Here is a 130464-nt window from a genome sequence, read left to right on the forward strand (position 1 = left end):
TGAACGTATCGGCTATGTTGCGTGTTTTCCGACTCGTGTGGGCACTTCACCGGCTCATCCGTGACTCTGTTTCAGAGAAATGTGCGACTCTTGGTGTTTGATCACTAGTTCGTTCATGCTGGCGTCTCTGCTTCGATAGCCGCATTTGTTTTGCTTTTTTCCTCCGCTTTCTCCAGCCTTATGATCCACAAAAACTCTGCTACAAAGTTCCCGTGACACAGACGTGCATTATTGGGACGCACCTCGAGGTCAGATTTTGGATTTGAAGTTGCTTTTTATATAAAAAAGGAAAAACTTGACTTTGGTTTCGGACTTAGCCTGCGCCCTGATTGGTCTCGCGTCCGTATTTTTCCCCAAAGTTTTCCCCCACTTTTCTGGCGACTATTTCACCACGATGCGTGTTTATGAAGAGCTACGGACCTCTCGTAACACGTCGCGGAGATTCACGGCTGTGTGTTTAGGTATACTTGCGTTTTTCTTTGGGAAAACGTGTCTACGTTTTGCAGGCCGCAGCCTATAGTCGCTCCCATAGGGTAACAGGAGACAGACATGGTGAGCTCTGCCAGATTTACCCCATATCATCAACATCACCCTCATGCTCAGCATCGTTGTGGTGAGGTATAGAAAAGCGGGTGAGCAGTGACCTCCGATGAGTAGATTTGTAAGGAAGTAGAAAGAACGAGAGCCAATTCTCAGAGTTCTTATAAATAATTAATTTCTTTTTTTACGGTGCTGCTTAGCCATCTTTAAAAATCCTGCCCCTTCCCTCCCCCTGAAGTTTATGTAGTGCTATCAAAGTTGTTGGATCTTAACATAACAGTTTGGTTACGTTTACGCATTAGACCGCAATCTTCTATTTTTTTCCCACAACCCTCCTCCAAGTGCTCAAAAAAAGCCCCGACCAGATTGTATGTTTCTGCTGTCATCAACAAACCCAAACACTGCTACCTGAGTGGAGTCCCACTCACTCCCTCTCACCCCCAAACCAAAGTCCTGGTGTCAGACTAACCTCATTAAAGCCTCCAGTAAACTGGCACCTCTGTTGGTGAGAAACCCTGCATCCTGCCTCGCTGTCAGGAGAGTCTCCCCTGATGCCATCCCCTCATCCAGGTCTGATTTAATGACCAAATGTTCGTCTTGATCCCCCCACCCGAGTTTTGAGCGCTGGCCAAAGGCTGCATCACCGTGAAGGCTCCCAGGGTGGAGGGAAAGGAGGTAAGGGGTGGAGAGGAGGCGGATGGAGGCCTGCAGAAACAGCCGCAGGGGCTCGAGTTTCCAACCCCAGGTGTCGTTTTGTTATTTGGATTAGTCTACATTTAGCCTCCACTGCCTTGCATGGAGGACGGCTTCGCGATTCAGTGACAGACATGGCATCAGACAAGAGGGCCCGATTGTTCCCGCTGAATCAATGTCACTTGGATTAAAAGTCGAAACGAATGGCCTGGCCTCCTCCAATTAGGCGCACAGCTTCTGGGCGAATTAATTGGTCTCAGTAAAAAAGGAGCCTCTTGTTTGGTAGCAGGGTTTGTTGTTTTTGTTGATCATCTCTGGCAGGCGGGTGGATCAAAGCTGAACTAAATGATTCCTGTCTGATTATCTGCCTGTTTCTCACAGGGCTTTGGCCCCTTTGATTGCTGATGTGGGGAATGGGGGGGGGGACAATTATGGGAGTTGCTAATCAATCTTGTGCAATACTAAGCAAAAATATTGGAGCTGCTGCTACTGTGGGCAGAAACGATCATTTTCAAACAGTTTATTTCCCCATAAAAGTTTAAATACCATCATACCATTATTGACTTGTGAACACGAACCACGTGTTAAAGATGGGAAAACACATTTTTGAGCAAACATTTCAGATATTTCTCACAGAAATACGAAATAAGTTCTTAGAGATAAGTCTTCTGATACCAAACTACATTTTCAAAAGTTTTTGGTTATGTTTCTCAAGGCGGTGCCATTTCTCGTTTGTAGATGGTTCGTAAATGAAGACTAACATGCTTTCATACAGTAAAGCAGACTCAATGTATTATGCTGCACCACAGGCATGTTTCAAGCCTCTATAATATGTGTATTACACTGTAATTAATGTTAAAAAAAAACCATACAATGTTCCTATTAAGTTGCTTTTCTTCTTCTTTTTTTTTTTTTTTTTTCTTTTTCTTTTTTACATTTTTAGGACTGCGAATGAAGACTATATGGACAGGAAGCTTGCTTTATTGTCTTTCGGTTACAGTTTCATGTGGCTGTTACCGGCAGAACCTTCTTTTTCTTCAGTGAAATTAAATTTCATTGATCTTGGTTACCTGCCAGACAGACAGTTTTCCCCTATTTTGCCTGTTGCTGGATAGTTTTCATCCATCCTATAGGAGCTGAGCTTTCGTATGTGTTATAGCCTGTGAGGAAAAGTTACTGTGTGGATTTGGGTCTGCCGCCAACAGAAATAGAGTTTCTCACTCGTATCTTAGCTTTGCTTCCAAATTGACTTTGCCATGTTGAGGTATGATGTAAGATATGAAGGCAAAGAGGACAGGCTTTAACTAACCCCTCATGCAGCCGGGAGTGTTTTCACATCTGGGTTTAAATCAAAGTCTGCAGACGTAAATGGATTTTAAAGATGCATTTCAAGATTGCGAATAGCCAGCAGATCCATAAGGACCGCTGTGCGCTCGGGTTTTGGGAGCCAAAAGTTTCTCACTGTGGTTCTGAAAAGCACCCATTGTTGTAGTGGGTGTAACATCCGTGTTAATTGACAAAGGTGAAGAAGAAAAAGCTCCATCCTGGGGGCACGCTTTCATCTCTGACAGCAGGTATGCTCATGCAGTCATAACAGCCTGCAGAGAGAATCTGTAGGCCTTTGCGTGTGTGTGTGTGTGTGTGTGTGTGTGTGTGTGTGTGTGTGTGTGTGTGTGTGTGTGTGTGTGAGCGAGCGGTAGCTACCCTCCCATCAAGATCATCTCCTTGCACTGGAATGTATTACTTGTCACCTGCGTGGTGGTTTTGAGATTAGTGCATTAGAAAAAGGGTTACTAAAGACTTGAGAGAGAGAGAAGTGTGACTAGTTTACTTGATAATTTCAGCAGAAGTTTTTCTGGGTTAATGTACTTTTCATAAACGAGCGAGGAACACACTCATCGCCAAATAAGGCTGCCTCATTTTCCACTGCCAGACATTATTGGCCTGTTGACATACGGTGCATTAGTCCTCCCGCACTGACAGATTGGAAGCTTGGACATGAGCCTCGTTCCCCCAGGAGGGTTTCTGTGTCCAGTCAGACATCAGATAACCAAAGAGGGACACCTGGACTGGCAGGTGGCCGGGGTCTAGGCACCTCCCCTGGGGCTGCATACCTCTGTTCTCTTGATCCTGTCAGCCAGGACCACAGAGTGAGAGGGAGAGAGGAATGTGAGGAGGGAGGTGGGCGAAAAAAAAAAAGAAAAGGGGGGAACTAGAAAGTTTTGACAGTGTTGGAGATGCTAATTTGGCTGTGATCAAGCAGATTATTGAAGAAGGAATGAAGATAAATTAGATGCAATGAAAGAAAGGGAAAAAGTCTGTTGAACAAGAGATGGTTGTTCAGCTTTTTCCATTACAGAAGCCCGCTTTTAGGCTACGTTTGCAAAACCATATCTGCACGTCTGTGTTCAGTTTATACACATATATGTATATTAAAAACAGCCAGTGTCTTAACAGCTTTATAGAGATTATCCAAAGCCTTTAAACTAGTTGAGTTGATCTGCTTAAAGTAAAAGTTCTTGATTGGATAATGAAGTTACCCAGGGCGTACTCTCATTCTCGCTCTCTTACACAAACACACACACACACACACACACACACAAATGCACATTGAGAGTGCGGTATGAGTGTTGTTAGATCATTGATCAACTCCAGACTCTGGTAAGAAAGCTGTGTGTGTGTGCAGACAAATAGTCCTGTGTGTGCAAAGCAGATATTTGGACAAAGATTAGGGGGGTGTTATTACGAGCCAAGAGCAACCCAGACGCTCTAATAGATCATTCACACACATGCTTAAGATTGCATTCTGACTGGAACCGCTCGGTTTAAGCCTCGCAGTCACGTTCCTGCTCTTTCTGCTCTCTTTCATGCACTCAGTTGGAAAAGTTTCCTCCCTTTCGTTGGTTTCCTTAAGTTTCTCACCTTTTGCGTGCGGGCTCGCTGAGTGTGGCGCGCTGAGCCTGCACGCACGCTGGAATAATAAGTGCGTTGTATTCTTTTCTCCAGCTTGTGTTATAGATCAATAAAAGCGGCAACAACAAAAAAAAAAAGCTGGAATCTGGGTTGTATCCCAGAGCTACAACCAATAATCAGATTTAAAGTGTTGCCCCAGAGAGCAAGAACTCATCATCGAAGAATGTCAGACTGGCAGGAGAAGACATGATTCAACAGAATAAATCACTGGGCACCAGATTAGTGAGGTATTGGGCCCCTGAGGTTATCAGTGCTGGAATTTTCCATCGACAGCGTGGCTCTGTCTGCTGTCCAAATTGTATCTGTATGAGGTTTTTATTTTATGCAGGATAATGCACATCCGTGGCCTTGAGTGACAGGACAAATGGTAGCTCTGCTTTACTGCGTCTCACAAATCCTGCTCCTGAAACTGAGAGCTCTCTTTGAAAAGAGCCTCCTCCAGCTGTTTCCCTTCCCAAGAATGTCTTTGAGATGCAGCAGCTTTCACTCGATAACCATGAGCTAGGCTGTCAGGCGCTATTGCACCATCTCAAACTCAGTTGACGCAGCCGAACCCATCGCCTTCTCTTCACGTTCCTGCCTCTTATCCATTTCCCAATTCATCCTCATGTCTGTTTTTTCCTATAACCTTCTCATTTGGCCTGCTCCTTCTAACTTTACAGTCTTTCTCCATTCCCTCATCTCTCTTTCTGTCACCCCCCCCACCTTATCTCAATTTCCTAATGCCTCCTCGTATCTGTTTTTCATATAATATTTCACCCGCTCTGCTTTTCTCTTCCTTCCTTCATCTCCCACTGAGAGTTGTAGGGCCAGTCCCCCCCCCTCCCGGTTCCTGCTGAATAATGGGGAGAAATTGCTCTTGATTTATAATTGGTTCCATTCACTCTGATGCATGAGCTGCCAAAAGAGTTGGGGGGCCCCCTTTAACCCACCCCGTATCCCTCCTCTCTCCCTCCCCTCTCTCCCAGCGCCGCAGGAACACACAAAGAGCAGGCTGCATATACGTACAGCTATGAAAGTCTATATTGGCATGCGTGAATGCCGTGGCGTGCGTGCGTTTTATTTCTCGGGCTTGGGATAAGTGGTAGCCTGTTTTTTAGCGTGTTGACATTTGGTGTTGGAAAAACTTCCTGAGGTCTGCATATTTATGTGCCTCTGTGAGTATACTTTTACCATGTAATAGGAGTTTGTGTGATTGCTTGCTTATGTGTCACTGAGTGTGTGTGCTTCTTGTGCAAGGAGAGAATGGTTGTGGGTAAATGAAATATGTAACTGCATGCACGCGCGTGTGTGTTTGTGCGATGAGTACTGTGAAATCCTGGGTATTATCCTTTTTTCTATCGGTCCTCCTGTCCTTCTTGGCATCCTTCTATTCTTTTAAAAAAAATTATTTCTATCATCCTTTTTTATATCCATCCTTCTGTCCTTGTATCCTGCCGTCTATCTTTCTAACATTTTTGCTATGCTTCTATTTGCTTTTTTATCCTTAATTCTATCATCTGTTTCTATCCATCTTTCTGTTCTTCTAGCTTTCTATCTTAATCATTCTCCATATCCTTATTCCATAACAATAATGGATACTATTCCTTATTAATATGGAGTAAGAATATGGAATGGTCTCAGTGTCCTTCTTCCTGTTCTTCTGTACATCTTTCTCTATTCTTTTGTCTTCCTAACCCTGGTATTCTATCTTTTCTACTCCTTTCTTCCTCGCTCCCATCCTTCCAGGTCTAACTAACTCCCCAGGAAGCCTCTATGATCCAGCCCTGTTCCCATGGCCTTGGTGGGCACGCTGGCATCCCACACCAGGCAGAAGAATGTGGGTGGATGTGCTCACCATGGCACCATAATTAGCTCTCCGTGGTTAATTCGGCTTCGTTATCTAAATTATGCAAATGCTTCAGTGCCTAATTGATTAGAACGCCCCCTCCTCTACATGGCAGGCCTGTCCAGATCCCTCTCGTTAATCCCCGAGACGCACTGTAGCTCGTTAGTGTCGGTTTGGGGAGGGGGTGAAGGAGGGCTTGGACGGGCGTATAGCTCGTTAATACTTTGTGAAGCGTGCGTGTGTGTTTGAGAGAGCGTATTATGAAGGAGGAGGGGGTAGGTTCTCAACCTCGTTAGGGATGCTTTTGATGTGTAATTTTATGGCATGAGAACGAGTGATGTTTTGAGTGGAGGATTTGAGCTGGCCCCCTCTCCACCTGTTGGGCAGCATTTTTATGCCAAAGGGGACTCCATAATGTCCTCTTGTCTGCGGGGGAGTGGAAAGAGAGGTGGGAATCGATTTTTAGACTTAGTCTCTGCCAAGTTTTGGTGTTGAGTTGGCAGAAGGGAAAACAACGGAGGTTGTCCGCTTCAGTTTTTGCATTATCTGCATTATAGTAGAGATGGGCAACATCCAGAGGTACACGCATTAATACTAAAGTAACTAACACAAAACCGCATGTATTTCTGCCCAGTTCTATTCAGATTATATGTACATATTTGAGTTTTGATGTTTTGGGTGACCGAAAAAAAAATCCATGTGCAGAGGTAGTGCGGAAACAGCTAAGTGAATAATCTGCAAAACTAGCTGGTTTAACGCTGGCATCTCCAGTGTCAGCATGTGCTCCCTCTCTCCCTTTTATTATTGCAGAAAATGAAGTAAAAATATTTTTGTTTTAAAACTGCGAGTTCGACAAAACAAGACTTTTGATTCTGGCTTTTTGGGGGTTTAGGAAACTATAAATGACTTTCTAAAGTTGGTTAATCGGGTTAGTCAATAATCCATGTAGCTTTTGGGTGAAAATCTTTAGGTGTTGGACTCTAGGTTTAACAGAACAAGGAAGTCATTGACCAGCAGCTAACATGTGACGCCTGTCTCAGTGTTTTCTTGAGAATTTGTTGGAATAAAAATCCCCTTCTCATCTTTTATGTAGTTGCCCTGTGTGATGGTCTAATGGTAAACCGGATGTGGTTGTGTTGGACCATGCGCGTCCTCCTCCTTTACTCAGCACCAAAACCCCGGCCAGGCTAAGAGGCCAGCCAACAGATTGACAGAATGAGGAGAAAATATGTTGAGACATTCAGCGACGCTCTCACACACGCTCCCTCGAACACAGCCGCTCATTGATGAGGCTCTGCTCTCTCCTCCTGCTCGCCTGCCAGTTGACATCCTCTCTATTAATTTGAGTCGCTGTTCAGCTTTCTCAGTCAACCTCTCCACCCACCCACCTACCCCTGCATCCATAAAACCCCCTTCACCCAGCTCACATCAGTCTTTAAAGGCACCGAACTCTCTCTCCTCCTCTCTGCCTCCACAAACTCTCCACACACCACTACAGAAACCTCTTGGTCATTGAGCACCCCCCCACCCCACCCTCCCTCTTCTCTTTGGTCATTGAGCAGGGCCCATCAGCTCTTCCCCGGACCCTTCAGAGTAGCGTCTCCCCTTTCTCCAGGGGTCTGCGGGGTCTTTGTCTGTGCACCGGCTCACTGCTTTACAATGACTCTCCACTCTATTAAGGTGCGTTCTGCCTGTTAGCGTCGCCAGGGGCAACCGGCCTCCCGCATGACAGCTATGCGGCGTGGCATTGTGGGCTGCGGGCCCGAGCGGGGCAGTTGAACCCCCGGCACTCCTAACACTTGACACCGCATGTGTTTATCTAAAGGGGGGGCTTTGTGGTGTTTGGAGAACCTTAAGGGAGGATAGGGTGGGGTGGAGGGGAGCGCACGGGTTGTAAAAAGACGTAAAAACTGGGGGAGGAGGAGGGAGCGCAAGAGGGGACTTTGGGGAGGTGATAAATATTCAACAGCTCAGCTCCTCACGAGAAGTTACTACCCTGATACCCCTTCACTGCCTCCTCTCTCTCCTGTTCGTCTTCTCCGTGCTAGAAAGCAGATGGAATGTGAGAGCTCGGGGAGGAGGCTCCAGTCGGGTTTTATCCAATTAGCAGGGTTGTCAAAATGAATTTATCCACAGAGGCAGAGGCACAATGGGACCGGCAGTGGCCCAGGAGAACGGGGGCCCCGGTGTCTTTACTTAGCACGCTCACAATGAACTTCTGTCAAGTGTCTCTGCCCCACAACGGCATATGAGACACCGGCATACCTACAGCTCGTGATGCATGCCTGCACACCACTGCCACAACCTCTCACTGCCTGCTGTTTGCGCTTTCTCCTCGCCCTCTCCAAACAGGTGTTGGAGTAAGAACCCGCACAGAGTAGCTTCTTCTTCTGGTTTCAGAGTATGCAAAATGGAGCAACATCCGTTTTAATTCAAGTGACGCTTATTTAGGTATCCGAGGGCGAACACGTGGCTCTGAGCAGACATCCGTGTGCTTGCCAATTTTTCGTGACCTTGCAGATGCTGCACAACAAGGACACAAAGAATGGATGCCTATTCAAGGCGGACACCATGAGGACACAAAAATGGTATATTGCTAGTTTGGCTGTCCACAGCTATCTGTGTCCAGTAACCAATGGTGTTGGTCCACCGCATGGTAACTCTACTGGAGGGATGGAATGTAATTCTTCCAAAACATATTCCCTCATTTGTGATATGATGAAAGCACTTTGTAAAAGGTTGGCCATCATACAATTAGATTCATAAGTTTTTCATATGTTTCTGCCCCTGAGGACACTCCCACCAGGATAGAAATGTTTAATCGTACTATTAAGGTGATCACTCCTTAGTCCTGAAGGCAAGTTATTAAGTGTTCACAGCAAATTGCAAGTCAAGACACCTTTAAGATCTCCCTGAGATGACCATTAAAATACCACAGCAGTCGAAGATAATCCCTTAAAAACTCCTCCCATGAAAATGAACTTTTTAATCACGATAAACCAAGAGTTTAAAGGGTTTGAACAGAACTGTCTGGAAAGGATTTTTTTGTGCAATACATGGATATGTGCCATTAAAACATTTTCTCTATTGACACCTTTATAGATGTAATAAGCATCAAAGTCTTTTTTTTTTTTTCTCCCTAAATTTCAAAGGGAACATGAAGGCACTGAGGGAGGGTAGGAAAATCTAAACCTGCTGAAACCACAAGAATGGATCTGATAGAAGAAATCCTGCAGAAACTCTGTTTAATATGGATCTGTAGCGGTGTATATGCACAATTATGCTTATAAAAAGTTGATTTTTCACATTTTATTTAATGCATATGTTGCATGGAGGCCCACCTGTTGCAGGGGTAGGTTGAAAATCTTTCAATAATGTCAGCAAGTTTAGACTTTTTTTTATTTCAATACTTAAATGAACAAAATCCTTAATTGAACTAAAAAATAGCTATATTACCCAAAAGATAAATATTAAAACAGCTACCCAAAATCTAAAAATCACAGCGCTGTCATCGTTTGCTGTCTCTTTTACTGGTCTACATCAAAACTGTAGCGAGTCGAGTTTCAGGTCCTTACTGTGACTACAGAAATGGTTCCACTCTAGTCATACTTGTTCAGTGGGACTGGCAGATTTGAACAGTTCACAGAGTTCCCTCTCTTGCACTGTCACTAAAGTATGTCTCATATACCGCAAAGCTGTTCGCACAATGTGTTTGCCATGCGGCGTCGTTCCTCATGGTAGGGCTGTAACAAAACAGTCACAGGCATATGTGCGCACAAACAGACACACACGTGCACACGCACACTGCTTTTAATTTAGGGGAGCTGTCTGTGTGTGTGTGCTCTGTTTTTTATCAGTGTCGCTGATGCGTGGGAGGCTCTTCTTTCCCTCTCTGGCTTCTCTGGGAAGGAGTGATGGAAAAAGTTGGACATGGATGTCAGGGCAACTCTTCATCTTGACGCAGGGTATCCGCTAAGCAAACACAGGACCCAGCTCGCTAATGAATCAGACCAACAGACACACTCAGAGAAGCAGGGCTGTTTTTTAAGGGAGTGATATTGTACGAGGTGCCTTTGCAACAAAGCTCTGTCCTTCGTCTGATTGCTAGTGCTTTTATTTTGAAAAGAATGAGAAATCGGACATGTGGGAGGGCTACGCGCTGAGGTAGCGTGCCCCGCTGTGCGTGTAGTTGGTTTATGGTTAGTGACTCTTACAGTCGGGACAGGTGCTCCACAGAGATGTAGGTGTTTTTTATGGGCAGCTGTACTGGTTTGTGTCCATATAGTGACCAGCCACAGAAGCCACAGGCCTTCAGCTCTGCTCCCTCCTGGTCCCCACAGTAGCGTGCTGTTTGTTTACAGAGTGAGCCCGTTACTGATGAGCCACTTTGTGTGGACGAGTGATTAAATGAAACTGTACATGTATGTAGGGCTGACACTAAGGGTTATCCTCATTCTTGAGGGCTTGTCACAATGAGAGATAAACAGAAGGTCTACACATGTGTGAATATAGAGAAATCAGTGATTGGAGTTTTTGTCTAACAGGGTATTAATACAAATTTTGCATCAGTGCTAATAGCATTATGTAGAGTTACCACTCAAATCCAGTTCCCTTTTGCTTTTGCGGGGGTTGTAGCATCTTAAAATCCAACACCCAGCAGGAAGCATACAAAAACAACTGGAACACTGGAGCGTTTAGCAGCTTAAAAAAGAGAGAAAAAAGTTCTGTTTCTTGGTGTAAATAAACTCGATTCATTACGGGGCTGACTAATCATTACTGCGCCACGCTGTCTTTTCCACGCAGAGCGCTGCTTTGTTGCTGTTGATGGCACGAGAATTAGTCATCTGAAATTGTTTACACATTCATAATGTGCAATTAAAACGGAGCAGAGAGTGATGTGTGGCCTTGTGGAGCTGTTGCAGCTGCTTTTCCATCACCCTACCGCTCTGCTCGTTTTCATGTGCCAGGCAGCCAAACTTATATATATATATATATATATATCTTTTTTTCTTCACTGCTACCATTAGATGATGAAGGTGCACTGTAAAAGTTTCCATTCTCTTACTGTCCTGCCTTGGGACCCTTCTCTGTGTGTGAGCGCGTTGGTGTGCAGGCAGGCTTCATTAATCATCCCCTTTGCCTTATTAAGCTCAGAACAAAAATGCATGTTCAAAGTTGCGTGCCGCTTCCACTTCTGCAGGTTCCTCACGGGACCGTTGTATGTTCGAGGACATGCGTGCATGTGAGGGAGAGAGGGAGTGAGTGGGGAGAAAGGGGAGATTTAGTTTTGCAGGACCACCCTCCTCATCCTGACGGGAAGTTGTTAGTTTAACCTGACAGGAAAGAATTTGGGAAACTTGGCAGCAAGGGGAGAGAGAGAAAAGCTCCTCTCTTTCTATATTAACCGTTAATAGACTAACCATTACCAGCGACTTCTCTATTTGTATTTTAAGTATCCATCTTATCCTCACTCCTTACTGCTAGGATATATATGCATTTCCACCCTGTGCCTCCCTCCCTTCTACTACCTCTCATTAGTTGCTCTTTGTCCAAACTCTTGAAAGCAGCCTGTGTGTTTTAGTCTTCTCCTCTATCTTCTTCCCTCTCTTCATACCGCTCTACCTGTATCGGTTACACCTGAGCAGGAAGGTGGAGGGGTCGGGTTACGGCACGCAGAATGAGGGCGCCCCTTTGATGAGCGTGGGCTGGATGGGTGCGGGCGCAGCGGGAGGGGATGGGGTCAACGGTGAGATGGGGGCTGACAGAAAAGAAAGACTTTATTTGTGTCTGGAGTTTTTCTGCTGAGCGCGCCGCCTCGCCTGGCTTGTGTTTCGTTAGCGGCCGCCTGTTCGTGCACGTGTGTATACAAGTAAAATTCAATCAGAGGGAGCTGCGCGCTGTTTAGATGGAGGATGCGTGTCTCGGTGCAGTTCTGCCTGTTTGCTTCAGTCAGGTTTGACTGAAACAAACTGACTAAAGCCTGTTTTGCTCAGAGTCTGTACGTGACCTTTCTAACCACCTCCTGTTGTTGTGTGTTTCAGGGGGTAGTGTATGGAAGATGTCTGGAAAGCAAGACTGGACTCCGTGGATGAAAAAGAGAAGGGCTCCAGTGTTGTGCGCTCTTGGCGCAGTACTGCTGTGCTGCCTGCAGAGCGGCGCTTCACTCACCGGTGAGTAAACAACATTAGCTTGTGAAGTACTGGACCCCACTCTCACTGTAATCCCAGTGCCTATTTCCTCTCTCTGTGTATTAACAGTAAGCAACGTAATAATGAAAAGGTTTCCTTTTTCCATCCATCTGTCTTCATGCCCTCAGTCACAATTTGCTGTGGCAGTTTTCTACCTCACTCTACCCTCAGTTACTGAGTGCCTTTACACACCTGATGCACAGTAAGTCCTTGCCAGGGACAAAATCTTCTGGCTGAGGCACAGCGAGTGAGATGTTATGTGTCTGGCAGCAGGTACAGCAGTTTATTTGAAAGAAATTGGAAGGCGGGAATAGTGTGCATGAGCTGTTCTTGCCACTAAAAATAATGCAAGTATTGTATGTGGAGCCACGGCGATTAGCTCATTCACTGATTCAAGCAAAATTTGCAACCAAAGAAGCCAAACATTTGTCTGGGAATTTGTTGCTTTTCTTGGTCTGTTGTAGGAAATTTTGTGGTTTAATCACGTCAAACTTTGCTTTGGATTTCCAACTAATCAAGAAAAGAAATGATGGCAAACATACATATCAGTTGCCCGATGTGTAATGAGTCGGAAATATCTTTTATACGCATGCTCACATGAAGAGTTTCTAATTTGCATCTGAATCCTTGTTGTTAATCGTTTCCTCAGACGAGGTGCCGGCTTTCAACGAAGAACCCACATCCGTGGTGCAGAAGCTGGGAGGCAGCGTCACCCTGCATTGCAGTGCCCGTCCCACCTCCGCCAACATCAGCTGGCGCCTCAACGGCCATGAGCTGGTAGACGGAGATTTGGGTGTAGTGCTGAGGCCCAGCAGCCTGTTCATCCCGGTTCTCTCCAATCAGACTCTTGGCAGATACCAGTGTGTGGCCAGCACCAGCGCCGGAGCCCTAGCCAGTGTGCCTGCTGACGTCACTGCTGCCAGTGAGTAGCCACCCACACGAAGCTGTGACAAATAAACACAAACAAAGGGGCCCCTTTTTGGTTTGTCAGAATATCCGAAGAACGCGTTGGACTTTTTTTCTTTCTCTCTCTCTAAGTAGAACAAAAGCAGTGAAGGGGCGGCATTTGTTTGCTTTAAACCTTTACCAGTACATCACTGTAAACCTCGTACTTTTCCACTACTTGTGGTTTTGGGGAGAAAAAAAATATAAACCTACTGCAGTTTTGGTCCTTCCAGTGAGAATCTGTTGCACATCAGTAATAAGTGGATTAACTCTGCACAGTCAGGCAGTTTTTCTTCTGTGTACTCAGACAAAAAACAGCTGCGTCAATTTAATAGTGTTAAAATAAATGATTCCCCATGCTGACGTTTTTAGTGCTTTGCTAGTGTACGGTGTTGTATTTGATATCCATTGTGGGACTGAAAAGGGGGCCTGAAACTGTGAAACCTGAGCTGGAGGAATGAAGGGGACCCAGGGGCCAGTCTGAGCAAGTGGGGGGGAGGAAAGGGGACCAGCAGGACTTAGCTTGGAGGCCCCCCTACCTTCATTGGCCCTTTGCTTTCCCCACAACACCACATTCCTCACCGCAGGGCCCGACAGCAGGACTCGCCAGAAGTTATGGCCCCGTAATTGTGCTGAGGGCTGAGTGGAGATAAGAGTGGACAGAGGATATAGGTATACGCCCCAGCAGAGCACACCATTAGCTAGGGGGGCGGGGAGGGTGCTTTTACCAGTATTGTTTTACGCGTAGGGATGTGATGTATGCGGCTGCAGAAACTGGAAGCTGTTTTTAGGCCAGTCGAGACAAGATCCTGACACGAGACGAGACGTGGTGTCACATTCTCTGCCTCCTCGGATCCCTCCACAATCATCTTCACACGCATTTCCCCTCGCACGTTTTTCACTCTTCACCCTGTCACTTTCTCTCAGCTCGCCTCCTTTCATTATCGCCGTCTCCCTCTCTCTCTTTCTCCCCCTCATCCCTCATCCTCCTCTTTTTGTCATCTTCACCTCTCTCGCTCTTATTTTTCTTTGGGTTTTCTCCAGAGGCTGTAGCTACAAAGGCATTAAAAGTTATTGATTGCTCCAATAGTGGATGAATCACACTGGGACAACCACATGTGGAGCCAGTCTGTTCGCCCCGCCTTCCCAAAAAAGCCTCTTTAATTTAATAACTGCTTCTCCTCGGCCACCCCCAAACCGCCTAAGGAACTGCTCCGTGGGGAGTGTGTACGTGCTTGCCTTTCCTTGTGAGCCCTCTTAGTTGTACGCACATGTTTTTTTGTGATCAGGATACGTTGACTCCAGACCCTCCACACTATCCGACTCCGAAAAATCTGCGTCTTCTTGGCATCACTTAAAAGCTCCCCCGCTTGAATTCTTGTGCAGACAATCACCCTCCTCCTTTTTTTCTTTTTTTTTTTGCCGTAGAAACATGTATCTGCACAACGTGAACGCACAACACGTTGCTATAACGTGTTATAATTCAGAGACGTGCGCGCGGGACTCCTGTTGCTGCTGCACATAAAGATGATGAATGTACTGTCTCTCTCTCGCTCCTTCTCGCCCTGCCAAGCAGCCGTGGTGCGGGAGGTCTGCTTCAGTTTATGAATGCCATCAATCCTCCATCCATGCAGGATGCACTCACAAGAAACATCACATGCGCGCGCTCGCGTGCACACCTGAGAGGCACCCGTGAGGGGATTTTTCTTTTTCCTGTGAAGAATGCGGGGCAGTAGAGTTGTGAGAGGGGGCGTTAAAAGGTGTATATGAAGGAATTTGGGAGAAACAGCCAGGAGAAGGAGGAGGAAGGTGGAGTGGGGAGATATGAGGTGGGGGAAGGGGTGTCTGTAAAAACAGCACCTGATTGATTTTGCAAATGGAGCGCCACACGGCCTATCCTTGAGGTTTTTTCCCCTTCAACACACCCCGCTAAGCTTGACATGTCCTGGCTGGGATTCTCATCTTTCAGAATAAGAGCTGACACAGGCATAGGGTTGTGTTGTGTGTTTGTTGTTAATGTGTGCGTGCGTGTTAGACAATCTCCCCCATTACGCCCATTAAAGCTCCCCCAGGCGCCTGCAGAGGGGGCAGATCCAGCGTGCGTGGTGGATAAATCGGCTGCCCGCAGTGAATGTGTTTGTTCAGTGCTTTTAGTAAATCACTTTAAAACCCCTATCAATAGATACTGTTAACTAAACTTTGCTTATTGAATTAGAGGTGTACAAAGACTCATCAGCTGACTGTGTGTGCATACGGGCAGCTCGGTGTGCCGGGTCCAAGAAAAACACCCCAGTTATAGCAGCTCTGGAAAGAATGGAGAGGCTGTGTTTGTTAAGAATAAATCAACAAAGGCTGGCAGACGTTTAATTACGTTCCTGGAGAAGTTTTATTTATCTTTCATTTCACTGTTGGACGCCTTAATGACAAATTTCTTTGGGTGTTATTTTCCCCTCCTGTGCTGTTCTCTTTGCTCCTGTTTCTTCTCTCTGTCTCATGTTAGGTTCTCTCTGCTTCAAATCTATAAAATGGCAATGAAACCCTATAGGATGGCGCTTTCTCCCCTTTGACCCCCCCCCAATGCCAGGCCTCCAGGCCGCTCAGGCAGGGGCTTAGAAGGTCAGGGGGCCAGATAAGTGTCTATGCTGTGCAGACCGTGTGTCTGTGGGACACAGTCACAGCACATGGCCCCGGTAATCCCCACTCCCACCATTTCCCACAGAATCTGACCCGGCTCCAGTCCCCCGGTATAATGTTTGACAAGATTAATGTGGCCTGCTCAAATGTTACTGACACCAGAAAAATTAGCTTGAAGTGCTTTCCTAAAATTCCTGCGAATTTCAGCGGATCACGTAAAGACGAGCAGTGGGAAAGAAGTGGAGGTAGAAGTTTTTTTTCCAAAAAGAGGGAACATTAGAGAAGCTGTGGGAATGTGGTTACAACACAGCAAAGTCGGACTGACATGAGAGACACCCAACATGGGAACAGCACAGTTATTATTGCTCTGAATATTGCGGTTTTGTACATCTGAAGCCGAGGAATGACTGTATACATGTGCAGTTAGACGTGATTTACACTGCATATTAAGATGATGAAAGAAGGGTGAAATGTGTTGTAGCTATGAGACGGCGCTGACTTTTCTCCTCATGTCTTTGTTGTTTTTTAGAGCTGCGGGACTTTGAGCCCGATGACCAGCAGGAGATCGAAGTGGATGAAGGCAACACGGCTGTTATTGAATGTCACCTCCCCGAAAGCCAGCCCAAGGCTCAGGTTCGCTACAGCGTCAAACAGGAATGGCTGGAAACATCCAAAGGTAACCAGCTGCTTTAATCCCTCAAGATCTTTTATAGCATTCACTCTCTCTCCTTAATTCCCATACTATCTTCGTAATTTACCGAAATGCTATAATCCTGCTATCTGACCCATCGTAAAACCACCGATAAGGGCATTATCTGGAGAATGTTGAAACATGGGAATGCAGTTGTTTATTTTTCAAACTATTTACTTCTAAGTTGCCTGGAAGAGAAGAAAAGCTCCAGTGGTTTGTAGCTGGTATGCTGATGATGCCTGGGAGCTGTAGGTACTGATATCTACCTTATCTGTGAGGAAATGAATACCACGTTGAAGAGCATTCACTTGGGTCAGACTCGACAGTGCCACTCTGTGGCTTCAGCTGGAAGTGCAGCTATGTATTGGAATGGCACACAGGGCTCATATTACCCACGCTGTTTCACAACATGGACTCGGTTTTTCTGTGGTTCCTCTTTGTCTCGGTGGTATTTCTGATTATTTTCTCTGCTTTTCTTCTGCACCCCTCTCACTCAGACTTATGTTTTTGTTTGGTCCTGCAGGGAACTACCTCATCATGCCATCAGGGAACCTGCAGATAGCCAACGCCACACGTGATGATGAGGGACCCTACAAGTGTGCTGCCTACAACCCCGTCACTCAGGAGGTTAAAACGTCCACCTCTGCTGATCGTCTGCGCATACGCCGTGAGTCACTATTGCTCATTCAGCATGGCATTCTGGTCTTGCGGGGACGCATTTTACTCGTAGGTGCTCACATGCACAATGCCTCGATTCTTTCAGGCTCCACATCAGAAGCGGCTCGGATCATTTACCCGCCGGCACCCCGCTCCATCATGGTGACTAAAGGCCAGCGGCTGGTGCTGGAGTGTGTGGCCAGTGGCATCCCAACTCCCCAGGTCACGTGGGCAAAGGACGGGCAGGACCTGCGTCTCCACAACAACACGCGTTTCCTGCTTAGCAACCTGCTTATCGACGCAGTCGGCGAGGGAGACTCGGGCACTTACGCTTGCGGGGCAGACAACGGCATCGGCTCGGCCAGCTCTGCCGTGGTGCTCTATGACGTCCAAGTGTTTGGTGAGTAAAATGAAATGTTTTTTGTTTGACTCTACAAGGTACTTTTGTTTTGTTTTAAGTTTTTTCCGTGTCATGGATTTAATAATTACATCGACTCCTGTTTGGCGGACTGGCAAGACGGGGTCTGTATGTACAGAGTGTGTGAGAGAGGAGCAGTGTGGGCGGTGTTTTGCAACACAGAGTTGGTGAAGACAGAGCTCTCTATTCTGCACCAGGACTTGATTGAGTGTGTCTAGGTTATGGATGACTGTTTTTACAGTGATTTTCTGTGTGTGTGTGTGTGCGTGCATGTTTGTGTATGAATGTGTTGTGGGCTCGTCTCTCTGCAGCTGGCTCTAATTAAAGCCAGAGTGCTGCTGTAGCTGTAATGAGCTCTGTCTTTTCCCCCATTCACAAGCAGCCAACCATCAACTAGCTGGCCCAGCCTGGCTCCACACACCCCCTTACACACACACACACACACACACACACACACACACACACACACACACACACACACACACTACAACTGTGTTTTCAGAATCGATTAAGTCACTTATCAAGCAAGAACACGAACCATGTTGTTTCCAGCTCATAGTATTTCCACTATAGTTAGAACATTTTGGGGTTTGGATGGTTAGCGAGACAAAAATTGTTATATAAAAATGTAAATATTGGAAATTTTTGGCACTTGTAAAGCAATCTTAAGGAATCAGGAGATCAATTAAGTGTTTTGGTGAACGATTGTATTCACCGAAGCACCGAAGTTTACCTCGATTAGTAGTTTGGTCTACAAATACCAGAAAATAGTCAAATGTTTCCTAGATCCACACAGATGCATATGCACAAAGTTTCAGGTCGGCCTCCTCACCTCTCTCCTTTGTGTGTTTCTTTTCCCTGCAGAGCCTCCTCAGGTGATGGTGGAGCTGCAGCAGCGGGAAGTCATGTACGGAGACACGGTGCGCTTCATCTGCCAGGCCCGCGGTAAGCCCGCTCCCTCTGTGATGTGGCTCCACAACGCCCAGCCGCTCGCCCAGTCTTCTCGCCACCGCCTCACCTCCCGGGGGCTGCGCATCTCCAAAGTGGGCCCCCGGGATGACGGGCTGTACCAGTGCATGGCTGAGAACGGGGTGGGCAGCTCACAGGCCTCCGCTCGCCTCATCACCGTATCAACCGGTGAGTGGGTTCAGTTTGGTAATTTGTTGATGATTTTCTTTTATTTCACAGATGTTAGATGTCATCCTTCTTGTTTTGTTACAGGGACTTTATCCCGAGGGAGGCTGCCTTCCATTTACCGCCCGCTCAGCCCAGACAAGGTGCTGAGAGAGCAGCCGCCTGTGAGGCCGGGGGTTGCAGGTGCCATGTTGCCTCTAGACTGCTCAGAATTTCCAGGGTACATGCCTGCAGAAGCCCCCATCATCCTCAGTCAGCCACGCACAGGCAAGGCTGACTATTATGAGCTCACCTGGAAGCCGCGGCACGAGCATGGACCTCCTGTACTGGAGTATATGATAAAATACAGAAAGGTACTGCAAGAAGCTCATCGTCTAAACCTTTTTAGAGTCACACATGTGTTCTTGTGTTAGTAACTGAGCCTGCTCTGCCTCTCAGGTGGGAGAACTTCTTGCAGACTGGACCTCCACCAGTATCCCGGGCTCTCTCCATAAGCTGACTCTATCCAAGCTGCAGCCGGACAGCTTGTATGAGGTCGAGATGACTGCCAAGAACTGTGCAGGGCTGGGACAACCAGCCATGATGACCTTCAGAACCGGCAAAGGTACAACAACAGCTGTTATCCTACTAGATTCCTTCAGTCTTCGCGCCAGGTGCTTTTTTTTTTTCATGCCCGGTACTTGTGGTCAGTTCACATCAGCGTGCTGCTGCATAATCTGCCTGTAAAAAAATAGTCCCCAAGAAATTCCCTTATTTGTTCCGTTTTGAGTCATGTTTGCTAAACACTGAGGCGCTTTAAGGTAATCATTATTTTGACAGCTTTAAACACATCTTAACTTTTGACTTCTCAGACTCAGGGAGTCAGAAAGTGACACCAGTCCTTTCCTTTAAAAATGACTTGGAGTACATTTCTTTAAGATGATGTGGTGCCTTATCTCTTTTGTCCACAGGTCGCAAAAATCTGGGCGTGTCAAATGATCCTCCAAAGACTCCCTCTGTCCCCTCACCAAGCCTCTCTCGTAAGCTCTCAACAGTCCTGTGTATTACTGAGACAAACTCCTCTCTGATTAACAATACTAATAAATCTATTACTTTGATTATGAACAGAGCTAGATACAGTTTCACCTTCTCCTTTCACTAACAAGTCTCACTTTCTCTTGCATTTCTGTTCCCTGAAGGATGAGCTCCCAGTAAGTCCTGAACGTGACCGTTGTTGAACTTTCTCTCACTAGTTTGAGTATATTGTCCCTGTTTGTAGCTTCCATTTGACACTCTTCCCTGCTTTTCTTCAGCTCCCGAAGCCCCCGACAAGCCCACGGTCTCCACAGCGACTGAGACGTCTGCGTACGTGACTTGGATTCCTCGCGGTAACCGCGGCTTCCCCATCCAGTCGTTTCGGGTGGAGTACAAGAAGGTGAAGAAGGCAGGAGAGGACTGGGTGACGGCGGTGGAGAACATCCCCCCGTCGCGACTCTCCGTGGAGATCACGGGCCTGGAGAAAGGTCAGCCATCTTCACACCCTCTTTTCAAAACCGTAGCGTTGTTGCTCAAAGCTGTTTACTCTGGCTCGTTGGGGGTGGGGGGAGCAGTAGGACATGTCGTACCATATCATTACAACAATGATGTCCACATAATTACATTCCCATGGTCTGCAAAATTTATCACCATAATGAGTGTTGTTTCAATCATCTCAGTAATTGTTGCCATCAGTCAAAAGCACAGCACAGCATCGCATTTGCTCAAAGAAAACAGACAGTAAAGTGAAAACAAGCCTCATTAATCAGCACAACAATGGGAAAGCGTCACTGGCTGGTTGTAATCCCAGAGATGAACAATGCCCGTTCCTCTCCCTGTAGGTACGTCCTATAAGTTCCGTGTGGTAGCGGTGAACGTGATTGGTTCCAGTCCTCCCAGCGCCCCTTCCAAGGCATACACGGTGGTTGGCGGGAGAACACACGAACGCCCCGTCGATGGACCCTACATTACCTATAATGAGGCCATCAACGAGACCACCATCATTCTCAAATGGACGGTGAGTGTCCAGAAGGAGACTGAGGATTTCAAAAACAAGCTTGCAGTGATTTATAATGTGATTTATTCTCCCCCTCGACAGTACACTCCAGTAAACAACACGCCCTATCTACGGTTTCTACATCTACTACCGGCCGACAGACAGCGATAATGACAGCGACTATAAGAAGGATGTGGTGGAAGGGGACAGATACTGGCACTCGATTACGGACCTGCAGCCCGAGACCGCCTACGACATCAAGATGCAGAGCTTCAACGAGAAGGGAGAGAGCGAATTTGGCAATGTCGTGATCCTTGAAACAAAAGGTGAGGTGCTTTGTTGGCGAAAGCTTGTCGCAGTCAGTCGGTCTTGTCTTTTACAAAAGAATTTCTTTGCTAATAGTTAAATTTTTTCCTCTTTCTCCTTTTTTCTACAGCTCGTCCTAACTCCCAAAAGCCTCTCCCATCAGAGACTCCCAATGACCCTCTGTATAGACCGCCCGAGGGAGGTGTGCCTCGCCCCGGCGACCTCCCCTACCTCATAGTTGGCGTTGTCCTGGGAGCCTTCGTCTTCATTATTGTCGCCTTCATCCCCTTCTGCCTGTGGCGGGCTTGGGCCAAACAGAGTGAGTGCACTTTGCCGTTCCTCGAGTCTTTACGGGGATTAACGTCTTTCCCGTCCACATCCGTGTAATTCCTGTTTTGTCCTCATTTCAGAGCAAACAACCGACATGTGCTTCCCCGCTGTGGCCGCCCCCGTGTCGTCATGTCAGTACACCATGGTTCCTCTTCAGGGACTTGCATTAGTGGGTCACTGCCCACTGGATACTCACATGACTGCTCCACATGGCGTGTACCCCGCCAACGGAGAATACACACCAAATGGCAAACCTCACCACCCTAAGCACTGCCTGCCAGGCCTCCAGCAGGTAAAAAAACAAAACTAGGTTTTAAACTATCCACGAGTTTTTGTTTTTGTTTGAATATTTAATGTATGCTCGTCTGTCTGTGCAGGATGGTGTGGATTGTGATATGGAGTGTGACACGCTGCTGCAACAGCCCAATGGACACCTGCCTGTTTACCACTATTCTACCAGGTGTGTTTTCATTATAACACTTATTTACTTTTTAATGTACTGGACTAACACCGTAAAATAATTCTACCAATATGAACTGGTGACATTAAAAAAACCTTTTTGTCCTGATTTGATGAGCAAGAAAACTGAATTTTGACCAACAGGCTCAAGAATTTAAACTGAACACCTGGATAAATGTTGAAGAAATTTGTTGGCTGAACATCCCAAACGTCACAACTGGTATGGACAATAAAAAAAAGTCTAATAAATATGTTTTTCTTGTTTTCTTCAGTGGCCCTGATCATCCTGATCACTCCTGCTATTCTCCAGATGACTCCACTCTCCAGCTCCTCAACTCCCCACATCAGCTTTTAAACTCACAGGACGCGGGAGGTGACGGCGGCTTCTGTGGTGGAGACAAAACGGAGGACATCGCTCAAAGTATGTGAGGATGTCTCCATTAATATCTGCTCATAATGTTCTCCTTTTATTATCAACCAAACGAGCATCTTTTAAGGATGCCTTTGTTTTGGTGTTGTTGTTGAATCCTCCTGTCATCTTCTCACCATTCTTCTCTCTTTACCGCAGAGCCGGCATCTTTCCCGCTTCTCTCTCTGGAGGACGAAGGGATTTTCACCACATCCTCTTCAGCAGCCACAACGCCACAATCCCAAGATGCAGCTATACAGGAAGTGAACATCCTCCCAAATGAAGCGTCCCCCGAGGACGAGGGGACGGCCAGCGTGACAGATGCATGAGAGACTGTTAAATAAACCGTAAACAAAAAGAGAGAAAATATTTATTTTTGTATCACAGATATTTATATATTTATGCTTTTGTACATAAGTGTCCGATTATACTGTATATAAGGTTATTTTCATATTGAAAAGAAAGTGACTTTTTATTCATAGATCTCCTCACGCTATGTCACGGACAAAGGGAGTAGTATTTTGTCTTTTTGTCTGTCTGCATTTGAGACCTTTATTCCTTGTGTGAAGAAGAGTCTGGAGTCTCCAGGGACTTCCTCTCAGTTCAGCACTTCACAACTAAACCCTCCCCACCAATCATGTCTTTCCCAGCCTTCCTCCATCCTTAGTCTGGACCTTTTAGGTACTTAGCTTTACGTACAACAGAAACACAATCTGACCCAGTCTGATGCTGTCACGAGGTGCTGTTTAGCTCTGCGATATCACGTTCTCGGTCATTTCTGTATAGCAGTAACACAAATGTATTATGCATTGTTCGTCATTAACAAACTATTAACAAGTGTATGCAACATAAATCATTGTTTCAGTAGTGTACAAGAGATTATATATTGTATAGTTTATTTATTTTGTTTTGGTATATTTTTTTTAAATCACTGAATGGGAGAGATTCTGGAAAATGTCTTTAACTCAGTCATTGATAAGCTGAACTTTATACTGCAACCATTTCTGTGTTTACTTGTTTGCTGGTTACCAAAAGACTGCCAGGTGAGGCTGCTGCGACAGGTGTGTCAGTATTATTCCTCCCTCACTGGTCGGTACATAAGTGTTAGTCTTTGACAGAGACATCTGCAATCAAAATGAAGGAGATCCTGAATCTACACTCCCTTTTTTTTTCTTTTTAAAGTGTAGCTGTTCTGTGGTTGCACATGCTGGAGCACTATTGCATGTAAATAAATGCTTATGAAATTGAGTCGAGTCGTTTGTGAATCTTGAGCATTAGTTCTTTAAGCTTTTTAAAAGTCTTTCAGAAAATTTCTTTGGAAATTGGCTGCTTTTTTACTCATTTTCAGAGAAATGTTTTTGTTTTGTTTTTTGCTTGTCAAGCCACTTAACACTCATAATGAATCATCCAAACATACAAATGGGTGAACCAGGATTGTCTACACACTTCTAATTTTAGCAAAAACTCAATTTGTTCACATTTCTTTAGTTGAATCCGCAACAAACTTCACCGATAACAGTTGACGGGTATAAAAGAGTTTTTTTTTTTTTCCATTAACAAAATGATTCCCAAAAAGCTGTTGACTGTAAACTGCATTTGCAAGACTCAGCAAGGTGTGCAGTGTTCTTCAAAAAAAGTGAGGAAATTAGACAAGTGGAAAACAAGAAGTAACAGACCTAAAAACCTCACAGCAGATAAATATTTGGAAGTCATATCCTGAAGAAAGAGGAAGAAATGCACAAAGACCTGATAGATACGTCTAGGCCTTCTTTCATCCACGGAGTGTTTGCTGAAGCCTCATCGTATTGTGAAGGTGGAAGGGTTCCTGTCATGAAACCATTCTTAAGGAAGGGAAACAGAAAAGGCTGCAGTTTGCCACATTATAGGACTGAAAATTAGTGTCAACAGGTCTGATGAAATGATGAATCCAAATCTAAAACTTTTGGTTTAATTGATCATCACTATGTATAGATCAGAAGAGAGAGTCAGGAGTGAGCGGCGGCAGGCTGTCGTTTGATCTAGAAAAATGTTTCAGATGCTGTCATGGACAAGAGAATAAAAAAAAAAAAGCACACACAGTTTTCCAGTTGGCAGCAAATACAAATGTCTCCTTATAAACTTTATTAATCAATCTTGTATTTACAAATACATACATAATCTAATAATTCTGATATTAAACATTGGTATTTACAAAATAGCTCTTGGAAAAACAATTCTGTACAGCACAACCTGATAAGTTAGTAAATTACATTAGTAGGTAACTGTGCAGAAGGTTTCTCAATGACCCAGGATACACTGAACTCAAGTTCTAAACCTAAAACTGATTTTGTTTTACTACCAGTCGGTTTAACCAACATTTTTACAACAAACTTTAAAGTGCCCCTGTTATGCTTTTAACTTTTTTCTTCATCATTCAATCCGTTTCATAATTTGACATGTTTGAAAAATCCACACCAAAGAGAATTAGAAAGGTTTTATGCAAAGGTTTGCTTGCGATGCCTATTAACGTCTCACTGCAGAACAGGAAGAAGTATGATAAGGACAACGCAACCGTGATGTCCACAGCTGTCCATTCTCTCCCACAGAACACATGACTGTATTATTATTCCACTTAACACTTGACACCCATGTAACAAACTGGAATAATTTTGCCCATCCTTGAGGAAGGACAGAACGAGCAGTGACCTCAACTCAAAGATGGACGATAACTCTAAAATGTCTCTTATCGGCAAAATACTCCAAATGCTTTACTGTAAGTCTCCAAGAAGTGCAAAATCACCATTTCAACAAGTGCTTCATCACCACTTTCTGAACTCATTGAACATTAAAAGCTGCTCTGCACTAACAGCAAACGCGCGTGAAAAAACTCTCCAAGTTAAAAAAAACAAAAGAGGCTTTGCCGTGATTTCGATCAAATTCAAACGTAGGATGATGTTAAAGTTAGAAGCGATGGCATGTTTTTATAATGTGGCTACGGCTTTCTGTTTGCAGATGTCAGCTTTTGAAGGGCTACGTCAGTTACATGTGAATTTGGTGGAGCTAACCATCCAGACCAGAATGGGCTCGTGGGAGTGTAGCCTCAAAAAGACAGCAGTGCACAAAGAGGCACACCTTTGCTTGTAGACCTACAAAATAAAATTAGGAGCCTATAAGCATAAGAGGGACACTTTAAAGACACACATTTCCATGTTCCTGTAAAATTATAAGATTGCCAATGTTATCATTTGTAATATCTGAACAAACGCCAAAGGGAACATATCTGAGACCAAAACTGTTTTGAACATGTAAACAACAAAAATCACCATTTCAACAAGTGCTTCATCACCACTTTCTGAACTCGTTGAACAATAAAAGCAACAACATTTAAAATTTTTGCTCTAAAGCTCCAGTTCACCATCACATTCACGCTGCAGCAGGAGGTCTCCTCACACGGCCGAGCTGCCGTCGTGGCCCAGAATGTGGCTGATGTTGTGAGCAGGACGATTCGGCTGCTTGCCCGAGTCGGCAGATGCGGTGTTAGAGAGAGACAGCAAGGGAGACATTGGCATCGCTGAGCCATCAGTGGGCATGCCGGTAGCGATTTCGGGAAACAGAGAGGTCAAGTTGAAGTTAGAGATGTGAGGGGTGATTCCAGACGAGTTGGCGATGGGCATCGGGGGCATTTCTGGAAGCAGCGGGAAGCTGGCCTGACCAAAACCCACAGGGCGTGGCGGGGACAGGATTGAGCCAAAGCGGTTGTTGAGTGGAGGAGCGCTCCCTTTGTCGGCACTCGGGCTCGTAAACATTTGGTTGGGAAAGTATTGGAGGGTGACATCACTGGAAAGGCTGGGGTGAGCAGCTGGAGAATAGGAAGGGTAGAAGGAGGTTAAAGTGTTCTGAGGCTCAACAGGGAGGAGGGACGGCGTACGGGAGGCGTTCGGCTGGCTCACTGGCGGGATGAACGTAGAGTTTGCATTGATGGGAGGTGGAGGATTCATCCCTCCCTCAGGAATAAAAGGGAAACCAAAGTTTTGTGTTAGGTGCTGATCAGGAACCAGGTTGTTGTCGCTAGGAACCTGAGCACTGTCTGACATGAAGCGCACAATGGCGCTACGCCGTGCCTCTCCTCCAGACTGCGGTCGGCTCAGCAGCACCCCACCTCCAGGGGGCAGAGGCAGATGGCCCTCAGGCTCAAACGGGTTGCTCGGTCTGAGCGTACCGGATCGAGGCCGGTCGCCAGGTCTCAGTTTGGTGGGCTGAGGATCTCTGGCAATGTGGCGAGAGTGTTGGCTAACAGCAGTGGGTGGACGGGAGGGGGCAGAGGAGCGGCCTGGCTCAGAGCTGCTGTGTGGGGGTGGAGGGTGAGGGAGTCCTGATCGCACACCTGGGCCTGGGTGCATGTTACTGCTGACCTGAGAAATGTGGCCCTTGTTTCCCTCTGTAAGTCGCATAGGCGGAGCCTTCTGGGTTTGGGGAACACTGGGACTGGAGGTCTTGGCCTGTATGTCTCCTGACGAGTTTCCAGGCACACAGCTGTACTCCATGCTGACCGGGGGACAGCACTGCACTGCTCGTTGGTGGTTGCTCTGCTCAGGAAGGTGGGGGGACAGGAGGCTTTGCATGAAACTCTGATGACATCCATCCTGTTCTCGAGGCAGTGCTGGTCCAACCTGGACCCCTTGTGATCCAGGATGAGCTCCACTGTAGCCCCCACGATTTCGGCCATCTGTTGCAGGGCCCATCCTGAAACCTGGCTGTTGCTGCCCCTGAGGCCCCCTCTGGGAGGGAGGCACTGGTTTAGATGTCATGTCACTCCCACGAGATACCTGAGCCTCAAAACCACTGAGCTGATGTGCTCCTCCTGCACCCCCCATTGCCTTAAAGGGCGGACACTCTGAAACCCGCTGAACATCAGCGGACCCCGGATGGTCAGATGGCAGACGGCTCTGTGGGTTATGTGCAATGTTGGCCTTCCCTCTTGACGTGTCCAGATAACCACGGAGGTCTGGCTGCTCCTGAGCGCCACTGTGACCAGGCTGAAGGTGGAGACCGATGCGCTGCTGCTCGCCACTAGTGGAGCTTTTACCGATGAGCGCCTCAGCAGAGTAGCTGGACACACGGTGACGTTCCTGCCGAGATGGAGTGCAGGCCAAGTCAGACGACCGTGACACAGGATTGGCGGGAGGAGAAATGAGCTGCTGCTCCAGACTCCTAGAGCTCATCATCCTCTGCATAGCATTATGGTCTTGACCAGACTGAGGGAGAAAAAGTGGAAATATTATCAGTAACACCCTCAAAATGAATCTTAACTATCATAAATCAATAAGAGCAATAAAAACAGATCAGAGTGGAGTCCAGTGGTGCCCCTTAGTAATATTTTATGCAGCTTGTGAGGGCAACAAACATAAAATGCACTACTGAACATTTTCAACACCCACAACTCATGTCATGCTACAATATATCAGCCCAGAAAATGAACAAGGGAGATATTTATTCACTTTCAACATCTGTTCTTCCCATCATAGCAGACCAAACCTTTCTAACATTAACAAATAAGGCTGCTGTCCAGAAATGCAGAAAACTCAATCAACTTAAAGAAATCTATCAAGAAATGAATTAATCACATAAAAGACTATCCTCTGAACTGACGCAAGTTGTGACTTTGTAATGTGATGTAATGTAGTGTGCCTTTTTCTTGCATGGCCCTCAATCATATGTTAAGTCCCAAAAGTGGCACTCTGTCATCAAAACTTTGAGAACCCCTGGTGTACAGTGTCATCCAACCACAAAGCATGTGTTAACATTTTTATCCTGACAGCTCTCAGATGTTCATGAATAGATGGTAGAAATTAAAACAAAACAAAACACAATGATTGAACTACATTTCAATTACAAACAATCTTAAATTTACACTCCTCTGTCTACACTGTGGCTGTAAGGGCAGAGCTGCTATTTCACTGCAAAGTCCCCCACACACTATAAAGTGTCAGTACTGTGATTGTTTTGTTTTCATGATTTTTTTTCTTTCTGTAAATGAGTTTCTCTGTGGTAGACTGTTGCAGCAGCCAGGTGTTTGTATAAAGGACACTTAGGTAGTTAGACAAAGTTACACTGACTTAAACTGTTTCAGATCTCTTGCACAGGAAAAAAAAAAAGTCTCATGGGGTAATACTTAGTAAATGGTACATGGAGAACAAAAGAAATTCCAGTGGACTGGTTTTCAAATATGCTTTATGCTAAAAATGCAACTGTCACTTTTTATATCACATGACACCAACCTTGAGGTGGTCCTGCTGGGCCAGGTGATTACTGTGATGGCCCCTGGAACTGGCTGCCTGTGCTTCACAACTCTTTTCCTGGTGCCTAAAGTGCTGCTGCTGGATCTGCTGCTGCAGATGCTGCTGGTGTCTGGAGTGAGAGCTCTGCTGTTGCTGCTGCAACTGCTGCTGCTGTTGGTGTTGTTGATGCTGTCCCTGTGGAGGCTGTTGGTGTGTCTGTTGTTGGTGCTGCTGGGGATGAGACTGGTGCTGTGTTGGCTGTTGATGCTGCTGTGATTGTTGGTGTGACTGCTGTGGATGTTGCTGGGTCTGCTGCTGCGTGTGCTGTTGATGCTGTGCCTGTTGTTGTTGATGTGAAGGATGCTGCTGCTGCTGAACTCCAGACTTTTCCAGGTGATGCTGCTTCTGCTGCAGGCCAGCAGGTGAGCCTGTTTGACTGCCTCTGACGAGTGCCCGCTTCTTCTGGACATGCTGCTCTTGTTGCTGCAGCGCCCTCTGGTGTATTGAGTGGCGCTGTGCTGGGTCTGACTGTGTCAAGTGGTGCTGCAGATGATACAGATGGTGCCTCTGCTGCTCCTGCTGTTGCTGTTTCATGTAAAGGTTCCCTCCCAGATGTTGACCAGGCTGTGTTACAGCATGCTGCTGATGCCCCTGGGGCAGATGAAGTACCCCTGGCTGGTTCTGCTCAGGAGGTCCTTGTGGAGGGCAGTGCCCATCTGCAGGCCTAACTACCGGGCTCATAAAAGAGTTTGCAGAGAAGAGAGGGCCTCCACCTTCTGAATTAATCCTTGTCATGACGGTTGAGGAAGACGACGGTAGCTGACCTACCATCATCTGGTTGTGGTCAGCGGCTTTCACATCCATGTGGTTGACAGGGTTACCAGATGGAGGGCAGGGCTTAGGTCGTTTACCAGTGTTTAACATCACCTCATCCTGAGCCTGCCGCTTGGAAATTATCTTTACTTGTCGCTCGCCAATACCAACTCCTCCCTGAGCCCTCATTAGTGTAGTCTTTAAGGGGATGTACTCATTTGGCTGTGTAGCACCTGAACAGGGTGAGTGAGCATTATTTGAGGCTTGGGATATAAGAGATGAGGTCCCCGCAGGAGAGGGAGTTGAGGCCTGTTGGCCAGGCAGATTTGGGGAGCCAGGGTAGGGCTGGTGACTAGAGCTGGGCCTAATCAGGTTGTTGACACTGAGGCTTGCCACTGTCCCACTCTGGGATGAGTTCTGAGACTGGACCTGGGGAAGAGGCTGAGACTGGGAGTAAGAGATGTTTTGTGGATGTCTGCTTCCACCGGCTGCACTCACAGGCCCTTCCCCAACCTGTCCTCTGACAGACACCTCAACAGCAGGTTTAACTGTTCCTGGGTCAATAGATTTATTCACTTTAGCCTGCTGCCCAGCTGAGCCTCGTTCTTTACTGGCTGACACTGGTGTGGTTTTGGTGGGCTCCCACGTGGCTGTGGTGGGGTTAGTAGATGCAGTGTTTTCCCCAGAGCACCCTCCACTCCTCCTTCCAGGGCTGTCCTGCTCCAGCATGGCTAACGCCAGCATCTCTGCCTGCTCATTTGTGAATGTAAATGTTCCAAAGGACCCAGATGATGCACCGATAGTGTGGCCTTGGGGAAGCATGGACGCCACAGAAAACCCTCTACCACCCCCAGCTCCAGAAGACATGGGAGAATCAGTCTGCCTGCTAGAGGTCAAAGAGTGCTCCAGAGTTTGATCATCTAAGTTAGTGTACACCTGTTGAGACAACGAAAAGTCCTTTCTAGTAGGAATGTCAGGAGCCACTACTAAGCTCTCTTTGGCTGCTGGTGTGGACTGCATCTCCTCCTGAGCCTCACTGTTTGGCCTAGGGGCCTGAGGCGGTTTGCCCTCTGTAGGATGGCAGGAGGACAGATTGGGTGTGCTCACATCAGTCTGCTGTGTTGTAACTCTGGGAGCAGTGTTCCTTTTACTAATATCTGAACTTGTTGTAGGGGTTGTTGCAGAGCTGTGCATAGCAGAAAATGCAGGTGCAGATGATGACAGAGTTGTGGACACAGAAGATGAAGGAGTGACTTGAGACTCCTGTTTATTACAAGGCAGAGAATCTTGTGAAGCAGATCCCTGGGAACCACAAGGTGATGTTTGTTGGGTAGTCTTATTAAAAGGTAACGGTGCAGTTGCTGTGGTACTGCTGGTGCAGACTGGAGTCAAACATACAGTAGAAACAGAGGAAGAAGTGTACAGAGTTTCAGAGGCAGCTGCTGAGGTCACCACAGGTCGGTTTTGTCCAGAAGCAGCAGTGCTGGCAGTGCACTTAGTTTGTGTTATGCTAGTTTCTGTACTGGTGATAGGATGTTTAGCCTCAGCAGTTGAGAGCTTGGTTACAGCTGAGTCGCTGCCAGAAAGTGGAGATACTTTACTCTTGTCAACCAAGTCTGAACTAACCGATGGCTCGATCGATGTGGCAGTGACTGTTGTAACTGCAGTTGTGATGCTGCTAGTGTTAGAATGACTGAATGTCGAATCACTCTGAGACGCACTGACAGAGGTTTTATCCCGTGGATGGGATTGACTAAACACAGCTGGCCCGCTGGATGAACTGCTTACAATCATTTTCTGTGTGTTCTGTTGTGTAGTGACACTACCTATAGCTTTATCTATAGCTGTGACAGCTGTGGTACATGTGGAGTTAATGTCTGTGACTTTAACAGATGCAGACTGTAAAATTTGAGATCCTGTAACCTGAACTGTCTGGCTCTCTCCTGTAGCAGCTATTGGCTTGGCACAAAGAGCTACAGCAGGTTGTGGGGGACTGGTTTCCTTTTTCTTTGCAGCTTTAGTCCTTTTTGCTGCTGCTCTCTTCATATTCAAGGCTGTGCGAAGCCTCTTTGCTGAAGGCTTAGAGGTACTAACCACCAGCCCTGATGTGACTGGGACCTGTAGCTGTCGGGCAGGTAGTGCAAGTGTGGCTCCAGAGATGGATGCTTGAGCAGGAGGCTGCTGCTGCAACACTGATAATGGAGCAGGTGGAGGCTGACCATTGTTCTGACTAGAAATGTTAAGAGGAAGACCCTGAGAGATGCTCTGATTGAGACTGCTGAGGGCCCCTAAGCTGTTGAGAGCCACATTAGTAGTCGGTTCCTCACTGGTAGTGGGCTGGACTAGCTGCAATGTACTCTGGCCACCCTGGGAACTGGCCTTATCAGAAGTCTTCACAGGCTGCAAGGCAAACACCTGTCCATTCACAGTGATAGTCTGCGGGGTTGTAGGAACTGGTGGAGAAGATGATGTCTGGGTGGCCTGCGGAGGATGGCTCGCTTGAGGCTGAACAGGGCGAGGAAGAATGTGCACCAGCTGCTTTCCCCCTACACTTTGCAAGGATGGTGCAGACACCGAGGTGCTGGTCATGGGTATCTGAGTGGAAACAGTAGGGATAGCAGCAGGCACCATGCCAACTTGGGGATTCTGAGCAGAAGTTGCAGCCTGATTGGGTGCCTGGATGATTACAAAATGCTGACATGGTGTTTGACTTGTTATTTCCTCCCTCACAACTGGCTGGGTAGGGCAAGCACTGGCCTGCTGCAGGATTACAACACTTGGATTGTTTGTGTTCTGTGGTACTGTAACACCTGAAGCTGTTGCTCCACCTGGGTTGACTTGCAACACCTGCATGGTCTGAAGGAGAGGAAGCACGGTGGCCTGTGGCTGGGGTACCAGGGCTGGCTGAGGGAGGGGTTGAGGTTGTGGGATTATGGCTGGTTGAAGAAGAGTAGGCTGGGGCTGAGACACGACTGCAGGGTGGGCCACCACAGGTGGCTGCTGCACTATGGCTGATTGAGGAAGAACAGCACACTGAGGTTGGCATGCTAGGATAGGCTGAGGCTGTGTCTGGTTTAGGACTGCTGGCCGTATCTGGGGTGCTCTTTGAAACGGCTGCGCTTGAATGTGACCTGTAAGAGGTGCCTGCTGTACAGGCACCTGTGGTTGCATCTGTATTTGAATTGGGTGAACAGATGGTTTGCTGCCCATTGGACATACAGTCACCTGCTGGATAGGCTGGGTGGTGTTGCTGACTTCTGGAGTGGAAAGACTTTGGCAGACTGGCTGCACTGTGTTCCCTGCCATCTGCAGTGTTGTCCAGGTAGTCTGTGTGCTGCCTGCTGCCCCAGCCCTGAGAAGGGCTTGGCTGGTTGGGATAGCAGTGTAACTTGCAGTCCTTATGGTAGCGTCCTGCGTTACCCATGAGCAACCCTCTGAAGCTTTTGTAGGATGGGTGGATGCAGGCAGAGCAGAGCCTTCAGTGGGGAGCTGTGAGGCTGAAGTAGCTGCTAAGGTGAGGGGCTGAGCTTGCTGAGGCATTGACGTGGATGCTGCAGGAATCTGGAGGGTGATGTAAGACACAGAAGGTGGCAGAGTGGGTGCCACAGTTGGTGCTTCAACCACACACTGCTCTATCATTCTCAGGCTGGGTGTAGACTGAGTGGGTGCCGCTGCTGACCCAGGGAGAAGTGCAGGGGTAGAAGAAGAGTTGTTAACATGCAGCAGGGCTCCATTAACCCTTAATCTGGCACTGGCCTCAGATGATGGCTGAATAATTAATGTTTCAGATGACTGTTTTCCTGGGCTAGTCTCCTTTCCTGCAGGGAATTTCCCATTGCCATTAGAACAAACAATTATCCCCTTTGGGAGCTGGTGAGTAGGGGGAACTTTTGCCACTTTAGCACAGCGTTGTTTGCCCTTCCAGTGGATAGTGGGATCTTCCAGAGGGTTAATGTCATTGGCTTTGAGGAGCTCAATATAGTGAGCACTCTCTCGCCTCAATTCCTCCAGCTGACGCCGCAGCCGACGGATTTCCTCTGCTGCAATGAGGTGTAGAGTTCATGACTTTAACCACACATAATCCATATTCACACTTAACTTGTAGGATACTCCAACTAAATTAGGAAGCTGGTGTGTACAATATTAAAATTTACCTTGGACTTTATCGCCTCCTTCCAGAAGCATTGTATCATTTTGTTTCTTCAGTTCAGTGATGTAACGAAAGGCCTGGTCCAGTATCATGTTCTTACTCTAAAAATAAAATCACATTTTTTTCTATTAAAATATTTTGCTCTAATTTCACTATATTTAGGCAAACAGAAACACCAGATTGTCTCTTACCTGTTTAAGTGCTTGGGAACATGGCAAAAGATTACCAATGCGGTTAATCCCGGCATTAATCTTTTCTTTTCTGTGTCTTTCAACTAAAACAACAAAAAGACACAAAGTCATCAGAATTCATGTACATTTAAAGTAAACCCTACACAATAAATCTATGGTCATCTATGGTTTTTTACCTGCATTGTGAGATTCTTTGTTTTTCTTCTTTCTGCAAACAATAAAATAACGTTAAAAAAAATTGAACAGTTCACATTTTAAACGACCACTTACGGAAATTATTTGACTGAACCGGAACAAACAGACTATATCTCAAAGATGTTTACTTGGGTTTACGGCCAGGTGTCTGAGTTTCAGTCATCTCTGGCATCCTGTCCTCACAGTTGCCTGTATGATAAGGTACCAGTCAACACATCAACAGCTGGACCTAAAATCCATTCCGTGCTCGTCCTGCTGCAAGCAAAACATAAAGCATCCGAACAGAGTATTGATTATAAATAAGAGCACTGTCAACACACCGCTGTGTATCAGCTGAGAAAAATAGTACAGATACACTAGTGATGAGCTCATACTGTTTCATACAATAGCAGATATAAAAGTATTAAATCTGTCAAGCTACACTCAGCCTCTACTACTACCAGATGCTAACAAGCTAGTGTAATTACCCTATCTTTACTCATTTAGATAAAAACACTTACCGACACGTTACAAAATAATTAGAGTGTTACACGAAGTGATTAAACAGATCTTTCTCCTGGGCTTGTGTAACAATATCGGCAGCGAGCGATATTCATATATTTAAACCTGCAAAGAAACCTAAGCAATTACCTGTTCAGCTAGCTTTCTGATAGCTAGCAGGCTAACAGCTATCTTGGCTTATCGACACCGACATGATTATTAAGCAGAACAACGCCAGTCGCTTCTCGGCCGTGCTCACACAAATGCTGCTTACAGAGAGTAGTTTTCACGAACCTTTAGCCTCGACATTTTGGAGACCGCTGTTCCTGTAAGAACTTTAAAAATTGGAGGCTAACTATTAGCTAGCAAAGCTTTCAACTCATCTCCCAAAACAATCTGAATAACCTAACATAGTGCTGAAAGGGGCGGGCCGTACGCAGTCCTGAAAGCCAATAGCATTCCAGAGGTAGGAGGTTATATCCAATCACAACACCTATAAGCATCCAAGGAAGAGTTTAAGGCAGAGGGAGACATAAATCATACACACACACACACACACACAAAACCCAATTTCTATACTAAATATTCATGATGTCAAAACATAACACAACTTTTACTGCAAATAGTAATTTATTCATTTAGACGTTAAAAAGTCTTACAATATAGAGCTCCAGAAAAGATAAAATTCTCCAAAGAAATGAAAACATGCGTATACTACAGTGGAGAGGACACAACTCTCCTTGCATGCAGAGGTGTCAGAGCTTCCTCTGGGTAATACACTGTTAAGAGATCATAGCAAAACTCCAAAACTTTCAGCTGAAAGTGTGTGTAATCACTGAAGCTCACTGTGGCAGGAAGTTTGAGAAGACCAATGTCATAAGATGGCTACATAAGGTGCCAAAGGTGTTTAAGGTATGTCTCAAAACACTTGTATATATTTAGAAACAAGCATCCACAAACACCTCCACCATACTACTGAAAATAATGCCCAAATCCAAATCGATCTGATGTTATTCATAACACATTCAATACATTTGTTTGGTTCTCTCGTTCCTTTATATTTTCACTCTTTGTGATAAACCCAGGAGAACCTCTGAACCATTTGCCATCTCAGTGTGGAAAATAAAAATAACAGACTAGTTGAAGGGGGATTTAAATAACAGCCTGGAAATATTTAAAAATTAAAAGTACTGAACGCATTTTCCCACTGCCACAAAACCGTCAAGCTTTTCCCCTTTCTCCTATACTGAGGGGACGCATTTCTGCCCCCCCGGACACAACAAACCGGTCAGACTCATTTCTCATGAGTCCAAAGATTCAGGTGGTGCAGGAATAGAGCTTTGTCTGTTCCACATAACTCAAGTATCACTCCAAGCTGACCACCTGGGACTGCATTTGTGTCGGGGGATGGTCTTTCAAGCACTTTTTCCCTTTACTTTTCCAAACCAACTGATTTCCTTTGATCAACAGCATAGATATGTCCCCTCCAGCTTTAATAACCGCATTTAAAAAAACAAAACATAAAAAACAAACAAAAAAACAACAATGTGATTTGAAAACGCCAAATCTTTCCCCCTCCACCATGTCAACTGTCAGAAGTTGGTAACTTTGTCAACAGGAGCACTATAGGATGCTTAGCTTTTTGTCATTGTCAATTAACAGTATGAAGAAAATTTGAAAAAAAAAAGAAAGAAAGAAAAAAAAAAACAACAACAGGGGACCCCCTTGTGAAATAAATGCAGCAACTTTTATGCTTGAAATTTGTTTTCTCTTTTTAGCGTCCTTTGAAGAAAGTGTTGAATCCTGGGGCATTTGTCACAGTTCTGTTTCTGTGGAGGTGGCCACATTAGTGCCTTTTCCGAACGCTGTGCCCCTACTCTGACTTCTGAAGCTCTCCACTGGGCAGTGCACAAGGACTGCGCAGGCTCTTTTGCAACACATGGGCATCTGCAGGCTCTATCCTCTTGTAGTAATTCTTCTTTGTCTCAATAATCTCAAAGCCAAACTTCTGGTAAAAGTCAATGGCCGACTCATTGCTGATCTGCACATGACTGTAGGGTGGGAAAATACAAATGCATTAACAGGCAGCTCATCTGGAAAATCAGTCAAAAATAATTATTGTATGCAGATAAGTTTTCATGCAAATTCTGCAAACACTCACAGGTAAATATTATCAAAAGTTCCATCCTTCTCGCAGATGTTTAGCACATGATTAAGCATCTTTGTACCTGGTGTAAAAGTAAAAACAAAATCACCAATTGCACAACAGCCTCTTCTTGAGGTCCTCATAACTTTTAAGAAACAGTATCAAACAGTCTAGTCTATCATACATCTCATAGAGGATGACTATTGCTCCTTTTATTAATTTTGTTCTTTTGTAAGGTGACCTTGGCTTTTTGAAAGGTGCCCTCAAATAAAATGTATTATTATTATTATTGTAACTTCCGTTATCAAACTAATGACAGTAGAGCTTCTATTCACCTGAATCACACATAAGGATCATTAATGATAGTGGGGAAGAAAAAAAAAAGTTTCTTCTTCAGGAATCAATAACAGAAACAATCTATTACTACTTACCAATTCCAAGTCTACGGTAGGGTGCTAGACAGCCAAGTGTCATGATGTACAGTCTCTTCTGGTTCTGAGAGTGGTCCACTCTGCAGCACACAGCACCCACTGCAATGTCATTGAAGTACGCTGCAAAAAACCAAAACAAAACATGATGCTGAAAGATCAAATACCTCTAAAAGCCACATTTCTACATTTCATTTCCCATGACTGAAAATCAAGCTGTTAAAGTGCATGCAAACTGAATTCCACCAGTCGCTTTCCTCTTTAACGCATCAATGTCATCACATACAGTCATAATCAGGTGTCACCCTAACTGAAGTTGTCTAGGTGTAAGTATTGTGATGTCTTACCTAGCTTTGCAAGCTCTCCAACTTCCAGCACATCTTTGTAAAACTTGTCGTTATAGCTGACGGGGAAGATGACCTGGTTGAGGCGTTTCAGCTGCTTAATGTTGTGGGGCGTAACGTCCCCCAGCTCGATCCGGCTACTGGAACAAGAGCAAAACGGTCAAATGGCTGACAACAGGTAAACCATTTCATTTAACATTATATGAACCAAAATACAATAAAGACTAATAAACTGACATCTTACAAGCCTTCTATCCTTTATATTTGTTTATAAGCACAGTTCTTTCAGTCTATACACTCAATAGTTGAGTAAACACTTTTACTATCAAAGCTCAAAGATGAATTACGCAGATAGTTGTCTACTTTGAGTACTGATTAAATCATCTCTCATGAACTGCGTGATTTCGTCCCAAAAGCTATAACACTGCTGAACTGAACCAGTTATCAAATCTTGTATAGCTTAAATCAACATGTCCCCTCATAATCACACACATACATTTACATAATCTACTACTAACAGTAATTCTTTGGACGAATGTCGCTTAGAAATAAATTTAAACAACACCTGCAGCTTGTGCTTTTTATAACTCTTTACTTAAAAATGAAACTTTTCTACCATCAAAATTGATTAATATTCTCCTTTAAATATCTATAGGATGACCAGGGGACATGGCTGGATTTATGTAATTAGTAAATGACCCACACATAGCAGTCCACTCGCCTCAGTGAGAGGTTCACTGTGGTATTTATAGGACGACTACACATCCAAGAACTGGTGGAGGTCACGTGTGTTGTCCCTAAGCATGTACAATGAGATCGGTGAAACCCTAAGTATACAATTAATACACTTCAGCATTTATTGCCCTCGTGGAATAAGAGAATTTATTCAGAAATGTCCAGAAGCATCATTGCTAGTGTGTTACTTTGGCAGATCAAGTTACACTGAGTCAGCTGGCACAAACGCTAAAGTTGCTGTCATGTGTGACATTAAAATGGTAACTTTTTTGCCCAACGTGAGATAGCTGCGTCTAAGACTTTCGACAAAACTGGTATGACTCTGTGCAGGTAGCTGAGGTTCGCGGCAAATACCAAAAATAATCAGAGCTATGATTAGCTTAGCTAAACTGGCTTTACTGACTCAGCTCTCCACTAGCAGCGAGCTAGTTAGCTTAGCTTGTTCGCGACCTACACAAACCGACAAGCGGCTAAAGTTAACGACAACAACTAAGACAGCACCACTTCAGTGACGGTGCTGTCCTTTATATAGTGGCCATGAACCTAAATAAAAGTCGTTTCGCAAGCTAGCTAGCCTCGCCGTCACCTCCCCGCCTCCTCCTGTAGGAAAAAAACAGACATGAAAAACTTTACTTGTGCTAAGCTACGTATTCGTGACCCAAAAGTTCACACTCACCCTTTCATTTTAAAGAGATGATATCCCTTATTTTCGAAGAGTCTGAACTCTGAAGTTGTTTCGGGTAAAATGTGAGAAACTGGAAAGAGTTGGGGTCGGGGATGCCTCCCGTTTTACCCTCCACATGTAGCTAGTTACGATGGTTGCAGTTAGCTTAGCCGCCACACTCCTTCCACGACTGTGTGGAGACGGACTGTCAACCCTGACCTCCGCATGCGCACACGCGCCTCTAATGTTAGATATGAGACTTTTTGACCTGGATTTGGACTCTCAGGCTCTTTTCCAGCCAAATTAAGACATTTAAATAACGGTTTATGTGTTGAAAACATCCTGGTTCTCAGTCCTAATTATATAGGGCTCGTATTCGTCTCGCATTATTTAAGGGGACCTTACTTCTGGTGTGACATTGAGGCGTGTGAAATGCATTTGTCTGACCTCCGAAAGCAAGCATGATATTTTTGGGGGGAAAAGCGCCTACGTCTTCGCCCCAGAATTATTTGTTGTAGAACAACTGGATTACTACTAGTCAATGAAATCTAGCGTTTTAGTTTTCTAAATATATTACTGAAATTATTTTTATATTTATCTACTCATAAAAAAGGAAATCCGAAATTAGTTTATATATGTAATACAGTGTTGGTCATATGGATGCTGAGATTTTCTGTTACACAACGAAAGCGAAAGAAAAACCCATGAGCCCTGTAGTTCTGTAAATTTGTAGTTTGGAGAAACGTATACACCCCCCAATAAATAAATAAAACAATAAAAAAAACAAAAAACCAAAACAAACTGGGGGTATGTATACGTATTTAAATAAATGTATTTTAGCAAAATTACATTTTCATCGTTTACTCCTAAACCACCTGAAAGATAAACCGGGAGTTGTGAAAGCACCTCCATTTTGGCTCAACCGTTGCTGAAAAGATATCAAACAACATGAGAGATAAGCTGCCGTGGCTCATTATGATCCTTGTAATGTAGATAGGTTGTTTATCGTTGCATACCAACAGAACTTACATCACTGTGGGTTTACGCTCGCTCACATAAGGTGTACTTAAAAGTTTACGTAGTCTCCCATAAAACCAATTTACCACAAAGGTGAAAACATAATTTAACACAAGGGTTTACAACAACAATATGAGAAGCTATGAGCTCGGAGTCGTGCTTTATGCAAAGTGAGGTTAAATGACCACAAATATCCACCAGTTAGAGATCTTTCCGGTAGTCCAGGGGAGGATCCAAAATGGCGCCAGTTGCCGCTAGCCCGCAGTAAAAGCAAGCGGTGAGTGAATGAAGTCAGCTGATCTCGCTGTCACGCTCCGCAGCAGCCAGCGTTCCTCTCTCGAACCAAGACAGTAAACGGACACTTCACAGCCACACGGTAAATATCCCGTTTTTCATTTTAACGTCGTTTTAATATTACGAAGTATATTTGGATGCGTGTGTATAGTGAAACCGTTTAGCAATCCCTATGCACCAGAATAGTAGAGACAGCATTTTTTTTCCACCCAGGCCGACAAACCAGTCTTGCTATCGTTTTCACAACACCTAATCACACACACAGCTAGCTAACCTTGTTGTTAACGTAAGGACAAAATATGGCCGAGTGGAAATTACAAACATTATTTTTTCCGGCTTTATTATTCGGATTTCAGACTCTTCCTGTTGTGGCTAAACAACTGGCTAGTTTATAGTTTCGAATATTGTGCACTCGATCAGCAGCGTTACCTGCGTCCATGGGACTTTCATTTAACATCTGCATGTCAGGATGCTTTGCAGAATCACCTCACTTACATGTAACATTACTGAGCCTGTTTTTACCCAGACAACATCTCATACAGGTTACCCTTTTAGTCAGAAGGGACACTCGGGTTAAGCTCACTACAGACTCCTCAATTGCTGTCTGATAAGCTGTTTTATCGGTGTAACATTTGGTCCCAACAGGAGGCTTGCCGTCAATTGTTGCCCACATTAGTATATTAATGCTGTGGTAAATTGTCTTTAACCTCCTAGGACCTGGCGTCCACATATGTGGACATCACATTTTGGGCTATTTAGACCAAAATACGAAATTTTGCTCTACGAGGGCCTGATATCCACTTACAAGGACATTATACAGCTACTGTTCTATCAAAATTTTAAACGAATATCCTCATATGTGGCTCTTATTTTTCTTAAAAACAAAAATAAGGTTAAAAAAAAATCTGGTAATTCTTTGTTTTTACATTCATCGCGCCCCAATATGCCCAAATATCAAAGAGAAATTAAATATGCATGCCGTGTAAGAGTTCGGGTCTTAGGAGGTTAATATGTGAAGTACTGCAGTCAGGTGGGAGAAAATCTCCAGAGTTTCCACATAGACAGTTATGATTTTGACTTCCCAGTTTTTCACCATGCTGGTGTTCCACTTCCTTAAAGAGACTCATCGTCTGAGGGCAGCCAGTCATGTGCCAGGATCATATGACTTAGTGTCATGTAGAATACTTTTTCCATAGCTGTTGTATCTGGAAGTTATGAAAAAGTGCTACTCTGTGGGTTTATTACATACAGAAGTTAATTATTCCAATAAATATTATTGTGCTGCTTTAAAAGAAGACATATTTGATGTTTTATGTGTAATTCTTTTGTTATTTATTGTGATGTTATTAATCAAATGGGCAGAGGCTTGCCTCTGGTACACTAACAGGTTTTCCAGGTGAGCTCCCTGGATAATACCAGTATTATCCAGTTAAAACCAGTAAATTTAGTCTGGTGTTTTTGAGCAGTGAAGCCTTCCTATGTATATCTCTCTTGCAGTTCTTGCTTTAATCAATAGGTGGAGCTGCTTTATTCCAGCACAGATGGCCAAGCAGCCTAGCGTGAGCAGGAAGATCCGTGCATCAGTAGGAAGGGCAATAAAGGACATAGATGTAGAAAGATGGAAAGAAAGGGGGGGCAGAAAAAAAATCCACAATATAGGCATATTTTCTTGATGTAACTGCAAGTATTGAATATATTATCTAGCAGATAAAGCTGATCTTGAATGTGTGCAGAGCATCTGCAGGCAGCGCTTTGTGAGGATGGGTCTGTGTCACGACTCATGGCAGCTTGTGCTTGTGTTACAGCTGCATGTGGCTGAGTTGTGAGGTATAAATATAGCAGAAAAAGGAACAGCCTGATGTGGGAAAGATGCACCCTATTCTATTATGAAGAAAAAAAAAAAAAAAAAAAAAAAAAAGAGGATGCAGTGGGATCCCCCACTAATGTTAGCCGGATGTGCCACACTGACTGACTGTAGTAGGCCAGTGGACTGGCTGGTGAGGTGGCCTACTTCTGCCTCTGATGCTGAGACTGCAGCAACACAAGGAGCCCTGAGCAGTGATGCTGTGCATTCTTCAAGGTTTCCATGGTTATTACAGGGGGAGACAATATAGAGTAGTCAGCATAATGCCAGGAAAACATTTAAATGAACTCATAATGAGAATATAAATTTGTCCAATTCTGGTCAAAAGTCCACATTCATATATCCATTTGCTTACCCACTCAGCCTGTACAAGTTGCCAGTTCATCACAGAGGTATTCAAATTCATTTGAATACACAGAATGTCTATGTGTTATAAGAAAAACAAAACATTTTTTTGAGAGCTGCTGTGAGTTTTTGAATCAGCACATTAAAGGTGGCTTTTGTAATTACCGCCTTTGAACTTTCACCACCGGTGGTCACCGTTTCACTAGTAATTACGTTGAAATGTTTTCAGATGTGTGCTGGTGTTCTTTTAACTTTCAGTATTTCTTTTTACCTCTCCTATTTCCTCATAAGGTTTTGGTTTTACCCATCCAGCCACTCTAAACATGAACGTTTCTTTTTACGTGGTTAAATAAGAGTTCGACTGGCCTGCAAAAATACTTCCCAGCTGAATTCCCATTTACTTGCTGCTGGGCGGGCACCATGGGCACCTAAGTTTGTGAATGCAATAACTTGAAAATGAGAAGTTTCAAATTGATACTTCTAAAAATAATCAAACGCGGATTATCTTTGTCCTCAGATGGTAACCGGGGTGCTCTCCCTGAGGCTGGTTCTGCTGGAGGTTTCTTCCTGTTAAAAGGGAGTTTTTCCTTCCCGCTGTTGCCAAAGTGCTTGCTCATAGGGGGTCATAGGATTGTTGGGGGTTTCTCTTTATTATTGCAGAGTCTTTAGGTTACAGTATAAATTGCCTTGAGGCAACTGTTGTTGTGATTTGGTGCTATATAAGTAAAATTGAATTGAACTCTCGTAGGGGCTTTATGCTGAAAATGAACTAATTTGTCATTTTAAATTTGTCACAAAAAGGGAAGTTGTTGTCAGTAACAGCTGCTTATGTTTCTTTTCTTCCAGTCTGACTAATAAACGTGAAGATGGACATGTCCAAGCTGCCCAAGATCAGGGATGAGGAGAGGGAGAGCCAGTTTGGATACGTTCATGGAGTCTCTGGACCAGGTCGGTCACCTTATGAAACTCCTCCTTCATATTTAACACATTATTACCACTTTCCAGAAAAACCTGAGGAGGTGTAATGACACAAACGCATTTAACCACATCTGTATTTCTCAGTCTTGGTCACAACAATAAGGTTTTGTGAGCACTATTTTATCCTACAAAGGCACAACAACTTTGCTTTTACAACAAACAGTGAAATTCATTTCAGTCAAACAAAAAGCAACCACTCTTATGATTACATCTCATCTGTGCTTCTAGTGGTGACAGCGACGGCCATGGCAGGAGCAGCCATGTATGAGCTGGTCCGTGTCGGCCACAGTGAGCTGGTGGGAGAGATTATCAGGCTGGAGGGAGACATGGCCACCATCCAGGTCTATGAAGAGACATGTATCCTTATTTTATTAAGCTGCTGTTATGGGATATTATAAAAGTTGATCCTGAAACAAGAAGATGATGTCCATATAAACAGTCAGATAGGGTTTGGTTGCAGGATTTCTCCATTTCATGCTACTCAGTCTCTTTCTTCCACCCTGGATTTGTGGTACATTCACTAAAGTGGGTGCATCATTTGTTATGCTTCTTGCACCAAGTTTGATAGAGCTGCAGGTGACATTGTTTAGGACAGTATTAATAACATCAGTGTAACTAAGCTACTGCTGTATTTACTATCTAATTGTCAGTATACTTCCATCCCTAACTGGTGGTAAGGATAATGATGCTCAAGCGTTTCAAAGGCATCCTGTGTCTTTTACCCAGATTGTTTTGGGGTCATCACTGACCGTCATCACTGACCGTATTTAAGGACGTAGTCAATTAATTTGGAAAAAGCTACTGTACCCTTTACTATAAAAAATAATCTTTTATGTAACTGGATGGATTAAGTCACAGCCGTAAATTCCTAATGAGAGCGTGTGAATCTGGATATAACAGACATTCCATTTCTGTGTAGAAACCAAAACGATTTTGTATTTTTTTTTTAAAGCAGTCTTGAGCAAGCCTTGAGTTCTCCGTGTTTTCCGAAGGTCTTTCAAAGGACTCTTCAATCTAGTCCTTGTAACTGACTATTTTCAAAGGAATGTATTTTTGTTTGTTGACTCATTCAAGTTTAAAAAAAGGCACGTAACTGGAGGGACAAACCAGGTTTTTTTTTGTTTATACATGACAGACAGCTTAGAAACGTTGTTGCTAGAAGCCTGTCACAAAAACACAAAAAAACCACGGCATGGCATGCAGTGTGTCCTTAAGAAATTGGAGGAAACTGGACAAATGGAGGACAAAAACACCTAAAATCTGTTTACAGCAGATGAACAGTATCTTAAAGTCGTGTCTGTAGCTAAAACAGATTTTTGGCTAAGAGTTCAGGCTGTGTTGAAGAAGAAAGGTGGTCATGCCAAATATTGACTTTCGAGGTTGTAGTTTTGCCAAAGACTGTTTTCCCTGCATGTTTGAAAATGTTTCAAATCTCTGCGTCCATTTCCCACTTACCAGCTAAAATATAAAGAAATGAGGGGGGGAGTTCAAGACTATTGAACACCTTGCTGCTTATAAAATAATCAAACTGGGGTTATCTTAGTCCTCAGGTGGTAACTAATTCACCCAAACCCTGATGATTTTTCTGAGCTTGAATTCAGCTGGTGTGTCTGTGGGCGATCCTGTGCTCCGCACGGGGAAACCTCTTTCAGTCGAGCTGGGTCCAGGAATCATGGGCTCAATCTTTGATGGTATCCAACGACCTCTGAAGGACATTAATGACCTCACACAAAGCATCTACATTCCCAGAGGTGTAAATATTGGAGCCCTCAACCGAGACCTCAAGTGGGATTTTTCTCCCAGCAAGAGTCTGCGGGTAGGAGTTTGTAGAGACTTCTTCTTGAAAAGTCTGAGATGTCGGGTGAATTAGATTTACTGTACATCTCTTTTCACTCTATTAGGTTGGCAGTCACATCACAGGCGGCGACATCTACGGTATGGTGTACGAGAACTCCCTCATTAAGCACAAGATCATGTTGCCTCCTAAAAACAGAGGCACCGTGACCTACGTGGCTCCGCCTGGAAGCTATGATATCACTGTGAGTCTGACATGCCTACAGCTGCGGTTGTAATTTACGAGCAGCTTGTGAGGCGTTGATTTGTGCTGATGTTGCGTGTGTTTCTGTGTCAGGATGTGGTGATGGAGCTGGAGTTTGAAGGCGTGAAGGAGAAGTTCACCATGGTGCAGGTGTGGCCTGTCAGACAAGTGCGGCCCGTCACAGAGAAGCTGCCCGCCAATCACCCGCTGCTGACTGGACAGAGAGTGCTGGACGCCCTTTTCCCGTGAGTCTCAAATTCTCCCTCAGACCTTTTACCCTTGATGATTTTTTTGTTTCAGAAAGGTTTTCCTAATATCTTCTCTTCATGGTTTGAAGATGTGTGCAAGGAGGAACCACAGCTATCCCAGGAGCCTTTGGCTGTGGAAAGACTGTCATCTCCCAGTCCCTGTCCAAATACTCCAACAGTGATGTCATCATCTACGTAGGCTGTGGGGAGCGTGGAAATGAGATGTCAGAAGTATTGAGAGACTTCCCTGAAGTAAGTGGCAGTGTACTGGCACCCCTTTCTAAGGAAACTATTGTTCAGAGGTAACTGACAGTGTTGTTTGGGCGACAGCTGACGATGGAGGTGGATGGAAAGACGGAGAGCATCATGAAGAGAACAGCGCTGGTAGCCAACACCTCCAACATGCCCGTAGCTGCCAGAGAAGCCTCCATCTACACAGGTGACTGTTAACAGTACCCTAAAGTACTTTTTATCTCTCACCCTAACTGTGCGATCCTCTTATAATGAAGAACACTCACTCTTAAGGGATTGCTCACTCACTGTCCTCGTGTGATTCTTTTTAATTGGCTCACATGTGCTGTGCCTTCTAACTCAGTTTATTTTGGCAGGAATCACTCTGTCTGAGTACTTCAGAGACATGGGGTACAACGTGAGCATGATGGCCGACTCCACCTCCCGTTGGGCTGAGGCTCTCAGGGAGATTTCTGGACGTCTAGCTGAGATGCCTGCTGGTAAGTTTGAAGTCTCATGTGAGCAGAGCTTTTTAAAATTTTAGGGCGCAATGTTAGGGTCTAATATGGGGAAGAAAATATTCAAGGATCTCCTAATTATTGTAACACAGATTTAGCTGGTTACAGTCAGAGTCTTTTGAGGGTGGATTTAGTCCAATTTTCACCTAAGCTACGCAACAGCAGGAGGGGCTTGTGAGAAATGTTCAAAAGATTCATCACAATCTTATCAGGTTTTCTAAAGATATACATGGGAGTAACAGGAACAGTACGCTTGCTTTATTTTCGTACACACAGCCATTTAAATAAAAACAACAGAGCAACTGAAACAAGCTGCCCGTTGAACAAAAGGCCTTCTCAAGCTTCTGCAGTGTATTTCTGGTTGATAGAAAAACAGCAACAATTAAAAATGGAAGTTTACTTTTGCAGCACGGTGGTGCAGTGGTTAGCACTGTTGCTTCACAACAAGAAGATTCTGGTTTGAGTCTGGCTAGGGCCCTACTGTATAGAGTTAACATGTTCTCCCATTACCTACATGGGTTCTCTCTGCGTCCTCCAGGAGTATAAAGACATGCATGCTAAATTAATTAGTAGTTATAAATTGGCTGTCGATGTGAGGTAGATAGAATACTTAACGTTTATAGAATAAAGTACCTCATGAATGTATGTATGAGTGCACTATATAAATGGCACTCCATATAGCATATATGCCATTCTTTTATCTTCATTTGACTTTATATAGATAGAACAAATATTGACCCATAAGTATGAATTAAACCATTTTGTGTTGTTTGAGGTAAAACTGCAAAAGCGACTGTATGAAAACAGCTGACAGCTTCGAATTTCATTAGAGTGGAGCTGGTGTGCTTTGGTGCTTCGGTCTTTGGTAAAATAAAAGCAGAGTGGTACTTGGCACAGCATAAAAAGCTATTTCCTGCATCTGCCCACAGACAGTGGTTATCCTGCGTATCTGGGTGCCCGACTCGCCTCCTTTTATGAGCGTGCCGGAAGAGTGAAGTGCCTGGGCAACCCAGAGAGGGAAGGCAGCGTCAGTATTGTAGGCGCGTGAGTACAGCTTTGCATCACTAGAGGGAGACATTACTCTGCACATCTTTTTTTTTTTGAGAGGCAACAAAAAGTTGAATACAGCAATTTAATGAAAATGTTTGTGCTTTTTTCCAGTGTATCGCCCCCTGGTGGTGACTTCTCTGATCCTGTTACCTCAGCCACACTTGGTATTGTTCAGGTAAAGGATCACCTTCTGATCCCACGCTGACTGGATCAGCTTTATAAAATCAGATGTGCTTTATTATTTCCCCCATTTCTTCCCCTCTTAGGTGTTCTGGGGTTTGGATAAGAAGCTGGCTCAGAGGAAGCACTTCCCATCCGTCAACTGGCTCATCAGCTACAGCAAATACACCCGCGCCCTGGATGAATATTACGACAAGCACTTCCCTGAATTTGTACCTTTGCGTACCAAGGCGAAGGAGATTCTGCAGGAGGAAGAGGACCTGGCAGAGATTGTGCAGCTTGTCGGAAAGGTAATTTACCACAGAGACAAAGCCAGAAACAGATCCTAAAAAATATTTGTTCACTGGTTCCATTTTGGCGTGTTTCAGAAATTCATTGAAGTCTTTTCACATGAATAAATAAAAGTGTCATTATCTCTGACAGGCTTCACTGGCAGAAACAGATAAAATCACACTGGAAGTGGCCAAACTGATCAAAGATGACTTCCTGCAGCAGAACGGTTACACTCCTTATGACAGGTAACATTTATAGCCTACGTGACTTGAACCTTAACTGATGTTACTGGCTCAGATTTTGAAAAAAAATGATGATTCACTGCTGGGTAATTTCTGTGTGGAGATCGTTAGATTAATAGCAGCATATTTACTAAACGGGGCCAAAATAGTGTCCAGGTCCAAAAAATACGATGCTTTTTTTTTTCTGCGTTAAATATCATTGCAATCGCGGTATCACAGTGTTAGCTGTAAATTGCATGTCATAAACATTAGTAAATCAGTTTGCACACTTGATTTAAATATTCTTGTCCCTAAATACCAACAAACGGCAAAACCCAGGTTGTGCTGCTGCAAAGCAGTAAGTCTGGCCCTAGATCTACTCTTTATAAATCATAAGTACCCCGTTTCTTGACCTAATCTACAGTTAGCTCCTTTTTTTCCTGACTCTTTGCTGTCAATCTCCTCAGGTTCTGTCCTTTCTACAAAACAGTGGGCATTCTCTCCAACATGATAGCTTTCTATGACATGGCACGGCACGCGGTGGAAACCACAGCTCAGAGCGACAACAAAATCACCTGGGCCATAATCAGGGAGCACATGGGAGAAATCCTCTACAGGATCAGCTCGATGAAATTCAAGGTGTGTTCAGGTGTACATGCAAAAGCCACCGTGTGTTTCTTCTGTTCTTCCTTCATCTGTTTTTTTTTTTTTTTTGGTTTAGAATTTTTTTTTCTTCTGTGTTAGTTTTTAAGCAGCAAGATTTCAAGAAGTCAAAAGCTAACTTAGAACCTGTTTCTACCTGTCGGATTAAATAAGCCAACACAGATCGTTTTCTTTTCGAGCTTTGACACTTTATTCCTGTTTATTTCCGTGTAGGACCCGGTTAAGGATGGTGAAGCCAAGATCAAGGCCGAGTATGCACAGCTGGTGGAGGACATGCAGAACGCCTTCCGTACCTTGGAGGAATAGGCGCCCACCAGTCACAATCTTTCGAGTTTTCATCTCAGACCCCTCCACTGCAGAATCACATTCCACCTCCATGTATCCCCCAAACTATCTGTACTCAATTGTGCTCCTCTGTGAGTCACCGTGTGAGAGTGTGTGCATGTGAAATTTCATGTGGAGGGAAAAGAGAAAGATGTACTGTATTCATTATTACTCGTTGCCTCGTATCGGCACACTCTGGATCCTCTGCATGGTCATCGATCATGTGTGCGTGTATGTGAATTAGATGTGTGTATGAAACAGGGATCCCTTCACCTTGGTAATTCCTTTCTCTGTTTACATGAATCCTATGTGTTGTGTTGCTCTTCCTGAAGAGGATTGTTCAGTTGATGTATTGTAATTCACAGACCATCTGTACAGAAGAGTATTGAATATAAATTTAATGAGATCAGTCTATTTATTGCCAGCATTTTGACGTAAAGGCTTTGTTTCTTTTTGTTTTTATGGTTGTGTTTCACGCTGTGCAGTGCTGTGTACTTTGCTGTGTGAATGTGTAAGAGTCCAACGCTCTGCTGTCCAGTGCTTTCATCATGTTACTCCCAAAGAATTAAAACATGAGAAAAAAAACCCAGTCATTGTGGTGTCGTCGCCTGTTTGACTTCATTGTTTCTGATGATACTGCTGGAGCTGTTAAACTGGTTTCCCCACATATCACACATACTGTGTAGTCTCCTGACCTCAGGATCGATTTGCGTAACATTTTAACTACCTTAATTACTACTGGTTAAAAGCAACAGCTGAATCTTAGTGCTTGTAATCTAATATAAAATAGTCTTAATCTCATGTGAATTTAGCAGTTAAATATCAAGTTAAACACAACATAAAAATAGTTTAAATAAGTAGCATAATTTGTACCTCAAAGTCAAAAAAGTATAAAGCGTAAAAGTGAGTTCATTGTCAAGTTCAAGGTAGCAGTTTGTAATGATTTCAGCTTTGAGACATGGTGTGTTATCCTGCTGGAAGCAGCAGTAAGAAGATGGGTACACTGGTTATAATGGGATGGACACGGTCAGCAATGATACTCAGGTAGGCTGTTGTCTTAAATCATGCTCAATTGATACTAAGGGGTCAAAAGTGTGCCAAGAAAATAGCCCCCACACTATTACACCAGCAGCAGCACCCTGAATGATTGAGCCAAGGCATGATGGGATAAATCCTTTCATGCTGTTTATGCTCAAGTCTGATCTTACCATCCAAATGTCGCAGCGCAAATCAAGACTCATCAGACAAGGAAACATTTTTTTTCACTCTTCTATCATCCAATTTTGGTGAAAATGTAAATTGTAGCTTCAGTTTCCTGCTCTCAGCTGACAAGACCTGCACCATGTGTGGTCTCCTGCTGCTGTAACCCATCTGCTTCAAGGTTTCACACGTGTGTGCTTAGAGATGTTCTTTTGCAAACCTTGAGTAGTAACAGTGGTTTTGTAAAGTTACGGTCACCTGTCTGTCACCTCAAAGCAGTCTGTCCATTTTCTTCTTGCCTTTGGCATTAACAAAACATTTTTACTTGGATATTTTCTCTTTTTAGAATATTTTCTGTAAACTAGAGAGAGTTGGGCTGGAAAATCAGCAGTTTCTGAAATAGTCAGACCAAAAGGACTGCCACGTTTACAGTCACGTAAATAACCTTGCTTCTCTATTCTGATACTCAGATCATCCTGGGCATGTCTACATGTGTAAATATATTACGCTGCTGCCTTGTGATTGGCTGAGGAACAGTAAACAGGTATACCTAATGAAATACTTAAAAAAAAAATCACAATGCGCTACTCAGTCAAATGGCTATAATTGAAATCAACCTTTCATCTGGAGGATTACTAAAATAAAAGGGTTTTTTTTTTGAAGATTTAAGTAATTGAGTGAAGCCCAATGAGCGTCACCACCAATGAGATGACAACTCCCTTAAGGAATGCTCCCTGGGCCGGATAAGATGCACCTGCAGGAAGGCGTGCCAAGAGCACTTTAAACTCGGGAGAGCCTCGGAGTTGTGTGGGACAAACGGCTGCGTTTTTATTTATTTATTTATTTTAACCTCGGTCACGCATAGCAGAAATCCTGGGTCCACTACTTGACAGGTAAGTGCGCTCATTAGAGAGCACGTGGAGATGTAAACATAAGCTTGATAACAGAGTATCTGATCTTTGATAGTCTTTTATCAACTTGAGCTGTTTGACTTGGCTGCACATCAGCTGATAGCTCCCATCTCTCATCTCTATCTCGGCGAACGGGAAAAGGGGGAGGCTGCTTTAAAGTCCTGACTTTTTCCCCCTCCTGTCAACTTTTAACTTGTGGCCACAAAACCTGCACTTTTACCGAAGGTAAGCTCGTGGTAAGCTTTCCAGTTTACCACGAAATCGTGCAGGTTTCTGTTCAGTGGCATACCTGCACATCCTCACTAAGCTCTCTAGTCAAACCAGTTCCGTTGAAGCGATAATGACCTCCCCAGCGGACCTGATGTTTGTTGACATTTTGCAGGTTATTAAAGTTCAACCCTCCAAAAAGAGCTTTCCGCCTCGTCCTGACACCCGCTAATCAAAGTTTAAAGCGATAACGCTAAAGCACGAATGGTTTAAACATAGCATATTACAGCATAGCCAAATGTATAAACCCACATATATCAATGCACTTTTGCTTCTAAGCAGCGCAGCAGAGCAGATGGACCAGGTATCCAACCGGTCAGGAGTGGGCAGTGATGACATCACAGATGATACCTCACTGCCGGACCTGAGGTCGAGCTCAGATGAAGATGTAAGGAAAAAATACAACTAACATAAAGCTGCTGCTGCTCTCATCAGTGCCATAAACTGTGAAATGGAAAATCTTTCACTGCCCCCTTGTGGGAGGCCATGTTTCCTCCCAGCACAAAGGTGTGATTGCTGTTTCCTCTCTGAGGCTCATAAATCTGCTCATCATCTGGAGATGTTCTTTATTTTATCATGCCTGTCTACACATGTTAATCTCGGTTTTACAGATCTCATCGTTTTGTTGTTTCTTTCACAAATTCTTGCTCTGCATTAAAGTCCTCGTGTCATTAATGTGAACTGTTCCTCTGTCAGAGCTCTGACGTTCAGACACAGTGCCTCGCGGCACCTCAGCCTCCTGTGCCAACCTACAAACAGAGGCTCGAGGAGTTTAAGAAGCTGTTCAAAGAGCTGCCTGAAACAGAGAGACTCCTAGTGGGTGAGTTGAAAAGGCTACCATTGTTGGGTCTTTCATTGTGTACATCAGTTCCATTCTTTATATCCAAATGCATCATAATATTTATTTTATTTGTGTCATGACATTCAATTCTCTATGGGCGTCTTTGCATCATTTAATTTCTGTAAACAGTGCACATCATTTATTATGTTAGAGCTGCTCAGGAACCTCCAGTCACATAAACAATGATCATTTCTCGAGCTTTTAGCAACAGCCAGAAACCCACAGTTGTAACAATTTAATGAGCACTGCATTTCAGCACCAGTTTTTTTTGTTTGGTTAAGTTCAATATTTTAAATGATAAAAAGGATCTGCTCACAAAAAGGTTTCTCTGTGAAAATGCTCATCTTTATTCCAAATGCAGTTGAAACCTAAAAACGGCAAACACAGGTCAGAGACATTTATTTATATGCATGGCGTGTCTGCTTCAGCGCTCTTCTGTGTTTTTCCTCAGATTATCCGTGTGCCCTCCAGCGGGATATACTTCTACAGGGACGCATTTACCTCTCAGTGAACTGGGTCTGTTTCTACAGCAATGTGTTTCGTGGAACAAAGGTAATAACACTGAAGAGAAGGATGGAGAGCAGCAGGACGAGGGTGTAAACTATTTGCTGGCGTTTTCTTAAGTTGCAGTGTGTTTGACCTCTCAGTATCACTGTACCCAAGAGGTTAAACTCACTGATGATAGATATGTGGAGAAAATCCCAGCAGATAAGCAGTTTCTGACACTGTGACCAGTCCATCTGGAATAAACAACCAAAGTCATTTGTATCACCTTTCTCCCCCACTCACCTGACTGGAATTTCAGTAGATATGCTTAAATCTACTGTTGCTGCTATGTGATTTGCTGATTAGATATTTGCATTGGTGAACAGATGACACTGATATTTGTTCTTCAAGCATTCACATTAACCTTTCACTATTATTATTATTATTATTATTATTTTCAAATAGATCACTCTGACACTTAAAAACATCACAAATATGACGAGAGAGAAAACTGCTCGATTCATTCCCAACGCCATCCAGATCTGCACGAGTACAGACAAGGTACCAAACGGCAATCATTCAGAGCTGGTTTAACATATGAAAAACACACATTTGCTTATATTCGGTTTCTCTCTTTGTATTTTCGCTTGCAGTTCTTCTTCACTTCCTTCTCAGCAAGAGAGAAAAGCTACCGAGAATTTTCTCGCATGTGGGAAAACACGCTGCTGGGTAAGGTAAGGCCCTGCTTCACCCACCTGTTGTTACCTGCAACAGCGCATTGTCCCAATCGGTACAGTACTCATGTCTATGTCCAACACTAGTTCATGATTTATAGTCATTTCCAAAAGCACCAGTGGTCCTGTGACTTTATGGAGCATTTATCTAATCAGTTCAGAGTACATATCATGCTCCACTACCCCAGCCACACACGGTCTTCCTTTGAGGTAATCAGTCTTGTTTAGTTATTGCGTGTAGGGTTAACCATCTGCACACAGCACCGGTGTTTGTTCACGAGTCTAGCAGACACAAGGGTTTTATTTTATTTACATGTGTTAACCTGCATGTAAATGAGGGATGTACTTTTAAAATAAACCCACTGGAAGTCAGCTTTCACCTTTTACCCACTTCCTGTGTTCCTGTGTAGTAAAGGTAAACAAATAAGAATAAACAAGAACAGTTTTATTTGTATTGTCCGGATTTTTTTTTCTTTTCTCAATAGTAAAATTAACGATATCTCACTTGTGTTAAACCTGGACATGCAAAGTCATAACGTTTTTTTGTTTGTTTGTTTTAATTGAAACTATTGTCGTCATATCTACTTTTTTTTTTTTTTTTTTTTTTCCCTTTTCCTGAAAGTGATCAAATTAATTCAAATGTGAGATGAATGCGGAAAATTCCACTCAGGTTAAGGCAGTAGCTTTGTTTTGGGTATTCAGACTAAAATAACCAGCATGGTTATCATAGGGTTTAAGATGAGAACCATTCAAGGCGCTTTGGTATCGGCACTGATTAATTTGTTAATCGCTGAACTTTGGACTATCCCGTCATCGGTCTTTAGCCTCTGCCTTGGCACTATGGCAGCCTCTTCTCGTGGGTGTGGGTCCCCTGGGATCTGCAGCGCAAACACCTGAATATAAAAGTTCATTGACCTCTGCAGGTGTGGCCAGGACGGCTGATTTGCATTGACGACTGGCCTCCAGTCGCACTTGACGCTTCGCTGGTGTTGAAGTTGAAACTGTCAGAGGGTTTACTCTAACAAAAATAAAGAAGCTTCCTGTGGCTGTTTCACGAATAAGAGAACGGGAGGTACAAAAACCTTTCTATTTACCTTTTTTCACTGGAGCAAATCTGGGCGGCGCGTCTTGGACTCGCTTGAGTTGTCTACTTCCTGAATGTGGGTGCGCTGTGCGTCCAGGTCACTGATCACTGCCTGGGAGCCAGTAAACGCTCGCAGCTGTGGGATTGTTGTCCTTTAACGCGTAAGTAAAACCTGCGTGTACGGATCTCAAACGTTTTTGTGGGTTTCACGTGAAACAATAATTCGTTCTCATTCGACAAAAACGCGTAAATTTCCAGTGGAATAAACGGGTCTACAATAATCTCGTTCATCTATTTTGAAGTGAAGATCTTGTTTGTGTAACACTGTTTTGTGTCTAAAAACTGAAGGTCCCGCTTAGTAACACTGTATGGAAGCTTGTTAACGTAGTCTGCTTTTGAACCTTTGTCTGCCAAGGGTTAATGCCAAAGTGTAAGATGAGTATCTATGCAGGTCAGAGAGATAAGGTCAGCCAGTTTGTCGCCCATGGTGACAATACAGCAGGTTTGCTTGATCAGTTTGGGAGTTTTTTTCTTCCTTTGTGTGTCTGTGTGCTTATCTCCTAGGTAAAGACCTCACGTGTCATTCATTTCAAGCAAAACGTCATGGTTGACTTGCCTTTTCCCATCTCTTTCAGTCTCTGACCAGCCACGAGTTATGGCAGACGGTTAGACAGCATTATGGTTTTGATCTTGGCTTAAGCTATGAAGAGATGGATAGCTCACCGATAATAGCAGAATCAAACATGCAGACCAGGTAAACGCACCTACACCATCTCCAGCCACATGCACCGCATGACATGTTTAGAATCTGATGTTGCCCATTTGTTTGCTTGCAGCCTGACAGCCAGGCCTGGCGGAGATGACGGTCCAGGGAGACTAGAGCGGCCCCCTTTCCTCCGCATCCCTGAAGTGGAAAATGGACCCTTGGACACCTCCACACCTCAAGGGGAAGAAACGCCTTCCCCTATTGGCTCACAGAACTCTCCCAACTTGGTATTTAAGCAATCGTGTTTTTAATACTGCAACTGTATATCCATCTTATTTTTGCAAGAATTATGACAAAACTAGCCATAATTGCACCTCAGATCCAATTATTATAACAGACCTCAAAGGAAAACAAAAACACGAAAAACTTGTCTTCTTGCAGGAGGACTTTCGTAACACCCCATCCCAAAGGCGCAGTCCGGCTCCCCAACTGGACCGCCTCGTCCCGGAGCGCGTCTCCAAGCGCTCCTCCCTTTCTCTTGACCTTAACGCCAACGAGAACGGCGTGTCTGAGGAAAGCGGCTCGGAAAGCGAAGAAGAAGGTGACAAGATGCCGCTCAGGGCCTGGTGCGTGCTTAAAACGTGTGGTTTTGTTTTTTGTGGTTTAATATCTTTCTTCCTCTTTTCTCTCCTCAGTGGAGGACCGCGTTGGTCTGTCTCAGGTGTCTGGTCGACAGTATTTGAACCGGGTTTTCCACATCGGTGCAAAACATATGTTTGGAATTCTCTTCACCGACTCCACCTTCATGCGCAGGTTTATGGATGCCCGGAAGATAACCAGTAAGGTTTTTTTATTTAAAAAAAAAAAAAAAAAAAGTTTTCATTCAGATCTAGCAAATAAAAGCTCTTGTGTGCACAGTATTCAAGGTTGCCTTTTGTGTTCTCAGATATCACCTCTACTGCCTGGCAAAAAGACTCTTCTGGTAACATGAAGCGGAGTCTGAACTACACAATAACCATCAACAACCCTCTGATTGGGAAGTTCTCCACTGCTACAGAGTACCAGGTGTGTTTACATCAGCATGAATGACGCTTTCAAGCTCAAATTGATTAATTTATATGTTAATGTTGTTTGAACTACGCCTGGCTGCTTATTTGTACTTTATTATCTGTCAGACGCTGTACAAAGAATCCAGGGATGGTCAATATTACCTGATAAACTCGGAGGTGTACACACATGACGTTCCCTATCATGACTACTTCTACACTCAAACCCGCTACTACATCATGAGTAACTCTAAAAGGAAATGTCGACTAAGGTAAAGTGTCAACTTTTTTTCTGGGTCTGGTTTATTTGGCACTACACTTAAACAAAGCTAGGTGTACTTCATATTAAACTGTACAAAACTAGCAATTTTAACATTTATTAAGTGGTGAACGCACAGTTATATCCTAATTAGATACTGCGCCATGTAAAAACCTTCATCCACCTTTCATGTCTTTATATTATGAGTCAGTATCTCTACAGACTTTATACTCTACCTGATTGCATTTTTTTAGTCACTTAACAAAGACCTATAATTTCTTCAAGCTTGGGGGGGCTGGGCTACCTCGGTGGATGAACCAGTGTTGTCTGCACATAACCATTTTACATTTAGGCACGGAGTAGTGCGGTGGTTAGGATGGTCACCTCACAGGGTTCTGGATTCTCCAGTTTCGTCCCAGAACATTAATGGTGTTAACTGGTGGTTAACTGTGGATGTGAGCATTAAAGGTCGTCCCTCTCTGTGTTAGTCCTGCATTACATTAGCAACTTGCTAAGATGTGATTTTGTGACTCCTTGGCAGGTGCTCAAATGTGATTGTTTTTTTTTTTTTTAATTTATTTTTTTGGCCCATTCTTCTACAGTCTTTAAATCCTGGGGGTTGTGTTGGCCTCATCTATGAACTCTGACCTCCTAGTCCTTTCCGTAGATCTTTCAATTGAATTCAGGTCAGGTGATTGGCCGGGCCATTCTAGCAGCTGTATTTTCTTTCTCTGAAACCAACCTAGTTTCCCTGGCAGTGTGTTTGGATCTGTCTCATTTCATCGTCTTCATCCTGCTAGATGGCGGCAGATTTTACTCAAGAATGTCTCTGCACATTTTTCCGTTCATCCTTCCTTTTTAATTATATGAAGCGTGCCATATGCTGAAAAACAGCCCCACACCATGATGTTCCCACTTCCAAACTTCACTGCTAGTTTTGGGGTGATATGGAGTGCCTTTTGAACTCCAAACATGGCGTGTATTGTGCCATCCAAAGAGTTCAGATTTGGTCTCTTCTGAACACGCCATTATCTCCCAGTATTTCACGGGTTTGTCTAAATACTGGTTCCTGATTTGAGCACCGGGTCGAGCAAGCAAGGCTAATGCAGAGGCTTTGTTTAATTTGATGCAAAGTCTATCTTCATCACACATTATTTGTGTAGTTAACCATGTTATCAATGAGTCTGACTTTTACTTTTATTCTCCTTAACTGGATTTTACTCTGTCACGTTATCAGGGTGTATACCGATGTAAAGTACAAGAAGCAGCCATGGGGCCCCGTGAAGTCCTTTATTACCAAAAACTCCTGGAGCGGCATAGAAGAGAATTTCCGGCATCTGGGTGAGTAGACGGCCTCATCTCCACGCTGTGGAGGGAGAAGAGGGCACTTGCCTGTCTCCTTTCTTCAGCCTGTGATTTTCTTTTCCCTGATCTCATATGAACGAAGGCTCCAACACGCACCATCTAAAGAAACGGATGAGAAACAAAGTCGCAGACATCTATCAGTCTGGAAACTATTATAAAGGCCTTTCTAAGGCCTTGGGACTCCAGTGGACCACCCTTACCCACTAATAGAGAAAACTTTGACCAGTGGTGAACCTTCCAAGGTGGGGCTGGCCTACCAAAGTTAATTAGATGACTTAAATCAGAGGCCTTTTTTGCACCACGGACCGGTTTATGTCCGACAATATTTTCGCAGACCGGCTTTTAAGGTGTCATGGATAAATACAACAAAATAAGACCAGTACTGGTTCCAAAAAAAGACTTATTTATAACACACGGGGGAAAAAAAGACCCAGGGAAACAGAGTTAATGATAAAAACTATTTTAAAAAAAAGACAATTTAAAAACTGCTAAAATCCTGAAACCCATAAATTTCGCACCCAAGCCTAATCTCTCGTGGCCCAGTATCAAGCGACTCACAGCCCAGTACTGGCCCGGGGATTGGGGACCGCTGACTTAAATCGACAACTCATCCAGGTCACAAAAGAACCTGTAACATCATGTAAAAGAACAGCAGGCCTCACTCGTTTCAGTTAAGGTTAAGAGTTTATGATTTAACAATAAGGAGACTGGGGGAAAATGGCATACATGAACGGCGTTCCAAGAAGAAAACCACTGCTGACCACAAATAACACATACGCACATCTCATATCTGCCAAAAAACATTTGGGAAAATACAGTGTTGAGATGTTTTGGCATGACCATGAACGGGCCAGGCCGTTCATGCTGATTACTTTTGCTTTTGCTAAGTTAACCCACCTGTTTCCTTTTATTTATATTTTTTTGGTTTTGCCCTGTGATTACACAACACAGAAGCAGAACTGCTGGAGGAGGAAGCAGAGATGAACCAAGGAGGTGGAGAGGCGGGGAAGATGGGTGGGCTTCGCAGGAGGAGGCGGACTTACAGCCGGACTCTGGCAGAGCATTCAAAGCCCAAAAAGCAGTATAGGCACGACGCTGAGCAGCACAGAGAAGGCAACATGGGTACTGACGCCTTTTTAATAATGAAACTACAGTTTATGAAAATGGGGTGGTGGGATCATTATAACTGTGCTTGGCTTTGAATTAAACACTTAAAGTTGATATTTTCATTGTAATGGCCTAAACTGGATTCAAGTAATCCTTAATGTGGGTTTAGACCTTTAATACACTTTTTACTGTACACTTTGAATAGGAAAGACTCAAACCTGTTATAGCTGTGTCATCTTAAGTAGAGTTATGGTACAATCTTTTGCAACGCTCAGAGAACAGCAACTTTTATACCTCAAGCAAAAAACTGCGTGTCATTAAGAGGAAATGTCTTGACAAATGCGACGTGCTCTGAGTGCAATATTATCCTCATAGGACTGCTAGTCAAAAACTGTTCTGTTGATGTTTGCTGCTGTATTTCAGGCCCTGTAGATATGAAAGGTCCGTATCGATGGAATGTCACAACGATAGTGGCTGGGATGAGTGTGGTGTAAGTTACGACACACACACACACACACACACACACACACACACACACACACACACACACACACACAGAGAAAGATAACTGTTTGTTTTGACTAAAAAAAAAAAAAAAAAGTTTTAGTCTCTTCCGCCTGCCTGCTCTGTTGGTCAGATTACTCAATACCTTCTGCCTTTTTTACAGTCTGCTGATCCTGACGATGCTGAATCTAGGCTTGTTTTTTAAGCTGTGGGCCATGGAGGATGTGGCCCAGCGCATGTATCTGACTACAAAGCATCGCCTGAGGGAGAGGAGCGAGGCCAGGTCAGTTGACTTCCCACTGCTTCTTTGTGACCTGCGTATAACCGAGGACTGTTCATAGATGGTACCTGTAATAGCTGTTGCCACAAGCTCTCAGAAAGCAGAAGTCTTAGTGTGGGTGGACGGGAGGAAGGGTTTCGTCTTCCTCCAGTTTTGTCTGGCCGTTTAAGCAACCCACATACAGCACGAGAACTCTTGTTTTAATGACTCAGTGTTCAAACTGTCTGCTTCTGTGAATTTTTGGTGTTATGTAAGTGACATCAGTGGCCTTCTTTCACATTCTTCACTTCGTTTCTGTTTCTTCTGTAGCAAAAATACCTTACACATGAGAATGAATTCCTCCTTTTGTTATTTAACAGCTTAGCTGCTGAGTATGGATCCAAACTGGGAGCAGCGTTGAGGTCTCCAGAGGAGCTGCGCTTACTCAAAAATGTACTTCAGGACTCCATTAACCTCTTAGAACAGGTAGGTTGTTTAAAAGACCAGTTCATCACAAAATTAAACGTAAATATTTTTCCTTTGTTTAGATTTGTTCTGTTTTGGTTTGATTTGCTCATTTTTGCATATTACGAAGGCCTTTTTTTAAAAAAAAAATTTTTAAATTTTTTTTCTCTCCCCCCCCCCCTGTCAGTGACGTACTCAAAATCCTGAGTGACAAGACTGAACTGCACATTTAACAGCTGACATTTATATAGTTCAGTGAGTTTCTGTTGTGATGGGGTCTGTTTTAAATTGCAAAGCATGTGCTTGTGTTAAAGTGCAGAGCATCGTGGCATTGGCACGAGTAAGGAAAGAAAGGAATTATCTGTTTCTTAGTGTTGTCTTTCAGCCTGACTGCAGTTCTCCCGTATCTTTGCAAACAATACGGCACCAAAATCCTGAAAAATGGCAGACTGACATTTGGATTCATGTTTACTAAACATATGCTTTTTTTTAATTTGTGAGAACTTCAAACATTTAAATAGCTATATACAGTGGTGGAGTTGAGATAAGAGTAATTAATTATGGCCATCTGTGAAGGCACCAATATTGCTAAATGAGCAGGATAAGCAAACCACTTTCTGCAGATATTCTAGCAGAGAGACTGCAGCTCTTTGCCTGCTCTCACTCCAGACGTCGAAAATATGTGGAGCATTATAAAATTAAAGAATCTGACAAGGAAGGCTTGATCTCTTGAACATATCTTATCCTGTATTAAGAAATGTAAATGTTGTCTTTGTTCTCTTTCCATTAAATGCAGACTTATACGATATAGAACAGTTTTAATATCATGGCACTCTTGTGATTTACACAGCTTTTTAGAGTGATTCACATTTAGGCTCCATAAACCTAAAGAGTTGGAAGAAATATGAACACATCTGTTGTTGTTTTTTTTTTTTTTTTTGGGGGGGGGCAGGCAGTCTGTTATGTTAGCTCAAAGCCTAACGCAGGTGTTCATCTGGTCTTGTATGTGTTCTCCTTGCAGCTTCGTACTTCACTGGTGATGCTGCAACAGAATTTTCCAACAGCCAATCACACTGCAGCGCAGCAGTGACGCAGCCACGCCTGGTGACTACAAAGCACCTGTCCCTGTGGGTAAAACGACACTGAAGCACTGAACTGTCTCAGAGGATACCTCTGCTATCCACAGATGTTGCCATGTGGGCATCCCCAGGCACATGCCATGTTTTCTTCGTGGTTATGCACCCCGAAGCCTGTGGTGAGGTATCAGGTGCCAGGATGTTGTTTGTTTGTTTGTTTGTTTTCTAAGCTGCGGACTGACTGCTGGGAGGAGGATTATGTTTCACCAGTCTGGTTTAGATTTCTGCAGAGGACTACTCTCAGCTCCCGCAGCTTCCATGGTTATTTTAATGAGCCTTGTACCACATGAACTGTTGTGAATACTTTAGTTTTATTTTTGGGATGTGAGTCAATATTATTTAAGCTTTTTGCACACATTTACGTTTTTGCACGAGTCTTATGAGTAAGGCTGACTTACGCTCCCCTCCCCTCTCCCCAATCAATCCCACTAATCAGTGACTCAGACTTGAAGGATCATCTACACACTGTGGTCTCGAATCATTTTGTACATGTATACTTCAGTTATTCTGGCCTGCTGATATTTCAATGATTACACTGTGGTTCTTTCCTGGACCTTAAATGAAGCAGACCAGAACGGATCCTCATCACCTGTTCAGGTATAATCAGGGGTGTTTTTTCCTCTGCGCTGATCCAAATTTAGAGAACTGTACGATTTTGTAGTTTAAAATGCTTTTGATGAGGTGATCTTTCAGCGAAGGTGTTGGCTCGGACTATCTCAGTACTGTGAGCTCACTCTGTCAACACTAGAGGAAAGCTTGTTCTATTTTTTTATTTTTTTTTTATTTTTATTTTTTTTAATTCTTAAGGTTTACACATGTCATTCTTGAATTTGAAGACTCATTTTCCTTTACGTATAAATCAATTTCGTTGAATTTGACTGTGTTTGGTCCTGATTGTTGTCGATGTCTTGTCATTGATCATTTTAATAAATATTACTTTTGCCAGAAGTTTTGACTTTTCCTGGAAACCTTTAAAATATAAACACTATTTATATTTAAACTCTTAATGACGATTTTTCTAAATAATGTCTCAGTGTAAATAATGAGCTTAATTTCCAAGTTTGCTGCTTTCTCTTGTTGTGCCAGTGGAACAAACTGTTTCACCAGTGATTGATTTGGAACCTGGTATAAGGCTGATCTGTGTTGGCACAAAGTGATATTTATCTTTGGAAGAATCTGACTTAACTAAGACAGAACTGCCATATAGACTTTTTTTTTTCTTTAAAAAAAAAAAAAACCCCAAACAAAACCAAAACACACACAGATTGTGTTGGTAGGAGCTGCATAGATGCTCTGCTGGGGGAAGCAAAAGATTAAATGGGACTAAAGCCAAATGTGTCTCCATTATTTTGTCACAGGCGAAACATAATATGATCGAGAGTGTTTAATTATTGACCACAAGTCTGTCCTAATTCATCCTCAAAGGAAATTCTATTTCCTCTGTAGTATTCACTTACAGTAGTGATAGCGGGGACTAAACTGCAAGGAGACTCATTTATATTGCGTATGGCAGGATTGCTGTTATCCTTATGAGCATTAATAGTTCATTTGTAGTATTAAGTTATAGGAAAAAGAAATTACTACTTGAATGTTTCCATTTGCATGTTTGAATTCAGAATTTTATACCCGATGGCTTTCCTGAGGCATGCCTAAAGAGATCAGTATATAAAACATTTATGTAAAAGCACAAATAGAACCCCACCAAACAAACATACAAATAAAAGCATTATTTGATGTTAAATTAGTTTTCTCTTTAAGTATTCAAAAAGCAGACTATGGACAGCGTGCATTGTTTTGGTTATACATTTCTGATATGATAATGAGCCATGATGCAATATGATACGTACATAGCTAATATTTAAGGCTCAGATAGGTGGGTCATTCCTAGTTGTTGCAATTTGAGTCCATGTGAAGGAACTGAGATTAATGTTAAAACATTAGCTTATCTGATGAGGCATTGATGGGACTAGTTCTTGAGATTTTGAGTCTACAAGACTGAGTCAATTTTCCTAAATCTTGCCTGTGACATATGCTCTCCATACAGTAATAATTAAAGACTAAAACTGGAACTTATAACAATTAAAACTAAACCGAAAAATTACACTATGGAAACTAAACTATATTAAAAGCAATCAGATGGCTATGTATCTAATATAATCACTTTTTAGCACACGTGTGCTAAACTGCCATGTCCACAATCATCAATTATGCCCGGATATAAGTTATAAAAGTCCAAAAAATGTTGGCATTATCTCTCTTGCATAACCAAATGTGCAAGAGTAAGATAAGCTACTTATAATTAATTTATAACGGGACGAAGCTTCTCACAAAGACCATTAAACTGACTGTTTGTTTTGATGGAGTATTGGTACACAGCTTTTCCAGCACTTCACCTGAGCACAGCTGTGCATGCAGCAGTAGCAGCATCATGTGGGAGTAGGCTGGGCGGGGAAAAGCCACTTCATGTGACGTCAGTACAGAAACAGTTCAGCCAGTTTGGAGAGGAGGAAGCAGGACTTCTCTGTGTACCGAAACCTGGACGTCCACGCAGAAGACACCCCCCGGCTCCTGCAGGAAGCACCAGCCGAGCCGGACACTCAAACCCAACCCCCGCCCCAGCAGTTGCCGCCGTTCCGCGGTCACTTCACGCGACTTGCATTTAGCGGCAGAAACACCGGATACGAGCTCTGCTGCCGGGACCGAGACTTCCGTTAAGAAGCACGGCGGGGGAAAATCGTTCCAGTCGATATTTCTAGAGGCTGGCATGTAGCAGCCCCGTGTGCAGGTATGTTTACCCGGGTTTGTCGGGTCGTGAAACCTGCTTTGACGCAGTGTGTCGCTCCGGTGAGACGGCGGCTTGTTGGCAGGTAAAAATAAGTGAACGTCGGTTAACTGTGAGCTGCAGTCTGCAATTATGTTACCGACAAGCTGCAGGATTCATTGGGTTAAATGCCAGGGAAAACGGCGAAGTCCTAATATTTACATTCAGTCGAGTTTAAAGTCACAGCGTCTCCAACAAAAACTGATTTTTACTGAATGTGTCAGCACAGCATCCTGTTACTGGGACAAAAGTTTATTATGCAAGGTATAGTTTAGAGCATGTGTCCTGCAGAAAAAAAATAACTGATGATGTTAATTGATTATTCATAAGCAGGCGTGTATTTAGTTATTCTAATGCCATCTTGGCTCCCCATCTACCCTAAGTAAAATTTCATTGATAACACAAGTTGCAGCTATCAGCAGTTTTGTGAAGTAACACTTGTCTCAATAGTTTTCTATAGAATGTTCATGTTTATAACACTCGATAGTCTCTATATATGCTGACTAAATGTGGGGTAAGGAGTTTGCAGTAAGGCTACAAATAACCTGAAAGCTAGTTTTTTTTATATGCCACTACAATTGTTGTAACTTTTGGTTATCTGTAATCGCAGCTGCTGTTCTGCGTGGTAATCATTTTTGGGTTTCTGTAGGGATGGTTCTGTGGATCAGCGCATCTCTTTTACAGCCTTGTTTCTTGTGAGAAAGCAACATGTGGGACATTCCCTCAGTATGTAGGATTGGGAGGTGGGAGAAAGAATAGTAAAGTGGGAAATCTGGTCATCCTACCTATAAAGTATATATTAAGCTACAGCCAGCCGCTGTTAGGTCCTCCGCCTGGGAGGTTTAGCATGGTGTCTTGGTTGGTCAGTTGCCAGGTGTGTAGGCGTTTAAGAGGCTGACTTCCAAACGAGGTGTAGCTTCCTTGACCACTAGTGGTACATTCAGACCCGTTTTAGGAAGTATGAGAATATTATTGCTCTGGAAAAAAAAGCAAAGGTGGTCTTCTACCAGTAGGAAGCCATGGGAACATGCGTTGGTCTGGATACATCCATGGGAGCTTAACTATGTAAATGTTAGGCATAGATAAAAGTGCTGTGATTGAGTGCGATTGTGATAATGAGACGTGTAGTATCTTAACTTGAGTAGAAAGGTCCTATATAAGTACCAGTCCATTTACTATTTGAGTCTTTGCACATGTACAAAGACTGATGTTGTAAATCCTGCTTTCTGCCGAGCACTGAGTGGAGGTGAGGCCACTTTAAGTACTTTTTATGTCTTTACAAGCTTCAGGAATTTAACTGTGCAGCTCTGCCCTTTAATGTACAGTCATTTGGACAGTGACATAATCTTCCTAATTTTGCTGCTGTACACCAGTTAAATGTATTTGTAATGAAATGGGCAAAATGTAATTAAAGTGTGGACTTTCAGAAAGGGTTTAGAATAAAAGTCTGCACTAAAAATGAGGATTTGCAGCCTTTTTTATGTAGTCCCTCCATTTTCATGAGCTTAAAAGTAAACAAACTAATGTTCCAAATGTTGGGATTATTTTAATAATTAGATGCAAATCCCATTTAGTTGATGACTCCCTAAACCCACGGAGCTCAACATGATCTGAATTTCCACCCTTATCCTGTACTGCAAATGACTGCAAAACACTGTACTCAGTGTTTTGCAGTCATTTTTTAACATTTGACTGAAATTGTGCAGAAAGAAGCTCAGTAGCTTAGGAATTCAATCTGCTGCTGTTAGGCAAATGTGTAAACCACTACCCTATTAGCTGCTTTTGGCATGCTTTTGGTACAAAATACTGATAGGGTAACAGTTGATATTACTACGTGATATTATCAATTTGCAGATCTCTCCGTATCAACATTTATAACAGCTGATAAATGAAAAAAGTAAAGAAGAAATGGGAGAAACACCATTCAGGCACGTTATCACTGTTGATGTTGCATAGTTTGTCCACTAGAGGGCACTGCTGGTAACAAGGTAACAAACCTGGTAAGAAAGCAGTAACAAACCCTGATCCAAGCAGAGTGTGAACAAGTAAATACACATAAAAGTACACATAACAAGTGTTAGGTACATTGGTTTATGTTTTGTGTGTATGTGGAAAAAAAACAACAACAATATATCAGCTAATATATCAGATACTGGAGTCCCCCAAATATCGGTTGGAGTGATTGTATATCAGTCTGTCTCCATTTCTTTGTCAGCAACAGGCATTGAGACACTGAGACATTGTTGGAGGTTCCCATGTCACACTTCTTTGGCTCTGGTATATAGTCAAATGAGAATGTTATTTTATGCTGTTTATTTTCCCATTCAAATTGAGAGTTTGGCCTAGGATGAGAATGAGCCTCGATTGTGTCAGACAAATATGGTGTTTACAGCAAAAATATATAAAGTAAGTAAAGCAAGCATCCTCGACAGTTGCAATCTGGAACTATTAACTATGAAAAATGTTGCTGATTTGCTTTCAGCTAATAATCAGAGTTGTAAAAGTGACGTCTTCCATCCTAAACGACAGCAATTCCTAGATATTGAAGCAAAATGATGTGCTTTGCCCTGAAAAGCTTTTTGGCCAAACACCACAGCTGTAAAATTGCTGAGTGCAACAGTCACACTGTAAGCCCTTGCAGCAGTATTATTCTTTATTTGTCAGGGAGCAGATGTGCTGTTTGGTGCTAGCACACACCCATTAATCAGTACATGTAACCCAATCTGTCCTCTCTTTAGGCTCTTACAGATCCAAGGGTGCCTGGAAGGACCCTAATTAGATGCTGGTAACCTTTTCTGACCCAGAATGTCCTTTTTAACACATTAGCGTGATTACTGGCTGAGCTTTAATAATAACACACAATTTCATTCTGTGATTTATTGCTAATCAGAGGCTTATTCATATTCCTCCCAAAGATAGAGGTTTAACTCAGCTGAAGGATTAACCCCACTTTGTCATGCCATGATTGAGAGGCCACCTAAGACCTGCCATTGCTATAACTGCTGACACCACCTCAACCCAAATCCATATCCATCTGTGCCACATAAACAAGCCAGTGTGCGGGGGGTGGGGGGACTGATCATTTGCTGTAAATCATTAAAGGGTGACAGATGTGAGGACAGGAAGTGACGTGAAAGTGCTGTGGAAATCTGTTCAGAGCACTCCACCATCTAAAATGCATGCAAGTGTCTGGTAAGCTGCTGCATGAAAAGGTCAGTTCAGCAAAGTGGGCTTTTAAAGGTATTTTCACTTAATACGTTTCCCTTCCCTTTGATCATCTGCAACTTTTCACTTTCCTCGAACTCATTACCTTTTTTAAAACCTCTGACAGGCTGCAGGGCTCTCTGTAATGAAGAGGCAAGCCAAGAAGGTGCTGGAGGAGGAGGCGGCCTTGTGCTGCTGCGAATACATGAACAGACACGGACAACGCAGCCATGTAGCAGCCTGCTGCTGTGACTGTGAGGACCTGGATGACGCCTGTGACAGGTAGGAAATGTGAGATTTAATTTTGTGCCCCAATTTAAGGCAAGATACACAACTTGTTTTTGGTGTATTTCGACGAAAATCCATAATAGTCTTTAGGTGAATTGTAATTCGATTGATCTGAACTAGACTCCTGTCCCTCCTCTGAGCTGTTTTTGGCCAATCACAGGCCCTGCTAAAGATCATCAGTTTTTAGGAGAGAATGAAAAAAGTTAGTCGGCTAAGGATTAAAGTCCATGTTTCTTTAATGTTTTTTTTTTTTTTAGATTTTATAAATTTAGTAACAATTTAACATCACAGTTGAAATGTTACTGGTTCAGACTTTAGGAGATTTTCACAAAACTACATAACTACAACAAACACACAGACTGTAGTTAAATCAAGACAAAAAACGTATAATACTAATACTATAAATAAAAAGGAGCAACCTTTAAAGATCTGTCATACCAGCAGAAATAATATACAGAAAACAAAACACAAATCAGACAATTTGCTCAAATTCCTGGACTTGTCTGACCAGCGGTGCAAAATCCAAAGAGAATCACATCATTTTCATACCAAAGCTTCTAATATAGCAGTGCTGGGATCAGTGACTCTATGTGAAAGATCCTTGGTTTGACACTGGGAGGAGACATTAACCCAGTGTCATGGGGTCACATGTACACGTGTACTCCCAGTGCCCAGTCCAAAACCCGGATAAATGGAAGGGCTGTGTCACGAAGGCCATCTGGTTTAAACACTGTGCCAAATCATTTACAATCACATAACAGAACAGCTGAAAGTGCTGGTAATTCTCTGCTGCTGCTTGCATTATATGTGCAAAGGGCACAAAACGTCTTGCTTGTTCTTACAGAGACGCTTTAACAGAATTATAACCCAGAAAGTAAATTTAAAAATGTAACTACTGTCTTAGTTCTGTCTATCTAAAACAAAAGATATCAGATAATTTTATTTCTACCACATCAGTGATGGAAGTAAGGAGTTACTTTTTTCAGTAACGAGTAATCTAACTAATCACTATAACTATCGTTACAACGCCGTTACAGTTACTAACAAGGAAAACTATTTTTCAACAAACAGACGGTTGAAGCTGTCTTCAGCTTATTGCACCTTATATCAGTTGCACGGAAGCAGCTGTCTATGTAAGTAATCAGGGCCCCCCAAGATCTGGGCGCTACAGCGTTAAGCAGCTCCGCGCGCTCCCGCGGACGGCAATCACTTTCTGCCTGACGATCACTTTTTGGCACAACACCTGGAGCTAAGGGAGCAAAACAATCGCATCAGTGCTGCTGTTTGACTGAGGAAGAATGAAGTAGTCGCGGTAAGCCAATCACATGACCACTTTAAGATGACAAAGCAACAAGGTGATATATACCAGTTTTTAAATTGTGTTGATAGGCCACGTAAAACCAGAGTCATGGTAAACAAAATATACGCGGTGTTTGTTCCTGAATAGTTTCGTCACATTTAGGACAGAGCTAGCAAGCACTCTCTGCTTATGACCAAAAAACAACAACAACAACAACAACAACAAAAACCTCTACCCTTTCGTGTTGGTGGAAAAATGCACCATGTCAACCAATCAAAAAATGATATGGCAACATGACATTTGGTTGTTTAGGAAGAGGGGGAAGTTTTAGGAGTGATGGTGAGAGAGAGAAAGAGAGAGAGACAGCAGAAAAGTTAGTTAAGTAGTTAATGTGTTGTCTTGTGTAGTTAGTGTGTAGTGTTGTGGATAGTTTTGTGTTGTGTGTCAGAACAATGAGGCGACTGTTGTCTCCAGGTAGAGAATAGGAGTGATACACCTGCTGCTGTCAGACCTGCAGGTATCAGGCTGTGATGTTCTCCTTTATAGTGGACAGAAATATTTGGAGTGGCACAAATAATTTGTGCGCCATCTTATTGAATGCAGAACAGCTGATTGTTATGTAAATAGTTTGAAATTGTTATAAAAAAAGGGGTAAAAGGTAAACGGCTGCAAAAGCTGTGCATATGATTTTAAAATTGACAATTTATATTTGCATTTAAAGTTATGAAATATGATTCATTAAACACGTTTGTGGTTGTTACAGTAAAAAATATAACTTTTTCTACTCTGATATTATGTTTTTTTTGTCTGATTTTAGATCAATTGTGTTAATACAGTATGTCAAAATGAAAACATAACTGTAAATTTATACACGCTGAAAAGAATGATACCAAACAAGGCAAAGTAAATAGTTTTTAAAGGTGAAATGTAGAGGAAACATCAAAAGTAGTTAAAAATGGCCAAATCTACCCTGGACCCCAGAGGATTAAACATTTTTTTAAAGTAACGCAATAGTTACTTTTCAAGTAATTAATTACTTTTAGAATCTTGTAACTCAGTTACTTTTTTTGAAGAAGTAACTAGTAACTATAATTAATTACTTTTTCAAGGTAACTTGCCCAACACTGTACCCCATTAAAATCACATTTTCATTGAGGCCCACTTATTCTGAGATATTTCGTAATATGAAGCTTTTTTGTATTCCTGTTGGGAGGGTCGTAGAAGAGAGGGGAAGACCTATAATTTTCGGCCTCAGGTGTGATTTGTGTGTGCTTGTTGCAGCTTTATGGCCCAATAAGAAATGCTTCATTTGCCGTCACGTCAGTAAATGTTGGGCTCTTGATAGTTCCATTAGTCGACTAATTTGGTAGTCAGAAGCATGAGTCCTGCTGATGACTGAATGCTTTATTGTATCATCAATATCAGGTTTTTCACATAGTGGCACTCAGGGTATAAAAATCACATTGTAATTGCAATCTGCTGTTTATTATGAAAAAATATGATGAATGAATAACTTGTATTTGAGTTCTCTGTCTGTATTTTGGGTGCTTGAAACATGCTAGTAAGTTCCCTACATGGTTACTTTAATTAAAAAAAAAAAAAAAAAAAGGTATTACAGCTTTTCCGTTACTTCATCAGGTTTCTGAAGAGGGAACCTCAGAAGCCTGAATCCCTGTCACAGGTGGCTGCAGTCGTCACAGATCGGATTCGTGTGCCGTGGCTGTGGGGTGGAGCGCGCAAGGTGGACCTGTCCATCATTCCTCCTCTTCTTCTCCTTCCTGCCCTGCTGCACCTTGCTGCTCTCCACTTCCTGATCGGGATGGTGGTTCTGACAGCTCTGCCGGGCTTAGTGCTGTGGTACTACTATTTCACCCACCGTAAGAAAGGACGGACCCTCTTCTTCCTCAGCCTGGCCCTTTTCTCCTTGGCGTACATGTACTACTTGTTCATCACTGAGGTGTTTCCACGTGGGGATGTTGGACTGCTTCAGCTAGCGCTGATAAGCGTCGGGGTTGTCCTCACCCTGCTGGCTCTTTTCCACACCAAGAGAGATCCGGGCATCCTGCGCCCAAACGAAGAGTCCGTTCACAGCAAGGTGGCGTATTACAGCTCCCCCACAGGCAGAAACCCTTCCCTCAGTGGTGGGAGGCAGGATGTGACGATGACTGTAGCCAATCGGGCTGGGGTGTCGGAGCATGCGGAGGAGGAAATGAAGGAAAGCAACCGAAAGAACTGGTGTCAGGCATGCAGGATGGTGCGGCCCCCCAGGGCGGGGCATTGTCGCATCTGTGGTGTCTGCGTGCTGCGTCTCGACCACCACTGTGTCTGGTGGGTTCCATTCAAATTCCTCTCACTCGACCTGCCTGTCATCACTGCTTTCTTCTCCTTCAAACACTGAAGTTGTCTTGTTTGTGACCTGCTTCTTTTCTGCACAAAGACCACGCAGATCTAAAATAACACCTTTAATTTATAAGAGTTAAGTTACTCTGTCTTTGCAGGTAATGAGCTCAGAGAGAATGAATATCTTTGTCCTCTTGTGTCTAGCTCACCATATTTTTTTTCTATGTTGTGTTAACGTCACAATTTCCTTGCTGCCATCCTTCTATACCATGCACGCTCCTGCATGTTTGTGTGTAGTGTAGTGTAACCCTGGAGTCTCAGTACAATGTTTTGTCTGCTTGTGTGTGTACACGTGTGTTTGTGCGTCCCCTCCTGTCTGTGTCGGGGCAGGATAAACAGCTGTGTGGGGCAGGCCAATCACCGCAGCTTTCTGCTCACGCTCGTCCTCTTCCTGCTGACGTCCCTGTACGGAATCAGCCTGGTGCTGCAGAGTGTGTGTCCACGGCAAAATCTCCTCTTCGCCTTACTCTACTGCCCAGGAGTCTACAACCAGTACAGGTAGTGGAAACAGACATACAGTTCTGTCAAAAACTAAGTATACCCCATTAATCAAGAGCTTGTAGAACCACCATTAGCAGAACTTTGAAGTGGTATTTTCTGTTTGGCTTTATCATGTTGCTGTGAAGGAATTTTGGCACATTCTTCTTTACCACATTACTTCAGTTCATTGAGGTTTGCAGGAATTAATTAATGCAGAGCTCTGTGAAGGTCCCACCACAGCATTTCAGTCAGTTTGAGGTCTGGGTCATTGCAACACCTTTATTCTTTTATTTTTCAACTATTCTCTTGTAGATTTGTTGCAGTGTTTTGGATCATCATCCTGTTGCATGACCCAGTTTAAAACCAAGCTTTAGCTGCCAGACAGATGGCTTCACATTTGTCTCTAGAATACTTTGGTACACAGAGGACTTCACGGTCAAATCAGTGACTGCAACATGTCCAGTTTCTGTGGCCACAAAACAAGCCCAAATCATTTTCCCTCCACCACTGCACTTTATAGTTAGCATAAGGTTTTTGTGCTGATATGATGTGTTTGGTTTTTCTGTGCATTATGGTCAAACATCTCCACCGAGCCAGGATACATGGGCATTACATCAGGAAGGACATCTGGTGTCAAATCTGTGCCAAGTTGTAACTTTCAGATTCATTCACTGTTTGAAATAAGGGAGCAGCCTTAAATGATTATGCATGTATGTGTGTATTGATTGGAAACTGTAATTTTTATGCATAGCTAATTGAATTCTGGCACTAGCATCAGGGCTGTAACGGTTCTGAAACAGAGACCAAATCCAGAATGAAAACAAGGCATTGCCCCCCAGACATCAGGAAACACTGGTGACAAATGGAAGGATAACACCACTACTATAAGCCACTATATACTGCTACACTAGCTTATAGTGGCGGCGTTATCTTTGGTGTCAGCTTTATTGTGAAATACACAGTTTAATTCAACTTTTTTGTTTTTTTGCAGAGAAGACTTGGTGTTGCTGTAAAAAAAAAAATCTGTGTAAATACAGGTTTATAATCAGCTCAGTAAGGTTTGTATATAATGACGTTCAGTGACCATGTGGACCTGTGGTGGTTAATGCTGAGACCTAAAATACGGAAGTGAACTAAAAATGAATGAGAAGAAGTGTTTGAGTTTACTTTTAATTTATTATTTCATCACAGGTGATCATACATGTAATTTATTTCCTCATTCGCCTTCTCATTGATCTCCAGTATGTTGTCCATATTCCAATATGATGGAATTAGTCTGTTACGGCGTCATTGTGATGTTGTAAAAAGTGTGTTGTACAGCTCTCATATAATCTATTACTCGATATGGTTTGACTTTGTGTCCTAACGATGAATGTCAAGGTCAAATGCTTAGCAACCCTAGGTACCCAAACAAATGGAACAGATTATATACTCTGTACTAGTATTTATACTAGAGAGAGCATAATCAATAAATCAGGCTCTACAGGCAGGTTTCCTTAAAATGTAATGTAATCAACATATGTATTCACAGTGCCTTATTAATTAAAATTAGGACCCTCTGTGTTGTTACCCTGTGAACAAAATTAAACATCTTAACTGCACAGCGTCAGTACTTGTGCTTAAATAAACACCCACAGCTGAGATAGAGTCCACAGAAAATAGGGTTGACAGCCTTTTTCGCAGCAATTAAGATCCTCACTGACCCACTGCACAGACATTTAATACTTTTCCCAGAACTACCAGAAGTAAGTGAGGACCTTCCATGAGCATATTGAGTGTCTGGCTTTTTTCGCTCTACTGAATCACTTTCAAGAGTACCTTGAAGCAGTGGCCATTAAGCTGTTGGAGAAAGATTCACAGTTTTTGCTCAGAGCAACGAGCATGCATGTGAAGTAGTTCAAATGACTAGTACTGGCACTGCTACTGAACTCAGAGTTTAAAAACTGTGAATGAGTATCATGCCCTCAATATGTAAAGATACTGGTTCTTTTAACTGTGATCTGTCCATTTACACCCTTTTAAACTGGTTACACTAAATATTTTATCTTTGAAAGTGGCTGAGCATGAAAATAAAACCCTTTTGCTGGTAAAAAAGAAAAAAAATTGACTACCTCCGTCCTTGTCTGTGTTCCAGCACTGCTCTTTGCTTCACCTGTGCGTGGTACAGCAGCATCGTGACGGGCGGGTTGCTTCACCTGCTGGCGATACAGCTCATCAACGTCAGCTACAACGTGACCGAGCGCGAAGCCCGCATCGCCCTGCGAGAGAAAACCGCTCGCAGCGCCTACTGGGGACTCGTCGTGAACACTGGCGCCTATTCCCGAGGTTTCCGTGGCAACTGGTCTGAGTTCATGAGCATGGGAGACAAAGTGATTCCCCCCTCTCCCACTGACTTGGTGTGAGAGACTTGTGATGCAATGCTGTTTAAAGTTTGGGAATTGTGGCTGCTGGTGTGTTAGTGTCCACTGGATGGCAGCATGACTCCTTTTAACTGATTGGACGTGCTGCTGGCAGCAAACCCCAGAGCTGCTACGTTTTCAACGTGCAACATATGGAGTTGCACTGACTTTGACACTTAGCAATAACAACTACGCACGCCCATAAGATGCACATACTGCCATAAATGTGAAGGACATGCAGGATCTCCTCTATGCAGCTGGTCATATACGTCACCTCTGCCAAACAAATATTACTAGTCCTTCACGCTGGATGTCTTCCTTGACTTGAAGGCTGACCTTATGTCTCCCCTCCTTCGTAGTGCCTTGATGCGAGACAATAACTCCAACCTGCTGATCCTGGTGGGGACATTTTGTCTGAACACAGCACAAGATGATGCATCTGAGTGCACAGATAGGATATTCAAAGAGGCTCTCTAGGGCTCACTATAACCTTTTCATCATTCACAAACAGACTGCACTTGACCTTACTTGGCCTTGTGAAACGAATTCATGGATATTTATCACGACTAATTGAAACATTTTGGCATAGGCCAGCTAATTTGAAGTTCCACAGCAGCTGATTGCTTAGTTATTACCACACGGTTACTTTTAATCTGTTTCAAAACTGACTCAGAAATGGAACAACTCTTAGATAAATGGAAAATGCAAATTAATCAATATGTTTTGGCATCAGTTAGAAATGAGTTTTTCACTGCTTTTGGTTCTCACAGGCATTAAAGGTTTTTTGTTTTTTTGTTTGTTTTTTGTATTCCAATAATTGCTCTGGTCGATTTATGTGTTTCTGTGAAAATATTTTATAAAATAAATGTAGGAAGTGTGCAGTGTGTCATCTTCCAGAGTGATGCTGAGATGTTTGTGTGTCGCCTGCATCAGTATGCAGTACGTTGCCCGTTCTGTCGGTCTTCCCAGAGGCGTTACAGTGGATGGGAGCAGAAATCCGGGAGAACCTCAGTCACTTTGCGGCACAGCTTCTCCCTCCGCTCGTCCTTCTCTCTTTCCTTGCGCAGCAAACATGGAAGTTGCCTCCAGGCCAGGAAACATTGCCGCAGCACTCGTCTGATATGCAGGCAGATGGAGGGACAGACGGGAACAGAGCAAGTGAGCAATAACAAACTGGATTAAAGGGACCTCTAGCATGACAACAGCTAATAAGTTCTCACATGTAACTCTGGGGCTTGTTGGTAGTGTCACCAAGGCAGCTGGTGGGAATTCATTTGCACCCTGTGGCCATTTAGCGGACTTCACCTAACAAGCTGAGGTTTATAAACATTCTCAACTTGTGGCAATGACAGATCATTAAATCCTACAAATGCTTCTTATAAAAAGCCCTCTTTTGGACCACAATGCAGATTTGTGCATTGTAACAAAATTATTAATATTATTGACTCATGGTGTCATTTTTAATATCAGTTCAATTTTATTTATACTGTGCCAAATCACAACAACAGTCACCTCAAGGCGCTTTATATTGTAAGGTAGACCCTACGATAATACATATAGAGAAAAACCCAACAATCATATGCCTTCCTATGAGCAAGCACTTTGGCGACAGTGGGAAGGAAAAACTCCCTATTAACAGGCAGAAATCTCCAGCAGAACCAGGCTCAGGGAGGGCCAGCCATTTGCCGTGACTGGTTGGGTTGAGAGGAGGAAGGATGGATGTTGTGGCGGACTGTTGTACCTTGTAATTAGTGGAAGCTGCGATGCTAAACTAAGGACAAATCTGAACAAACCAGCAATGAGAATGTTTAGAATCTGAAAAATTAGCATGTATGTCACACCAGTTAACGGGACCCAAGACTTGTACCCTGCTGGTTTCTTTCTGGTTTCTTTCTGCTTAGTAATAGTGCGAGTATATCATAATTAAAATAGCCAGGAAAAGAAGAATCTAAGCAGTATCTTGTCTGTGTAAATTCTGGCTTGCTACTTTAACAGATTTATGGCATGAACAGCAGCATGTTAGCATGCTGGCTCTAGGATTTAGGGAGACCATACAAGCACAGATGGTTTTATATAAGACTGCTATATCACAATTACCCCCCAGATTTATTGACTTTTGGGTATCTACAAAGGCTATTATTGCAGAAACGTGGCCCGTTTAGGAGCGCTACACACTGAGCTACAAAAGCATCCCAACAGACTCCATTAATCATGATATGAAAAGACATTTGCAGCTAACAGCAGATATGAGTTGGTGCACCGGAGTCAAGGAGATGGTGGTATAAATTTTCTGTCTAAAGAAGAGGAAGTTACACTGGAAAAGGAAGATGGAAAAAAAAGATGCACTTCATATTTCATATTGGTGAATATCCAGAAACTGCTTCTGCATCTACACAACTTCCTAGTAAATCTATTTTTTTCAGGGCTACTTGAGGTCTTGAGTCTCTTATTGAAAATGCCTAGAGGTCAAATGAATGTTTACATCTTCAAAGGCTTGCAGGCCCTGTCCTTTCTCTAAGAGCTGCAAAGACTGTTCTGATTCAGCAGTTTAACTTGTAATTAAAGTTCTTTCAAGTTGTTAAATATAATAACACCCACTTGGCTGGTTATATTACTGTGAACATATGGCAAAGTCAGGGGTAGCAGACCTCTCATTATGCTCCAGAGCCAGCTCCTGATGCTCCCACTCCACCAGCCTCTCCTGAGTCACGTGGTCCAGCAGCGCCAGCAGAAACCTCCTCAGAGCGCGTGTGCGATAGAAGCGCTCGGCTCGCTCTTCCTGAATTATCTGTATGTCTCTCAGCTGGAATGAACAACACTTGCTTACAAATAGGAATACAGTGAACGTGAACAAAAATTATAAGATGAGATGCACAGTGCTGTGAAAAAGTATTTTTCCTTTTCTTGATTTCTTAGTTTTTTTGGTATTCATCACACTTACATGTTTCAGATCACCAAACATCATCATCATGATGCATTGTGAAAAGGTTATTTTCCCATAAACCCAAAAACTGATTGTGCCACCTTTAGCAGCCACATTGAAGGCTGACCAGCCAGTTTAAGGTCACGCCAAAGCATCGCAGTCTGATTTGAGGCCAGAGTGTGATTAAGCCGCCCCAACAGCTTTATTTTTATTTCTTTTTTAGCCATTCAGAGGTGGACTTGCTGGTGTGTTTTGGATCATTGTCCTACTGAATAACCTAAGTGCTCTTGAGCTTCAGGACAGAAAGTGATGGCCATAAATTCTCCTTCAGGATTTTCTGGTAGAGAGCAGAATTCATGGTTCTATCAATTACGGCAAATCGCCCATGTCCTGAAGTATTAAAGCAGCCTCGACACTGTTGGTATGGTGTTGGTGTTCTTTTTATGAAGTGCTGTATTAGTTTTTATTACTTTTTTGGGGGGGGAAGCAAGAAGGTCCTGATTTCATTTCCACCATCAGGGTCTTTCTGTGTGGAGTCGGCATGTTCTCCCCGAGTTTGTGTGGGTTCTCTACAGGTACTCCGGCTTCCTCCCACAGTCCAAAGACATGCACTTAGTGGGATTAGGTTAAGTGGTAACTATAAATTGCCCATAGGTGTGAATCTGAGTGCGAATGGCTGTCTGTTTCTATGTGTTAGCCCTGTGAAAGACTGCTGACCTGTCCAGGGTGTGCCATGACATGACCTCTGTAATGAGTCAATCACCTCTTGGAGTCTACTTGACTTTGCCAGACACGTTCTGTTTTGGTGATTTCTTGATTGAATAGGTCGAGTAATTAGACAACTGAATTAGGAAACTGAACTCAGCTTTTCCAAAAATTGCTCTTAATCACAGTTAATTCATGATTTAACAAGAAGGGCAATTATTTTTTTTCCGCATAGGGCCAGGTATTTAAAAAATGCATTTAGTATTTAATCAGTTATTTTTGTCTAATGTTAATTTTTTTTGACCTGAAACATGTAAGTGTGAAAAATATTTTTTTTAAAAACACTAAGAAATCAGGATATAAAAAATGGTTGAAAAACTAAAGGAAAATCTAATATAAGTGTTGGTTGTCTCCTTATTTGATGTTTTTCTGATAGTGTGGGTGGTGACTGGGGAGCTGGTGACTCAGAAGGTCACAGCAGATGATTTCCATTATTTTCATACTCATCAAGCTGATCAGTGACCCATATCGCCCTGTGGATGGTTTATTATCAACTGGGAGAGAGAAGTCACATGAACACAGGAATGTCTCGTGGTGGGAAAGAACTTTGTTTTGATTTGCATTGATCCCTCTCGTGTACCCAAGTCATGCCAGCAAACACAGACAGCAAAACAGAGGCACAGGGCTGGCTTCTTTCCTTTAACCTGTCACTCATACAGACTGGAAAAATGAAAATATGACTGAGCAGGTAGAAGAGGAGATTAGGAAAAAGGTATTTCTTTTAGTCAGCCCCGGATGGCGTCTGTATGTGTGCAGGTGTATACGCACCCTTTTCCAGCAGGTTAAGCTCCTCCGAAGCAAAAAGTGCTGGTGCAGTTGGTCAGCACAAGCTTCTTTGTCAGACACAGACTCTCTTGCTGATTGCTGCCAGCCTAATGTGCACTGCCTCAGGAGGATGAAAGTGTGATGACGCTCAGCCAGCTGGCAGGGAATGAAAAAGAGAGGGGGGAAAAGCACCAGTGTGCACTCGTGAATGTAAACTCAATCATATGTGCCAGGTAGAAAAGCCATGTACTCGCATCCAAACAGAGAGGTTTTATAACAAGCTCTGAAACATGAATACAAAAGATTTTCTGCGTTCATTTGTTAAGCTTTGCTAAGACAGGAACATTTGGAGGATGAAATAGTGATGATGTCAAGGGAGTGCTGCTAGAAAGCTTTTGTTTGGACGTATTCCTTCTGCACTTTCACGTCCAAAGTGTGTCGTAGATTTGCCTTTGGCTCGGTTTTTGAGCGACAATAATTTATTTTTTAAAAAACCAGAGCAGTTTGTGTATTGCTCACAATTGTCAGTTATTGTGTACATTGCTCACAGTTGCCACTTTAACACATTAATGGTGTTAAAGTCAAATAAATGTTTTTAGTTTACTCCTCACAGCCAAAAATACAATAGTACTTGCTGGCTCCCTGTGTCGCTGTAGACTGACAGCTGAAATGGACAGGACAGGTGATTTACCTCCACACTGGCTAGTCTGAGCTGAACGAGGCGTTTCCATGGCGCCAGGCCCCGCCGCAGCAACAACGTTCTGCAGTGGTGTTGGCGGGCCAGTGCCATCAGCTCCCGTTGCCTTTTCAGTTGTCTCTGTTTCTCCTCTTCTCTCTGTGCAGAAACACAAAGCGAGATTATTTTTAATATTCTGCAGGGAGTCACATGAGAGAACCGCTTCTTGTACTCAGACCCACGAAGTTCCGCTTTTTTGCGGACATCCATAAAATATGAAGTACACCTCACCTCTCTTTCCAGCCTTTTCTCCTCCCGACGTCTTTCTGCTGCTTTGCGTTTCTCCTCCTCCTCCTCCCTCAGCCTGAGCTCTTCAGCGGCTTTCATCTGAGCCTGAAAGTTGTGTTTGCCATTAAATTTGGATGTGTTTTTTTTTAACGACAGCTGTTTTGGATGTCCCAAAATAAAAATGGTAAGAGGTCTGCACTTATGGAGTGCATTTTAACCTTAGCTGGCTTCTACTGCTTTACTATCGGTTTCTCATTCACCTATTCACACAAACTCCCGGCTTCACGTCTTTCCTGAGATCAGTTACAAACAATGAGGGGCAGGGAATCAAACCACCAACCCATGGGAAATCAGAGCCACCACTTGAACCACAGCTGCTGCTGCAAAGAAAACAACAACCCACGTTTCCCCAGAAAATGACCTTTCAGCTTACCAGCTTTTCTTCTTCTTTCTTCCTCTTGAGTTCCTCAATTTTCTTCCTTCGCTCTGCTCGCTGACGTGCTCGGGCCTCCATGGCTTCAGAGAGACGGAGGGAAAGTGAGCGGATGACAAGCTTTTCTTCTGTGCGGTCCAGTGATTGGTCATGTACACGTTTCTTTCTTAGACTTTTCATTCTGAACACGAACACATCGGCCCTTATGCCCACAAATGTAAACTGCTCACAAGTGTGACTCAGAGTCACTTAATTTCCTGAATAAAAGAGCTACAGCAGTGCTTCACCACATCTTTGGGAGATGGAAATGAACTTTCTGTGCGTGTGTGAACGTGCAAGTTCCCCTGCACAATGAGCTACTTTTAATACTGACCTGTGGTGAGTGGATGGGGGCATGTCTGCAGCGTGACAGCTTTGCTTGAAGGTGCACTCTGACTGTCAGGTTCTCCAGTCCCTCTCGGTGCCCTGCAACAGAAACAAAGGCCTGTCAGAAGTCTGACTGATACTGTTCCTGGCAAGTGTTACTCAGAAAGGTAATGACCAAAGCCAAACTTGACTGACATACATTAGATTGTCTGTAAATCTGTAAATGAACTCCAATGTGCCGAGCTTTCTTCTGTTACTGTATACACTGCTTGGAGAGTGTATTCCCCCTGTAGCAGTCAGAAACTTTTTCTTTCCTTTTACTCATTCTAAAGTTTAAACATCATCTGTTTCTTTTATCTTCTCCTCCATGATTTATATTAATAACAAAACCTGTTATCGGGTAACAGATTGTACCGCAGTGCATCTTCATCTATATTATGGAAACCGTAATTATCTGTACCATAGTACCAAACTACACATATGAAATATTGGTTCCTTTTAACTTTACCTAATGAGGTGTTCACACAAATAAACCTTTCCACTTGTTCTGCCATTAGTCTGCGCCGAGGAAAGAGAAGTGAACAAACAGTGATTACTCATCTTGAGAGGTTTCAGAGCTGTTAACAAATTCAGAGTGTGTGGAGTTAGTCTTACACAAGGCTGAGTGTGAAGCCAGGTTAAATATAGTATGTGAAACAATTTAGTAGATGGGATCAACCTAAACAGCACAGGCTCTAAATCTCTAAGCCTGAGGAACCAACCAAACATGGTTTCATTTCAACATCTGTCACACGAACATTTCCAAGTTTAAATAATGCACAGTGAAAGGTCATCCCTCCTTGGCTTCATCCAAACTGCACATGCAGGCTGTGACAAATATCTCTCAGTGGGCTCCGTCCTTCTTCATGTGGACCCGTTCCACAGCTGATTCATGAGAAAGCACAGCAGTACATTTGTATACACATTTACAGGCTACAGGTGGGCATGGTGGTGCAGTGTGTCTTCATACCAAGCAGGTTTTGGCTTTGAACCTTCAGCTCAGCTTGGGCCTTTTTGTGTGGAGTTTGTAAGTTGTATGTTTGTACAGGATTTTTAAGCATGAACGGATTGTTCAATGACGGTCCAGCGTGTCACGATGCTCAGAATCTGCCTTTGCAAGGCTCACAGCTTTCACTGCACCTGAGCCAAATGTCTTTTCCTGCAGGGGGTCTTCAGGAGGGGACACCAGTTTCCCTGTTCATGAAGCGGCACTGGAGCTTATATACATCCAGTTCATCTGGGCTTTTTCCACCTTGCTTTGGGTTCCTAATCAGATTTTAAAGTTGTGACACCAGTTTAGCTTACTTGGATGAGCAGGCAGTCATAAGCTGAAAGGCTCAATCCAGTGTCCCGCATTCGAGTCTCAACCAGGACTCTTTGTTGTGTGTCCTTCCCCCAATCTCTATCCTATTTTCATGTCTAGTCTTCTAGTCTTCACTGTTCTATCAAATAAAGTCCAGAAAAGCCCCCTCTCCCCCTCAAAACGGTTATACCCCTAGAAAAAACACCACATTCCTACACCACATTAAGGTCGAAAGAAGCCAGTGAGGTGGTTTGGGCAGTGACCAGGATCGTCTCCAGCACACCTCCACCTGACACTTTTGTAGGGCACAACCAACAACGAGGACACCTTTTGTTAGACCCTGAACTCGCTGCAAAACTATATTTTTCAGCTGGCCTGAGAGTACCTCGGGCTTCACAAGGAAAAAGCGAAACAGGAAATGTAAATCTGGAACTATAAATGAGCAGAAGTTATAAAGGATGGACGGACACTAAGCATACTCATTATTCAAAACTTTGCAAAAATTATACTTTGCTTTAATTTGTTATGAAATTAGAAACATTTGGCATCAGCAGACTGGATAGACTAACAAAAGACAGAAACTAAAAGCATTTATTAATGACTTAATTATTTATAACTTAATAGCACAAACTGACAGCCCAGAAGTTGCTTTTTGGCTTATAATGGACCTGCAGAACATTAGTTAATTATTTATCATTCAGTGAAAAAGCCAATAATTGCAGCTTTAAATCCTTTATAAAAGGTGCCTTATGGCAGGGTGGAACCATAAAAACTGCTGCTGACACAGGGTTGGCTGTTTGGTGTCACAAACAAATAAACACTCAGTTTAATACGTATTACTTATAAAATGATTCACACTAATCTAGAGCTAACCGGTTCATGCGATATGCACTGAACATACCTCTGCACCTTGGTGTCAATATTGCGAGTCTTTGGTCTCAAGCCTCCGAGCATTGTTGACTGGGTAACTTTTGCAGCTCTCTCCTTTTCCAGCGTCAAGCCTCTCATGTTCTGCTCCTGCTTCAGCCGGGTAATTTGCTCTTGCTGCTCTTTCAGCAGCTTCCTCTGTTGTGCGATGATCTGCTTCTGGGCAGCATGTCTGTTTTCAAACCTGCTGCCTGGTGATACCAATACCGAACGGGTGCAGGCACCACCCTCCTCCTCCTCCTCTTTCTGCCATGCCCTGTGGAGCTCAGCAGCTGTGGGTGCTGCATGGCGTTGGGTCACCTGCCACGGTTGAGAGGGCCGGGCTGCAGTAATCATAGGGTTCTTTTCCTGAGGTAGTGCAGAGGTCTCGGGGGCTAAAGTGTCAGAGCTGTAGCGATCTTCCTGAGGAGAATAGAAAAGAGAAGGTGGGATTTTACATAGAAGCTAGGTTCACATAGAGCCTAAGGCGACAACACAGATGCAGTAAAAGTTTCTCTTGGTCTCTCAAGGCTGCTCAAACTTTACTAAGACTTTGTCCTTTTAGAATTCTGATACATTAACAGAAAAAGTCTCTGATAGGTAAGGATGGGTACCGGTATCCGGTGCCATGATGGCAGCGGTTCTGACATAAACGGTAGTAACCAGACCGAAAAGCAGCGCACATTTCGGTGCTTTATTTCGGTGCTTTTTTTTCCTGAGCTGTGATACACTTTCTAGCCAATCATTTTACATTTCCGAGGATAGTAGGCAGGTCCAGGTACGTAGGTTCTTTTAGAGCAGAGCTACAGATTAAAAATGCCCAAGGCGAAGCGGTCAAAAGTCTGGCTGTACTTCACAGCAAAAGATGCAAACTCAGCAGCCTGCAACAAGTGCTTTAAGGTGATACTGTGATACTGTCAAAGGAGGTAGCATTATAGTTCTTCATTCTCTATTGTTGATATTTGTCTTTCTTTATTTCTTAGTGTTTACGCGTTTGGTTTATTTCCTTACCCTTACGGGTTGCTTTCGTTTTATTTTGTGCCGTTAGTCCTGTGCTCCTGCACTAAAGGTTTTTGGGTTCATCCGGGGTTTAGCTCAATAGCCTTCTGTTTATGTTCAACGTTCCTGGTGTTTATTATGATTCTGATTTTGTGCCTTTAGTCCCTTTTGTGTTTCTATTCTGTCCCTCCAGTGTTCTCAGTGTTTCTCTCTTTGTCAAGTTCCTGCCTCCCACATAGCCGACTGTGACAATTACATCACTTTCCTTTATAAGAGAGTCACGGTAGAGACAGATAGTAAACACGAGGAAAGAAAACATCATGAAAACAACTCTCTGCTGTAAAGGTTAAACCAGCCAACGCATCTCATGTGTTTCTCCAGCATTTCTTCCATCAGCTCTCTGCCCTCCTGTTCATCATCCCTGCTCTCTAAAGAGTTGTAAATATTTCAAAACCTTCTTTGGCTGAAGGGCTGAGTAAAGGTCAGGTTATTTCATGCAAAGAGGAACGTTAAAAGGGAATTTTTTTCATTCAGTTAAGCTCCGAAACTCAGTAATTGCCTCTGTAATTAGGCTTTCAGCACCGCCTATCAAAGCTGATGTTTTAGTCATGATTTCACTCGCTGTAATATTTTTCAGATTGTGTTCAGTGGGAATCATTAATGAAGAGAGTGCACCGTTGCTGATGACATGAGGATTTGTGAGTCTCACCTTCTCTGTGGTCCGGTTCGGCGCCTCCGGTGGGGCCATTATTGGCCGATAAGCCGGACTTTCTGTGGCCCTGAGTTTGCCTGCTGATGCAGCACTGATTAGAGCAGCCATCTTTTGTTTGATTTCCTGCTGCCGGGCCAAAAGCTCACGTTGTTCCTTCTCCGTCCGACACCATAGCTGCCACTCATTCAGACATCGCCGTAGCAACCGCCTTCGGTCACTTTCAGCAGCCAGCTGGCACTGTCTGGAGGAGGATACGGATGTGATCATATTTCTTGCCCTCAATTACTGCTGGGTCACTGCACCCTGGATATAAATGCTTCTCAGTCAACGAGTGACCTGTTGAGATACTCTCAATTAATAGTTTGATTTTAGATTTTGGTAGAAGGGGAGGGCATCGATGATACAATAAGAGCTACTTTAATGTTTACAATCTCTGGTTCTTGCCTGCTTTCGGTTCGCAGTGCTTCCTCTGTTCTTGCCACCTCGCGCTGCTTTCGTTCTGCCCACACCACCGCTCGCCACGCCCGCCATGCTTTTAGCTGCCTCTTCCAGTCATAGAGAGCCTTGGCCTTACCCATACGTAGCCTTCGGTCCAGCACGACTGAATACCACCCAGAGAAATGCCTTTGCAGACACTAAACCATATGCACAAATTCATGCGAAACATAAATTCACATATATATAATAGCAACCTACAGTTGTGGTCAGAAGTTTATGAACAGTCATCATGGGCATAAATGTCATAGTAATTTTGGGCTTTTAATGATTCCTTGAACTGTCCTCCTCCTTCAATCTTCCATCCACTTTGTGTAATGTACCAGTGACACTGGCAGCAAAGCAGTCTCAGAGCATGATGCTACTGCCACCATGCTCGACAGCTGGTACAGTGTTGTTAGGTTTGTTATTGGGGCCAACCAGCCTAATCTTTGCCTTGTCTGACCATAAAAGCTTTCTCCAGGCCAAGACACTGGCATTCCAGCACTTTCCAGTTCAGGGCAGGCTTGAGACTTGGTGGTCTCTGAATATCCTAACCAATTTCCTCTTATTTGAGAGTGACAGTTTGGGTCTTATTTCAGAAACTGGGGACACATCTGAATAACTTGTACGTATGTACAACTGTATGAACTGATCTTGAAATCTGCAGTTGTTTAGAAATGGTTCCAAGTGACCTTTGACAATTTATGTAAATATATTTTCTTCTTAGATTTTTCCTGAGTTCCTTGGCCAGTATTGGCCAGTTCAGTGAGTGTTGTCAAACAAATCCTTTTTATTCTGTGAAAAAGAAACTACCAGTTGTAGCCAATTATTATCACTAATGGAAAGTTAATAGGCCTTGGTCTTGTCAAGTTTACCAATAAAAATGTCTGCTGTACAGTCAATCCCCCAAGACCAGTTCAAATGAATCAGTGAAAGCCCGATACTACCATGACATTCACTCCCATGACGAGTGTATGCAAACTTCTTAACACAACTGAATCTACAGTATTTACACAAACATACTTAGCTTCCAGGTACCAACCTTAAGGTTGTTAATGTGAACCTTTCTTTGAATCATTTGTTCTTGATACAGTCGCTTAGCGTCCTCATGCTGTTGTTTAATGAGAGGTGTTGGAGCTGAATGGAGGTTTCTGGCTGTGATCTGCACTTCTGCTCTTCCTCTCTCTCTGTACATTAATATATTAAACATAATGGCAATTTTCTTTATGTGGCACATTTCATTATACATAAACCTAATGTGCATAACACAGAAGATAAAAACATAAAAACCTGTGTGCCTTAAGACACCCTGTGTAAATTTAAGAAATGGTACTGGTATGCTAAATATCACACTATAGTTTGCATCCAAACACTATGTCCCATTTGACCTCTGACCTCAAGAAAGCGCTGTCATGAATGAGATACTGTAGTATCATTTTATGTAATAAGGTCAAATCTCATGTCCAAATCAATATCCAAATAAACATCCATGTTGCTGCCCTTATCTGATTTTGACTGCAATACAAACTTCTTAAAGTATATTTAAAAAGAACAAATAAAGCAAAAATGAATATATACAAAATATAACACCATTCCTCTAAAAGTGCTTCATGTTGTTTATGAAATGGTCAGAAATAACTGAAAGATGCATAGACACCTGTCCAAGAAGATATCAGACTTAGTGCCTGTACATGGAGTGATCACTTTCTTACATGGATAGTTGCACACAAAAGGCCCAATCTGAGCCACACAGACCCAGACTACTAATCAACAACAACCTGTTCAATACTCAAACCTCTAAGTTCCATATAACCATTATTATATTTTTGGTTTCTGTACAAATACTTGAAACACTAATGGTGTTGCTATATAGGATAATGTTTGGCTACTATATGTTTTATAGTAGCCAAACATTAGCCTTGCCAGCTAACATGAGACTGTTAGCACAATGATGCTAATTGGGATAAAATCTTCTATTTTTTGTGGTACTTTTTCTTAGTTTCATATATTGTGTCATTTTGTAGTTCATAGAGAATGTGTAGTCTCTTTCTAAACACTTCACCTCCCATAATCCTTCAAGTCTCAGCTCTCTTGTTAATTCCTTAAATGGCTTTTTAGTTTGTCAGTATTATTAACTGTAGACAAAAAAATCATTAATATGATATAGTGACAGCATCGCAGATATAAAGATTTCTGTTTATTTCCATGTTGTGACACTTGCTGACTGCTGTCCACGAGGAATATTTAAAGTTATGACACATTTCCTGTGGTAAAGAAAGGCCTTACACTCATAGTGAGAGCATGATTTACAACGCAGCCTTATCTTTGCTCACCAGACTGATATGGCTGATCACAGCTCTCCTTGTCAACAGGTTACCACTAATCCATTCTCTCCACCAGGAAGGAAGGTGAAGCAAGCCAGATCACAAACAATGTGATCTGCTAGGTGATAAATCGGCTTGTTGTAATCTTTTCCTACCTCTGTCGAACAGTCTGTTCCAGGCCTCTCCTCTCTTCCATCTGCCGCCTCAGCCTCACCATCTCCTGCTGAACCATCTCCTCCTGCCTGCGTTTCTCCTGCCTTTTCCTCATCTCCTCCTCTTGTTCCCTCTTCTTCGCCTCCTCTCTGGCAGCTCGTAGGACATCCCTCTCTCTCTGCTGCCTCTGTCTCTCAGCCTCCCGTTGGGCCCTGTTTTCTCGCACCTGCATTGGAATTGAGCAGCATTTTGTACAATTGCAAACATCACGCGAACACACGTCATTCCAGATGATTTGCTCAGCGGCATGCATCACAACAGCAACAGCCAAACCTTCAGCATTCGCATCTCTTGATACGGACTACCTGTTGGTGTCGGGCTTCCATGGTAACGATTGGGTCTCTAAATCTTTTTCTGGTTTGATGAGCATCAAGTGCCAAATCCTCCATCATCCTGGAGTCCAACAGCTCCTGCTCCATGAGGTCTTGTAGGAAGCCTTTGACAGCTGACTGCTCTTCTTCCTCGACAAGGCAGTTATAGAGTTCTAAGTATTTTTGGAAAAGAAATATGACAACTGAAGTACTTGTAAAAGACTGTACTTCACATTATTGATGACCATTTTTCAACATTTCGAGCTTTAATATTAATTTCCTTCTATCTTGGAAACCAGTGCTTTTAATTCCTTGCACAATACTTGTAAGATCCAATGGTACTGTAATGCAGACTGAAATAGTACTGTGCAAAAGTCTTCAGCCACCTTTATATTTTCTTTATATTTTGCAGGAAATGTGAATTAATTTATCATAAAATGTGCATACAGTATAAAAGGCAAAAACAGTTTGTACAATCCTAATGAACTGAATGCTTGAAAGTCAATATTTGGTACGAACACCTTGATTCGTCAACACAGCCTGAACTCTGTTAGGCAGCTTTCTTCTAATTTCTTAAAGTAGTGTTCAGGAATAGCTCTCCAGGTTTCTTAAAAGACATTCAAAGCTCTTCTTTAGATGCTGGCTACCTTTTCTTCTGTTCTCTGTCAAGATGATCTCACACTGCCTCAATAATGTTGAGATCCATGCTCTGGGAAGGCCAATCCATGACTGACAATGTTCCATCGTGTGTTTTTCTATCCAGGTAGGATTTCACTGCATTGGCTGTGTGTTTGAGATCATAATAAAAAATTGTGCTGCCGGTCAAATGCATTCCAGATGGCGTTGCAATGGTGGATCAAAATTTGATCCTATTTTTCTGAGGTCATAATTCCATCAATTTTTCCAAGACCCCTAACACCACTGGTGAAATTGAGCCCCAAATCATGACAGAACATAAAAAATGTTTAACACATAAATGTTGCACCTCTCTCCTGACCTACTCCATATATTTTGATGATTTGAACCAAACTTTTCAAACTTGGAATCATCACTCCATCAAACCTGTTGCCACTGATTTTCAGTCCAGTTCTAGTGTACTTTGATATACGTTTATATAGAAAAACATTGAGACCTGGAGAACTATTGGTCACTTTAAAAAACTACAAAAAAGTATGGTTCTTTGGAAGCTTAATAATAAAAATAAATGAGCGGTGGCCTGAGGCCTTTGCACAGTACTGCATACTGATTGTTTTGAATACTCTTATAAAGCCTAGCAGTCAGAGGCCATTTGAAGCAATATAAAACCCACACTGAATTTTGAATGAGCCTTTCATAATCATGAGTAAATCTTCTAGAGGTCACTGTTTCTTTAAAGGTGTTCTGTACCGCCTCGTCCATCAGGGCCACAGGTCTAATGGAGAAAGTCTTAATAAATAATGAGTTTTGGGTTATCTCATCAGGTAATATTTTATACCATCAAAGTTGTTGTAGTTTAAAGCAGCAGGCACAGCACTAGCTGATGCAGCTGTGCCCGTCCTCTCAGCAGAGCACATCAGGTCATCTTCATCCTCCAACTCCAACTCCAGCCGCAGCTTATTACTCAGCCAGTCACCTAAAAGGGCCTGAGCTGCAACAAACAACAGGCCATATATCATCATCCCTCTTGCTGTACTCTATGTGGTTATATAGATAGCATTTCTACACAGACAGGTTATTTATTATTATTATTTATTATAAGGCACCTACCTTCACTGTAAGCCTCGTCATGATCTCTCAGCTGTTCAGTGCTTTGCAATGGTACAGCTAGGCTGCTGATTCCTGAATGAGGTTTTTTGTGTGAGAAGACTTCCGACACAGCAAACTCTGAGGCCATCTCCACTCGCTGAGGTCAGGGAAAGGACACACACATGCAAAGCTGAAGTTAACAATTTCGTCACACAATTCCCAAACCCCCAAAGACATTCAACTCAATAATAAATAAAAAATATATATAACTGAGCACACACATTTCTTACCTTCTTCCACTGATCAATATCACCTTTCTTTACGTGAATCTGAAAGAAAGATTAGTGTAAGCTAATATTCTCTGTAAGAAACACCAAAGAGCTCTCACACACAAAAAAATGCTGGCCTCATGGTCACCTTTGAGTGCTTAAAAATGCCTAGACAGGCTCAGAGACACTTTGAGCTGCGGTGGCAGTCTGCAAATTGGAGGCTGAGCCAAGGGCCTAAAGTCTGCGGATTATTTCACAGAAAAGCTTAGCCACTGCTTCAAATCAGCAGGTTAGTTCAAAATCATTTCTCACACGTCCAAAGGTCTGTGCCATTGCTAGCTTGCCTGCAAGCATGTGAGTATCAGAGATAGGGCCGGGTGACATTTCTGAACGGGCCCCTGACATGAGCCACGAGTTTATACACGGTAATAACACAGATGTGCTTTTCCTTCTTTATTATTCAAAGAGCATTTAGCCAAATTATTTCCCTCTCTCGGGGATATTACTGGGGAAAACAGATGCAGTATAGCGTTCAGTTTAGCACAGTCTATGAATTTACACGAATCCAAAGACTAGACTTACCTTGTTTGCCGAGCCAACTCTTCTCCACCTAAACAGGTCAGGATTGTGACCTGGAAATGCCATCATCACCTGATACAGCACTGCACCTTAATATGATGTAATCCCAGTTATCACGTTGGTGTCTTTTCTTTACTAAAACTGTGCGCGAAGCGCAACAGTCAACGTTTTTCAATTTCTATCGTCAAAATATGCTTAAACGTTATTAGAAAAAGTGCTCGAAAACCTAAAAGCGGTAAGCATAACTCTCGTCGAGTTACTGTTATGGTGGATTCTGGGTAATGGAGTAAATTGGCTTTCTTTTTTGGATGACTGTTCCACAAATTAAGATTTTCGGGACTACGTTTCCCACAAGACTGTAGCTGGGGGTTCAGCGTCTTGGGTCACCATAGCAACTTTGATAGGTCCTTCAGTGAGAACTGAAATTCATTAAAAGAATAATGATAACAAACATGTATTAATAAAGTAGTTAAAGTAGTTAAATACTTTGCTTCTAATTAAAGTCTTTCAACAATTTAATGTAAAATGTTTAATTATTAGAATGTTTAATTCAATTTTTATAAAAATATAATTATAATTTAAAGAGCTTTTCCTACATGGAGTGCCACCTATAACGCCACAATTGTATGTTTTGAGAAGAAAAAAAAGGTTCTTGAGATAACCCGAACTTTTTTTTTAAGCGGTGCCTTCGCCGTTGATGACGACATATTCCTGCGACTTGTAGTTCCTGTCAGCCCATGAGGTTTTGTTGGTGAGCTGTTTGATTTTCAGCGTTTCTCACGTAAACAAGCATCCCTGTGAGTGTGTAGGTTTCATCCAAGTGTCGGACTTAGAGCGGTAAATATTCCAAATACACGTGAGTGGGAAGACTAGCTAGCTACGTGGCTAAGTCAAAACCAGTAACACTCGTACTATTTCAGCTGTTGGAGGGAGTCCTTTTAGCGCTTCGACTGGAGTTTTTGCTATGGCTGGGAGCAGGATGCAACTGGAGCTGTCCCGCGTGGTTCAGGGAAGAAGTCGGCTGGGTGTCCTGAAGGGACTGGGCAGGACGGGGCAGCATTCACTGGAGATCCCGGGGTGTCTGCTGTACACACACTTTGGCACCGTTCCCCACCTCACTCAGGACACACTGCACACGCTGATCAGCCTCCCCTCTGTCACTCAGATCACTTTGTCCCACATGTAAGCTGTCCCATTATGGAAACGCCAAAGCACGCACAGTGATCTCCTTTTATTTTTCAAATCTAAACCACATCTCAACCATTCTCCTTCTAGAGCTGAGCACCAGGAGGTGCTGGAGGAGTTTAAGGATGGATTCAGAAAATTCGCAGGTAAAAATTTACATTTTTCATAATTTCCTCTTTCTCTCTTTCCTTTCAGCATGTTTATCTTACAGAGAGTAATCAGAGCAGAAGAAGAAGAGGACGACAGGTGTTCAAACAAGACACCATTAATTACGCTTAAATTATGATGACACCAGAGCTTATCCAATGTATTCATATGTATTCAGTATTGATTAATAGGTAATCTATCATCATTTCTTTTCCTTTTTCTTTTACCTAAATGGAGAATATGAAGTGTTGCAGAGGGGTTGACTGATTATCAGCCGTTCTGATTATTGGAGCTGATATTCAGACTTTTTCCATTTATCACTATTATTATTGTTGTTTGTTATTAGATTTATGGCACAATAAATTAATTTAGCACATCTGACGAGTCACATATTTAACCATACAGGAGACTACTGATCCACAGGTGGGTGTAGAGTAGTGGATTTGTGATTGGAGCAGCTCCAGAGTGGCATATTACACGTTAACAAAAGAAAAATAAATCCATATAGAGAAGAGAGGTCATGGTTAGCTTGAACAGATATCCAGACATTCTCCTTCAGGATGTTTTGGTAGGCAGCAGAATTCCTCTTTCTATTTACCACAGCAAGTCTTCCAGGTCCTGAGGCAGCAAAGCAGCCCCAGACCATCACACTACCACCACCATATTTTACTGTTGGTATGATCTTTCTTTTCTGAAATGCTGTCTTACTTTTACGTCAGATTTAATGGGACACACAATTTTCCAAAAAGTTCAACTTTTGTCTCGTCACGCCACAGAGTGTTTTACAAAAAGTCTTGTTTATCATCAAGTTGTTTTTCGTCAACACTGAGATGAGCTTTTATGTTCCTTCTCCTCCTCAGCAGTGGTTTTTGTCTTGGAACTCTGCCATGAAGGCCATTTTTGCCCAGTTTCTTTGTTATGGTGGAGTGATGAACACTGACGCTAACTGAGACAAGTGAGGCCTTCAGTTCTTTGCAAGTTGTTCAGGGATATTTGTGACACATTGGATAAGTCGTCGCTGCACTCTTGAGTTAATTTTGGTCAGCCGGCCACTTCTGGGAAGGTTCACCACTGTTCCATGATTTCAGCATTTGTGGATAATGTCTCGCACTGTGGTTTGCTGGAGTCCAACAGTTTTAGAAATGACTTGATCACCTTTTGCAGGCTGATAGATTGCAGTTAAAATTTGTTTTTTATTTGTTTTCTTGGATCGTGGCATGATTTTGAGGATTTCTTTTGCTTTACTCCACTTTCTCATACAGGTCCTATTTAAGTGATTTCTCGATTGAGTATGGGTGTGGCTAGAGAAATTTTTTTTGGAGTGGGGGGGATAACGCTTCCCCCTTCATAATAAACACATTCATTTAGACATGTGTGGATAAATTCAGTCTGAGCTCCTCTAGAAGTACAGTAATGAAAGCAAACGTGCAGCATTTTGGTGAATGTGCCATGCTTACCAACCATATAAACCTTTAAAAAAATGGCAACTGCATTTTTATTTTAATACATTGAAAATTATTTAGTCTCCCGTTTAGGGAAGCTAAAATGCCAGAGTGGTGTGATGGGTGGGTAAGTGTAAATAAAGAAGCTGTAGATTTGAAAGCAAAAATATGTTGCTGTGGACATGGCCTGGGCTTCACCCAGCCTCAGGCAGCCACTTTAAGAAAATTAGACATGTAACCACGGTATCATCGCTTGGAATAAACTATCATTGATTACTACTGCCTCTGCCTCTGAAGCCCCTGAAGGGAGAAGCAGTGATTGAATAGCCTTTGCTGCTATTAGACAGTTTTGTTTTCTCACCTTCTGATCCTCTGCAGCGGCTGGGTTTGCTGATAAGGACACAGCTCGTTCCTCTCTCAGTCGTCACATTAACATGCAGAGTCGAAGCGCCTCGCTCTGTCACCTGGCTTCACGCTCGACCCTCTTAACCCCTTTGCTGCTGTGTTCTCTGTGAGTGATGCAGTTACGTCTGGTTTCAGGTCTTCATGATACTGTGCTCTACTGCTCCCTTCACGACCCTGCCACGCCCAGCCCGACGGGTTACACCACCAACAAGGTGACATTGCTCACGCTGTGGTAAACTAAAGGCCTTGGTGACTTTACCACTGGGTGCGATCACAGGTGAAATGGGTTTCTCACATATTTTTGCTTTGTTATTAGACGGTGTCAGTGTGGGGCAGCGGTGGGCGGATAGAACTAACGGTGGCCAAGTTCATGGCTCTTCAGAAGACCGTACAGCCAGACTGGTACCAGAGCATGTGCGACGGAGAGACCTGGCAGAACAGCGCTTCTCGCAAACGGGTCAGAAAGTCGGTGGATCGGACTCTCGCTCATTTGGACGAGTGTTTGCTGGTGCACCAAAAATCAAAGGTACACAGTGAACACACACTTTAGCAGCCGCTGAGCACGCTTGCATCTGCGAGTGAGTCATGCATCGCACAGACACACAAGACAAAGATTGACGTTAGTGCAGTTGTGACAGGGGCTGCTGTGCATCTGTACTACAGCTGGAAGCTCAGTGAGATTAGGATGAATTCATTATCAGTGGGTATCTACACTATCAGCAGGTGTGTGATGGTGCAGCATCAAGCATGACTAATAGAATAGTCTGCTTTGCTTTCTTTTGATTGCAGTCAAAGAGTGGCTCATTCCATGAGAGGGTGGACTGAGTAAAAAGGATTAATATGATGAGGTGCGGGGGAACTGTCGTGACTCGTGCATATGACATCTTTGCTTTTTTACGCCTCAGTGGATAATAGATTAAAAAAACGCAATGTTCTCCTCTAGCCCTAGGACATATTAGTGTTTTTTTTTCTATGCTTATATATGTTCTGTAAGTCTTTGCTAATTGCTTGTAAATTTATAAGCTGTTTCCTCACCTGAACGCAAACCAAATGTTCCTTGAGACAATAAACTGAGAGTTTGGAGTCACATTAAGCAGAGAGGACTGACAGCATTCTGCAGGTAATTCATGACATGGGTGCTACGGGGACTGTCTTAGCTCCTCGTGACTTGCAGTCAAATTCGTGCCTTGAATGTACAAACTTGCAGATGGGCTCTGGCAAGATTAAAGCCTTTAATTTATTTATTTTTGCAGCTGCAAATCTTGTCAAGGACCGTGCGTGCCCATGAAAATCTAGATTTTGATCTCTTGGCTCCTTCTTTCTTTTGTCATTTTGGAGTGTTTTGGCAGTTTCTAGTCCCCTCGCTGTCTGTCATTTCTAGGAATTGGAGGGAGTTGAGGTGTTTGGTGTGGTGGAAGGAGGCGACATCCTGGAAGAGAGAGTACGCTCTGCCAGAGAGACCGCCAAGAGGCCCGTGGCAGGATTCTGCCTGGACGGCCTCCAGACGGGCTCCATGGACCAAACTCTGAGGACCCAGCTCATCACTGCTATGATCAAGGAGCTGCCTGAGGACAAACCCAGGTTTGCCTTCTTGTGGCTACGTGACCTTTGTGAATTGATTACAGCTCAAACAGTTTTTCCCATCATTGAATTGGAAAGCATTCACCGAACACAGTCAGGCAGGACCAAACAGAAAGAGCAATAGTGGGGCTAAACAGACGAGCCCTCTCTGCTGCTGTTTTTCATTTTGTGCCACCAGGACAATTTCTTCCACGCTGTGCATTTATCTAGCAGTTGGAGATCTGACTTTTGAAGCTTTGTGTCTACACAGAATCTCACTGCAGGGCAACAACTAGTCATTATTTTCAGCATCAATAATTGTTTTCATTACTACTGAAAAATGCACTCTGCTAAAGGCTTAAAAATGCCCATTACCACAGAATAGTCATGTTTACTCGGTCAAATATTTAATTTAGGATTTCCACTGGCAACGGTTTAATGTGCAGATTACTCAATTAACTATTTGGTTAAAACATCAGAAAATAAAAATGTTAAAATGTCCGTTTCCAGCTGTTCCAGTTCAGGAGGATATAGACGTCATGGCAACAGATATTTTGAACTTTCTGTTCATTTTTTCGAAACAAATTGTTCTCATGAATTTTTTCCCCTCATTTCTTTCATCTATTAATTTACCTGTTTGTTCAGCCATGATAAAACTAAATAGAAGAGTGGAAATGGACAACAACAACCGACTGTACTGATTTTATTTGTGAACGTCTTGAAGAGGCGATCCACGTTTTTGTCACAGTGGAACACATTAAGTCTTATTTAACTGACAGATCGATTAGCTGCTCATTCATTTCTGATAAATGTAGCAGTTAATGTGTAAAGACGTTATAATTCAGAGGCTGAGAAGCCGCATTTGATGCATTCTGCAAAATCAATTAATTGTCCTGCTTGATTAATTATAAGTGAAAACCCAGCAGCTATGCCTCGCCCCCACCCCCTCCGCAATCTTCAAACGCTCATTATCTCAGCTTGACCTTAAAGTGCTGGTGTCATTTAATTTTCATCCGTTGCGCTGCTCTTTATTACATTTCTTCTTTGCTGAGACAGTTTTTTTGGGTCACTTTTATAAGACAAAATGTGCACATTCAAAAAGGAAAAAGGAGAAAAGTATTTTTTAGGTTGGAAAATCCACGTCCACATTTCCTTTTACAATTCTAAGAGCGTGATACACAGTCACTGCCACTTTATTGGATACATCATTAATTTAATTAAAGGGGAAAAGGTTAAAAACTCATTAGCAGCTATTTTGATAAGGAGTTTAAATACAATGTACGTTTTGTCCTGTTGGATAATTAATTTAGATCAGTTTGGACAAATAATCATTTGTCTCAGACACATCTTTCTATGCAGCTTAAAACATGGCAGACTACAGTCCCTTTAGAGACTTCGGGGGGGTGTTCCTCCACACTGAATCATCCTTTAGGAGTTTATTCTCTGGAGATCATGTCACATGAGCCCACCTCTCTGGGAGGGGATGGAGGAGTTCTGCTCGTGGCTTAAAGAGTGGAGCTACACAGAGCTACTGTAATCAGAAATGAGAGGTCTGTGATCAGGAGCTTCCCTAAGTTGGCTTGTTAACAGGCTCATCTGGAACACCATAGGGCAGCATCCCCGTTGGTTTTTCTGGCTGTTAGAGAAGCAGCTTCCTACCAGAAAGTGGAGAGGAGTCATTATCGAATGCTAAATTTGCCTTGACCTTGATGCCTGGAGGCAGAGAGTCAGGAGGAGCCCGGGAAATGGGGAAGGCACCAACGAGCCAACCAACACTCCAGAGAAGAAGCGTGCTGCTGGCGTTTGTGAAAGGCTTTTGTCTGCCAGTAATATGTTGTTGACATTTTGCATCAATGTTTCATTTATTGAGTGTTCAGGCTATTGATTTTTGGCGTCTTTGTGCGCGTTTGTGTGTGCGTGTGACTCTCAGACTCCTGCACGGTGTGGGACGACCTGATGAGGTGCTGGCGTGCGTCGAGGCCGGCGTGGACCTGTTTGAGAGTTTTTTCCCCTTCCTGGCGACAGAGCGAGGCTGCGCTCTCTCCTTCGGCTTTGACATTTCCACGGACCCAGAGCGCGCAGGTAGAGCGCCCCCTGCAGGTGTGGTGAAGAGCTGTGCTGAGACGTAGTTAGCACTTTTAGACCTCCTCACATTTATCAGCTGAAGTTGTGTCATTACAGCCAGTAAAAGTAAACTGAAGTGAAAAGAAAGTTCACTTCATTGGTAGTTTTTGTGCACACATATAAATCTATAAGCTCTTTATGTTTCATGCATGCAGCCCCTCAGGACCGAACTCCATGAATAAAACATTTTATTTTATTGTTAATAATTCCATAGTTTTGCCTTTCACTTGTATTCCAGCATGAACCCTGAATACACATGAGTGATAAACAGAATAGTGGATTAAAGAGGTATGACCAGAGCAGTGTGAAAAGATTAAAAGGATATAAATATAGTGGATTTCATGTATGAAAAAGTATTAGTGTTAATTCTTTAGAAAAGGGGAACAGACGCTACTTTGATGTCTTAAATGGCACCGAGTCTGAGTTAACTGATAAAACAGAAGTGATGATTAAATATGCTCTAGCAGATTTGTTAATTTCCATAGGAGGAGCCTTTGATGGTGAGTTAAAAAAGGATGGAGTTAATGTTCCTGGTTCTTAAACAAACGGACGAAGGGCTTTCATCTCACAGCGATGCCGTTATCTAATTTTAATTTGGTGAGAAACGAGGCTGACGGCTGCTGCGGCCGGTTTTCAAGTAATGAATAGAAATTAAGTGTTACTTGTGATCATTGACATCTGATGTGCGTATGATGGCTTGTAACTTATGCTTTTGTTTGTGTTTGTGTGTATTGTAGAAGCACAAAATCACTTACAAGCAGAAATGCAGTTCATGGTGGGTGAAATGGTATCAAACTGATAGCAGAGTTACAGCCATCCTGATTGCTATCCCCAGTGAGAATCTACAGGAGCCTTGGTGCTCCTTGTACCCTAGTAAGAAGTTGTATTAAACTCATCTGACAGAGGGGAGTTTGGGATCTGGCGCTATGCAGTGCCAGACAGCATTAATCGATTCTGCACATGGAGCATAATGGAGTTCAGTGAAGGTGTCGGACCCTTAGAGAAATTCTAATTCACCGTTCAGCCAATTACACAGCCCCGTGGGAGGTATGTCAACACCCTCACTTCCCAGTTAAGGTTCTTTTAGACGTGTCAGAGCATATGCTAATTCACCCGTTCCTCCCTTGTCACCCACTTAAAGTATTCATCTGTCACACGGTTTCTTTCTCTATTTTTAGAAGCCCCTCCAATCTTTTTATGTGTCCTCACTGCTATTTCTGCCACTTTAAGGCAGGGTAACTGCTTATCTGAGACAAAGCTAAGGAGATTTTAGCGTATGAAAACGATCACGCCATAGAAATGTGTAATTTAAGGTAAAAACAGCTTGCACAGCTTGTGTGTCTGCTAATTGCAGCTAAATTTGTTTGGCTCTAAGCTGTTCCTTGTAAAAGCTAACTAGCGCAGCTTATCAGCTTGGCGGTAATGACGTCGCTGCTGCCTCTTACTTATAGTGCTTAAACTAACTTCAGATCATATAAATTTAAATGTTTGTAAAGATGAACTCATTGACCTGGCTCATTAGTTCAAATAGATGAGAGTACACATTTTAGATGTGTTTTACACACAGCCTTTAATTTGCTAAACATCAAGTGTGAGATGCAGTTCTGCGTTTCCTCTCTTATGGTTTTATGAAGGGCCTGTGACAATGATAGCCTTCGAACTCCAGTCTCTTTCTTCTTAGATCCAGTTTGTGTTGTTGTTGCTTTTTTTCTTTCTGCAAAATTTAATCTCCAGTGAAAGTTACTTCTCGCTTCTTGATGTTTTATTAGCTTTGGTCAAGCTTCATTCCATCCAGTTTTATTCTGAAGCTTATCACCTCCCCTTTTAAGCTCCACACAGACACCATGATAATTTCCGTTTTCTGCTTTGTTTATGCACTTTGTTGCTCTCTGCATCACCTCTCTTGGGTTCCACTAAACCCATTATGCTCTTCTCTTACCGTTTAATCTCTATCTTTAATAACAGACATTGCTATGGATCACTTTTTTTTCTTCTTCTTCTCCAGCAAACCCTCCAGTCTTCCTTGTATCTTTTGTCTGTTTCTGGCTAGAGATCTGGTCCTCCTTTAAACAACAACCCTCTTATTAAAAACTGCTCTTCTTCAACAGGAGTTACCATTCAAAGCCTATGAAACTACAGTACTGTGCGGAAGTCATGAGCCGCCCCTCATTTTTTATGTTTTGTTTGGAAAATGTGAAATGGGTGGAAATATTTATTGAGACGTGAAATAAACTGAACGGGTGGACATAAAGTATAAAGAGCACAACTGATAGTATTGCATTGTGAGTTTTCCTATCTACGTTTTCCAGACGGTATTCCATGGCAGATTTAAAGCTGACGGTACTTTTCAGCTTTCATTTTTCCAGCAATTTTGACAAGAGCCCCAACAGCAATGGTTGAAATAGAGCCGTAAACCTTGACAGAGCCTGAAACGTGTTTCAAAGATGAATGTAGACACTCAATATTGTCTGCCGAGCTCCTCCATACATATATATGGATGACAAATTTTGATTCATCACTCCATAAGTCCTGTGCTCACTGATTTTCAGTCTAACTCTTGTGTAATTTGGCATACCTCTGTCTCTTCTCCATGTTTCCCTTCCTTAATGATGGCTTCTTGATAGCCACTCTGCCACTGAGACATTTCTGATGAGGCAATTTTTGAAGGAGACACCACACAGCATACTGAGATTTGAGGTTGAGTTAATAGGTCTTTGGGAATCACTTCACTAATGCCCAAAGAAAAACCCTAAAAGACCCTCAGAAAGCCTCGAGAACTATTGCTAAAGACCATTTAAAAAAATACAAGAAAGTCCGGGTCCGTGGAAGACTGAGTACTGTAGATTGTGCAGGTTGCCAATGAAGGTTTTGTTTTATGATTTGGTAAAGGCTGTCTCAGTTAGCTCTAGCTCTGCCTCTGTTACTCTGCTGTATGTTGGGTGTTTGTTGTTTATTAGCAGCTACACACATAAATGCCTCAGTTTGTCTGTTAGTTCTGCTTCTCACTTTGCTATTGTTGATAATGTCAGTATAGGTAATATTATGCATCTGGATGGCCAATATTGTAAAAAAATTGCATCTTAATGTTTGAGTCAGCTGTGTATTTATCCTACACCCCCACCCCCCTTTGCATTAATGACTTCAATCACTCATGCTGCAGCCACAATTGGAGCCAATGCCATTTTCAACAGTAACTGTGGATGTTATATTCAAATAGTGGGGAAAAAAAAGGATGTATAAGTGTTAGCTGCGGTGATACGTGTTTGATTATTGCTGTCATACTGCAATGGGACATGCCATTTGGCCTGTGCTGGGATTTATACGATGCATGCATGTTTTGGCAGTGTTGGAGTTGAACGAAGAGAAGGCGACAGCAGGGGAGAGCCAGCAGAATGGCGATCTTAATCGTCATGATCAAACACAGATGACACCCTTTGAGATGAACCTCAAAGAGAAAAGGTTCGTAGCAGCTATTGTAATACCCCAGTGGGTTTTCTAAGTAGCAGTGTTTGCAAGTTCTTTTCTTTCATGTGTTTGCTGAAGACCTAATTTACATTTATAATGCCTGTTCATGAATTCTACTTAAACTCAAACTGTGTTTGAACTTCTGCCCAGGTATCAGGACGACTTTAGGCCGCTGGTGGAGGGGTGTGGCTGTTACTGCTGTAAGAACCACCAGAGGGCGTACCTGCACCACCTGCTGGTGACCAATGAGCTGCTGGCTGGAGTTCTACTCATGATCCACAACACAGCCCACTATCACGGCTTCTTCGGGGCCTTAAGAGAAGCGTTGGCCACCGATAAACTGGATGTACTCAAGAAACGAGTACTTGGGGATGGAGGCCTGCAGACAGAGAGAAAAGAGTAAGATGGATGGAAGCCAATAGATGCGAGAGGGAATGAGCTGAGGGACTAAGGGGGAGAGATCTTCTTCAGTGGAGTGACATGGCCAGAGGCAATCATAAGTACTATCTTGTTCTGCCAAGTCCGGTCACACGACGAACTGAACTGTCCTTGAGAATGACACACTCCATATGCTGCCATCTCTTTGCTTTAAAGAAGAAGATGAAAGGAGAAAGGAGCACACAGAAAACTTTTTGATGTTTGTGCCTTGGGTTTGTGTCCTAGTCTATTGATCTGAGCAGAGGAGACTGCGTCAGGGTTCAGCGGCTGAGGGAAGAAAAGGCGCTTAATATGAGGTCAGAAGGAACCTGCATAAAACATATAGTGAGGATGGATGGTGGTGGACTATTGATGACGACTGAAACCTTAATGTGGTCTGATTGTAGGTCGGCAGATGACTAATGTCCTCTGAACTCAGTGACATAGAAGCACAGACCAGAGGGAGAACCAAACGAGTGTGATCAATTGTTAGCGGGGAGACATTAATAAATGCCACTGTTTCTCCTGTTATATGTGAACAGGTCATGTGTAAAATATGATTCCAGGAAGGCTTTGTTTTTGTCATACCTTACTGATCAGTCCTAATCAAACATTTTCCATTTGTTTACGTGCTTCATGAATATTTATAATGTTGCAGTTGGATACCTCCTCTCAAACGTGTGGAGATTGACTTCTTGTCGTTTTCAGCCTCACTGCCTAACCAGCGTCTATGTTGAGATGATGCTTTGCATTAAAGAGGACTCCGGCGAGCTCTGGCTAGCTGGAGTTTTAGACTGACAGCTCCCCCCATTCGTGCTGCTGAGAGAGGATAAAGATCAGATAAAGATACGGGGCTCTGCTGCCTCCCCTGCCATGGTGGAGGGGGCTTTTTTTTTCTTCTTTTTTTGTGAAGGTGAAGAGATGTAATTGACTGCCAGACCATGCACACGTCTGTTGGGGGGGGCAGACTTGCAGAGAGGAGACTGTGACAGATTTATGTAACAGTAATGAGGATTTTATTTACATTGTGGATTACCTTAACTGCATCCAGCGTTATGAACGAGTGGGCCGAAGGATTTGCTGTCGTCAGTTGGTGGGCATAAATGCAAAAGGCCCAAAGACATAAAAGGGGCTGAAAAAAGATGAAAAGATGGGTGAAGGCCAAAACAAGCAATGACCTTCAGCCTAGGTTTATTTTGAGGCTTAATGGGATGGCAGCAGACAAACTATTGAAGAGAAGGTTGTAAAGTCAATTCCCCTGGTTAGTTGGTAAAAATAGGAAATGAATTAAATGGCTGTTGCCCTCATTTCCCTGGAAAACTGCTGTATAGATATTGATATCTTGTATTCAAACAATCACAGTAGAAGTAGAAGGAAGCTAACAAAACAGCAGTTTACTTATGTAATGTGCTTTTTTTTTTTTCTCCCGCGCAACAAATCAACCCTTGGTTAATACGCACTAATTACAGACCCAAGATTTCATCGGCACTAATTAAGCCCTATTGAGGCTGTTACCGTTGATTGTTGAGTGAATTTTCCTTTAATGAATCCAGACCCCAGCCGATCTTTCATTTTCTTGCCCTGGTTTACTTATTAAGCTTGTGACCTCCAGAAGTGGAACATAAGTGATTGCAGTAATGATAAGATGCAGCACAACAAATAGGAATATAAATAGGAGCGTAGCAGTCGAGTTTAAACATAACAGCTTGAATGTGTTAAGTGGAGAAAATGAAGGTGTAAAAGTGGGAACGGTTTGTGAATTTGGAGCATGTTTAATATCATTTACATTAACACGGGTTCACACAAGGCTGCACTCTGTCCTTCAGAATATGCATAACAAATGAGTAATACAGTCCTTGTGAAAAATGGAGTGTTCATAGGGATTTTTTTACAGTCCTGTGAATGAACTAAAGTACACCTCATGATTTAGTAGCTGGTAGAAGCACCGTTAGCAGTAATAACTTGAATTGTTTTCTGTTTGGCTTTATCAGTTTCCCGCATCTTTGTGGAGGAATTTTGGCCGGCTCTTTTTTTCCTTTTCTTTTTTTTCTTTTGCTTTTTACAACGTTGCTTCAGTTCGTTGAGGTTTGCAGGCTTTTATTTACACACAGCTTTGTTCATTTCTCACCACAGCATTTCAGTCACGTTGAGGTATGGACCGCAGCACTTTTTATTCTTTTATTTTTAAGCCATTCTGTTGTAGATTCGTGCTGTGTTTGGGATCATTGTCCTGTTCTATGACCCACTTTCAGCCACAGTTTAGATGTCTGACCGACAGCCTCACACTGTATTATTTTGATATGCAGAGGAGTTAATGATCGAGTCTGCAAGGTGCCCGGGTTTTTTTCCCCAAACACAGTGGTCTGAATACTCCAGATCAGCAAACTGCCAAGACTTCTCCTTTTATAGAGGTGCTCACACTTGCTGATGATCAGTTAAGAAAATGATCTCAATTATTAACACCTGGCTGCTACTGACCCTCTTAATTCCTATAGAAGCAGTAAAGATGTGTATTAAAGTTGGTAATTCAGTTGCAGTGGCTTGTTATTAACTACAGGATCCGCTGTATGATTCTGATTTTGTCTCTGCATGGATGAGCACCAGCGATCAACAGTGAACTTTTACATCCATACATCCCCAGCAGGTCTCTGGGGTCATGTGATCAGGCTCTGCTGGCTGTGGGAACGTTTTGCATCAGTGTGCTCCCCAGACTCTGGAGCTTTCTCCCTCTGAGCCTGAGATCTTCAATAAGCAGCTGAAAACTACTCGCCTTTTTAAACTTGCTTTTGGGTAACTATTTGTTGTCGTGTTTTTAAAAAATGCTATAAATTAAAGTTTTACTTTACTTACTGTGGGTCTCTTTTAGTGGAAAATATGGTGCTGCATAGTCAAACACTGAGGGATGAGCTGGTGTTTGGGCATGTTGCTTTAAAGCGAGGTTTTGGTTTTCGCCAACTCTTGGGAAAGTTATTACAATTTATGTAAATTTATTACAGCTTACCTTAAATGTTGACTGGTGCTGTTTTAAACTGGCTATGCTGCAAAGAAGCTGCACAACATAACAATCGCTTTAATTTTAAATGTGCACTTATCTAAATAGCCGTTATCTCAGTCGAATGCAGTTTAAACATTCGCTGTGGATATTTAGTTACATAAAGTAAGAGCCAAGATAATCCGACCACAATATAATCGATCTCGTAATGCACAGGAGTTAATTTCCTCCGAGGAATTTTACAGAGCAGGGCTGATGGTAACGTTCCCTGTGTGCCTCTTTCTCTGACACTGGGCACAGTTTCCATGTAAAAGAGCTCTGAATGACAGTCAGCAGGTGGTCCTCATAGCTCATTTCAACCAATTACACAGATGGAGAGAACCATTCAGGCTTGATCGCTACAAGTATCTTTCTTCCTCTCCGCTCTTCTGGACAAGGCTGCGGCGTGAGCAGAGCATTTATCTCACACTTCACACGGCAGCTGGATTGTTAGCTGCTGTCATGACAGCACAACGTTTAAAAAAAAAAAAGAAGAAAAAGGAGTGAGCTCAGCTGCCCTTGCGAAACAACATGGCTTTATGACAAAGTCTCATAAAGCCAGTGGTGTGGGGGGTGTTATTGTGGTTGAAATGATGGCCAGCAGAGGGGTTTATGTGTGGGGGATTGTGTTGTTAGAGTCTTTTCAGTGACTGCATTTGTCGCTTATATAAACCAGTGTCCGCAATGAAATGGGAGCTTAAATCTTTGGTTTGAAAAAAAGAGCTTTGGTTGTCTGAGCCATGGGTGGATTACTGAAAAAGCCCACTGGCCACATGCCCAGGAGCCACCTGAACCAGTTAAAAAGCTCTGAATGTTTCCTGTAGGAAAGTCAAGCAACTTTCAAAGAGACACAAAATGACTACAGAGAGATGCAAAATAGGCACAAGGGGATTCAGAATGATTACAAAAAGACTTTTTTTTTTCCTGCTTAGCGTCTGTGTAAAGAGAGGTGGGTGGCCTACATTTCAGTGCCCAGGAGCCCGTTATCTCGATTTGTTCAGAGCTCCAGTTCGTTTTTCAAGAACAAGGCTGGTGATTTTCTCTATTTTCTTTATTAATTCTTAAAACAACAAGCCTGTATTGTCTGACTCACTGTCCAAAACCTGATGTAGCTTAATAATCTTTTGCCAAAGAGCTCCAGTAATCTCTCTGTTTAAACATGTTACTAAACCACACTGTTGCAGTGGGTGGTATGAATTCTCATTACAGAAAACAAAGCCTAGCTCCACAGGCTAATAGCACAACTTTGCTGTAACAGCGTTAGACTCTGTTTTCTCTTCTGAGCATTTTTAGAAATAAGGTTAAATGAATCCATGTCCGGCACATTCTTACTGATTAATTATTGATTAATGCTTATTGTCCAAAGTCAACAGATAGTCATTAAGCGACAGCCTCTTGGGCTGAAAAATTAGACCAGTGTAGAAGAGTGAAAACTGCTGCTTGAATGGCCTCTAGAGGCTGGCTTGAAAAGTGAGTCAGTGCCCATGATTTTCATGTTAAAATATCTAGGTTTACAGCAGAGCTAAGTTTAGAGCCTTGCACAATAAAAATGTTTTAGTCTCTGTAGCTACTTATATCCTTCATGGCTAATAAATGAGTGAGTTCTGTAAACATTTATATTGTTTTCATCCTTAATGTTGTGCATTTTTGTGGTCTCCAGCTGACAGCTAGCTCCTGAGACAATTGGCTAGCTCTGACCTCAGATAATTGGAGTCGCTGACCTTGGCCCTAGACCTCTCAGTCATGTTTGTGGTGTTGGTGCCTTTTGGAGCATTTCAAATACAAATTCAGTAATCACATTACAGTTACAGTTATGATGTTACTTGTGATATGCAAGTTCTTCATCATGATGGCAGGATGGAACTAAAACAGCAAACATGCCCTTTTTCCTACTGCACGTGTGCAGGGATGAGGTGGATGGGGTTCATGCAAACATCTGCACAGACAGCATGCTAGTACAAAGCTAGCAGAAAGATAAGTATATGCTGACCCCAGCCCAGCAGCCAGAGCCTGGTCTTATGAAGTCATGTTTCTGCCAATAACAGGAGAAATCGTCTCTTTAAGATTATTTTCAATTTTGCTTTGTGTTTTTAGCTTTGTATTCAAACTTAAACACTAAAAAATAGATCATATTCGTGTTTCTGATTAGAACAGGGATTGAGACTGTAGACTGTCGTTTGGTCTTCCTCCCCTCATCTCCAACCGGTTGCAGCAGGTGGCTGCCCCTACTTTGCCTTAGGTTTGTATTGTTAACTAGTAATTATGCCAGTAGAGTAACAAATTACTTTCACCAGCGAATAATTAAATAACGCTTTAAAAAAAGTAATGTATAATATATGGCATTCTTTGAATAACAACTGCACCCATATAGTCTATGGATGCAATTTGCCAACCAGGTTTAGCTAGCTTTGGGTGAAATATGTTCACTTTTGGCCATTAAGCTAAAATGAAGGCTTCAGAATAGAAGTAAACAACAAATGTTGTTGATGCCACTTTCACTATGTCCAACTGTTCCATACCATCTATGATTTGAAATGATATAGATGTATAAAACACAGGCCGCTCGGTCTGAAAAGTGAAGGCAAAGCAGAAGTCCATCAAAACTATGTTCCTTTAATGGCCAACCCCCCAAATAAAAACAAAGCAACACCGGATAGAGGTCTATACATCCAGGATGATCTCAGTAAACACTTTGTGGCTGAGTTTATGGGCTCAGCCTCTAGTTTTGAAAGTGAAGTTCATTTTGTAAATTATAATCACTGTTAGTGTTGCTCCATAGCTAGCTGCATGTGATTGTCATTAGACTGTAAGCCTTTAGTGTTGTGGCTTTAGGCTTCACAAAGGGTTTTCATTAACAAACACGTGACGTCACAGTGTCTCCCATCTTTATCTACAGTCTATGACCCCAGAGTCATTAGGATGTGATGTGTGAAACAAGTACAAGAGCTACTATCTAAAGGTTAGTATAAGTCAATGCTATTATGATACTGAAGAACACTTGTTTAAAAAAATAAAATAAGTTTGCAATTAAGAAACATGACAGCACATAGCAGTGGAGCTTTATGAGCTAAATATGAGATTTAGCAAACAAACATCTATTATTATGACAAATTCAATATTGTTTTTTATGTTTGTTTTTCTTTTTAAGAATAAGAAAAAGTGACCAGGCTTATTGTTGAAATGGACACAGGCACAGTATCACCACAGTGGCAGCTTATCTTCTCGGTTTTCCTTCAATCAAAAACAATCAGGACACCGTGAACCGAGACAGACGCGCCTTCATCGTCGCTTTTAACCCTCTTCTCCGTCCCCATGGTAACCCTTGACCAGGAGCAAGGAGCAGCCCTGCTCCTCACCCCTATATTGCTATAAGGGATTGCTCATCAAACAGGGAGCCAAATTCTTTACCTGCTCCCTGAGGTATTTCAGGATTAGTTTACACACAAGTCATCAGCCAGCATGTTCTAAATTAACCAGGACCTTCTCCTGCTGTCGGATGCCCCGAGTGAATATTTTATCAGGGCTACAACTCTGCACATCATAATGTATAAGTGTTAGGCTGAAACATTGAAAGAAGGTCATAACACATTATTGCTCCAGACTTATTGCTTTAGTCACCTCATGACTGTCTGTCCTGATGCTTTGTGTAAATTTAATGGGATGTGATACAAAAGAAAGACTAACTCTCGTTTTGGAGAAGTGTGGAATCTGTTTTCTGTCTGCTTGTATCCGAAAATGGTTTATGTTCAGCTTATTACCACACATGCAGCATTGTACTGTTTGGCTGATATTGCAATACTTTGCAGGCCTGACTGCATGTCACGCTTCATTATTAGGATTTTTACACTGTATAAATCTTCTGTATTTCCTTGTCCACAGGAATGGTTTTGGCACCATTCCTACTACCAAGACACAAATAAGTGTATTTCTATTGTTGTAAACCCCAGATTAGGACTGGGTATCGTCACTGATTTCTATAATCAATTCGATTCTGATTCACAAGGTCCCGATTCAATTTGATTCAGTTTTGTCAGACAGTCAGAAATATTATAATTCTGATTATTTATCAGTACTGACACTTGAAGTAAGCATCACAGCAGATGCCTTTGTGTCAATGTAACTGAGGATAAAACACAGAAAAACGTGAAGCCAGAGACAGAATACACAAGTTCCACCTGAATCTAGCAGAAAATACTCAGATTATTTAATATATCATAATGAATGACAGTTAATCTCTATTTTAGAAAGATAAATTAATGGGCGAGTTACATTTTTTTTTGCCCCCAACATGCACGTTTAATTTGGTCATCAATCCTTTGCCTGTGCTCGCACACATCCACAGGCGCTGTGGAATATACAGTCGTCACGTTGACTGGAGAGGTTTGCTGGGTCGGCACAAAGTCATATTTCTTTGGAAAAGTGTTTGTTGTTTTGGGTTTTTTTTTAAAAAGCAACCCAAAACTATTTTCTCTGAGTCAGCAAAAAAGAAATTCACAATAAGAAAAATGGGTGGAATTTTTTCCGGCGATATTAAAATATGATTTTTTATGACGCGCATATGAATCAAAGGCGAAAAACAATACACCTAGGACAGGAGGGTAAAAGGCATTTTTTTATTTCTTGGCAGCTTTAAATTTGTTGAGAGTAATGACATGTCTGCATTATTGATGTGGCAGTTGTTACTATCCGGGGATCTGCTTGATCGCAGCTCAGACCTTCTGCATGCACAGTTTCTGCTGTGAGTGTTTATTTAACCAAATCACACAGAGTGCTTCAGGAGGCCGGGTGATGATTCTCTATGTTTTTGTGTTTCATTAAAGCAGTCACAGGAGCCAAAGGAAAGGTTTACTAGGAGGGGATGGGAAGACAAGGCCATGAAAGATTTGACCTTTACTGATGAGTGTAATTTGTTTGTATGGGAAAATGAAGGAAGGAAAGTCTCAATGTGCAAAATTTCTATTTACAGCACTGGAAGGAAGAAGTGATGTATTAAGGAAATAAGGGTTATTGACGCTAAAACATTAATACTCCAAGTTACCTGTCACTTACTGCCACCTGAAGTGGTGTACCTCAAGTGTTCTTCTCCAAGGAGAGACAGTATTTCTAGATATGCATTAATTTGCAACCGTCTTACATAATGAGGGATGAGGAGGATTAATTTTAAAATGCACCTTCAAACCAAGTTACATTTGATTCCAAATGTTTCTCGTGTGTTATGTAAAAAGAGCAAATTTATGTGATCACCCTGCCGTCGTATGCAGCTATTACACGGCTCTCCACAGCAAGCAACCGATTCACTACTGTGCAAAAAATAAAATGTAAGCACTTTGAGTGTTTCAGATTTCTATCCAACATCAAATACCTGTCAGACACCCCTGCAGCTCTGCAGCAACAACTCTAAACATGCAGCAATATTTATTTTATTTATTAATTTAACAACAAAGAGTCCTGGAACATCTGGTATGACACCTGTAAAACACTGATCTCTACATCATAGAGTCGGTGTGGGATTACGTGAAGAAACAGAAAACACTGAGACAGCCTAAATCAACCGAAGAATGATGCTACCTGCCAACCACCTTGAAAAACTATGCAAGTGAGGGGGTTACAAGAGCTCACACTACATATTGATTTGACAGGTTTTATGTTTCTGTTGCCTTTGTTGTACTTTATACAAAGTTAACTGCTAAAAAAAACTATTCATTGGTTTATCTTTAAAAGGATCCTCACTTTGCTTTTAGTGCCTACATTTCAGGGCTAATACCATAGATGCAAACAATGGCCTTACATAAACTGAATAATGAATTTAACTTTATCTATAGTACAAGTACTTTTCCTTTTTTATACTTTTTCCTGTTCGTTCTGCCTGCTTCATAATTAATATGATTTTAGTGGGTATGCAGAGTTCTGCACTGAACTCACTGGACGGGTTCAACTTTATGTGTTGTGGTGGTTCTTGCAATTATGTTGTGTTTAGGTTTTGTTTTCAGGGAATGTGTTTTATGGTTTCCGGATTTAGCCAAGCAGAAACGTCTGGGGTTGAAAACTGAACTCATTGGACAAGTAACAAGACCTGCAGTTCCTCTAGGTCAGCGGTCCCCAATCCCCGGGCCACAGCCCGGTACTGGGCCATGAGAGTTGAGGCTTGGGTGTGAAATTTATGGCTTTTGGGTTTTTTATAGGTTTTTTTATGGAAAAATGTGTATTTATCAACTGGTTGGCAGTGGTTCCTGGAGGTTGTTGGCTCTCACGGGGCGAAACTGGTTGCAAAGAAGGTGCTGCACCAAAACTTGATCTGATTACTTTGGTTGCTAGCAGGCTGCCTCCAGAGGGCACTTCCCATAACGAGACACTTGACTCGGCTTTCACAGAACTGAGGTTAGGTTAGTAACCAAACGTTTTTCGTGTTGGTCTTTAAATACTCGCTAACTACTAGCCGAGTGGTTGTACAAGAAACTGGTTGAACTAGAAATGGAGAAAATTCACCTTCAAAGTGAAAGTTGGGCTTCAGACCTGCAGCCAACAATTTTCAAAAGATACACCTTTTACTCTGAGGGCAAAGTCTACTTTTTCAACTTGGTGTTGGACTTTTCACAGTTTCTCTACAGCTCTGAGAGTAGCTGGACACTGTTTGTAGACAGGCATGTCTCTTCCACAAGTTAATGTCACATGTCTGCAAAACTGTATAGATAAAAAAAACATCTCTCATTGGTTTGTAGGTCACATTTTCACACTTAGTGTTTTGGGTGGATAGCAATGAGTTTGTTTGCTCACTAAAATCAACTTATGTTTCACATTCTACATGGTTTATAGTTTTCTCTTGTATATAAACTCAAACCTTATTATGGTCTCATTTACAAATGTAATATTCTTTTTTCACGAGGTTGGATGAAAAAAAGTCTCTCAAAGAATTAAAACTTGGCACATAACCTGTAAACAGGCTATAGCCTTACAAATAACCACCAGATTCAGTCGAGTTAATACAAAACACTCTGCACTATATGTTAACACAAAACTGTACACACATGTCCACATAATTTTCTCTTTCACAGCCGTTGTCACATGTTTGGCAACACTAGGAGACGAAACACGGGAATCAGCCTGAAATCATCAGCAGCTGTGTTCTTAGAGGGGTGTGAATCACAAGCACTGCCCATTATTTTTCTGAAGGTGCCAACTTTAAGCTAAAGTGAGCTGAAAAAAACACCAAACTTTTAGTTTCTCTATTTTGGCAGGTTTAGTGGGGGTATAAAAAGAAATAAGAGCATGTGGGAACGAGGGGGTGACAGAGAAATGAAAGTGACAGCAGTCTTTGAGGAAGCAGTGGACCAGTACAGAAAGTGAATTTTTTAGTGGGAGAATGAAAACTGTGGACAGAAATAAGATCCTTCCTGGTCTTTAACACAAGCTCTTCTTTCTTCTTGCCTTTTCGAGTGTCTGATGATCCAGTATTACAGGATCATCAGAACTGGGAGGAACTTCAAAAGAAAACTTGGTCATTGAACTTTGAGTCACAGCCCATCTGTTGCTCAATACGAAGCAGACTCACTGCAAATTTACCTTTAGAAATCCTCTCAGGGCATAATTTAGAAATCATAAAAAACACACCATTTAGTAAGACTTTATTTGTAATTTTTGTTTTCTAAAAACAATTTTTTTAACCCCCCACCCCACCCCCAAGAAATATTCCTAAAGAGCATGTTTGTGATTATATAGATGCTCAGCTGCTTCATGCTGCACACATCACCAGCGTCACTGGTCCACTCTAACAATATCTTTTAAAAGACGTCAAGATGACTCTCATTTGTGCTTTATGCTCTAAAATGACTGCACTGCAGAGAACCTGTGTTTTTTATTAGCATACTGCAGCCATCATATAAAACGTTTACTATGTGCTATAGATGCAGAGATGTCTAGCAGTGCCTGCAGATGAGAGAAAAAGTTGTTTTCACACTAATCTAAACCTAAAGAGACTTCAGGCATTCATATATGACTACAGTAAACACTCACACTGTCTGATTCAATATACTAGCTAGTGACAGCCGCTAGCAGTGAGCTAACACTATCAGAGGCTCAATGTGATGAGAAAGATTTCTCTTGAGGGTTTGCTTTGTGAAATAACTACACCAACTCCTGCTCACATTGATGCCTCAGGATAAATAGTTTTAAGAATCAGATTGAGCTCAGCAGCAAATAAAATCCAGTCTTTTCTTGTTACAGTATGGCTGGGAGAAGCCTCTGTCTTTCATGTTTTATTTAAAGAAATAAACCATTTTCTGGAGCAGGAATGCATGGAGTTTGTATATATTCTCTTGTATATTCTCCTTGTGTGTGGATGCTCAACACTATGTTCAGAAGTGGATCTAGAGAAATGTTCATAGGGTGGCACGGAAATCAAATCGGGTGGCAAAATCAAAGCCGTGTTTTTACACATGCTGTTGTTACATCATGTAATATGCATTATATATGGTTAGAATAAACAAATGCAGTAAGTCTACACATGTTTCATATAAATATAGTCTATAACTGTATTTTCTTTAGCCCAGATAATTAAACATTTTAGTCACATTCACTACTGCCCTCATTTTTATGATACACAAAACAAAACAACGGCTACACACCGACTGCACAAGACAACACAACACATTAACTACACTCTCCAAACATGTTAAATGTCACAAATCTATCACACCTCAAAACTTGCTGTCTATAGCACTCGCTTTATCTCTTTTCGCCGCAGTCACTCCCAAAACTTTCCTCTCTTCCTAAATAACCAAATCCCATGTATTGCCAAATCATTTTTTATTTTATTGGATGCAATAGGAAAGTGGTGGAATTTTTTTTCCTTCTCTTTTTTTTGCGCTGTGCTTACTGTTTCATCCCACAATAACCGTGACGATAGTATTCAGAAATTAGTATAAATAATATTCAGATAGTATTCCATTTCCAGACTGTCACAATCAACCACCTGTGTTGAAATTTAAAAATGGCGATCATAAACATCGGTTGCTATGGACAACAAGAAATACAACTGGTCTGAGCTATGGGCTGAACCATTTGTTAGTGGTGGTGGTGGTGGTGGGGGGGTAACACTATGTAATATATTCAGTTTTACAATTTATATTCATTGTTAATTGTGGCTAGGCTCAAAGTGTTAATGCTAGCTTATTTTAAATAAACAACATTGCCATATGCAAAACTAGGGTGGCACTAGGGGTGGCAAGAGATTATTTGCTATGGACAATACCACCCCATGCCACCCCTGTAGATCCGGCACTGACTATGATTTTTTTGTGGTATGAAAACAAATAAAAAGCTGTTTTTTTCCATCCTAGGTTCCCATTTCTCAATGTTTGTTCCTCAAGTTTTTCCACTTCTTTATTCATTCCTTCATGCCTATTCCATTTCAGCAATCTCTCTCTCCAGAAATTTGTTGATGATTGTTATTTTCTCACCGATATACTATTAGACTTAATCTTTTATTCAGTATGACCCAAAATGAGTGAACCCTTAAACTCAGCAGGAAAGTGTTTATGAACATCAGGAACAAACCTGTTTTCTCACTTCTGTAGGGCTCCATTTCATTGGCTAATGGCTAAAAATGATCACTAACAAACTAACATGTGTGACATAAATTTGGCTAACATCTAACCTAGCTTGATAGTATATTTATTATATTGTATAAATTAATAAAGAAAAATTTTATAATAATGCAGGAACAACATATATACGGAGATATCAGATAAACTCTTCTATAGGACTGGAAGTTGTTTTGCAACCACATCTATCGCCATCTGGTGGCATCTGAATGCAGGTTTTTAGGTATTTTGCACTGATTTCATTTTTCTAATCCAGAAGCTACATCCATTTGTTTTATACTGTCTGTAGATGATATACAAAATACTAGTACATCTACAGCTTCAGCTGAGATTTCAGGAAAACGACTAAATACAAAAATCAGCGTTCTCCCCAAGATAAATCTGTATTGAACCTTGACCCTCGAAAAATAACCCTTCTAAAACCAAACCTTTTGTGTGACTTGTATTGAAGACATTTTTCAGGAAGTTCTGGATTTCTTGGCTCACAAATGAGCCGTGTGATTGATGCTACTTCAGTGACAGATACACTGACATGCACTGAATTTGAAGGCAATTTCCTTGTGTCTTGATTGAATCAAGAGATAGATGTCCTGGTGGCTCAGTCGTGGATAAGATGTGTTCAGCCAATAGAACCTCTGTCAGATGTCATCTCTTTCACCCCAGTCCTAAACTTGTCTTGGGTGCACATGATCTGTGAGCAGAATGCTTCGCCTCATTGCTCCAGGATGAAGGGAGTGTGTGAGTCTGTGAATGATGGAGTCCGTACACTCCAAACTCTGGCATTAGTCCACTGTTGCGATGTTGTTGATGAAAAGCCTGTCAGACGGCAACGCGTCCACACAAATCTTGGCTGTAGTCCACATCTCCACATCTCCACACCACAAATCTAAAGCACGCCTCAGCTACTCATCCCCCACTAAACACTTAGCAGAGAAATGAGCCCAGTGTTGTGATCAGTAGAGCAGATAAAAGTGCACCAGTCTACACTGGGACAGTGACTTTTTAAACAAATTTGCACATCTATGCAGCCAAAGTCATTTGAAATGCATAAGATGGGGCTGCAGGGTGCCCGTGTCCAATCAGCAGTACCCCACCTGCTTCACGAATCATTACACCAGTGAGGTGGTTTTTGTGCTGTTGCTGTAGCTTTGTTAAATTTACTCTCTGGGCTTTTGAGGTCACTGAAAAATAATCTGGGTTTTTGAAAGGTTAGCTGTTGTAGTTGTCTCTGAAATGCTTTGCACAGCCAATACACCCAGAGAACTGCCTGAACCCTGAAATAATTGGCAGAAAATTTAATTTTTTGAAAATGGAGTGTTTATTGAACCTTCTGACAATTAAAAAGAAAAGAATTTGTGTGTATGTGTTTTAATTTGCATCTATAATTAGTAATTTAGAGCAAAATACTTAACAAAGATGAATAACAGGGGCAGAATATTATTATTTAGTCGATAGATCCCTGATGGCTTTAGACAGTGTTGCTGTCATAACACAGGTGTTTATTCAGAATAATACTGTTTATTTAATTTTTATTTTTATTCCAGTGTGCATCTGCAATGCCACATTTTCAATGCAGTTTAACAAACAGGACAATTACTAATTAACCCCCAAACGACCCAAACTATCTATTTTAGAGACTAAAGCCGAGTGGGGACATGTATAACATCAGCATATGTTATGCAGGAACATTTTTAATGTTTGCATTTATCAGACCTGGTTTTTAATAATTTTATGCAAAAGTAGACATACCAGCTCATATCTGCAGTTTGAGCCATTTTCATCATCACTTTGGGCTTTAAGTATGTCTGCCTGAGGCTTCTGCAGCAATCATTCTTCTAGGTCTATTAGTCAAAGTTCACTGTAAAACATTAGTGTAGTTCTTAAAAGTGTAAAACTGCAATAAATTAAAGTCTATTAAATTTAAAACCATACATATATTTCTGGGGTGATAAATGACCCCATACAGCTTTCTATTATCCTTTCCACATCAGTGGGTCAGTTCCTATAAAAACTTTTAAAAGGTGTAGGAGAAGCATCTCTTCCTTTGTGTGATGGGAATCTCCTGTTTCACCACAAAGAGCTGCTCTTTTGGATTGAGGTCCGGTGACTGTGGACCCCATTTGAGTAATGTTCAAGAAAATCAAACAAACACGTAAACAAACAAACAAACAGTTTGAGATGTTTTGATCTTTGTGAGATGAGCTGTTTTCCTGCTAGAAGCAGCCATCTGAAGATGGATAAACTGTGGTCATATAAGTTTGGATGTGGTCAGCAACAATACTCCATGTTGTATCCCCTACACCATTACATTGCCACCACTGGGATGAACTGTTAATACGAGGCAGGATGGATCCATCCTTTCATGCTCTTTTTATCAAATATTGACTCAACCATCTGAAGCTTCCAGCAGAAATTTAGATTCCTCAGACCAGAAAGGTTTTACCAATCTTATGTCTTATGAAGTGTAGCCTCAGTTTCCTGGTCTTAGCTGATAGAAGTGACACCCAGTGTGGTCTTCTGCTGTAGCTTATCTCCTTCAAGGTTTAATGTACTCTCTTTTTTTGTGTGGTTGGCTGACTGGTTAAGAAGCAATTGAAGAGGTATACCTACTCAAAGCCACACTAATGGCAATGCCTTTAATACGTTGACCCAGTCGTGAATGTCTTAAAAACTGTTGGATGGATTGCTTTAAATTTAGCTTGGATGTTTATGATTCCCAGAGAAAATCTATGAAGTAGATAATCCGCGTGATATTTCCCCTTTGTGACATTTGTGGTTTTTTATTTTGCCAAAAGTTAAGACTTCCATTAAATTTCCTGCCCACACTTCAGTTTGTAATTTGTAGTTTACAAAATGCCAATAAGCTGCAAATAATAATTTTCAGCTTATCGCAAAAAACAAAATGTTAGAAATAAAAAGAAAAAGTTTAGCGAAAAAGGGAAACCAGTCAAAACTGAAAGATAAATCACAAAAATGAGGTCAGATTGGGTGGGAGTAAGAAATAACAGACATAGCTGTTGGACTAATTTGCTGTGGCTTGTTAAGAGGAAATAAATATAGAAATGACCAAATGAGCTCTTTGTGCTCGGCTATGCTCATGACCAGGCATCAAAGTGGAAAACTTTAGCCAGAACATTTTTTATGGGGACAAGTAAAGCTTTGTTTTTAAAGAGTCTCATCTGAAGTCTTCCTCAAGGGTATCCTGCATATGACCTCTTCATGTCACGCCAAACATCGCTGCCTGAAAATGGCATGACACTGACTATCACTTGTCACCTGCTATCAACTGATGGCTGCCTTCAACCCGACTAAAATCTAAGGATAAAACGATGACCTACACTCTAAGAAATAAAATGTTGCATTTACTCCACCCAGTTATGTCAACCGGTTCCACATAACTGGGTTAGTGAAATCTAAAATGTATGATACACTTAATTTGAACATCAAATTTTAAGTACATCTGATAAATTGACTAACCCTAAATGAGCTCTACTGAAACTATAGGATTAAATTACTTACTCTATTTAAAGTAAATTGAATAAATCAAACAATTTTATTCAGTTAACCCAACTTTAATAACACTTGGTGTAAAATGTGCTGAAGCAAACTTTGAGCTGTTCAAAAATTCTAGATCAATGCCTTTTTCCTAAACAAAAATATCTTCACATATATGCAAGTGCATATTAAGTTCAGGAAGACATAATACAGAATGTTAAAATCAAGTTATTAAAACTGGAAAGTGTTGTGATTCCAACATTTTTAACATTAACATGACTTAATTTAAACTTGCTTCGGGTACAATGGAAAACTCACAATACAGTCCTATAAACAACAAGTAGAAATGACTTTAGTGGCATTTTTGTCCATATTTAAAAAAACTTTTTTTTTTTCAAAACTTAAAATGAAGTCCAAACTTAGGAGCAGTCTTGTTCAATGTAGCTGGATGGTGGTAAAAGTTCAACATGAACAAAGCATGCCAAAAAGTATGAGGCCTTGCAGAAGTTCTTGCGGAATTCAAACTGAACAGTTTATAAAGTGCAAGGAGATGGGTTTGAGAATCTTGTAATCAGTTCAGTGTCCTCTATAGTTCAGTGCAGGCTGTTTCACTCAAGCAGTTTGTTTTTCAGAACTTGCACCTTCATGGATAGGTTGTTCCCATCCAACTCCATCAGCACCTTCTGAAGAAATTCAAATATGTATTTCAGGTGCTTTGGGTACCTCAGATTTAGACTGTAGATTAGTCCAAGCAGGAGGGCACACCCCTTTGCCACATCACTAAGAGCTTTCAGCACAGTGTATCCGTCTATGATGACACCAATGTCCTCAGGTGTATCTGCAGAGTCTGCTCCTTCATGTCTGACAACACAGACTCCTAAAGTCAGTTGCTCCGTTTCTCTTCTAGCACTAAGATCCACATCCTTAAAATGAAAACAAAGGGGGGAAAAGCTAATTGCATATAGATACATATGAACAAATGAGCCCACCTTCAATTTACTATCCCAAATTAAAAAAAACAAACAAACAAACTGATCTTTCCCCTTTTCTAACTTACCAAGCATTCCTTGAACAGGTCATCTGGCTTTTTATTTAAGTAGACACAGATAGTTTTTAGGACGCATTCCCGTCGAACATCAATGCTGATATTCTGGTGGAGATAAGAACTCAATGTGAGACAAGATTTTGGTTCTTTTCCACCTCTTCCCAAACCAAAGTCAAAAATATTAACAGATGAGTGATTAGCGATGAGTAATTAAACAATGTTTGACAACTCACATTAGTGACATTCAGTGAGGTTAATGATTGGTTAGGCACTGACTCTTCTGAGTCAGATCAACAAATATATGAACACAAAACTAGAAGCTTTTCAATTTTGACAATACATGAAAGCTTTCACTTTTGTTTTAATCAATTCTAGACTGTTCAACAATATAATTATTAATTGCACCCCTAAAAATGTTAAAATGAAATAGAAGATTAGAACTCGGCAATATGGATTCAAAATCCTATCACAATATTTTCTGGTATTTATTACGATAACAAGAGTTACAATAAAAGATAACAGTAACCACAATCACATCTGAGCCACTTTTGTTGCATCTACTGACAGACAGAACTAGCTGACCAACGTAAAATGAAGGGGGGAACACACAAATTGTCACTTTGATAATCAATAGAACTGATACAAGGAGTTAAATGTATTACATATAGCTGTATTACACATAATGCTGCATTTTAATGACACAAGATAAATGCATGTCTTACACTTTAATCACTGATATTAACACTAAACCAGATATCAACACGGGGTAGAATTCCTTCAAACAATGTAGCAACTTATTTGATGCATGTTTCTAAAATACACTATACATATATTTCATTCTTCAAACGGATAGGATCGCTGGCGCTCCTGGTGCTCATTACTGACACCAGGGAGCATGCGCGGTAGATGTTGGGAGTAATTTTAAAGCTGCAGTTCTTAGTAGGCAAGTTGCAGCTTAACATGAATCGTAAAACATTTTGGGAAATTACACCGAAGTGGGCCCAATAATATTTGTTAAATGCCTGACTACTAACACCTGTGCGAGGCATACAAGCTAGAATGCTAAAAAAAAATTACCAGACATCATTTGTTTTAAAATAAAACATACAGAAGTACTCCCGAAAATGTCGGATGTTTATCATTTAGTACACATTAACCAAATTTGTCATCCTTAAATGGTTGTACTTACCAAATAATCCTCAAATGGCAATGGATTTTATCCAGGCTTCTGAGCATGATGCAAGTTTCGGTTGAAAATGGCGGTTGTTCAAACTTCCACACTGCACATGTGCAAACTGTACGGAGAGCCTGTTAGGACAATCCTCTTCAAATTAAAGTGCTGTTCATTTTAAATGAACTTATTATGTTGGATTTAATGTACTGCATTTTGTTGTATTGAAATATTGTGTTATTAATTAAAATCAAAACAATATCCTTGTGTTTAGAGTTAAAAATCAATTGGTGACATTAATTTTAACAAAAAACGTTTACATAATGCTAGCAACATCAATGTATCATTTCTTAGAGTGTATGTAAAACGCGTTTTTATGAAGCGGCACACTAAAGCTCGTTGGTTGGCTATTTTAAGAGAAATTGCTGCAGCTGTGGTGATTCATGCCAGTGTTTTCCCCTGTGACTTTGCATTTTTTGTGTTGTTGCTGATGTTTGAGGCAGCTGGGCTGGGTTGCTGTTGCTGGAGATGTGGAGGTCAGACACAGAATTAGCCGGAGGAGCAAAAGAACAGCTGGGCGAATCGGGGATACTGCCTGCAGCTGTAGACGGGCCTTGCACCCCTCTATCTTACCACTGAGTCCACTTAGCATGTGAATGCACATGTGTTCATGTCAAATTTAATGCATGAATATTTGACTTCCTTTGTACATGGTTAGGCACAGGTTTAGTGCAATTTGCATATTCTGAGTCTTTTCACTTGCCAGTGACATCAGTCTGCCATTGGGAGAGAGATGACAGCTGTTAGAGTAAACCTCTGCTACATATCAGATAATCTTTAAATCTCCCGATTTAGATAAGGGCAGAAAAGGGGAGCAATTGTGTGGAATGAAAGTCATCTATTTGTGCGCATCGATTAAACATTGTTCCCACGGGGGTCTTTCAATCGGCAGATTTAATTAATAAGTTTCACAGGACTAACAGGCAGCAGGGGCCTGCAGCTGGGTGAGCGTGAGTCGGTTAGAGTGGTGGGGAACAGCAGAATGAAAGAAGGGAACAGTGGTGGGGGAGAAAGGGAGAGTTGGTATGAGGAACGGACGAGGCCTCGGGCAACAGGAAGGAGAGGAAGCCGACTTTATGGAGATGAACAAGTAAAAGTCAGCTGTGCACTTTGAGGAAGAATCTGCTTGATGAGAAGATTCAGCTCTATTAGTAAAATAGAGTTGCTGTACAACTAATTTCTGACAGCAGATTTGAGTCCAAATTTAAACAAACATGTGCATCACATTTAGTTGCTTTTTTTTTTTTTTTTAGAAATTACCAAGAAGCCCTTGAAAAATATATTTTGAGCATCACTGACCTGCTTGTACCACAGTTTTGCTTAACCTTGTTAAAAATTAGGCTGTGATTAAAAAAAGAAGCTAAATTAATGGGATAAAGACTGAAAACAGCTAAACTGGCCTGCAGAATTTACCCTATAACAGCGAGTTCTGTTTATAATTTAATTTGCACTTAAAACGTCACTTGTTGATTTTATTTCCTTTGCCAGCTAAATGCTTAATTCCAGTTTTCAGTGCTGAATAGCTTCTCTCTAGTTTTATGACTACACTTAAAACTTTCCTTTTTGATAAAGCCTGCAGCTAGGGCTGGATTAAATGACTCTTTACCGTCCTTTTGTTAATCTGCTGTAGACTCAGGCTGCTGGGGCATTTCCCATGATGCACTGAGCACTTCTTCTCCAGTACCCTCTTTTCACTATTGCCACTGCTGCATCAGTTAACTTTTGTCTACTCCCACTCGTGGTTTGTTTTGTCCTTTTCCTTCATCTTGCTTTTTATCCTCTTTCCACTGCTCCACTTGTTGTGGGAAATGGCTGCCAGTCATTGAACCTAGTTCTGGTAGAGGTTTCTACTTATTGGGGTTTTGCAGTCACATGACTATTAAACATGTGACATTAACTTGTTTGGACAATCATTGTGACAGCGTAGGATCAAGTGATTAAGACAACTAGCGACTAGTCTGTGCCCATCTGGCAACCACCTGCCATGAGGAGAGTATTACCTTACCAGTTGTGAGTAGTTACTGGGGGTTGATGGCAGTGTTTGCTAAACTCCAGTGACACAGACCTATAGATTGATCAATAACCCCCTGCACCTACTTTGTAACCGACTTCACCCAGTGAAAACCAACAAACTCAAGGAACCAGGTGGGAATTCTCCATAAGTGGTGGTTATATCATGTCCAGTATAGCAGATAAATCTCAAGCACTATGCACACGATGTCACGTGAGAGACCTCAGTAAGAAGAAAGTTTTTTTCCTCACCACTGTTGCCACCTTCTGATATTGGAGTGTCTTAACACAAAACATCGAGTCACTGTTGAATCGCTATATATATATAAAACTGAACTGAATTGAGGTAGATAACTCACCCTGATGTTGTTCTGTTGGTTTATTCTTGATTAAAACAACATAAACTGCAGGAAAGGCACACAGCTGCAAAGTGGTCAAAGCAGCCTCACAATAACAACCACCTGTACGTCATCGCTGAACAATCAGCACCCAAGAGCCTGACAGATGCGAACAAAGCACACATGTGACTGTGAAGCAGAATGAGCTGGAGATGAAATGATTCAGAAATGGTGACAAAAGAGAAGGAGGATGGGAGCGTGTTTGGCCTGTTTTTAGCATGGCTTTGAGGCTCAGTAGCTTGGTGATATAGGGATAAGGAGCATGAGAAAACTGAAGAGAAGCAGGGAGATGGATGTGGTGTATACTTACTCAGTAAGCTTATCTCTGCTGGTAAGAGTGTGATTTAAAAAACTAGAAGTAACACTGAGCATGAGAAAGGTTTAATTAGAGAATCAAGGTGTTAGATTTCTACTTTAACTTCTATGGGAATAAAATAGAATCTTCAACCCTGTATGTGACCATACTTCTGCACATGCAACCACGCATAAGCAGCTTAACACACGAGTACACGTTTCCCCCGAAAATCCTCACTGGAAAAGCCACTTCCCATCACTCCTGCCAAGGTGGCAGGGAGGGCTCACTCTAATTGCTGAACAGATTGACAGAATAAGGGGATTCCAGGTGTGCAGGGCCCAGAGAGAGAAGGGTGTGACTGTGCACAGAATGCATTATCATGCATGTCAACTCCCAGTTCATTATAGGAATGTGCCTCTATTTAAGGAGCACACCTAATCTGCTGCTAATTACAAATTGCAAGATAGAGAAAATCCTTCCATCTGGGTAAAATAACCATATCATGGACATAATTTCCTCCAAATCTCCTGGGAAATACAGGAGGCTCTGTATTGATGGATATTCCCTCTGCTGAGCTCTCACCTGGGAAAATGTGAGAGCAAATCGTCCCCAAGATGAATGCTGATAGGTTTCGAGGGGTTGCTCTGCCTCTGTCTTTATCTTCCACCACTTCCCTTCTGATCATTAACTCCAAAAGTAGCTCCCCAGTCGAGACCTGGCCTGGAAATAATCACACGACCACATTGTGGTGGTAATTCTCAGGGCCTTTAATCTCCTCGACAGAAGAGGTTCTGAAAAGACGATGCACTGACCCTGAAGAGCGAGAGTACATCTGATATTATGCAAACTTTTTTTAATGGATACATGTGCGCTAATGTGTGTGTACTCAGTTTGTGAGCAAGTGCATGTGCCATGAACTGTGCGTGAAGGTTTCTCAGGACTTATCAGGTGATCCTCTCTGGCCGGATTCTTAATTGACTGTTCACATGACACATAAAGTAACCTATCATCCTCATTTTGTCTGATCTTACAAACACCAGGACACTTTTCCAAAGGGCTTCTCACTTATAGTTTCACGCCCAAGAGCAGGTCCACTCTGTGCATCTTAACTAAAGCATCTTATTGAAGTAATGCACTTTGAAAAGTCCTTTGAAACATCCCTTATTTACCAACACTTTGCACCGTCAACCATCTAGAACTAATTCCATCTAATCGCACTAAGTTACTTCAAATCCTTAGTGTCACTTATGAATGTTAATCGTGAAATGCACAAAGAACACAGCCCTCCTGAGGCCTCCATTTCTCCTCGTGTACGTCTTCTTCGTTATCACAGGAGTGAGCTAAATTAAGCCTGTAACATGAAGGAGACGCGAGGCATGTGGGGCAAGGTGCAGTGTTCACAGGCCTGTTTGCAAAAGACTGAAGACACCAGGAGTATACAGGTTTGGATGTTATCCCATGTTCCCTGAATAATTCAGTAAATTCAATTCAGTTTTATTTATATAGCGCCAAATAACAACTGCCTAATATTGTAAGGTAAAGACCCTACAATAGTACAGAGAAATCAACAATCAAACAACACTGTATGAGCAAGCACTTGGAGACAGTGGGAAAAAAAAAAAAACTCCCGTTTAAGAGGAAGAAACCTCCAGCAGAACCAGGCTCAGGGAGGGGCGGCCATCTGCCACAACCAGGTGAAGGTGAGGAGAGGAAGACAGGACAAAAGACACACTATGGAAGAGTGTCAGTGAGCGATAATAACTAATGATTAAATGCAGTCTGGTGTATAAACACATATTGAGTGAAAACAGGTGTGTGAAGAAGAAACACTCATTGCATCATGGGAAGCGCCAAGCAGCCTAGACCTATTGCAGTACAACTAAGGGAAGGTTCAGGGTCACCTGATACAGATCTAACTATTAGTTTTATCACAAAGAAAAGTGTTAAGTTTTAAGCTTAATCTTAAAAGTAGAGAGGGTATCTGTCTCCCAAATCCAATCTGGGAGCTGATTCAAAGATCTGGAAGCTGAAGGCTCTGCTTCCCATTCTACTTTTAAATATCCTCGGAAGCACAAGTTAACCAGACGTCTGAGAGTGAGGTGCTGTGTCGGGGTGATACGGTACTATGAGGTCTTTAAGATAATTATTGAAGACTTTGTACGTGAACAGAAACATTTTAAATGGGATTCTGGATTAAATAGGGAGCTAATGAAGAGAAGCGAATGTGGAAGAAATAACAATGAAGATGAAAAAAAAAACACTCCCGCCTTCTGGTTTTCAAACTCAGGGGATCAAATGAAGTGATGCTTATGAAGCTGAATGACTCTAAAACAAAACATATATTCAAACGAAATTAAAATTATAATTCAAGGGCGCATTAGTTAGGATTATTGGATGAGAAGGCCCTGGTTTTAAACCGCTGGTCAGTGTGGAGTCTGCCCGTGCTTGTGTGGGTTCTCCTCCCACAGTCCAAACAATTGTTAATTGGCAATTCTAGCAGTTCTAAATTGGATGTAGGCGTGAGTGGCTGTCTGTCTCTCTGTGTTAACTCTGCGATAGACTGACGACCTGTTTAGGGTGTACCCCACATTTTGCTCTGTGACAGCTGGGTTAGGCTTCCACTTGACCCCACAGTGACGAGATTTGGTGGCTCTATTTATGCTGTAAAGGGCATTAATTGGGTCTTTTTTCTCGAGTGATCACCTTTGGGATTAAAATATCTGTTCTAATCCGAATGTCTTTTCCAGGCTGACAGTGCTGCCTTCCATAGGGAATGCTGAGTCACTGAATAATTTAATGAGTATTACAATTATATGAACCTTTATATAAATTGATATTATATTGATATTGATATAATTGGTATTGATATTAAAATTAGTATTATTTGCAGACGACACAAATATTTTTTGTTCTGGGGGGAATCTAAAAGAGCTGCTGGATACAATTACATCAGAAATGTGCAAAATTAAAAAATAGTTTGACAGGAATAAACTATCACTTAATCTAAGTAAACTAAAATCGTCTTATTTGGGAATTCCCAAAGAAGCACACAAGTGCAGATTCATATAGATGGTGTGGAAATTGTGCTTTTTCGTTTGTTTGTCTCTTTTTATTTCTCTCTTGTTGTACTTTTTTAAGATGTTCAAAATAGAGATTCGATTCAATTCAATTCGACTCAACTATTATATGGTATGGCTTTTGCAGTCTTCAGATCAAAATGTAGGAGATTTTGAACCAACTTGTCAGACAGACATTAAAATGACAAATGATGAAATACCTTTTGGAATTTTTTCACAGCAGACCAAGCATCTTACTAAGACATTGTATTTTGATGTTGCCTTAGTTTTTCCCTTGTCCATATATCCAAATTGCAACTATTGAGAAAAATTAACGAAAACCAAAGAATTGCAGCTGAAAGCACAGAAATAACTTTTTTTAAGCTAGCAAAACCTCTATTAACTCTTTGTGATGCTAGCAGGACACTACATGAAAAAGCATCGTGATTAGGTTTAATACAGTCCAAACTTCCCCCCAGTATGTGTTTTTACAAAGCTTGATGCTTAGCGCTAATCTTTGAGCCACCTCTCATTTGTTTATACTGTCAGCCAGACTTGTTGTAATGTTTCAAAAGTGGTCTTGAGCGATAGTTTTCCAGGCTTTTTGAAGGTCTTTCAGATTTTTCTGTTGGACACTGGCTGCTTTTTTTTTTGCTTGTTTTCAATCCCGACCTTTACTAAAGGAATGTTTTTTTGTTTATTTGTTTAGCCACTTAACAAGGACAAAAAGTCAGTGGTGTGTCTCCACATAACAATAGGCGCTTTATTACAAGCAGCCTGTCACAAAAATTATTAATTGGTTCCCATTTCTTTACTTGAATCTACAAAAATGCCAAAGATAACACAGTTTCACAGACATATAATGGTATTTTTGGATAAACAAGATGATTTCCAAAAAGATATTAGCTGAAAACTTGGCATATCTTGACATGATGTGTAGTGTGTCCTTATTTTGATTTGAGGAAAGTGAACAAATGGAGAACAAAAGAAAAAGGACAAGGACAACTGAGAACAAAAAAACACTGTCAGTGCAGTAAAAGCACACCTGGATAGAAAAACACACAATGGAGCACTATCAGTCAAGGACTGGCATCCCCAGAGCCTGAACCTCAACATTATTGCAGCCGTGTGGAATCATCTTTACAGAGAACAGAACAAAAGACAGCCAGCATGCAAAGAAGAGCTTTGAATGTCCTTCAAGAAGCCTGGAGAACTTTTCCTGAAGACTACTTCAGGAAATTAAAAGAAAGCTGCCTTAGAGAGTTCACACTGTGTTGAAGAATAAAAGTGGTCATACCAAATAGTGACTCAAGCTGCTTTTGTCTCGTATGTTGCCATGTATGAATAAATCCCTGCACCTGATTTCCTAGCAAAATATAAAGTAGTGAGGCGAGACCCAGCAAATGAACTTTTAGTGAGCATAAATTATGTCAAACACCTCCTTTACCCTTGTAGAAAGTGCCCAGACTGCAGTTGAGCCCTTGTAATGTGCCCTTTTTTCAGGTGTAAGTGTGTCACTAAAGGGATTGTGAAATGGTATGGCCTAATCAAAAGGAGCTGAAAAACCACTGCGTTATTACATCTTGACCAGTCAAACAGAGAAACAGAACTCATTTCCTCATCACACACGACTCCTTAACCTCAAAATGGTGTCAAATTAACAGTAAAGGCAGCATTCAACTGACATGGAGAGACAGTGAGGGGAGGATAATTATCATGCCGCTTTGACACACTGGTGGGAGGAAAAAAACCTCAGAGGCTGTGGTGAAAGAAGACAGGGACAGACTCAAGACGTGTAGCCAGTCCTGACTGTAATCAGCATCTTTATCCATCATCATTAGCCACTGTTAAATGCGGCAACTGCCGATCACATCCATTTACATGCCCACAGAAATGCACAAAGCCTCTCAAATCCATTAGGAGAGGAGGAAGGAGCAGGAAGAGTCTTTCTCTTAGTAAAGCAACCGAAGGCATCAACTTATTTTTGTCCTTTCACCTCCTCAGTGGCAATGCAGCAGGCAGTATTGAGAGTCAGATTTGGAGTTTTGACAGGATTAACAGGAGTCCAACCACGTCAGAGTAATTAGAAACTGAGCAGCCATCAATCAAGCAAGCATCCTCTTCCCTCTGAGACTTACTGATAAACATGCCAAAAGCTGCACAGCATTCATCTTTTCATGAGCAGCGCAGCTCAACTCTTCACTCAGAAAAATAAAGGTGCCAACTGGAACCAAAAGTGGTTCTTTAGACTGATGCCATAGAAGAACCTTTTTTGGTGCCACAAAGAACCTTTCAAACAATGGTTCTTTGATGAACCATTTCTTTCAGTGGTTCATTGAAGAACCTTTAAAGGTGCCCCAAAGAACCATCAAGAAATGGTTCTTTGGGGCACCTTTAATGGTTTTTCAAAGAACCTTTTTAAAAATGGTTCTCTAAAGAACCATTTTTAAAAAGGTCCTTCAAATGGTTCTTTAAAAGAATATGCAAATTACTGACCTCTGTCATCATTTTAAGTGGGGGAACTTGCACAATCGGTGGCTGACTAAATACTTTTTTGCCCCACTGTACATAATAATAATGGATTGGATTTATATAGCGCTTTTCAAGGCACCCAAAGCGCTTTACAATGCCACTATTCATTCACTCTCACATTCATACACTGGTGGAGGCAAGCTACAGTTGTAGCCACAGCTGCCCTGGGGCAGACTGACAGAAGCGAGGCTGCCATAACGCACCATTGGCCCCTCTGGCCAACACCAGTAGGCAAGTAGGGTAAAGTGTCTTGCCCAGGGACACAACGACCAGGATCGAACCGGCGACCTTCCGGTTACAGATGCGATTCCCAACCCCCTGAGCCACGGTCGACATGACAGTGTCCCACATGGTGAAGGTCCATTTAAACAAATGTTAATAAAAGGAAATAAACTTAGGATAGCCAGGACAATTACAGAATGAAATTCCCTTTTTCTTTCATTGCGTTCCTTCTACTTCACAAACTTGCAACAGACAGCATAATATGTGAAAACAGTACCAGAAAGTACTGCAGAAAACCCGAACAACAGTCATGTTACAACAGTAAACAACACGAAATACATAAGAAAAAAAAAATGCAAATTCAGGAACTATGGCAAAGCCGCATCGAACCCACGCCCAGGAAACGCAGGTCCACGCACATCCAATGGAGCCACGACGAAGAGGCCAAACAGAGAACGGCGCCACAGTCCACAAACCACGCTGGAGCAGCTCCAGTCGCTGCCATGGCAATGCACCGCCGCGACCCTTTGATCCTCCCGACGTCCTCGTCCAGGCCAGCCTGGTCCGTTCCCGCGAAACATGGCGGACAGCCACTTTGCCGCGTCGTACCTTTTCATGTACCAATCATCAACTGCTCGAAGATACTGCATACTGAGGTCCAAGAGAAAATGTTCGGGCGCCATTTTGTAACGTCGGGTTGCGTTTAGTGGTTGAGAGGAGGCGGCAAAACACTTAGCAGGGTAGCCAAAAGAATACACACTCACGCTGGCGTTGGGGATTCCACAGTGTGTTCTTTAATATACCTTCTCTTCATCAACCATATAAGCCCGGTTGGACGGCTGCAGCTTAACAAACATAGCGCACAGTGTTCGTACAACCCATAACGTTGCAAACAAGGTGTCTGGAGAGGTAAAACATAAAATCCGTCCCTCCTCATGTACTAGCGTGCAAGCACATGTCCACACCATCACAGAGAGAGAGAGCAGAGAGACCAGTGACACACACTGATGACACCATCAACCCTCGACTTGGGTGTCTTAAAGGGACACCACACCATAGTGGCTGTTACAGTATGCATGCACCCCACCTTAAGCTATATTAAGATAACAATGAATTAATATCAGTAGATATGAATACAAACTTCAGTCTAAGTAAAAACAAACCCCAACAACTTTTAATCGTACTCAGCTTGAATCTGAATAAAAAGAAGCAAAATAAAAAATATCCATTTCCTGATGCCTACATTAAAATTTAGGGAACACCTAAAATGTCCAACTGTAATTTGATATACAATGAAAAATCACCGAACTTGTCTTTGAATTATGCATTTATTTAAGCAAATACAAAATAATTTGAAAATATCATGTGGTGAAATTATTATTAACCAGTCTGCTTTAAGAACAACATTTACAATGGGTAATTTAAATTAATAGTTTATGCCATTTAAATGTCATGCAGCTGTGTCAGAGATTAGCTTAAACCCCGCCCCCAAACCTTTGAAGGTTCAACTTCGAAGGAAAGTGGATGACGTCACAGTGGCTGCAGCCGAACGTGGGCGGGGCTTAAACCTATATAAAGGGGCCGTCCAGACTCCCAAGCATTTGGTTTACAAAGAGCACACATGCCTAGTCCAACTCCAACCAGCCAACAATTTATTTCCTCTTCTACATTTCAGAGTCAGAGAAATAGTAATACAAACTTAAACATGACAACTCCACACAGTAACACCTCCGTGGAAACATGGAAGTCCTTAAGTGACCACTTTTTTGGTACAATTGTACCACAGTGGCAATCTCTGCAGTTCAACCCAGAGTACTGCAACACTGAGCTGCCTTCCACTTTGCTGAAAGACATGTTGAAACTTTGTTCCATGTTAGTGGATGCAATGGACACAACTGTGGAGAAGGGAGATCCAGTGTCCACGCAGACTGATGAGGCCTGTCTTCACTCAGTGGACACAGAGTCCCCTGAGAAAACAGAAGAAACAGGAGCAAAGGACAGCATCCTAAAAGAAATTTCTGTAGATGACCAAAGTGATCATGAAGAAACAGAAACTCCAGGACTGGAGGACTCTTCAGACTCAGAAAACCTCAAGCTGCATTTGACTGCAGAGGAGAGCAGTCTTGATGAAACATCCACAGATGACAGTGAAAACAGAGAAATTCTAACACTGCATCGTGTACCTGCACCACTTTGCGTATATCCAGATATTTTAATAGGTTTCAGCTGTGAGTCATCTGAGGAAGAAGCGTCTGTGTCGTCCCAGATGTTTCCCCCACAAATCCAAACCGCAGCCACAGTAGAACCGAAGAAGAGCTGTTTGAAGAAAAACTACTCAAAAGACTTGGACAGCATAGAAGCTTTCCCCCTGGAAAAGCCTGTGAAGAATGCTATACATGTGTCAGTCGGTAATGGTGATTCAGATATTGGTTCTTATGATGTCACTCTGGCATCTGATTATCTGTCTGAAGAAAAGATTTGTGTTTCTAAAGTTATTCAGTTGGTCGTTTCAGAGGCCACAAGCAAAGCCTCGTCTAAATACAAGGACTTCACATGGTGCTCGACTCTGGACTCCAACAGCGATCGTCTGCTTGAAAAAATCTGGCC

At 42.4% G+C, this 130464-nt stretch overlaps 8 protein-coding genes across 17 annotated transcripts; 5 read left to right on the forward strand and 3 right to left on the reverse strand.

The window, feature by feature from the left end:
• The first annotated feature begins 2188 nt into the window (after positions 1-2188).
• On the forward strand, positions 2189-23464 carry boc (BOC cell adhesion associated, oncogene regulated). Its single transcript, XM_040044473.1, is given in 19 exon segments — positions 2189-5363; positions 12076-12204; positions 12872-13144; positions 16331-16477; positions 17016-17159; positions 17256-17549; positions 18432-18704; positions 18789-19054; positions 19140-19305; positions 19652-19720; positions 19994-20203; positions 20558-20733; positions 20815-20835; positions 20837-21038; positions 21149-21337; positions 21429-21640; positions 21726-21808; positions 22080-22228; positions 22376-23464. Coding segments are annotated over 19 exon segments (3183 nt in total). The 5' UTR covers positions 2189-5353; the 3' UTR covers positions 22546-23464.
• Positions 23465-24841: 1377 nt separating this feature from the next.
• On the reverse strand, positions 24842-34802 carry LOC120741508 (basic helix-loop-helix domain-containing protein USF3). The gene is made up of 7 exons (XM_040044476.1): positions 34597-34802; positions 33951-34077; positions 33804-33835; positions 33628-33710; positions 33441-33537; positions 28474-33326; positions 24842-27450 (listed from the first exon to the last, which is right to left on the reverse strand). The coding sequence occupies exons 2-7, from the start codon at positions 33992-33994 to the stop codon at positions 25642-25644; spliced, it is 6918 nt and encodes a 2305-aa protein (XP_039900410.1). The 5' UTR covers positions 33995-34077; positions 34597-34802; the 3' UTR covers positions 24842-25641.
• A 929-nt stretch (positions 34803-35731) lies between these two features.
• naa50 (N-alpha-acetyltransferase 50, NatE catalytic subunit) lies at positions 35732-38848 on the reverse strand. 2 transcript variants are annotated; one of them, XM_040044475.1, is made up of 5 exons: positions 38632-38848; positions 37224-37357; positions 36880-36999; positions 36464-36530; positions 35732-36353 (listed from the first exon to the last, which is right to left on the reverse strand). In XM_040044475.1, the coding sequence occupies exons 1-5, from the start codon at positions 38637-38639 to the stop codon at positions 36176-36178; spliced, it is 507 nt and encodes a 168-aa protein (XP_039900409.1). In that variant the 5' UTR covers positions 38640-38848; the 3' UTR covers positions 35732-36175. The 2 variants fall into 2 exon arrangements, with proteins under 2 accessions (XP_039900409.1, XP_039900408.1); XM_040044474.1 differs by having other exon boundaries at positions 37224-37360.
• A 1012-nt stretch (positions 38849-39860) lies between these two features.
• atp6v1ab (ATPase H+ transporting V1 subunit Ab) lies at positions 39861-49456 on the forward strand. The gene is made up of 15 exons (XM_040044480.1): positions 39861-40012; positions 42986-43087; positions 43346-43474; positions 44719-44933; positions 45019-45156; positions 45249-45400; positions 45493-45655; positions 45734-45842; positions 46012-46134; positions 47082-47196; positions 47314-47377; positions 47469-47672; positions 47806-47900; positions 48344-48515; positions 48753-49456. Exons 2-15 carry the CDS (start codon positions 43006-43008, stop codon positions 48843-48845), a joined length of 1854 nt encoding a protein of 617 aa, XP_039900414.1. The 5' UTR covers positions 39861-40012; positions 42986-43005; the 3' UTR covers positions 48846-49456.
• Positions 49457-50815: 1359 nt separating this feature from the next.
• On the forward strand, positions 50816-62181 carry gramd1c (GRAM domain containing 1c). Of its 2 annotated transcripts, none has more exons than XM_040044478.1 (18): positions 50816-50956; positions 51524-51629; positions 51938-52061; positions 52534-52634; positions 53034-53129; positions 53222-53302; positions 55022-55140; positions 55223-55379; positions 55534-55693; positions 55788-55931; positions 56039-56157; positions 56268-56410; positions 57635-57738; positions 58714-58884; positions 59293-59359; positions 59537-59656; positions 60013-60118; positions 61119-62181. In XM_040044478.1, the coding sequence occupies exons 2-18, from the start codon at positions 51537-51539 to the stop codon at positions 61185-61187; spliced, it is 1974 nt and encodes a 657-aa protein (XP_039900412.1). In that variant the 5' UTR covers positions 50816-50956; positions 51524-51536; the 3' UTR covers positions 61188-62181. The 2 variants fall into 2 exon arrangements, with proteins under 2 accessions (XP_039900412.1, XP_039900413.1); XM_040044479.1 differs by having other exon boundaries at positions 50821-50956; positions 51521-51629.
• Positions 62182-63466: 1285 nt separating this feature from the next.
• zdhhc23b (zinc finger DHHC-type palmitoyltransferase 23b) lies at positions 63467-74629 on the forward strand. Of its 7 annotated transcripts, none has more exons than XM_040044481.1 (7): positions 63467-64018; positions 66793-66839; positions 67157-67294; positions 67386-67540; positions 70485-71174; positions 71577-71744; positions 73861-74629. In XM_040044481.1, the coding sequence occupies exons 3-7, from the start codon at positions 67259-67261 to the stop codon at positions 74126-74128; spliced, it is 1317 nt and encodes a 438-aa protein (XP_039900415.1). In that variant the 5' UTR covers positions 63467-64018; positions 66793-66839; positions 67157-67258; the 3' UTR covers positions 74129-74629. The 7 variants fall into 7 exon arrangements, with proteins under 7 accessions (XP_039900415.1, XP_039900417.1, XP_039900418.1 ...); XM_040044483.1 differs by having other exon boundaries at positions 67157-67266; XM_040044484.1 differs by lacking the exon at positions 66793-66839 and having other exon boundaries at positions 67157-67266.
• ccdc191 (coiled-coil domain containing 191) lies at positions 72883-90668 on the reverse strand. Its single transcript, XM_040044477.1, has 17 exons — positions 90202-90668; positions 89641-89679; positions 89372-89507; positions 89100-89252; positions 87620-87798; positions 87257-87480; positions 85820-85964; positions 84745-84935; positions 84298-84541; positions 82585-83012; positions 80349-80440; positions 79976-80058; positions 79546-79647; positions 79270-79413; positions 78582-78734; positions 76774-76928; positions 72883-75241 (listed from the first exon to the last, which is right to left on the reverse strand). The coding sequence occupies exons 1-17, from the start codon at positions 90265-90267 to the stop codon at positions 75100-75102; spliced, it is 2676 nt and encodes an 891-aa protein (XP_039900411.1). The 5' UTR covers positions 90268-90668; the 3' UTR covers positions 72883-75099.
• Positions 90669-90795: 127 nt separating this feature from the next.
• qtrt2 (queuine tRNA-ribosyltransferase accessory subunit 2) lies at positions 90796-102325 on the forward strand. Of its 2 annotated transcripts, XM_040044201.1 has the most exons (9): positions 90796-91035; positions 91119-91380; positions 91474-91529; positions 93513-93589; positions 93694-93903; positions 94759-94958; positions 96868-97037; positions 100406-100520; positions 100677-102325. In XM_040044201.1, the coding sequence occupies exons 2-9, from the start codon at positions 91163-91165 to the stop codon at positions 100927-100929; spliced, it is 1299 nt and encodes a 432-aa protein (XP_039900135.1). In that variant the 5' UTR covers positions 90796-91035; positions 91119-91162; the 3' UTR covers positions 100930-102325. The 2 variants fall into 2 exon arrangements, with proteins under 2 accessions (XP_039900135.1, XP_039900136.1); XM_040044202.1 differs by having other exon boundaries at positions 90797-91380; positions 96868-97019.
• Positions 102326-130464: the final 28139 nt, after the last annotated feature.

This window comes from Simochromis diagramma, unplaced genomic scaffold, assembly GCF_900408965.1.
Source record: "Simochromis diagramma unplaced genomic scaffold, fSimDia1.1 OVJJ01000602.1, whole genome shotgun sequence".
NCBI classification, from domain to species: domain Eukaryota; kingdom Metazoa; phylum Chordata; class Actinopteri; order Cichliformes; family Cichlidae; genus Simochromis; species Simochromis diagramma.

Coding starts and splice junctions, on each gene's coding strand:
- LOC120741508 (XM_040044476.1), bottom strand. CDS start 33,994: ATGCCAGAGATGACTGAAACTCAGACACCTGGCCGTAAACCCAA. Junction 33,836..33,950: donor ACACCTGGCCGTAAACCCAA/GTAAACATCTTT, acceptor TATTGTTTGCAG/AAAGAAGAAAAACAAAGAAT. Junction 33,327..33,440: donor AGGAGGCGATAAAGTCCAAG/GTAAATTTTAAT, acceptor ACCTCATTGCAG/CAGAGGAAATCCGTCGGCTG.
- naa50 (XM_040044474.1), bottom strand. Junction 37,000..37,223: donor TGGAGAGCTTGCAAAGCTAG/GTAAGACATCAC, acceptor GGTTTTTTGCAG/CGTACTTCAATGACATTGCA. Junction 36,531..36,879: donor CTACCGTAGACTTGGAATTG/GTAAGTAGTAAT, acceptor CTTTTACACCAG/GTACAAAGATGCTTAATCAT.
- atp6v1ab (XM_040044480.1), top strand. CDS start 43,006: ATGGACATGTCCAAGCTGCCCAAGATCAGGGATGAGGAGAGGGAGAGC. Junction 45,157..45,248: donor CTGGAAGCTATGATATCACT/GTGAGTCTGACA, acceptor TTTCTGTGTCAG/GATGTGGTGATGGAGCTGGA. Junction 47,901..48,343: donor GGTTACACTCCTTATGACAG/GTAACATTTATA, acceptor CAATCTCCTCAG/GTTCTGTCCTTTCTACAAAA.
- gramd1c (XM_040044478.1), top strand. CDS start 51,537: ATGGACCAGGTATCCAACCGGTCAGGAGTGGGCAGTGATGACATCACA. Junction 53,130..53,221: donor TCTGCACGAGTACAGACAAG/GTACCAAACGGC, acceptor TTTCGCTTGCAG/TTCTTCTTCACTTCCTTCTC. Junction 55,141..55,222: donor GAATCAAACATGCAGACCAG/GTAAACGCACCT, acceptor GTTTGCTTGCAG/CCTGACAGCCAGGCCTGGCG.
- zdhhc23b (XM_040044481.1), top strand. CDS start 67,259: ATGAAAAGGTCAGTTCAGCAAAGTGGGCTTTTAAAG. Junction 67,295..67,385: donor AGCAAAGTGGGCTTTTAAAG/GTATTTTCACTT, acceptor AACCTCTGACAG/GCTGCAGGGCTCTCTGTAAT. Junction 71,175..71,576: donor CTCGACCACCACTGTGTCTG/GTGGGTTCCATT, acceptor GTGTCGGGGCAG/GATAAACAGCTGTGTGGGGC.
- ccdc191 (XM_040044477.1), bottom strand. CDS start 90,267: ATGATGGCATTTCCAGGTCACAATCCTGACCTGTTTAGGTGGAGAAGA. Junction 87,481..87,619: donor TGGAAGCCCGACACCAACAG/GTAGTCCGTATC, acceptor ATTCCAATGCAG/GTGCGAGAAAACAGGGCCCA. Junction 79,648..79,975: donor AGAAAGAAGAAGAAAAGCTG/GTAAGCTGAAAG, acceptor CACAACTTTCAG/GCTCAGATGAAAGCCGCTGA.
- qtrt2 (XM_040044201.1), top strand. CDS start 91,163: ATGGCTGGGAGCAGGATGCAACTGGAGCTGTCCCGCGTGGTTCAGGGA. Junction 91,530..93,512: donor TGGATTCAGAAAATTCGCAG/GTAAAAATTTAC, acceptor GTCTGGTTTCAG/GTCTTCATGATACTGTGCTC. Junction 100,521..100,676: donor ATGAACCTCAAAGAGAAAAG/GTTCGTAGCAGC, acceptor ACTTCTGCCCAG/GTATCAGGACGACTTTAGGC.